General features: G+C 44.9%; 2 protein-coding genes and 2 long non-coding RNA genes across 7 annotated transcripts; 1 reads left to right on the top strand and 3 right to left on the bottom strand.

Annotated features, from left to right (window-relative positions):
* Positions 1-207: 207 nt before the first annotated feature.
* Positions 208-44,096, top strand: LOC110521391 (fibulin-1). 2 transcript variants are annotated; one of them, XM_036968911.2, is made up of 17 exons: positions 218-499; positions 5,244-5,352; positions 8,657-8,789; positions 9,942-10,089; positions 10,393-10,458; positions 10,600-10,686; positions 10,851-10,988; positions 11,306-11,443; positions 13,097-13,240; positions 13,539-13,664; positions 13,905-14,030; positions 14,305-14,424; positions 14,565-14,696; positions 15,175-15,298; positions 19,630-19,772; positions 21,124-21,261; positions 43,016-44,096. In XM_036968911.2, the coding sequence occupies exons 1-17, from the start codon at positions 445-447 to the stop codon at positions 43,153-43,155; spliced, it is 2,067 nt and encodes a 688-aa protein (XP_036824806.1). In that variant the 5' UTR covers positions 218-444; the 3' UTR covers positions 43,156-44,096. The 2 variants fall into 2 exon arrangements, with proteins under 2 accessions (XP_036824807.2, XP_036824806.1); XM_036968912.2 differs by lacking the exons at positions 19,630-19,772; positions 21,124-21,261; positions 43,016-44,096 and adding an exon at positions 16,011-16,779 and having other exon boundaries at positions 208-499.
* Positions 44,097-48,545: 4,449 nt separating this feature from the next.
* Positions 48,546-50,282, bottom strand: LOC110520943 (uncharacterized). The gene is made up of 3 exons (XR_002473057.3): positions 50,081-50,282; positions 49,169-49,256; positions 48,546-48,897 (listed from the first exon to the last, which is right to left on the bottom strand). It is a non-coding gene; the product is annotated as an uncharacterized LOC110520943 (long non-coding RNA).
* Positions 50,283-57,086: 6,804 nt separating this feature from the next.
* Positions 57,087-64,649, bottom strand: LOC149983924 (uncharacterized). 3 transcript variants are annotated; one of them, XR_016495136.1, is made up of 4 exons: positions 64,505-64,649; positions 60,822-60,956; positions 60,607-60,735; positions 57,087-59,217 (listed from the first exon to the last, which is right to left on the bottom strand). It is a non-coding gene; the product is annotated as an uncharacterized LOC149983924 (long non-coding RNA). The 3 variants fall into 3 exon arrangements; XR_016495134.1 differs by having other exon boundaries at positions 57,087-60,735; XR_016495135.1 differs by having other exon boundaries at positions 57,087-60,738.
* Positions 64,650-96,891: 32,242 nt separating this feature from the next.
* Positions 96,892-111,837, bottom strand: LOC149983925 (uncharacterized). The gene is made up of 3 exons (XM_090231280.1): positions 111,533-111,837; positions 100,653-100,753; positions 96,892-99,842 (listed from the first exon to the last, which is right to left on the bottom strand). Exons 2-3 carry the CDS (start codon positions 100,713-100,715, stop codon positions 98,928-98,930), a joined length of 978 nt encoding a protein of 325 aa, XP_090087406.1. The 5' UTR covers positions 100,716-100,753; positions 111,533-111,837; the 3' UTR covers positions 96,892-98,927.
* Between the last annotated feature and the right edge of the window lie 17,768 nt (positions 111,838-129,605).

The raw sequence follows: 129,605 nt of genomic DNA on the forward strand, positions 1-129,605 counted from the left end.
TTTAGGGCTACTTTAAATCTGTCAGTAGGCCTAGCTAATGGAAGTCATTAAAACGACTTGAATTAAATGTAATTGTGTCATATAAGAACCTGGTAGTTAATAAGATGAAGTATAATAATGTAATGTCTAAATCAATACACTCCATTTAGGGTTTCTGAACTTTTGATTTAAAAATGTTTTACTCGTCACTTGCGATGGCCCCCGCCCGCCCCTCTGAGCGAGATAATTAGACGCTCGTTCTGAGACAGTCACGCTGCGATTCATTCAGCCACATCACCCACACGCATACTCCTGCCCAGCGTGAGCTCACAGTCTGTCTACCTTTCGCTTGAAAGTCTGCGTGTCCGTGAGAAACTGTGCTGTTGTTTCACACCTAAGGCAGAATATTACAGATCTGACTGTTGTACACTTTCTTTAGTTTAGCAAGAATCTCTCCTCCTTCCAATGGGTCCCGGTATAGTTATACTTTTCTCTCTGTTCGGAGTTCTCAACGGACAAGGTAAGTTACCTTTCTGCTTCAGGATAGTAGCCTACTGATGTAATTCTAACCATGAGAATAAATCCATGCCCATGCGTGATGTACCGCATACTGTATAGACGCAAAGGAGGCTGATGAGGGGAGAACGGCTCATAATAATGGCTGGAATGGAGTATAATGGATGGAATGGAATGTTTTTGATACCATTCCATCCACTCCATTCCAGCCATTATTATAAACTGTCCTCCCCTCAGCAGCCTCCACTGGTATAGACATACAGTAGACAAAATACTCCTGTAAGTACACACAGGCATGGTAGATATTTCAAGTTTACCAGTTTACTGCACTATCATTGTGTGGGCAGAGATTAGGTCGGGTACCACTAGATATAACCAACCAATAAGTTTTACATGTCATTTTATGAACACTCTGTCAGTTATGTTACAGTACAAACATGTAGCCTATTGTGTCACATGCTGTTCAGTGTGTGTCATTTGATTTTGATTTGATTTGAGAGTGTGTGTGCCATGTGTGTTTGTGTGTATCTTGCCAGTAAAACATCTGCCCATGTTTACTAGCTTAAAGGATGGTTTCAACATTCTCAACTTGTCCTAAGGTGATTTGACAGTGATGAAATGCATTGTGCGTAGTTTTTAATATGGACTAATTTCGTTGGTAGAGATTGGTCAGACTACTGCCAGGACTGATATTTGTAATCAGTGAGCGGTCATTATGCTATTTACATTTGACTTCCCTCTTATCCAGAGAGACTTAGAGGAGCAATTAGGGTTAAGTGCCTTGCTCAAGGGCACATTGACAGATGTTGCTGGCTCAGGGATTCAAACCAGCAACTTTCCGGTAACTGGCCCAATGCTCTTTACCTCTAGACTACCTGCCGATTACAATATTACAGATGGAAATTATTGCCCAACAGCTAACAGTAACAAGGCTTTAACATTTAAAATACGCAGTACAGAGATGTGTTCAAGAGGCTTGATGCTCAGACAGCCAGCCAGACGCAGGCCAGGTTTCTCCTTACACTATGATGGTGTGTCAAATGAGTCTGGAGGCACTTAAGCAGTACCCCACTGAGCGTTTGCTGGTCAGGGGGGGAGGAGCTCTGATTTAGACCTTTAAGGGCCCCTCCAGGGGTTACAGAAGCTTGGGACAACCCATATACCCCAGATTAGGGTCCACTGGACACACATGGGGCCACTTTCACAGCCTGCCGGGCTCCTGACAGTGGTGTGCCTAGGAAAGAAGTTGACATCACCCCATCTCCATTGAATCCAATGTCATTGGGCATGTCACACGGAGGCTATACCCTCCCCCAACACCTATCAGCACCCCTAGCTCCTCTTCTCAGATTCCATGCTCCACGGGAGAGAGTCATGGTATGGTGTCAGAGTGGACTGACTGAAGATCTGAAGATGGCCCCATACGACCAGGTTATGGAACATCTATGTACATTAATCACTCATTCAGACATTTTTGTATCAGCTCAACCATCATAGACTCAACCATCAGCCAAATACGTATTAGGTTGAGTGAAATGTGTCAATGACAGACTTTTGTGACATGTTCTCAGCACTTATAAGGTCATTTGTGTAACTTCGATGCCATTAGGTAAACTGACTAAAGTGTGTTAGTTAAAGGATGTGGCCAATGGAAGTGGACTGTTCTGCTGCAATGTCTGGCTCTGTCTGATGGGCCATTGTTGTGGGCTGAGGGACTGGGGCACCACTGAGCTCATTAAGCAGCGTTTACATGAGGAGTCTAGTCTCTCTCTCTCTCTCTCTCTCTCTCTCTCTATCTCTCTCTCGCGCTCTCTCTCTCTCTCTCTCTCTCTGCCCAGACCCAGACAGGAGGCTTGACAGCCCTCACCACCAGCACCACATTCCAAGATGGAAATCGGCTTTTTATGTAGACAGACAATGCATCATACGGACAGGCAGGCGGGTAGACTGCTAGATCTCCTCTGCAACCGCTGGGTTTGCCTCGTTTGATACAATAGTAGAGGGTAGATTTAAGACGCTCTGCTCATTCAATTAGTTGGGAAAGGGGGCAGACTGTGGACTGTGGTGGTTATGGAATGGTCCTGTCATGCACTGTGGGTTAGGATTAGTTATCAGTATAGAGTGGAGGGAGAATACACCAGAACTGCAGGACGTGAGAGTCATGTGACCATCAGATGAAACTGAGATTCTATGATATTCTCATGCTATGCCTCCTCTGAGCTGGGAAGGGAGCCTCATGGAGCTTTGTGGGAGCTGGTGAGATGCATTCTGGGGGTTTGTCTGCTCTTTCTAAAGACATAGTGAGGGTTCCAGCTGCCAGGGTGTTTTGGCAAGGAGACGTCAGTTAATGCCAGTGGTAATGGTCAAGAAAAAGAAGAAAGTCCAGACCGGCCAAAACTGGCCTGTGGGGCAGCCGAGCAGGGAGAATTGTTCACCACAGGAGGTTTTGACCATTCCTACTATTCCCCGCTCTTCCAGCTAATGTATTGTCTTCACTTTTACATGCGTAACTAAGTTCTCTCTCCAAGCAACACTTTTGTCACTCTCCAAGAGCATCCTGGTGTTGGTTTCAGCCCTCAGATGAAAGCTGAGATAGACATTATCACTGTTGAAGAGAGTGGCACTAGTCTAGTCAGAGGCCCATGTGAAGTATTTTACTAAAAGCTTTCCCACTGGACAAGAACTATTTGAATCAACGTTGATTTCACGAAATTTCAACCCCAAAATTCTGTGGTGACATTGAATCAACGTAAGGAAAACTGATACAATTTGAAAAAAGTCATCAACATAAGAGAATTTAGACTTTTTTTCACCCACCTTTTAACTTAAATCCAATGACATGGTGACATTTTGATTTGATTTCGTGTTGAATTCACCTTAGTGAATGTAAATCCAAACTTTGGACTGATGTCTGTGACCAGTGGGTTATGACTCAGTTAAGACATGGTGGGACGAGGAGCTCGACTGCTGCAGTTGTTAGTCTAGCTGGTCACCAGCGACTCCTGTGGCGGGCCGGGCGCAGTGGGTCGGCTGGCTTCCGGGTTGGAGCCGCGCTGTGTTAAGAAGCAGTGCGGCTTGTTTGGGTTGTGTTTCGGAGGACTCATGGTTTTCGACCATCGTCTCTCCCGAGCCCCGTACGGGAGTTGTAGCGATGAGACAAGATAGTAATTACTAACAATTGGATACCACAAAATTGGGGAGAAAAGGGGGTAAAATTAAAAATGTAATCCATCTTGACTACCTAGTCTGTATTTGTTTGATGATACACTTTACTCTTGATTTTCAGCATAAGTTATCTGCATGGTTGCTACATAATTTAACAATTTTTTTATGAATCTGCCCAAATTAACTTTCATATCTGTATCTCTCAAGGTCCATGTTGACAGTTATGTGATTTCCTTAGCATAAATGACCATATTCTTTTTAAGTTAATTTATTCACACCTTTGACCCCTATCTGTACTTCCCATATTCAAAGATATACAACAAGTTCCATAGCTCCTCTGGCAGAAATAATTGGAACTCTAAATTGTTATTTTATTACTTTTTTATGGAACTATAAATGAAAGGTGACACATCCTGCCTTAGTTGAAACTCCTGATCCTATTTTGTTGACTCGTCTGCCAAGCTAGAATTTGAAGTTAGACATGCCTATGATCCTCTACGATGTCTTATTATTTTCAGTTGTTGTATTCACTATTATTCCTCTAGTCTCCTACTAGGCTACGAATCAACAGCAGGTTTATTGGATGAACTAAGATGACTTTGAGTGTTCTTCTGGAGGATTTATATCCATAGTACCAATTTGGCAGGCAGAGCTTTGTTTATGCCTAAGGCAAGAAAGGACCAGCCAACCTGCCAGAGTTCTTTCACGTTTGGCAGATCACAGTAACCACGAGGAAATGACTGTATTTGATCTGATTGCGATGGCTGAATTGTTTACAGAGTTGAGGCATTCCGAGCTCTTTAATCCACATGGAGAAGCAGACGGAGCGCCACAGAGTTGGTCCAGCTCCAGTCGTAAAGCCTCTCTTATTTCTACACAACATATCCATCATTCAGTATCGCTGGCAAAATGCTTATGGGCATTTAAACACATTCCTATTACAGCTCTGAATTTCATTTTCAATCACTTGGAAGACACATTGTTAATAGTTGGGGAGTGTGAGTGGCATTGGGTAAAACAATAGATTTTTGTTTGGCTAAGAGTTTTGCTCATTTGGTAAACATGCGTTGCATAATCATTCTAAATAATGTTGTATTGTTCATGCAAGAGAATAGACTCCATTCTGCTCTATCAGTGTAGTCCTAAGTAATGTTAGAGAGTTTCTTATCCCTCAGATTGACTGTTACCTTATGTAACATGGAAGGTGGTTCTGTGCTTTATGAGCTACCTTGCCTGGGCCCTGAAGTCTAATATTAGCTCTCAGCAGGCTAAAACCATGTAAATACAACTGCTATAGTCACACCCCATTTGGGGTCTCTAGATCTCTACCACACTGAAGCAATCTGTTACATTACATTTTAACAGACACTCTAGTCCAGAAGAACTTACATAAACAATTAGGGTTAAGTGCCTTGCTCAAGGGAAGATTTTTCACCAAGTCTGCTCAGGGATTCAAACCAGCAACCTTTCAGTTACTGACCCAATCCTCGGCTACCTGCCACCCCACTCTTCAATAGGGCCAGTCACAGCATACAACATAAGCCTATAACCCAGTGTTTGTTTGTGGTTTTGTCCAACCACAGGTGGAAAACAGATGTCAATAGAGGAGTGCTGTAAGGATGGTCGGGACCGGGGCATTGATAACCAGGACTGCACAGCCCTCCCTCTCATCTCCGAGTCCACCACATGCAGGTGATTGAGGCCCCACTACTGGACTTACTGGGCTCTCGTATCCATAGAAATGTCATGATTACAATAGATAGAACATGGATTGTATTTCTATGGTCTTACCTCTGTGCCCATAGTGAGAAGTGCTTACCTCAGTATTAGTCCCATGGGTTAATTTAATGCTGTAAAGATAGACTATAGGGCAATATGTATGGTGGTAGGCCATAATGTGAGATGACTTTACCTTACCCCCGGTCATAAATCCCCAGCCACATTATTGACTTGATGTGAGAGCATGGTACATTACAATAGTAATAATGACAGTAATAACAGCTCTGGTAGTAATATTAGAAGGTGTGTTGCCACAGGTTCAAGGCCAATAAGGAGGAGATCTGTTGCTCAATCTGCTCTCTGGTGGCACATGTATTTACATTGGCTACCCAAGTGATAGAGAATTTGTTCAAATTATAGAGTGAGGGGGGAAGGGTGAGGGTTTTTGGTTGAGTGGGGGGTTGGGTTTAGGGTTTAGAGAGAGGGGTATTGCCAAATCCAGGAAATACCACTGAGGTGAAACTATACTCAAAGAGAGGACTGGAGAGGGGGAAGAACAGGAAATCAGAGGGATTATTTCAGACACTGAAAAAAGAGAAGAAGAGAAAAGAAAAACAGGAGCCCGGTTGTGCCCTTAAAAGGTCCTGCGGAGGTGGCGTGAGTGTGGTTGTAGTTTATAAGGAAAAAGAGATCATTTCTGGTAAGAGGGTTGATAAAGACAGAGGCTTTTTGGAGCAAGTTACAGGAGTGGAGTGGAGAGGGGATCTAAGTGCTGTACAGTACTCTATATACACTCAAACCCGTAAAACAGACAATGGATTTCACTCCCTCCCTAAAGACAGACAGACAGACAGACCAGACAGACAGACAGACAGACAGACCAAACAGACCGACAGACAGACAGACAGACAGACAGACCAAACAGACCGACAGACAGACAGACAGACAGACAGACCAAACAGACAGACAGACAGACAGACAGACAGACAGACAGACAGACAGACAGACAGACAGACAGACAGAGAAACCAGACAGAACAGAGACAGACTGGATAGACAGGCAGATGGACCAGACAGACAGAAAGACAGACAGACCAAACAGACCAGACAGACCAGACAGACAGACAGACAGACAGACAGACATACAGACAGACAGACAGACAGACAGACAGACAGAGAAACCAGACAGAACAGAGACAGACTGGATAGACAGGCAGACGGACCAGACAGACAGAAAGACAGACAGACCAGACAGACCAGAAACAGACCAGACAGACCAGAGACAACCAGGCAGAAAGACAGACAGACCAAAGACAGAGACAGACAGACCAGACAGAGAGACAGGCAGACAAACCAAAGACAGAGACAGACAGACCAGATAGAGAGACAGACCAGAAACAGACCCGACAGAGAGACAGACCAGTCAGACCGGATAGACAGACAGACAGACGGACCAGACAGACAGAAAGACAGACAGACCAGAGACAGATCAGACAGACCAGAGACAGACCAGAAACAGACAAGACAGACAGACCAAAGACAGAGACAGACAGACCAGACAGAGAGACAGACCAGAAACAGACCAGACAGACCAGAGACAACCAGACAGAAAGACAGACAGACCAAAGACAGAGACAGACAGACCAGACAGAGAGACAGACCAGAAACAGACCAGACAGACAGACAGACAGACAGAGAAACCAGACAGAACAGAGACAGACCGGATAGACAGGCAGACGGACCAGACAGACAGAAAGACAGACAGACCAAACAGACCAGACAGACAGACAGACAGACAGACAGACAGACAGACAAACCAGACAGAACAGAGACAGACCGGATAGACAGGCAGACAGACCAGACAGACAGAAAGACAGACAGACCAGACAGACCAGAAACAGACCAGACAGACCAGAGACAACCAGGCAGAAAGACAGACAGACCAAAGACAGAGACAGACAGACCAGACAGAGAGACAGGCAGACAAACCAAAGACAGAGACAGACAGACCAGATAGAGAGACAGACCAGAAACAGACCCGACAGAGAGACAGACCAGTCAGACCGGATAGACAGACAGACGGACCAGACAGACAGAAAGACAGACAGACCAGAGACAGATCAGACAGACCAGAGACAGACCAGAAACAGACCAGACAGACCAGACAGAAAGACAGACAGACCAAAGACAGAGACAGACAGACCAGACAGAGAGACAGACCAGAAACAGACCAGACAGACCAGAGACAACCAGACAGAAAGACAGACAGACCAAAGACAGAGACAGACAGACCAGACAGAGAGACAGACCAGAAACAGACCAGACAGAGAGACAGACAGACCAAAGACAGAGACAGACAGACCAGACAGAGAGACAGACCAGAAACAGACCAGACAGAGAGACAGACAAACACAAACAGCCCTTAACTTATTAAAGTCCCTCAGAGGAGCAGACCATTGGAGGCAAAGCACAGCAACCCGACTGTTGATGGTCTGATAAAGCTTGTCTACAGTAAAGAGGTGTGCTGCCTGCACTCACTCTCATTTCAGATCTGATTATTTACAGCAGCTTTTTGTCTACAGTACGACAACCGTTTCTGGTTTTACTGTAAAACGGCTAATCAAGCCTCTCCAACTGGACAGACTGGTCAGAGAGGTGGATATCACTGGTTCTCCAACTGTCTGGAAGTGCTCAGGCATCCTAGATAGGCTGGTTCCACTCCAGACTCAGCCTGGCTTTCCCCCAGAGGAATGTAATTCCAGTAATGTTGTCCAGGAAATAGGGATGCAAAATCCAACCAGGATTTCTGGAAAACCTGGGAATTTTGGGAAAGTAAAAATGTTCAAACCTTATCCAGGAAGTGTTGCAGCTCTGCACCCCTCTGTGTCAATCAGGGGGGGAACATCCAATGGGGAGGTGGGTGGGTTACAATAGTTACGGTAAATAATTGATTGTTAAGTTGGCTTCACTGTACCCATAACAGTGGGTGTGTGGTAAGCCAAATGAAGGCAGTGGTGAATTTACCCAACTGTTAAATTGAAGATTTTATACATAGACAACTTTTTATCCACCTTGAGCTCACACAGGGTTTTCCTTAATCACTCAACCACGTACAGCAGCTGCAGCAGGCAGGACTATGAATAGATCCCTATTAGGCATGCCCAGGGCTCTTCTTAACAGGAAGCACTTTGAGACAGCGCTCTATTCCACTAAGGAGCCCAGTGATGGAGTTGAGAATAAACTGTGTTCCCTGTGTCTTTCCTGTTCCTGTCTGACAGGATAGTACAGGAGCAGTGCTGCGCGACGGTACTGGAGGACTCCATCTGCACAAATGGCATCAACATGGCCAAAGACCAGGGGGGCTGTGACACCCAGTTTCCTGGAAGCACCTGCGAGACCAAGACCACAAGGGTGTGTTTGTCTGTGAGAGAGTATGTGTGTGTTTGTGCATATGTGCATACATTGCACAAATACTTGTGTTTGCAGGTGTGTGTGTGTGTGTGTGTGTGTGTGTGTGTGTGTGTGTGTGTGTGTGTGTGTGTGTGTATCAAAAGTGTGAATGTCAGAGAAGAATTCATTGTCTGCTTCAAAAACCTTATGTTGAGCATCAACGTGCAATTTCTGCAGGAGAGTGATTGTGATTGTGTGTGTGTGTGTGTGTGTGTGTGTGTGTGTGTGTGTGTGCGATCCTGTTGAGCAGGATGAAACATGTCACTCTGGGGAGAAATGAGGAATGGAGCTTGTTGCTGTCAGGTAGATTATACATTCACATAAGATACTGTCTACTACAGGCTCTCTGCCAAGATAGGTGCTCTACACCCGGCTGTCTTCTTCCTCAGGATCCTACACCACCATATCACTACAACATACTACAGCACATCAAGGCGGCAGTCAAGACCCTTGCAGAGCTTTGCCAAGGGATCCACAGTACATTTGCCCAGATGAATGAGATCGTTGTTAGTGCAGCCAGCAACATGTCTTAACTTGAACCTCCACCTCCGTGAAATGCAGGTGTTGGCTGATTGCATTAAGGTGTGCTGCATTTATGAATGGGAGAAAAGTGGTACAGGATGAGTTTAGAATGGGGGATAAACCATAGCATGCACATTTTCTAGCTCCCTCTAAAATCTCTCAGTACACTACCAGACTACAACCCCACCACCCACATTATGACATCCTCAAGACATGCACACACAGAAGATACAGACACACTCAGACTAGACTCCTCGGTCGTCACTAGTTACCACAGCCACAAAGTAATAAACCCTGCATATTTGTGATTTTAAACCTAACCCTAACCACAACCACACTGCTAACCTTATGCCTAACCGTAAACTTAAATTAAGACCAAAAAGCTAAGTTTTGATTTCATAAATTTTTATGATATAGCCAATTTTGACTTTGTGGCTGTGGTAACTGGTGGAAACCTGACCCCTCCCCCGAGTCGAGCCCAGACTGTTCCCTTTCAGACGATGGTGATTGGTGAAGTTGTGAAGTGGTGGTGTAATTTCTCTCTGTATGTCTGTCTAGCCAAATGATGCATATTAACACATTCACCTCCAGATGTGCTGTGACTGTTGTCTGCTGGGCCGGGCTGCTCAGGAGAAGGGTCTGCCCTGTGACCACAGCCTGTCTCTGGGTTACCAGTGTGGCCTGGTGTCCCGGGCCTGCTGTGATGACGGAGCCCCCGATGTGAAGACCATCACTCTGGGTAAGAGAGGAGGGTAGAAGGAGAGGAGGGTGGAGGGAGAGGAAAGGGTGGAGAGAGGGAGGAATGGGAGGTGTTGTAATAGAGAGGGCAGGGAGGAGGGAGAAGGGGAAAGATAGAGTGGAGAGGATATATGGACTATTTTTAATCTAGTTCTACACTGCCCTCTGGTGGCCATTAGGAGCCTTGGCTCTTGCTGTAGTTTAAGTAAAGACCTCCATTGTCATGATGAATAGTTTCAACACTCTTTGTTTGGAAACAGTTTTTGCCTGTACTGGTGAATATTTTAATTCTTATCCCCCACAGTTCCAGACAAAGACAACGAGGCCCTCACTGGCAAGGATGATCCGTTACTGAATGAGTGCAGTAATGGTACTAACTTCCCCTCCTCACATTACTGTCACATGTTATTAGCTGACTGCCCTCACAGAGAAAGTCAGAAACATAGGTACCCTAACAGAAACAAAAATAATTTACTTTAATGTGCACATTTTCTGTTCTGAACTGGATTAGCGAAGTGTGCACAGGAATGTGTGGGCAACGGCACCTGTGCCTGCTTCAAAGGCTACAAACTCAAACCAGATGGGAAGAACTGTGAAGGTGAGTGGACAGGAGGCAGCAGTCATATCTTGTTGAATAGTAAATTAGGTGGAATAAATCCCTATCCATCTAGTATCTCCACAGGACTAGGATATCTTACTTCTTAGATATGCCTTCCATATTATCCTCTCCTCTTCCTCTTCCTCTCTCCCTCTCTCTCTCAGATATAAATGAGTGCCTGCTGGGTGCCAGTAACTGCCGAGGAGGTGAGCGCTGCATCAACACGCTGGGGTCATTTCGTTGCCAAAGAGAGGTCAGCTGTGGTACCGGTTACGAGCTTACCGACAGCAACAACTGCAAAGGTCAGAGGTCGCAACACAACACCTCCTACAGGGGAGAGGGAATATGTAAAGATCAATATGTATGATTCATACATCCATGATAAGCTGTAAAACAAATCCATGATAAACTGATAAACATCCGTCCATTAATCATCTGTCTGTCTGTCTGTCTGTCTGTCTGTCTGTCTGTCTGTCTGTCTGTCTGTCAGATTTACAGTATGTCTGACTTTGACAATGAAGCTATTGTTGAGTATTTATAAGAATACATTTGAATCACATACATTTTAATATCATGTAAATCTGCTGATGCTTTCGTACAACATGTCTTCTCCCCCCAGACATTGACGAGTGTGAGTCGGGCACCCACAACTGCGCCCCGGACTTTATGTGTCAGAACACTCAGGGGTCATTCCGCTGTCGGCCCAAGAACCAGTGTGGCGATGGATACATCCAGGATGCCCTGGGCAGCTGCATCGGTGAGCATCAGAACCATGTTACCATGGCAACACATCACCAGGACAGTACATCACCCCATCCATCCCACATATACCCCAAAACACAGTAACTTCAAAGTACAGTCCACAGGGCCCTCCGACATACATACATACAGTTGAAGTCGGAAGTTTACATACACTTAGGTTGGGGTCATTAAAACTAGTTTTTCAACCACTCCACAAATTTCTTGTTAACAAACTATAGTTTTGGCAAGTCAGTTAGGAATTATACTTTGTGCATGACACGAGTCATTTTTCCAACAATTGCTAACAAACAGATTATTTCACTTATAATTCACTGAATCACAATTCCAGTGGGTCAGAAGTGTACATACACTAATTTGACTGTGCCTTTGAACAGCTTGGAAAATTCCAGAAAATTATGTCATGGATTTAGAAGCTTCTGATAGGCTAATTGACATAATTTCAGTAAATTGGAGGTGTACCTGTGGATGTACTTCAAGGCCTACCTTTTAACTCAGTGCCTCTTTGCTTGACATCATGGGAACATCTGAAGATATCAGCCTCAGAAAATATTGTAGACCTCCACAAGTCTGGTTCATGCTTGGGAGAAATTTCCAAACGCCTGAATAAACACCATGGGACCACGCAGCCATCATACCGCTCAGGAAGGAGACGTGTTCTTCCTCCTGGAAATGAACGTACTTTGGTACGAAAAGTGCAAATCAATCCCAGAACAACAGCAAAGGACCCTGTGAAGATGCTGGAGGAATGAGGTAGAAAAGTATCTATATCCACATTAAAACGAGTCCTATATCGACATAACCTGAAAGGCCGCTCAGCAAGGAAGAAGCCACTGCTCCAAAACCGCCATAAAAAAGCCAGACTACGGTTTGCAACTGCACATGGGGACAAAGATCGTACTTTTTGGAGAAATGTCCTCTGGTCTGATGAAACAAAAATGGCACTTTTTGGCCATAATGACCATCGTTATGTTTGGAGGAAAAAGGGGAGGCTTGCAAGCCGAAGAACACCATCCCACCCGTGAATCACGGGGGTGGCAGCATCATGTTGTGGAGGTGCTTTGCTGCAGGAGGGACTGGTGCACTTCACAAAATAATTGGCATCATGAGGATGGAAAATGATGTGGATATATTGAAGTAACAGCTCAAGACATCAGTCAGGAAGTTAAAGGTTGGTCGCAAATGGGTCTTCCAAATGGACAATGACCCCAATCATACTTCCAAAGTTGTGGCAAAATGGCTTAAGGACAACAAAGTCAAGGTATTGGAGCTCTGTTAGGAGGAATGGGGCAAAATTCACCCAAATTATTGTGGAAGCTTGTGGAAGGCTACCCAAAATGTTTGACCCAAGTTAAACAATTTAAAGGCAATGCTACCAAATACTAATTGAGTGTATGTAAACTTTTGACCCACTGGGAATGTGATGAAAGAAATACATGCTGAAATAATTCACTCTCTCCACTATTATTCTGACAGTTCACATTCTTAAAGTAAAGTGGTGATCCTAACTGACCTAAGACATGGACTTTTTACTCAGATTAAATGTCAGGAATTGTGAAAAACTGAGTTTAAATGTACTTGGCTAAGGTGTATGTAAACTTCCGACTTCAACTATACATGACATATGTATAACCTCTGACCTCTACCCCAGACATCAATGAGTGTCTGGCCCAGACTGGGCCTTGCCACCCTGGCCAGTCGTGTATGAACACGGTGGGCTCCTTCACCTGCCAGAGGAACTCTGTCAACTGTGGCCGGGGATACCACCTAAACGACAACGGCAACCGCTGCGTGGGTACGTACGGCTGCCTCACTTACGTACTGAGGCCTCATCGGGCCAGTCTGGGCATAAGGCCCCCTCAAGGTCTCTGTCCTGGGCTATAGTAGACAGCCTCAACATGCCCTGGATCCACCGCAGCACTGATAGACGTGCTTCTCTACCACGTTCACCTCCTTTGCTTAGCATTAGGAATCTTACACTGTAGCCTACATTTCCATGTGTTTCTCGTGGCCTCGCTATCCCTCTGCATACCGATGCATTTTTTTTTCTTCCTGTAATATCTTGTGATCTCTCTCTCTTTGCCCTGGTGTAGATATTGATGAGTGTAAAGGTCCTGATGGAGAGTGTGCAGGCCATGGCTGTATCAACCTGGTAGGATCGTTCCGTTGTGAGTGTAAGATTGGCTTCATCTTCAACAGCATCAGCCGCGTATGCGAAGGTACATACTGACTTCTTACTCCTTGTAGTTACCTAGTAGTTACAGGACAGTGTCGTGTTAGTTGACATAAGCAGGACACCAACAGTCTTGACTGTTTATGACATCTGGTATGTCATCGTAATCACAGCGTTATGTAGGTCTTATGACAAAGGGTTAAAAAATATATTTTAAAAATGAACTGCCAGTTGGGGAACCCTGCTGTAGATATTCAACTTAGTGTCCTTTTCTTCTGTGTCTTAGATATCAATGAGTGCAGGCACTACCCTGGGCGCCTCTGTGCCCACAAGTGTGAGAATGCCGTGGGGTCCTATAAGTGCAGCTGCACCCAAGGCTTCAAGCTGGCCAGCGACGGCAGGAACTGTGATGGTAAGGCAGTCTTCCAATGTTAAGAATTGTTTAAATCTGAGCTTCCCTCATTGGCCATCTCTTGTTTTGCCTTACTGAAGTTTGTGGTCATGTGTTTTATTGATGTATCTCTCTCTCTCTCTCTCTCTCTCTCTCTCTCTCTCTCTCTCTTTGTCTCTCTCTCTCTCTCTTTGTCTCTCTCTCACACTCTCTCTCTCTCACTCTCTCTTTCTCTGTCTCTCTCCTGTCTATAGATGACTAGTTTTATCTAACTGAGTTACATTGTTGTGTGTAGATCTAAACGAATGTGAGAGCAGCCCTTGCAGTCAAGAGTGTGCCAACGTGTACGGCTCCTACCAGTGCTACTGTCGCCGTGGCTACCAGCTCAGTGACAGGGATGGCATCAACTGTGAAGGTAGGAGATGCTAAAACACATCTAATGAGCCATAGCCTATGGTGTAGCCTAATCAGGAGCCCCATTACACAGGTATTATTTGATTTGACTTCCTGTACCCTTTACATCCTCTATTGTTTGATCTTTGACATTATCTCCAGACATTGATGAGTGTGCCTTGCCCACCGGGGGTCACATCTGTTCCTACCGCTGCCACAACACCCCCGGGAGCTTCCACTGCAACTGCCCCGCCACCGGCTATACTCTGGCCCCCAATGGACGCAGCTGCCAGGGTAAGTCCTCGCTCCTTATGGGGATGTAGGGGTCCTCAGCAGGGGGGTTTTGGTCATTCTTCAGATCAGAAGACAAATACCAGTAAAGATGGCAGGTAGCCTAGCGGTTAAGAGCATTGGGCCAGTAATTGAAAGGTTGCTGGTTTGAATCCCTGAGGTGGAAAACATGTTGATGTACCCTATGTACCCTTGAGCAAGCAACTTAACCCTAATTGCTCCTGTAAGTTGCTCTGGATAAGAGCGTCTGCGGGAGTGAATAAAATGTAACAGTGATGATTCTGTGAACCAAACTTCCATAATGAGTAACCTTGCCTGATACCTGAAGACTTGCATTATCTCCCCGAGCTAATGCCTATAGGCTTTAGCTCAGCGGTCTCGTGACACGCAGCGGACAAGGTTTGAACCTAGGTTTCATGTTTAAAATATAGGATTTAAAATGTTTGTGGTTCTGAATTGATTCATTTCTCTTCCTGTCCAGATGTTGATGAGTGTGTGACAGGGACACACACCTGCTCTGAGACAGAGAGCTGCTTCAATGTACAGGGTGGATTCAGATGCTTGTCCTTTGAGTGTCCGCCAAACTATCGCCGAGCAGGAGAGAAGTGAGTACCTACCTACCTACCTACCTACCTACCTGAGGACTCTCTCTCAAGTACTGGGGCTATACAGTATACCGGTTTTTAGTTCACAGTATCCCAAGGTCGCCAGGTATGGAGTTCTCAGTTAAGTTGTCATTGACCAAGGCGGATAACTTTATGTAACTCCTTGTTTAATCAGGAGAAGAACTCTTTTCACACTACTGAGCCAAACCGAGTGCAGTCAAGCCGAGCACTACTGGGCTGGTCTGGCTCCGCAATGTGAAAGGAAAAATATCCCAGCCAGCACAGTATGGTCAGGTCGGTCCTAAAGTGTGGATCAGGCACAAGTTATTTTATGGCCCCTGCTCTACAGTGTATACACAACCCCAACTCCAACCCCTACCTCTCTATTGAAGCTGTGCATGCCCAATGTTGACTCTTAATGGCTTCAGTTTTAGGGTTCAGTCAAAGGCATGTTCTGTGAAGGCAGTCGAATGACGAAATGTAATCCTTTCCTTGAGATGTTCTTGCATGACCCTACAGGGGGCAGTGTGACACATGCTGGTCCACAGAAACACATGAGGCTGACTTTGTCCCTACCCACCTAGCCCCACCCAGCTAGCAGCATGCCATGCACGGCAAATCAAACTTATACCTCTCTTTTGTTCTCTGTTTGTTCTATCTGTCCGTCTTTGTCTTGTCCTGTCCTGTCTCTGGCCCCTGTCTCTCCTTACAGTCGTTGTGAACGCTTGCTTTGCAATCAGACTAGCGAGTGCCTGGCCTTGCCTCTGAGAATAACCTACTACCACCTCACCTTCCCCACCAACATCCCCGTGCCCACCAACGTCTTCCGCATGGGCCCGTCCAACACCGTGCCCGGAGACCATGTTCAGATTGCCATCGTCGGCGGCAACAAGGGCGACTTCTTCGGCATGCAGAGAGTGCCCTCTGGTGGCGAGATGGCTGTGACGCGGCCCATCACGGAGCCGCAGGACTTTGAGCTGTCTCTGGAGATGAGACTGCTGCGTTACGGCACCACCAGCACCTACCTAGCCAAAGTCCTGGTGTTTGTTGTCCAGGAGCAGCCCATCCTACCATATAACGCTATCCCTGAGTAGAGGGTAGTAGCATATAGCAACAAGAATACGGCAACAACAATAACAGCCAAAAAAGAGCAAACACTGCCATGATAAGCAAGCACAAACACAGTTGACATAGACCAGAAGCAGCATTCTGTCATTTGTATCCTTGTTTTTGGTCTTATTGTAGTTTTTGTGATTACTGTAGCTAAGTATAGCCCTGCAAAATAGGCCAAATGTAATGTACTCACTTGGAGGTACAGCATTTGAATAGCAGCTAGGTGGCACTCTAGGGCAGGGTATTGAGGTAGTGGCCTGGGGATGCCTATTGATTGCTGTATGTAATGGTGTAGTCTGCAGTCCTACAGGATCTTATGGTTGATTTGTTTAATGAAATGTTTTCTATTAAAATTGGACTAGACACAATAGACGTTCAATCCGGATATATTTTTTGAACATATGTTTTGTGGACAGCACCAGAGATCTCATCTTTTATTAGAATATTACATAGCTGGGGGAACTATGACCTGTAAAGCATGTATGCACTTCATGTTTGGGGTACGTTTATGTGGTTGGCGAAAAAATATTTTCAGTGGCATAGGTACATCTCTTGAATAGAACTGTGATATTCCAGTAGGTGAGTATCAGTGTTTTAAATAGCATATTAAATAGCATTTTAAACAGCATATTAGCACTGTGAAGTCATAGTTGATTTGGTGGAAGCAGTTCATTGGTGGATCCACATCCTTCTAATGTGGTCTCACATCCTGACCTAGCCCACTTGATATTTTAGGAATAATGTGAAATGCACATATTTCACTGCATACTGCGGGTGTAAAATCAAGCAGACAGTGACTCAAAGGCAAGCCAGAGTAAGTGACAGGCAATGGGATGCAGTCGTGGAAGACTAGGAAATATGCAAGGCACAGAGATAGAGTAGAAATTACAATAACTGTAAATTCAACCATGGGTCCCAGGTTCCTCCCGACCTGTCAGGGCAGTAAGGATGCACCTGTCTAGTCGGGAAATCCATAAAATAAAACATGGTGGTCTGTGCACAGCTACAGATATAGTATCTTAATTTGATCACCCTGTTGCAGGAGACCATTCCTGTAACTCAGGAAATGTAAAACCTGTAGTGTATTTGAGGATTAAAAAGGCTTTTGAAGTTTGTAATTTCCACTTTGAGATTTCAGACTTGATTTTTCCTTGTGAAAAATGTATCAACCTCTTCAAAAATGTCCATTAATTATAATCTACAAAATAATTCAAATTTCCTGTTGCTGCAAGATTAGTTTCCTTCTGTAGCAAACTGGCTCAAATGAAGATCATACATCTGTAAAGCACAATTCATTTTTTTCTCTACTCTGACAGTGAATTATGGGGATCTGGGTTCTGGCCGGTGGTCTGAACAATTTGTGGTGGAGCAACATCACCGCTTGGAGAATGAATGATGCCCTGCAGTGTTTGTGTTGGGGCGTTATCAATCTACTGACTATAAATAATAATTACCCAAAAAATAAAAGGACTTTGCAGCGCTTGACCAGAGGACTTCCATTCCATCCAACAGTCTGTTTTCCTTTCTGGTCTTGAAGTATTGTTTTTTTCTGTAGGGCTGGGTCTCTCTGGGCCACGTGAGGTGAAGAGAGAGATGAGAGGACAGGGGAATACAAGGGCCCTCCTGTGGCACCCACAACCCCCCCCCCCCCACACACACACACACACACAAGGGGCATAATTAGCCCTTCTCTCTACTTGCTGTCTAGTCTTTGATGTACCCTGCTCTGTGTGAGGGCCAGTTCACCCTGGGTCATTATAATCTTGTAAATTCACTTTGTGGCCTAGTGGAGCAGAGCATTCACCCCATCCTCCAGGACCTGCTCTCTCCTCTTGCTGCTGCTGCTGCAGGCTGAGGTATTATAAACTAGAAGAACATTTGCGGCTTTGGCCTGAACCAAAGCAAAACCTGTACCCTGGCGTTAATTGCTAATTACAAGCCCCTGACTTTTTGTCAGGGGCTTTTCCACTCTCTCCATGAAAGGAGCTGTGCAACCCGAGCCGGGTTCTGGCCTGGGGTTCTGGCCTGGGGTTGAGCTGCAGCCTATAGGCCCCACGAGGAGAGACAGAGAGCCATGATGTAGCTATATTATACATTACACTGGGGCAGTGGTGGACGTTCATTGGACCCTATACATGGTACTCTTGGGAACCAGAGCCAAATCATATATGCACTGGCCAGCTACTTGTCTGTTGGCATAACCTTCCTTTTGAATCCCATCCACACCAGACATTATCAACTGTATAAGCTGCGTGTATGGTATATTGTCTGTTTAGAATAGGCTCATGGAGAAGCAGAGTTCATTCGGTAGAGCATGGCACATCCCCACCAAGCAGAGGAGATTATGGCTGACGTTGAGTTGTAGAATTTGTCTTGATATGTTTCGTAACCAGGACCTCCCCGGGGCATTGATGATTTAAATAGAGGTCTCTGTCCCTGGTGCTTGTGGGTAAAGCCTGCTGAGAAGTAGTTCCTCTCAGATTGCAGGACAGGTTCCTGGCAGCATAGCAGCCCTGTTGCTGTAGGCATGTGGGTGGGTGGCATTTGTTTCAGCGAGGTCTCCCCTCACCCTAAGCTGCCACTGATTAGATTGTGAAATAAACAGAGTCTTAAATAATGGGATGAGAGCAGCTCGGAGCGCTTGGGGAGTTGTCTAGTCATGTTCTTCACAATTTAGGAGAATTTTAGAACCCCCCTTGTCCCATAAATTCTCCTCAAGAGATTATCTGATATGAAGCCGGGGACACGCTCAACAAATCCAAATATTTTGCTGCGAGCAACTCATGCATCATTCTCTCCTCATAGTATTTCATATTTCACTTCTCTTCTCCCCACACAACACAACCAGTGCATCAGAAACCAAACCATCAATGGCTACCAGAGCCTCCACTAGCCAGCTACACTCTGGCTACTGTGTGATCTTTGGCTGTCGTTGGTTTATCATTCTTGCTAGCCACATACAGTACCGATGTTTTTGATGTAGAATACTTTATCCAGCATCCCCGCTGTAGTTGGACAGATCGTGTTTGTGTAGCGGTTGTTCCACAGGGTCTGCTGAGTTCTTGATTGTGCAGTGCGCTTCTCCCTTGGAATAGGATGCCCTGTCATTTGAGCTTCAGGGGAGGAACCGAAGGCGGTTTGTGCCTTAGGCTTTTTATAATCTCTCGCTAAAGGTCAGAAGTTGTGTGTGTGCATTTGTGTGTGTCCTCTCTCACCAGGGCAAGGGTCGAGCGCTCAGACACCGTCCGCTGTGTGAAGTCGTGCCAGCCCAATGACATCAGCTGTGTCCTGGACCCTGTACACTCAGTCTCCCACACTGTCATCTCCATGCCTACCTTCAGGGAGTTCACCAGGCCTGAAGGTAGGGGTGATCTCTCATGCACTTATTTAGATTACAGCACACTTTTTTTCACATCCAATGTTTTTTATCACTGACAGCATGTTACGTGAAAACATACTTGTAAGTATATTCCTTTCTATATTACCTTGTTGTCCAAAACCTGTTGACCAAAACATCCTGTGATAGACTAGCCTCCTGTCCAGGGGGTGTGCTTATACATCAAGCTGCCTCGCACTACATAATGAGGAGTTAGGCTCCTGCTCCTATGAGCTGAAATCCAAGGCTCTTGCAAGGCTACTTACTTACTTGCCCAAAATAAGCTAATGAACTAATTCCTTTGAAAACAACCTATGTGGCATCATTATGAGTCAGAAACAGTTATTGTACCAAACACCTTAGTTAGATGTAAAATTGAGAAATACTGCACCAAACACCTTAGTTAGATGTAAAATGGCACAACTAGAACATCCTCAGCAAAACAGATTTCTCAAGATTTTTTAGATTCATTCTGAGAAAGTGAAATAGGCTTCCTCATCTACAGGGTCAAACATTTTTTTTTACCTTTATTTAACTAGGCAAGTCAGTTAAGAACAAATTTTTATTTTCAATGACGGCCTAGGAACAGTGGGTTAACTGCCTGTTCAGGGGCAGAACGACAGATTTGTACCTTGTCAGCTCGGGGGTTTGAACTTGCAACCTTCCGGTTACTAGTCCAACGGGCTACCCTGCCGTCCCAAACATCATTAACCAAATGTGGAATCAGTCAGAAAACAAACCTTCAAGACTAAAATCTGGTTTCTCTAATGGGCAACATTAGTGGCTCTTTAAGAGTGTTGTTGACAGTGTAGTGGTAATTCGTGCATCAGACACTTCCTCCTTAACAATCAATATATATATATGAGCTGTGTGCATTCAAACCCTGGGGGACAAGGTTGGTGTGCTGGTAACACCGTTAAGTATTGCCTAGCCGCTAGACCAAAACCAATGTCTAAGTGTCACTTAGGATGGATCTGACTGACTGACCACTGTAATCACACCCATACAAACCGAGACAAACTTAGTCCTACAAACTTAGTCCTTAGTCCTCATCCTCAACTTCATGGGAAGTTAAGTCCTTGTTGTTTCTCATAAGCTCCTCGTCTGGGTGTTTAGGACTTGCAGGCCTCTAACTGAACTACAGCACTGAACACCCATCATCCCTGTCATGACCCCCTCTGCACACAATAAACCCAGAGCTTAGCTGCCTCCCATTTTATTGTCTTCCTCCGAGGAGAAGTTGGCACGAGCCTGGCCGTTTCAATCCCAGCCTGATTATAAGGGTTTAAAGCCCTGTAAAGCTCTTTTGTCTCTAATTGTTATCTTCTTCCAACAGAGATAGTTTTCCTGAGAACCATGTCGATGGCGCACTCCTCCCCCCACATCAGCTCTGACATCGTGTTCGACATCCTGGAGGGAAATGTCCAGAATTCCTTCGACATCGTCAAACGTGAGGAGCACGGCATAATCGTGGGTGAGTGGAAAGAAAGAAGGAGCGAAGGGATGCAGCTAGCTAAGCCATATGCCATTTGACTTGAGTTGAGATCTGAGTAACTCATCAAGTCACAAGGGTCACATAACAATAGCAGGCAATCACTAGTCCCGAGGCCTCCCTGGATAGACTTTCAAACAAGCGGATTTCTGACCTAATTTTGCATTGCGTTTTTTATATATACAAACCAAACGCATGTGTGTGTCCATGTGTGAGCTGAGTGGGGAGAAGAAGAAGAAGAAGAAAGAGAAGCTTTGGTTTGAGAAGCATGAAATTCTCCATCATAAGGATGCTCCCGTGACACAAGTACATCTGACAATCACTTCCAATGCCATTTGCACCCTAAGCTGTCCTTTGGGTTGTCCTCGGAGACCAATGAAGGACGACTTTCTCTTCTTTCTCCACCAAACATTTTGGCATCAGTTTGTTGCACTTTTCTGCACCATTTAATTCACTTACTGACCGCCATGTTTTTCCATTCCTTAAGCAACAAAGCCCTTCTTCTGCTCAACAGATTATTGTGGCTATGATGTACAGAGATGGCTTATATTTTTGCATATGAAGAAGGCTGGATGGGCATAATATATTTTCATGTGCGTATGTAAATTTATATGACGAATATCAGTCCTTTTTAGGGTTGCAAAATTAGGATTTATTACTGGTGTCTGTAATAATCTCTGGCCTTATCACATGCAAAATATATGAAATAATGAAATAATATTATTTTAAAATAAAAATATATACACTGCTCAAAAAAATAAAGGGAACACTTAAACAACACAATGGAACTCCAAGTCAATCACACTTCTGTGAAATCAAACTGTCCACTTAGGAAGCAACACTGATTGACAATACATTTCACATGCTGTTGTGCAAATGGAATAGACAACAGGTGGAAATTATAGGCAATTAGCAAGACACCCCCAATAAAGGAGTGGTTCTGCAGGTGATAACCACAGACCACTTCTCAGTTCCTATGCTTCCTGGCTGATGTTTTGGTCACTTTTGAATGCTGGCGGTGCTTTCACTCTAGTGGTAGCATGAGACGGAGTGGCTCAGGTAGTGCAGCTCATCCAGGATGGCACATCAATGCGAGCTGTGGCAAGAAGGTTTGCTGTGTCTGTCAGCGTAGTGTCCAGTGCATGGAGGCGCTACCAGGAGACAGGCCAGTACATCAGGAGACGTGGAGGAGGCCGTAGGAGGGCAACAACCCAGCAGCAGGACCGCTTCCTCCGCCTTTGTGCAAGGAGGAGCAGGAGGAGCACTGCCAGAGCCCTGCAAAATGACCTCCAGCAGGCCATAAATGTGCATGTGTCTGCTCAAACGGTCAGAAATAGACTCTATGAGGGTGGTATGAGGGCTCAACATCCACAGGTGGGGGTTGTGCTTACAGCCCAACACCGTGCAGGACGTTTGGCATTTGCCAGAGAACACCAAGATTGGAAAATTTGCCACTGGCGCCCTGTGCTCTTCACAGATGAAAGCAGGTTCACACTGAGCACGTGACAGACGTGACAGTCTGGAGATGTCGTGGAGAACGTTCTGCTGCCTGTAACATCCTCCAGCATGACCGGTTTGGCGGTGGGTCAGTCATGGTGTGGGGTGGCATTTCTTTGGGGGGCCGCACAGCCCTCCATGTGCTCGACAGAGTGACTGCCATTAGGTACCGAGATGAGATCCTCAGACCCCTTGTGAGACCATATGCTGGTGCGGTTGGCCCTGGGTTTCTCCTAATGCAAGACAATGCTAGACCTCATGTGGCTGGAGTGTGTCAGCAGTTCCTACAAGAGGAAGGCATTGATGCTATGGACTGGCCCGCCCGTTCCCCAGACCTGAATCCAATTGAGCACATCTGGGACATCATGTCTCGCTCCATCCACCAACGCCACGTTGCACCACAGACTGTCCAGGAGTTGGCGGATGCTTTAGTCCAGGTCTGGGAGGAGATCCCTCAGGAGACCATCCGCCACCTCATCAGGAGCATGCCCAGGCATTGTAGGGAGGTCATACAGGCATGTGGAGGCCACACACACTACTGAGCCTCTTTTTGACTTGTTTTAAGGACATTACATCAAAGTTGGATCAGCCTGTAGTGTGGTTTTCCACTTCAATTTAGAGTGTGACTCCAAATCCAGACCTCCATGGGTTGATAAATTTGATTTCCTTTGATAATTTTTGAGTGATTTTGTTGTCAGCAAATTCAACTATGTAAAGAAAAAAGTATTTAATAAGAATATTTCATTCATTCAGATCTAGGATGTGATATTTTAGTGTTCCCTTTATTTTTTTGAGCAGTGTATAATGACAGAGCTGTAAAATATTATCCTAAATTTACAAACAATCAATTTAGTGAAAACCATTGATGTTTGATATGAGGGTTTCAGCATGAAATATCCTTTTGGCACACTTATTTATTTCACCGTGTCAATATGTATTTGTTGTCAATGTTTTGCCGTCAAACTGGTGGCAGTTGTGAACACAGTCAATAGTGGGAAGAGTTGCAGAGTTGATTGAAAATAATGCCTTATTGATTAGATGCTTTTTTCATTAATTAGGCTATTTATTCTTGAACCATATGGTCTATATATTAAAAACTCATGGACAATATGGACACAGAACAAATGAATACTATATATGAATAACGTTTTAAAAGTTATTCAAGTATAAATGACCAAAGTTACGATAGAGTGACAGATTTTCTGTTCATGACCAAAATTCCTGAATATTCCGGAAACTTTGGTGAATTACCGGTAGCTGTACAACGCTAGTCCTTATACAGACTTTGAGATAGTAATGGTACCCTACTTAACCCGGCAATCAAGGATCAGATCCAAGTCTGTTGCTGTAGAACAGAGAAGAGAGGAGCCTTGGTGGGTGTGACTGCATGTGGAGCCTCTGTAGTGTAGGAGCACATCCCTTTAGCCTCCACTGGTCTGGTGAGGATCCAGCGCTGCTCACTGTGTCTGGGGGAGATGAACCGAAGCCTGGCTCCAGGAGGATGGGGGTGTACTCGGCCCGGAGATGACGCATAGTTGGGCCTGCCTGGATGTTATTGTTTTGGCTCTGCGATGGGAGGATGGAGGGATGCGGGCAGTGGAAGGAGAGAGTGAGAGATACACACTGTGCTGATGGATGAAAGGATGGCCTGTCACTACGTACCACACAAGGCTGCTGAGGGGAGGACGGCTCATGATAATGGCAGGAACGGAGTCAATGGAATGGCATCCAAACACATGGAAACCATGTTTTTGATGTACTTGATACCATTTCACTAATTGCCGTACCAGCCATTACCACAAACCGCTCCTCCCCAAATAAGGTGCCACCAACCTCTTGTGCTACGTACATCTGTCTCTTCCCAGAATGGAGAGGGAGAAAGAGAGAGAAAACAAAGTGGTGAGTGTACACAAAGATTATTAGTCTAACAACCATACAATACCCACTGGGCACAGATGTCAATTCTCAATGTCTATTACACATTGGTTCAATGTAATTACATTGAAATGACGTGGAAACAACGTTGATTCAACCAGTGTGTGCCCAGTGGGTAGAGTACCATACCATCTTTTGAGTTTTGTGGTTATCATTTTGTTACTGGGGTAATGGGGAAGGGGTATAATTGGGGTGGAGGGTGGAGGGGGTATAATTGAGCTACCCTTTGGTACTTTGGTACTTGGGACTTACGTCACCCATCCTCAGAAGTTTAATGTGTGTGCATGTTTGTGAGAGAATGTGTGTGACTCTCTCTCTCTCTCTCTCTGTGTCTCTCTCTCTCTCTCTCTCTCTCTCTCTCTCTCTCTGTGTCTCTGTGTCTCTCTCTCTCTCTCTCTCTCTCTCTGTGTTTGTGTGTGTATGTGTGTGTTCGTGCATGTGCAAGAGAGTGTGTGTACGAATATGTGCAGAAGTAATCCTGGGCCCTAGTGATTCATGTGGTTAAATGTATTGTTCCATTTCCTCACACCAGCCCTCAGTGTCTCGTCGAGCATTAGAAAGCTTTAAATGGCTACCACATGAAAGGCTTCGCTGCCTTGTTTGTGAGGAGGCTCTTCTCTCCCAAACCCTTGGGGTGCTTATTGGATGCAGCTCTTGCATGTTAGCCATAGTCGTCCATGTTGAGTTGCTCTGCTGACGAGGCTTTGGTCAATAACTGTCTGCTGTGAAGTCTGGTGTCCATGTCGTGATCAGCTATAGGGTTTGGTTTATTCATCTCAGTGGTGGTGCTCCGCGCTGGTTCCTTTGGCTGGTGGCTGTGGCTTAGTTTACACGTCAGCTAGCTACAGAGCTATCTGTAAGAGTTGCATATGAATCTACTTTATGAACAAGAGGAAAATCCTCCTTTATATTCACCAATAGCGCTTTTAATAGACTGACCGCTTTGACCAGGGTAAGCCGTTTAAGTTTGGTACACTGCTACTTTGGGAGAATGATTGAGTTTGTTCTCTGTTTCACACGCTGACGCACAGTCTCACCCATACACACACACACATTGACGCACAGTCTCACCCATACACACACACACACACACACACACACACACACACACACACACACACACACACACACTGACGCACAGTCTCACCCATACACACACACACACACACACACTGACGCACAGTCTCACCCATACACACACACACACTGACTCACAGTCTCACCCATACACACACACACACACACACACTGACGCACAGTCTCACCCATACACACACACACACACTGACGCACAGTCTCACCCATACACACACACACACTGACTCACAGTCTCACCCATACACACACACACACACACACACACACACACACACACACACACACACACACACACACACACACACACACTGACGCACAGTCTCACCCATACACACACACACACACACACACACACACTGATGCACAGTCTCACCCATACACACACACACACACACTGGCTATACAACGAGTCACACACTGCGAGAGAGCCGCACAACTCTTCCCTAGTCATCCATCAGTGTCACACAAGAGGTTTTCCCAGCTCTGTCACGTCTGGGTGACAGCCATGACAGCCAGCCGCATCTGTGCAAACACAACAGCCCCTCAATGCTTGGGGAAAACATGATCACAACCAATCATACACCTACAAAATCCAATGTACTAGAGCCCAGTGACTAGCCTAGCACCACGTACAGCCAGGACCACACAGCAGATGTCTTACTGAGTCTTACAGCCCTCCAGGTAGAGCTGAAGTAGATCCAGCTTGGTGGTATGTCATCACTAAGACAACATCTCTGGCATATCAGATGATGCATATTGGGAAAGACAAACAGTGAGGGAAAATGTATGCATTACTCAGACTCTCTTGCACTGTCATCTGATTAGGGCAAACTGTTTGATGACGACGTCTGTTTGAAGGGACATGATGATAATAGGATGATTGATTCTGGCAGCCAGCCAGAACTGCAGAGCTACTCCCTTTAAAAACAACAGTTCTGTGGTCTACAGCACGAGGAGCAGGTGGTCCGGAATCAGGGGCTTTCCTGTGATGCAGCATGCGGTGGTGGTGGTGTGTGTGTGTGTGTGTGTGTGTGTGTGTGTGTGTGGCGTGCTAGAGATTGGTGGTGGTCTCTCCATTTGTCTCCATGGTGTTGGTGGTTCCCCCTGTTTGACTTTGTCTGCCCAGCCACGCTTTCACAGTGGGATTAATATTGTCTTAACAACACTCCCAGTGAACGCATGGTGTGGATGGACTGAGCTCACGTCATGCTCCTGTTAGCAGGCAGAGGTAGCTATGGTTTGAATGGGTCTGTGGGTGGGACTTGGGCTGAGGCTGTGACTGTGGGTGGGAATGGGGCTGAGGCTAATGTAGCATCGTGTGAAATATGTGGGAGAAGAATAAGGATAAGGATGGATGCTAGAAGAAGTAGCATCTTCTTCACAGAAGGGCAACACTTTTTCCTCTGGCCACCGTGAGAGTGGGGAAGTGAGCAAACCATCACAGGCAAGTTCCTAAACCTCATCCTTTGGTGAATCTGGTATGTTCCGTTAGTAAATCAAACCTTCCGTCAATGGGCCACTTACTGGACTGAAGACTGAGACGCCACAGCAAGATTCCAACCATTCTAGAACGCAGGTAGAAATATGCCTCTGTGGTTCTGAGTTATACACAGACAATATGAAAGGCCTATTTACGATGTCATTGGCGCAGAGGTGACAGGCTCACCGTGTCCATTAGCTCCATGAATGAAGGAGTGAGCTCACTGTCTGTGTCTGGTTAGGTACTTTGTGCTGGTGGCGGTCAATGGAGCCGTTCACAGCAGCTGGTGGAATTTGGGCCTGGTGTGTCAGAGCAGGCGTTAAGGACACAGTGGGGCTTGAGGCTCTAGTCTAGGTGTGCATCCTAAATGGCACCCTATTAGTTACCTGGTCGAAAGACAAGTAATGCTCTATATAGGGAATAGGGTGACATTTCAGACGAACTCTAGCTTGTGGTTGAGTGTATTAGAATGAAGGGAGCTAAGGACAGAAATCTGCAGGTTATATAGTGTGATAGAGAGAGAGAGAGAGAGAGAGAGAGAGAGAGAGAGAGAGAGAGAATGATCATGAATTATGACATGGAATCAGCAGGCCCACCAGAGCGGGCCAAGCCCATGAGGAATCCCTGCCTGCCTGTCACTGAGGGGATTAGTACAGCTAATCAAAACAGTGTCTTCTCCACCCGACAACCCCACAGCATAGCAAAACACACAAGGCCTTCTCTTCCCGGGGTGGTCTACACTGATGTTTGATAGTGTTACACATCACATGCACACACAGAATGTACAGAAAGTAGTCAGACCCCTTGACTTTTTCCACAATATGTTATGTTATAAGCTTATTCTAAAATAGATTAAATTGTTTCCCCCCCCCTCATCAATCTAACTACAATACCACATAACGTATTTTTTTGAAAATTTTGCACATTTATAAAAAATATCACATTTACATAAGTATTCAGACCCTTTACTCAGTACTTTGTTGAAGCACCTTTGGCAGCGATTACAGCCTCGAGTCTTCTTGGGTATGATGCTGCAAGCTTAGCTCATCTGTATTTGGGGAGTTCCTCCCATTCTTCTCTGCAGATCCTCTCAAGCTCTGTCAGATTGGATGGGGAGCATGGCTGCTCAGATATTTTCACGTCTCTCCAGAGATCGGGTTCAAGTCTGGGCTCTGGCTGGGCCACTCAAGGACATTCAGAGACTTGTCCCGAAGTCACTCCTGTGTTGTCTTGACTGTGTGCTAAGGTTGTTGTCCTGTTGGAAGGTGAACCTTCGCCCCAGTCTGAGGTACCGAGCACTCTGGAGCAGGTTTTCATCAAGGATCTCTCTGTACTTTGCTCCTTTCATCTTTCTCTCGATCCTGACAAGTCTCCCAGTCCCTGCTGCTGAAAAAAACATCCCCACAGCATGATACTGCCACCACCATGCTTCACCGTAGTGATTATGCCAGGTTTCTTCCAGATGTGATGCTTGGCATTCAGGCCAAAGAGTTCAATCTTGGTTTCATCAGACCAGAGCATCTTCTTTCTCAAGGTCTGAGAGTCCTTTAGGTGACTTGTGGCAAACTCCAAGTGGGCTGTCATGTGCCTGTTACTGAGGAGTGGCTTCCGTCTGGCCACTACTATAAAGGCCTGATTGGTGGAGTGCTGCAGAGATACTTGTCCTTCTGGAAGGTTATCCCATCTCTACAGAGGAACTCTGGAGCTCTGTCAGAGTGACCATCAGGTTCTTGGTCAACTCCCTGAACAAGGTCCTTCTCCCTGATTGCTCAGGTTTGGCCGGGCGGCCAGCTCTAGGACGAGTCTTGGTGGTTCCAAACTTCTTCCATTTAAGAATGATGGAGGCCACTGTGTTCTTGGGGACCTTCAACGCTGCAGACATTTTTTGGTACCCTTCCCCAGATCTGTGCCTCGACACAATCCTGTCTCGGAGTTCTACGGACAATTCCTTCGACTTCATAGCTTGGTTTTTGCTCTGACATGCACTGTCAACTGTGGGACCTTATGTAGACAGGTGTGTGCCTTTCCAAATCATGTCCAATCAATTGAATTTACATCAGGTGGACTCCAATCAAGTTGTAGAAACATCTCAAGGATGATCAATGCAAACAAGATGTCTCATAGAAAAGGGTCTGAATACCTATGTAAATAAGGTATCTGTTTTTTATTATTAATAAGTTTGCAAACATTTCTAAAAACCTGTTTTTGCTTTGTCATTATGGGGTATTGTGTGTAGATTGATGAGGAAGAAAACGTATTTAATACATTTTAGAATAAGGCTGTAACGTAACGAAATGTGGAAAAAGTCAAGGGGTCTGAATACTTTCCGAATATACTGCATGTATATTTGCACTCCTCTGAAAGCACCTGCACATACACTGTCCCCCCCCCCCCCCCCTCCCCCCCACACACACACACACATACTGTACACAAACATTGACACACCATTGATTCTTGCTGTAAGTGCATACAAATAATTTGCCACACATAGCTAGCTATGTACTTTTCTTCCTCCCCTTTGTTTTTGTATTGGCTTGTTCATCATCCCTCCCAAGTATCTCCACAGCCACACTGCTACATTTTCAGTTTTATTTTGAATATTTATATTTGACTAATTTATTATCACTTTATCTACACTGTATGTCTTTTTGACCAATACAGATAAAAGGTATCAGGAGATTCTGGCATAACGTATCTGTTTACCAAAAATGGATCCAAAAAAGGATATACGCGTGTTGAGGAATCTGTTTCCAAGTCTACCAAATCCAGCATCATCTTTGACATTGGATGTTTTAATGCCGTGTTTTGAGATGTAGATTGTGTGCTATCGTCTACTGTGTCCGGTGGTTAGATTACTGTATAAGGTCACTTTTATTACGATGTGAAGGTCACGATGGAGATAATGCTGCATGGGCAATTCCACGGAAACTGAGTGAATAATAATAACAATAATAATGTACAAAACACATTTACTTGAAGAACAGTGCAGATTGGTTTGGTAAAGTTTGGTAACAGAATGACAGTTTGTGTGGTTTGTTCTGTCATTCTGTTACCGAACTTTGCATCTATCTCAGCATCATTCTGTTACCTTGAAATTTGCCCATATGCTACTATATCATCAATGTTACTCATTCATCAAACAACCACTGAAAATAGAAAGTCCAAGAAAAGCTAAATTCTTTTCCTTCCAGCTAGCAACTTTTTCAATGATGTCACAACAGTGGAGAAGGACTACATGCATCCAGCACGGTCCCACGGTTCATTTGGGAGAGATCTGTAACTATGACTCAGTCATCGCTAATTGACCTTGAAATACCAAACCACACAAGCTCGCTTTTCAGACCGGGGGTGTGCAGCTCTCACGTCCCCTTTAGAGTGGTCAGGAGCTATACCAAACACACAAGAAAGGCCAGTCAGGCCCGTGCCCTATGGTCCGGTCCCCAAGGAGCCTGTATGCTAATCCTAGGCTTCCCTCAGAGCGGACTGGGCCTGGGCCTGGGAAAAGCCGTGCTCTGCCTGGCCCCTTTCCAATTGTTTTACAGCACTGAGCATGCTTCACACCACGGCCAACGTGTGATTATACAATAATGTGGCGAGGCCAACGCATACTTTTTTTTCTGGTGTTAAACCCGTTCATTTAGGATTTTGTCGTACACGTCCTCGCCGAGTTGTAGAAACCAGAAAACCCTGAAATTGTACTGTTTACATGTAACCCTTCAATATTGTAGCTCTCGCAGCCATAGAGGATGACAAATGCCTCCTGGCATTTGCTTCATTTTGTTTTGTGGCAGTGTCGTCTCGTGCTTCTACCATGCATTTAAGGTTATTTTCTAATTACGGGCTATTTTATGGTGTGGTGGAATGTTCTGGGGAACAGGGGGTTTGTGCGGCTGTGTGTTTGATGGAGGTTGGAACATGGTGGGGTCACCTCTGCACCCTGCTGCAGATAAACTACCTCAGCAACGGAACGCCGCGATCCCGACTCCCAGGGATACCGGAGCAGAGTGCTCTCAGACATACTGTAAGCCTATCATCAGATCCTGGAATGAACTACATACACAAAGTAGAGGAGAGATGATATCAGTGAGCGATTTGGTATCTTCCTTTTTTTTAAACTTGTACAGGCCTGCACCTCAATTAATGACGATAGGATTGCATCAAAGTGAAACCTGTTAGCTTTGTGGTCAGGCTTTCACCTCACCACAGCTCGTGACTGAGTGAAATGTTTGCAATGATTATGTGGCTCTGGTGGTTTGGTTTCACATCAGGTTCATAGCTAGTATGTTGAGCTCCAGTTGTCACTGTAAAAACACCATCTTGTCACGTTGCCTTCATGGAGGATACATTACTCTGTGTGCTGTGGATGTGAAACATGCTGATGGACAGAGCCCTTATGAGGCTCCTCTTCAGGTGACAAATCTGAACTGCTCTGATTGCGCAATTAAAACATGGGATGATTGAGAGGAACAACTAGAATCTACAGCTCCGAGAGCTGCTGCACGTCACTGATCAATGACTACAAGTAAGCTGCTGACAGTAGAAATGAGCACAGTACCTGAGAAATGACTGAGCAGCATCAGCTTCAAAACACCATCTTGTCACGTTTTTGCAAAAATTTAAACATCACAATATACAATATGATGTTTTTGTCAATATATTGCATTCAATGGGAAAAGATGAGTCCCACATGGTTGATATTTTTGTCAATGCATTGCATTTACTGGGAAGAGATGAGTGTCACAGAGTTGCCGTTTTTGTTAATGCATTGCATTCCATTTGAAAAGATGAGTGTCACAGGGTTGACAGACGGACACACTCATAGACAAGCAGGCAGGCAAACAGCTTCACCAAGTCAATCTAAAATATTGTGAATGATATCCTCTTTATAAGGCTCTTAGTTTCTACATTTTCAAGTGCTTTTGGTCCAATTGAATTCATATTTCATATGTCGGGTCATGACCAGCCTCTGGTAACAAATATGTAATACTTAGCAATATGCAACCTTTTTAACCCTTCAGAAATTCCCCTTTCACCTCCATTTAAGTTCCTTCATTTATTCATAGGAAGCGGAAATACAATGCAAGGCCCACAATGTACATTCTTTAACAATACCCTGAATTTACTGTTCCACAGAGGGTTGAATCAAGTGTTTTTGTGTAACTGCAGGGAGAAAATGAAGGACCATGTTGAGAATGAATTAAGCCACTTCCCATAGCCACAGGAAGCTGAACTTAAACAGAGGGCATCCCTATAAGGTCCCAATGGGTTGTTTGGAAGGACAGTTGTCTAGCAGAATCACAGTCTTTGTGGGGGTTCAAGGTTATGTGAGGGTTGTAGGTAAAACTTTCTATGGAAGAAGGCCTTGTTCTCTGTGAAGAGTTAATTTCACATGGTCACGTGTAGGCTTGCATTCATCGTGTGCTTCTGCTGAACGATCTCATACATGAGTTGTGTTTCTAGACTCAACTGTTCTTCCGATGTCACATAATGGCGCCGGAGGGGAGGGCTGCCGTCTTATCCGCTCTTAACCAACCATGCAATTTTGATTGTTTTTTCGTGTTGTTCGTAACTTGTTTTGTACATAATGTTGCTGCTTCCGTCTCTTATGACCGAAAAGAGCTTCTGGACATCAGAACTGGGATTGTTCACCTCAAATTGGACGATTCTTCTTCAATGAGTCGGGTGGGATGGATATAATACAGACACCCGACCAGGCCCAGATCCCCGTGATTCGCTGGAAAAGGTTTCGTGGAAAGAGATCAGGATGTCTTGTGAGGATCAGGGGACGAGTGGCTAATCTGCCCTGGCCTTCCGTTCTACCAGCTAACGTTCAATCGCTGGAAAATAAATGGGACGAATTGAAAGCACGTATATCCTACCAATGGGACATCAACAACTGTAATATGTTTCACCGAGTCGTGGATGAACGACGACATTAAGAACATACAGCTCGCGGGTTATACACTCTATCGGCAGGACACAACAGCAGCCTCTGGTAAGACACAGGGCGGGGGCCTGTGCATATTTGTAAACAATAGCTGGTGCACAATATCTAAGGAAGCCTCAAGGTTTTGCTGTCTGAGGTAGAGTATCTCATGTTATGCTGTCGACCACACTATCTACCTAGAGAGTTTTCCTCTGTATTTTTCGTAGCTGTCTACATACCACCACATACTGAGGCTGGCACTAAAACCGTACTCAATGAGCCACTAGAGATGGCGCTCCTAGTGGCCGGAGACTTTAAAGCAGGGAAACTTAAATCAGTTTTACCTAATTTCTATCAGCACGTTAAATGTGCAACCAGAGGGAAACAAATTCTAGACCACATTTACCCCACACATAGAGACGCGTACAAAGCTCTCCTTCGCCCTCCATTTGGCAAATATGACCATAACTATATCCTCCTGATTCCTGCTTACAAGCAAAAATTAAAGCAGGATGCACCAGTGACTCGGTCTATAAAAAAGTGGTCAGATGAAGCAGATGCTGAACTACAGGACTGTTTTGCTATCACAGACTGGAACATGTTCCGGGGTTCTTCCGATTGGCATTGAGGAGTACACCACATCAGTCACTGGCTTCATCAACAAGTGCATCGAGGATGTCGTCCCCACAGTGACTGTACGTACATACCCCAACCAGAAGCCATGGATTACAGGCCACATTCACACTGAGGTAAGGGTTTAGCTGCCACTTTCAAGGAGCTGGACTCTAATAGCAATCCCGCTATGCCCTCCGACGAACCATAAAACAGGCAAAGCGTCATTACAGGACTAAGATCGAATCGTACTACACCGGCTCCGATGCTCGTCGGATGTGGCAGGGCTTGCAAACTAGCAAACGTTCAACACCATAGTGCCCTCAAAGCTCATCACTAAGCTAAAGACCCTGGGACTAAACACCTCCCTCCTTAACTGGATCCTGGACTTCCTGATGAGCCACCCCCAGGTTGTAAGGGTAGGTAACACCCCATCTGCCACGCTGATCCTCAACACGGAGACCCCTCAGGGAAGCGTGCTCAGTCCCTCCTGTACTCCCTGTTCACTCATGACTGCATAGCCGGGGACGACTCCAACACCATCATTAAGTTTGCCGATGACACAACACCGACAACGATGAGACAGCCTATAGGGAGGAGGTCAGAGACCTGACTGTGTGGTGCAAGGACAATAACCTCTCCCTCAACGTGATCAAGACAAAGGGGATGATTGTAGACTACAGGAAAAGGAGGACCGAGCACACACCCATTCTCATCGATTGGGCTGTAGTGGAACAGGTTGAGAGCTTCAAGTTCCTTGGCGTCCACATCACCAACAAACTAACAAGACAGTCGTCAAGAGGGCACGACAAAACCTATTCCCCTGAAGGAGACTGAAAAGATTTGGAATGGGTCCTCAGATCCTCAAAAGGTTTTACAACTGCACCATCGAGAGGATCATTGCCTGGTATGACAACTGCTCGGCCTCCGACCGCAAGGCACTACAGAGGGTAATGCGTACTGCCTAGTACATCACCAGGGCCAAGCTTCCTGCCATTCAGAAACTCTATACCAGGCAGTGTCAGAGGAAGGCCCTAAAAATGGTCAAAGACTCCAGCCACCCTAGTCATAGACTGTTCTCTCTGATACCGCAGGGAAAGTGGTACCTAAGCGTCAAGTCTAGGTCCAAGAGGTTTCTAAACAGCTTAACCTCCAAGCCATAAGACTCCTGAACAGCTACTCAAATTGCTACCCAGACTATTTGCATTAATAGTACCTCCGTGACAGTACCCCCCCCCCTCCCCCGACGCAATGCACAAGCAATGCAATGACACCGGCCTCGAGGACGATCACAGGAACGCACTGCGGGTCAAACAGGACCCGATGCAGCTGCTGAAGTTGCGTCGTCATTGGACGGGCTAGTTGTTGCTGCCAAAGTTGTGGCGGCGTAGTTCGGACCAGTAGCAGTGGCGTCGGACGGGCCAGTTGTGGCATCGTCGGACGGACCAGTTGTAGCTGCTGAAGTTGTGCCATCGAACAGACCCGTTGTGGTGAAGTCAGACGACTCAGTTGCAGCTGCCGAAGTTGCAGCGGTGCCGGACGGACCAGTCGCAGCGTCGTTGGACAGGTCATTTGCGCGGTCTCCCTCAATATTTGATTATTCTGTCACGCTGGTATGAGAAGATTCGGGAGACAAGCACAGGATTGTGTAATGTTTTTTATTCAGCCCTAATGACGGCATGCCGTGTAAAGGCAAGGGGACGAAGACCAAACAAACATGTAACAAAACACAGGGTTGAAACCCAAACAAAAGAGCGAGGAGTACCTCGAATAAATAACACAAGCGCACAATGGTTATCACACGGGCCGAGACCCATAATCATCTGCGCAATCCACAAGGGCACAAAAGCCCAAAACACACAGCACAGGTACTCACACACACCAACGGACATAGTAACAATAATCAACACCACCATGGTGAACATATATACAAATAAAATCAGTGGGAATTGGGGCCAGGTGTGCGCAATGAGAGTTCCGGGGGGATCCGTGAATCTGTTGTTGATTTACTTCTGTGTTTTAGGTCGTTGTCATGTTGCATCACCCAACTTCTGTTGAGATTCAATTGTCGGACAGATAGCCTAACGTTCTCCTGCAAAATGTCTTGATAAATTTGGGAATACATTTTTCCGTTGATGATAGCAAGCTGTCCAGGCCCTGAGGCAGCAAAGCAGCCCCAAACCATGATGCTCCCTCCACCATACTTTACAGTTTTGATGAGGTTTTGATGTTGGTGTGCTGTGCCTTTTTTTCTCCACACATAGTATTGTGTTCCTTCAAAACAACTCAACTGTAGTTTCATCTGTCCACAGAATATTTTGGCAGTAGCGCTGTGGAACATCCAGGTGCTCTTTTGCAAACCACAGGCAATGTTTTTTTTAGACAGCAGTGGCTTCTTCCGTGGTGTCGTCCCATGAACACCATTCTTGTTTAGTGTTTTATGTGTCGTAGACTTGTCAACAGAGATGTTAGCATATTCCAGAGATTTCTTTAAGTCTTTAGCTGACACTCTAGGATTCTTCTTAACCTCATTGAGCACTCACTGTGCTTTTGCAGTCATCTTTGCAGGACAGCCACTCCTAGGGAGAGTAGCAACAGTGCTGAACTTTCTCAATTTATAGACAATTTGTCTTACCATGGACTGATGGACATCAAGGCTTTTAAAGATACTTTTGTAACCCTTTCCAACTTTATGCAAGTCAACAATTCCTAATCTTCTGATATCTCTTTTGTTTGAGGCATGGTTCACATCAGGCAATGCTTCTTGTGAATAGCAAACTCAAATTTTGTGAGTGTTTTTTATAGGGCAAGGCAGCTCAAACCTACCTCTCCAATCTCGTCTCATTGATTGGTCTCAAGGTTAGCTGACTCCTGACTCCAATTAGCTTTTGGAGAAGTCATTAGCCTAGGGGTGCACAAACTTTTTCCAACTTACACTGTGAATGTTTACAAGATGTATTCAATATAGACAATAAAAATATTAGTTTAAGCACACTGTGTTTGTCTATTGTTGTGACGTAGATTTCTTCTATTTTAACCTTAGTTTAACTAGGCAAGTCAGTTAATAAGGATCCGCCCCTTTTTTAAACATTTTCGCCTGAAATGACATACTCAAATCTAACTGCCTGTAGCTCAGGCCCTGAAGCAAGGATATGCATATTCTTGGTACCATTTGAAAGGAACACTTTGAAGTTTGTGGAAATGTGAAAGGTATGTAGGAGAATATAAAACAATAAATCTGGTAAAAGATAATACAAAAAAAAATCAACTGTTCTTTTGTATTTTTTGTACCATCATCTTTGAAATGCAATAATGTATGTGCAATATAGCCTAGGTGCAATATACATTTTGGCCACTAGAACGCAGCAGCGTATGTGCACAATTTTAGACTGATCCAATTAACTATTGTATTTCTGTTCGAAATGTTGTATCAAGACTGCCCAAATATGCCTAATTTGATTATTAATAACTTTTTATGTTAAAAATTGTGCACTCTCCTCAAACAATAGCATGGTATTGTTTCACTGTAATAGCTACTGTAAATTGGATGGTGCAGTTAGTTTAACAAGAATTTAAGCTTTCTGCCAATATCAGATATGTCTATCTCCTGGGAAATGTTCTTGTTACGTACAACCTCATGCTAATCGCATTAGCCTACGTTAGCTCAACTGTCACGTGGAAGGGACACCGATCCCAAATAAGTTTTTAAGAACAACTTCTTATTTACAATGATGGCCTAGGAACAGTGGGCTAACTGCCTTGTTCAGGGGAAGAATGACAGACTTTTACCTTGTCAGCTCGGGGATTCAATCTAGCAACCTTTCGGTTACTGGCCCAACGCTCTAACCACTAGGCAACCTGCCGCCCCGATGAAGATCAGATCAAATTTGATGACGATTTTATGCAGAAATCCAGGTAATTCTAAAGGGTTCACATTATTTTTCTTGCCACTGTACAGTTGAAGTCGGAAGTTTACATACACTTAGGTTGGTGTCATTAAAACTCGTTTTTCAACCACTCCACAAATTTCTTGTTTGTGGGTCAGAAGTTTACATAGGCTAAGTTGACTGTGCCTTTAAACAGCTTGGAAAATTCCAGAAAATGATGTCATGGCTTTAGAAGCTTCTGTTAGACTAATTGACATAATTTGAGTCAATTGAAGGTGTACCTGTGGATGTATTTCAAGGCCTACCTTCAAACTCAATGCCTCTTTGCTTGACATCATGGGAAAATTAAAAGAAATCAGCCAAAATCTCAGAAAAAAATGGTAGACCTCCACAAGTCTGGTTCATCCTTGGGAGCAATTTCCAAATGCCTGAAGGTTCCACGTTCATCTGTACAAGCAATAGTACGCAAGTATGAACACCGTGTGACCACACCGCCGTCATACCGCTCAGGAGATTAATGTACTTTGGTGCGAAAAGTGCAAATCAATCCCAGAACAGCAACAAAGGACCTTGTGAAGATGCTGGAGGAAACAGGTAGAAAAGTATCTATATCCACAGTAAAACGAGCCCTATATTGACATAACTTGAAAGGCCGCTCAGCAAGGAAGAAGCCACTGCTCCAACACCACCATAAAAAAGCCAGACAACGGTTTGCAACTGTACATGGGGACAAAGATCATACTTTTTGGAGAAATGTCCTCCGGTCTGATGAAACAAAAATAGAACTGTTTGGCCCTAATGACCATCATTATGTTTGAAGGAAAAAGTGGAAGGCTTGCAAGCCGAAGAACACCATCCCAACCGGGAAGCACGGGGGTGGCAGCATCATGTTATGGGGGTGCTGTGCTGCAGGAGGGACTGGTGCACTTCACAAAATAGATGGCATCATGAGGTAGGAAAATGATGTGGATATATTGAAGCAACATCTCAAGGCATCAGTCAGGAAGTTAAAGCTTGGTCGCAAATGGGTCTTCCAAATGGACAATGACCCCAGGCATATTTCCAAAGTTGTGGCAAAATGGCTTAAGGACAACAAAGTCAAGGTATTGGAGTGGCCATCACAAAGCCCCGACCTCAATCCTGTAGAAAATTTGTGGGCAGAACCGAAAAAGTGTGTGCAAGCAAGGAGGCCTACAAACCTGAATCAGTTACACCAGCTCTGTCAGGAGGAATGGGCCAAAATTCACCCAACTTATTGTGGGAAGCTTGTGGAGGGCTGCGTTTGACCCAACTTAAACAATTTAAAGGCAATGGTACCAAATACTAATTGAGTGTATGTAAACGTATGACCCACTGGGAATGTGATGAAGGAAATAAAAGCTGAAATAAATCATTCCCTCTACTATTATTCTCACATTCTTAAAATAAAGTGGTGATCCTAACTGACCTAAGACAGCGATTTTATCGATGATTAAATGTCAGGAATTGTGAAAAACTGAGTTTAAATGTGTAAACTTCCAACTTCAACTGTATATCTTTATATAATGGAAATGTAAAAATTATTAAACATTTTTGCTTGTTTGTCCCTCTGATTTGAATTTAAACGTTGTCCTGTGAGACTTTGTTTGCGTCAGTGGCGAACTAGGCCCCAGCTGACCCCTGTAATGGAAAACATCTAGAGCCTCGATTGGATTCGGGTCACATTTATGATCTGAAACCATCGCTCCATTCCCAATAAAACAGGGCTATTGGGAGATCCAGGCCGTATTGTGGTGCTCCATACTGTATTTATAATGATAATGATAATGATATGTTTCATTTTGTTCGCCTCGCTCATCTTCATTGGGTCTTCTGTGAACTGATTTACTTCGAAGTTACATGAACGAATTTGAACTTTATGAACTGTTGCTTCACAGGCATCTCACGCAGTGCATATATTGCATTGGTAGTATATCTTGTTGCATGTCAACTACTCACATGCAGTGGACCACAACTCCAAACTCAGTCAACTTTATGTCTGAATGATCTCTCTGTATTGAGTAAATATATGGCGCTATATTACCGATCAGCATGACACCTTCATTCGCTAGTGATGATATTGTTTTTTCCTACGCAAAGCCCCAATCTGTTTTTCCATGTCCTTTACTTTTCTGAACATTACTGTCATTGAGTTCATATATAGGTTTCTCCTCTGATGGTGCTGACGGTTAGGAAACAATAAAACCCTCGTCCCCCTCCCCTCAGCCCTTCAGCCCTGTGTCACTATGCAACAGAGTCCCAAAACACCAAAACAAGGGGGCAACCCTATTAAAAAGGGTCCTATTCCACACTCTTCAGGCGTTTATCTCTTGGAATCTTCTGGAATCTTCTGTGTGGCCACATGGATCCAGACTGACTGGGAGACGGGTGAGGGAAGAAGGAATGAGAAGGGAGGCTCAGTGAGACTGACTCTGGTTGAGCTCCTCTTACTGAATCCTAAAGATGGATCCCTGAAAAAATGCCTGCCTGCCTCCATGGCTGTATTGCGTGACTGAGACTGCTCCGCTTCCCATCATCCAACACATGGGACTAATTTACCCTCGCGGGCCACAAAGATGGTGCCACAAACATCAGGCAGGCCCCCTCAGGAAGAGAAGACAGGGAGAAGGGAAGAGAGGAGAAGAGAAAAGAATGGGAGAGAGGATCTTGATTCTAGCATCACACCATGTCAGTGTCCATCCCAGAGGACATTTTGCAGGAACCAGCTCACACTTGATCATCATTATATTTTGCCCTGTGGTGAACATAACAAAATGTCACTGGTTTATGACAATTGTGGTACAAAGGCATTCCATGGATCACATTGAATGATGCCGTGACATCTTGTTGATTTCATTTAAGATGATTCATTGTGCTGTAGTTTTGATGGACTTTATAGCACTCAATATAATTTAGTACTTTGAGACCAATACCTACTTCCTTTAATACCTGTCTCCCTGTGTGTTAGAAACAGAAACAAGAGAGAGAGAACAAGAGAGAGAAAGACAACAGTGAAAACAGTGAATGGACAGTGCAGTGATTGTGCTGCCTGGCTGCACGCTGGACGATGGTTGTTCAAACAATATTGAGCTGAAATGTCACCAGCCCTCCACAGAGAAAAGGGCCCGCTGACAGCCTGGATAAACAGTGTCGTTCTTTCACCCTGTAATCGCATGTTCACTTAAAAAGTGCTTCCAACAAATTCCATGTGCATTCGGTCATTCTTGGGTCTCAGTCAGCAGTGGTCATGGTGTGTTTTCCCCACGTTGTTACAGTGACAGGAGAGTCTCTCGCTCTCTCTCTTGTCCTCCAGGGAAGGGTGGAAGGAGGAAGGTGGGGACGGGTGGATGGATGGAGGGAGAGAAGGATGGAGGAGAGAATTAAAAGCCAGATTCACATGAAGAGGTTTGACATTCCTCTCATCATATGAGGTTTATTGGTTTATTTGGATCCCAATTAGCTTTTGCAGAAGCAGCAGCTATTCTTTCTGGTCCACAAAAAACACAACATGACAAGTAACAAAAAACACTGATATACAAACAACTTAACAAATAATGTGTGTGTTAGAGTGCCTCTGTGCGTCCCCTCACAGTCCTTGCCAGTTCATGAAATGTTGTTAACTCTTTTTTTTAATGGTAATTTTGCTGTTTTTCTTGAGTAATTAGAGATGTAAGGGAGTTCCATGCGATCATGGCTCTGTATAATACTGTGTGTTGCCATGAATTCGTTTTGGACTTGAAGACTGTCTTGTGGGATATGTATGGGTGTCTGAGCTGAATGTTATTTCATTATGCAGACAATCTGGAATTTTTGTCACAGTAATACTTATCATAAAAACTAGAAGAGAAGCAGTTCATCTCTTGTCAACCATCAACCAGGAAAGACTGGCATGTATGTTGTTGATGTTGGTCTGTATGTGCAGTTAAATGCAAGGTGTGCTGCTCTGTGTTGAACCAGCTGCAGCTTTGCTAGGTCTTTCTGTGCTGCACTTGACCATATTACTGGACAATAATCAAGATGGAAGACCAGAACCTGAACAACTAGAACAGTTCATTTGGTGTCAAAAACACAGAGCATATCTTTATAACAGACATACCTCTCCCCATCTTCACATCTTCACAACAACTTTGTAAATATGATTTGACCATGATAATTGACCATGCAATGTTATACCTAGGAGTTTAGCTTTCTCAAATTGCTCAATGGTCACACCCTTTATGTACATCTCCAGTTGAGGTTTAGGTCTTAGAGAATGTTTTGAACCAAATACAATGCTTTTAGTTTTAGATGTATTTATGACCAGTTTATTTTTAATCACCCATTCTGATACTGACTGTAACTCCTTATTTCACTGAGCTCACTGGCTTTGGGTGTTGAAATGTAGAGTGTGGAATCATCCTCATACATAGTCATTCTAGCTTTTATGTTAGACCAGTGGCAAATCATGTGTGAAAACAGAGAAGAGTAATGGCCCAGGGGAACTGCCCTGAAGGACACCGCACTGTACATATCTGATGTTAAGTGAAGCTTCCATTGCTAATTTATGATCAATAACATCAAAGGCTGCACATGAAGGGATGGAAATCAAACAAAATATTTGTCAAACTACCCCAACAGATTTTTTCAAACATCCCATGTCACAGATGTTGGACCTGAATGTCACCTATGCTTGTAGAAATCATGGTATACGAGCGCAGCACGTCACTAGATTCCAATAATAGTACTGCTGCACATGATGAGAAGAAAACAATATCCATCCATCCCTGCCACCACTTGTCATTCCTACTCCCTGTAAAATGTTTCCTACTCCCTGTAAAATGTTTCCTACTCCCTGTAAAATGTTTCCTACTCCCTGTAAAATGTTTCCTACTCCCTGTAAAATGTTTCCTACTCCCTGTAAAATGTTTCCTACTCCCTGTAAAATGTTTCCTACTCCCTGTAAAATGTTTCCTACTCCCTGTAAAATGTTTCTTACCCCTGTAAAATGTTTCCTACTTCCTGTAAAATGTTTCCTACTCCCTGTAAAATGTTTCCTACTCCCTGTAAAATGTTTCTTACCCCTGTAAAATGTTTCCTACTCCCTGTAAAATGTTTCCTACTCCCTGTAAAATGTTTCCTACTCCCTGTAAAATGTTTCCTACCCCCTGTAAAATGTTTCCTACCCCTGTAAAATGTTTCCTACCACCACATTATTCTAATTTGATGGTGAGCCATCACTCTTTACATCCTCCTTCAATACCTTTGGTACACTTCTCTCTCTGACTATCCCTCTGTCTCCCTTAGGTGTGGTCCGACAAGTGAAGCCTCTGATTGGCCCGCTGAACATGGTATTGAAGCTGGCTATGAACTACGTCACCTCTGGGGTGGTGTCTCATCGGAACATCGTCAGCGTCCACATCTTCGTCTCCGAGTTCTGGTTCTGAGTACAGGACACACACCAACACCACCTCACATAGCCATACTGTTCTACCACAGTACTACCAACACCACCTCACATAGCCATACTGTTCTACCACAGTACTACCAACACCACCACACATAGCCATACTGTTCTACCACAGTACTACGAACACCACCACACATAGCCATACAGTTCTACCACAGTACTACCAACACCATCACACATAGCCATACAGTTCTACCACAGTACTACCAACACCACCACACATAGCCACACAGGTCTACCACAGTACTACCAACACCAACACACATAGCCATACAGTTCTACCACAGTACTACCAACACCACCACACATAGCCATAAAGTATTTCCACTTACACACTACTACCACACAGTACAACCACAGTCCTATAACTTTACCCTCCTAGCATGAAGAGAAAGGAGATTGCTGAGTGCATGGAGGAGAAAATGAAGATTATTTAGGTGTATAACTAAAAGGATATGAATATCATTGGAGGGTCCAATAAAGGGATATCCTGATACAACACATTTTAATAACTTTAGTTAACTTTCATTCCTTTTCGATGAAGATAAACAGACCACTAGCTGCTTAGTTGCTTTTGTTATTGTATGAAACTAAAGCACTTCCCAGTAAGTTTACCTGTAATATAAGTAGATGTAACAAGCCAAGCCATGAGTGGATGCATGCATCTGACCTACGGAACTTGACGTGAAGACTCATTAACTGTATCATATAATGTAAGCATGCTGTCATGCCCAAGACTATAGAATGTGATTGTGAATTGAAAGTGCATGCGTAGACATGGAGATGTGAAAAGCCATTGGAGGATTCAACAGTTGAATGTAACACTAACCCTTGAGTAATGATGTGTATTACATTTCATTATCTTACTGTATACATTGCGAAAGGTGTTTCGGTACTAAATAAACCGTCTTGTTTTTATTTTTTAAGCATTTTAATTGTGTGTTGGTAAGTGAAAGCTTCAGATTGGTTGATGAATTTAACTTGCGTACGTTTGAAGGGAAAGTGGGACAGAATTCATTATGGGTACATTGGTTGAAAAAGGGAGTCGGTGGAGAGAGGAGGGGTACATAGGAACCAGGGACCACATCCCCAATTAGGTTTTTCACTGAACCAGAAGGGGTCTCTAATCTATTCCCTCTAAGTCAGGCTAATGGACCTAACACAGAGCAGTGGAACAGAGCAGATGTCAGTAATTGTCTAACGATGAGGCTGTAATCATCAGTTTGGCTGAGGCCCTGGCAGAGCCTCCAAATGCTTCAAAGACAATGGAGGAAGGAGGGCCATCCATCAGGATCCCAGCCCATCTACAGGATCCCAGCCCGTCTACAGGATCCCAGCCCATCTACAGGATCCCAGCCCGTCTACAGGATCTTAGTCCGTCTACATGATCCCAGCCCGTCTACAGGATCCCAGCCCGTCTACAGGATCCCAGCCCGTCTACAGGATCCCAGCCCGTCTACAGGATCCCAGTCCGTCTACAGGATCTCAGTCCGTCTCCAGGATCTCAGTCCGTCTACAGGATCTCAGTCTGTCTACAGGATCTCAGTCCGTCTACAGGATCCCAGCCTGTCTACAGGATCTCAGTCCGTCTACAGGATCCCAGCCCGTCTACAGGATCTCAGTCCGTCTACAGGATCTCAGTCCGTCTACAGGCTCCCAGCCTGTCTACATGATCTCAGCCCGTCTACAGGATACCAGTCCATCTACATGATCCCAGCCCTTCTACAGGATCTCAGCCCGTCTACGGGATCCCAGCCCATCTACAGGATCTCAGCCCGTCTACGGGATCCCAGCCCTTCTACAGGATCTCAGCCCGTCTACGGGATCCCAGCCCGTCTACGTGATCCCAGCCCATCTACAGGATCTCAGTCTGTCTACAGGATCTCAGTCTGTCTACAGGATCTCAGTCCGTCTACAGGATCCCAGCCCGTCTACAGGATCCCAGCCCGTCTACAGGATCCCAGCCTGTCTACAGGATCCCAGCCGTCTACAGGATCTCAGTCTGTCTACAGGATCTCAGTCCGTCTACTGGATCTCAGTCCGTCTACAGGATCTCAGTCCGTCTACAGGATCTCAGTCCGTCTACAGGCTCCCAGCCCGTCTACAGGATAAAAGCCTGTCTACTGGATCCCAGCCCATCTACAGCATCCCAGCCCGTCTACACGATCCCAGCCCGTCTACATAATCCCAGCCCGTCTACATGATCCCAGCCCATCTACAGGACAGTGCCTGTTTACACTGACAGCTCTAAAGGTACTGAGGAGGAGGGGGTAGATACAGTATATATACAAAAATATGTGGGCACAACTTCAAATTAGTGGACTTGACTATTTCAGCAAAACCTGTTGCTGACAGGTGTATAAAATCGAGCACATAGCCATGCAATCTACAAGGACAAACATTAGCAGTAGAATGGCCTTACTGAAGAGCTCAGTGACTTTCAATGTGGCAATGTCATAGGATGCCACCTTTCCAACAAGTCAGTTAGAGCTGCCCCGGTCAACTGGAAGTGCTGTTATTGTGGGAACGTCTAGGAGCCACAACGGCTCAGCTGCGAAGTGATAGGGCTCACAAGCTCACAGAACGGGACCTCTGAGTGCTGAAAGTGTAGTCCATACCGAGTTCCAAACTGCCTCTGGAAGCAACGTCAGCAAAATAACTGTTCGTCGGGAGCTTCATGAAATGGGTTTTCATAGCCGAGCAGCCGCACACAAGCGTAAGTTCACCATGCGCAATGCCAAGCATTGGCTGGAGTGGTGTAAAGCTTGCTGCCATTGGACTCTGGAGCAGTAGGAAACACGTTCTCTAGAGTGATGACTCACGCATCCCCATCTAGTAGTCTGATGGACGAATCTGGGTTTGGCGGATGCTAGGAGAACGATACCTGCCCCGGTGCATAGCACCAACTTTAAAGTTTGGTGGAGGAGGAATAATGGTCTGGTGCTGTTTTTCATGGTTCGGGCTAGGCCCCTTTGTTCTAGTGAAGGGAAATGTTAATGCTACAGCATACAATTACATTCCAGATGATTCTGTGCTTCCAACTTTGTGGCAACAGTTTGATCGAAGGCCCTTTCCTTTTTCAGCATGACAATGTCCACGTGCACAAACCAAGGTCCACACAGAAAGGTATGGACCATGTAGCACTACATGACCAAAGTATGTGGACACCTGCTATATTTCATTACAAAATCATGAGCATTAATATGGAGTTGGTCCCCCCTTTGCTGCTATAATAGCCTCCACTCTTCTGGGAAGGCTTTACACTAGATGTTGGAATATTGCTGCGGGGACTTGCTTCCACTCAGCACAAGAGCATTAGTGAGGTCCGACACTGATGTTGGGCGATGAGTTCTGGCTCGCAGTCGGCATTCCAATTCATCCCAAAAGTGTTCGATTGGGTTGAGGTCAGGGCTCTGTGCAAGCCAGTCAAGTTCTTCCACACCGATCTCGACAAACCATTTCTGCATAGACCTCACTTTGTGCACAGGGGCATTGTCATGCTGAAACAGGAAAGGTCTTTCCCTAAACAGTATGCAAAACTTGATTTACAGAAAGTATAAGGAAACTATCCTAGTTGTTTAAACACGTAAAAAAATGTATATGCAGACTTCCTATTAAAGACTTTAACGTGTTATTAACAATTATATATAAAAAATAGTTTTAATGTGCTGTATGTATACAGTCAATTGTGTGTGTGTTTGCAGGACAGTAAACAGAAAATAATGAACAGAACAGCCCTGCATCACCGGACGTGCTACCTTGTCCTGGACCTGCTGTTTTCGACTCTCTCTCTACCGCACCAGCTGTTTCGACCTCTGAATGGTCAGCTATGAAAAGCCACCTGACATTGACTCCTAAGATACTGAGCTGTTGCACCCTCTACAAGCAATGTGATTATTATTTGACCCTACTGGTCATCTATGAACGTTTGAACATCTTGAAGAACAATCAGGCCTTAATGGCCATGTACTCTTATAATCCCCACCCGGCACAGCCAGAAGAGGACTGACCACCCCTCAGAGTCTGGTTCCTCTCTAGGTTTCTTCCTAGGTTCCTCCCTTTCTAGGGAGTTTTTCGTAGCCACCGTGCTTTACATCTGCATTGCTTGCTATTTGGAGTTTTAGGCTGGGTTTCTGTACAGCACTTTGAGATATTTGATTTGATTGATTGATTGATAATGGCATTAATCCCACTGAGCAAAAATATAAATGCAACATTAAACATTTTAAAAGATTTGACTGAGTTACAGTTCATATATGGAAATCAGTCAATGTAAATAAATCTATGGATTTCACAAGACTAGGAATACAGATGATGGTCAGAGATACCTTAAAAAAATGGATCAGAAAACCAGTTAGTGTCTGTTGTGTACACCATTTGCCTCATGCAATGCGACACATCTCCTTCGCATAGAGTTGATCAGGCTATTGATTGCCATGGAAGAACTGTGACATTTTCAGCTTCCAGAAATTGTGTACAGATCCTTGCAATACGGGGCCGTGCATTATAATGCCGTAACATGTGGTGATGGTGGAGGATGAAAAGCATGACAATTGGCCTCAGGATCTCGTCATGATATCTCTGTGCATTTAAATTGCCATCGATAAAATGCAACTGTGTTTGTTGTCTGTAGTTATGCCTGCCCATACCATAATCCCACCACCAACATGGGACACTCTGTTTACAACGTTGACGTCAGCAAACCGTTTGCCCATACGACGCCATACACATTGTCTGCCATCTGCCCGGTACAGCTGAAACAAGGCTTCATCTGTGAAGAGCACACTTCTCCAGCATGCCAGTGGCCATAGAAAGTGAGCATTTGCACACTGAAGTCAGTTGTGACGCTGAACTGCAGTCAGGTCAAGATTCTGGTGAGGACGACAAGCACACAGATGAGCTTCCCTGAAACGGTTTCTGACAGTTTGTGCAGAAATGTTTTGATTGTGCAAAGTTTCATCAGCTGTCTGGGTGGATGATCTCAGATGATCCCGCAGGTGAAGAAGCCAGATGTGGAGGTCCTGGGCTGGCTTGATGTACTGCCAAATTCTCAAAAACAACGTTGCACGCGGCTTATGGTAGAGAAATTAACATTACATTCTCTGGTAACAGCTCCGGTGGACATTCCTGCAGTCAGCATGCCAGTTGTATGCTACCTCAAAATTTGAGACATCTGTGGCATTGTGTTGTGTGACAAAACTGCACATTTTAGAGTGGCCTTATATTGTCCCCAGCACAAGTTGCACCTGTGTAATGATTATGCTGTTTAATCAGCTTCTTGATATGCCACAGCTGTCAGGTGGATGGATTATCTTGGCAAAGGAGAAATGCTCATTAACAGGGATGTAAACAGATTTGTGCACAAAATTTGAGAGAAATAAGCTTTTTATACGTACATATGGAACATTTCTGGGATCTTTTATTTCAGCTCATGAAACATGGGACCAACACTTTACATTACATGACACCTATGAGCCTCTCTGTTTGGGCTCCTGGCATGCGAACCTGGCTTCATCCTTTTCACTCTCCCTAACCGTAATGGTGTACATTATGTGGTCTCCGTGCTTGGAGGTTGAGGTGCTGGGGCTGTCTGCATCATCTGATGCTTTGTCGTGCTGCACTGGGGTAGATGGGGAGGGTTTGCTGGGATCTCCCTGGGGCCTGGGGTGGAGGGCCAGGGGGGGCTGCTCTACCTCTGTTGCTGCTGAGTTGGAGGGACCTACAATGCACGAGGCAATCAGGACAGGTGGTGAAATTGAGGCCCTTGCTCAAATTGTCTCGTGCAGTAGTTTAAACCACCTCCAGTTCTCAGCAGTGGCCTCTCTTAAAATGTAACTTTGTAACTTACAGTAATAATCTTAGTTGGGTTCAATATTTTATTAATTGAAACAATAATATTGGAGAACAAAAGCAATGAGTTAGCAGATTATAAAACAACAATGACATTACAATTACACCAAGGTTTCCATGACCCATCCAATGTTTATTACCTTGTACTTATTCTTTACATTCTCCCACTTCTTTGAGGCCTGCCCACCTGTGAGCCTTCCCTCCAGCACCATCCTCTGAACAATTGTCCTATAAATAATGACAAAGCATTTGCACATATTAATTAATCATACATATTAACAAACAGACAGCACAAATATTATATTTTAAGGAACTTCGAGGCAGGGAAGCGAATCCGGTTCGATTGGCATAAAAGGCAAACACCCTCCGCATCGCACCACTTGGTGAAAATTGTAACGTGGCTCACGGCTACCATCCCACTTCAGACACCAATGTAGCAAATGACAGGGCAGGGCAGGGAAGCGAAACCGGGTCGCTGGTGTGAAAGGCACACACCCTTTTCCTTATACGCCATATTGTTACCAATATAAAACATTTATTATAACGCACTGCTAATCCATTGCTTATTAGTTATTGTGTTAAAAGTTTAATTTGAAGTTCTTAGTATTGACTCCCATCCCACTGTTCCACTAACTCCCAGCCCAGCCTTTCAGCATTCCTTTTCCCTGTGAACAACTCCTCATTTGCTGCTCGAAGGTTAATACGGATTTTGGTCTCCTCTCCTGACCATGTTGTACACAGAACACAATACAATTAACCTTGGGTGTTAATTTGACAGTACCAATCTATCTAATTATAATATGATTTTATGTCTACTTAAATTAGCTATATAATTATTCATATATACATCTGCTCTATGATAGCTAGTAAATGAAATAGCTAGCTAGCTGACGTTAGCCTGCCTAGCTGGATCATCTGAAGGAAAATGTGTTATTTCTACATTTTCCAAAAGTTAACCAAACAAAAACATCATATTACTTTTACGAGATGTGTTTGTGCACTCGTGCATTAGTACCACAATTTCCAACTTATTTACATTTGTTTTTACTCACACTTGTATGTTGATTTCTTGATGTTGGTATTAAGTTTTGGCTGACTTTTCTTAGCGGATGTACAATCATTGCAAATTGAATTACAGGCCGTTTCAGCCCCGGAGGGAACAGAATAGTACACTCGCCCTCTCGATCAAAAACGAGGGCTGAGGGATTTACGCTGCCAATCTCCCTTGTTTGGTTAATGGTTTGGACAAGCAGCAAAGATGGCCACGGGGATTCCCCCAAGGGGATAAGGCAAGGGTAAGTGGAGGAGGGTGTGTCTTTTACATGTTTGGACCGCAGCCAAGGTGTGTGTGTGTAACTTTCCCTCTCCCTTGGACCAGCGGGTTCACAGTGAAACAAAATGGTTGACACAAGAAGCTATAAAGACGTGCCCACAGAGGTAGAGGCATTTAGCCAATCTGGAAGGACATTACAAACCGTCTGACGTGGGGACTGTTTAAAGGTCGTGGGGACTATTTGAAGATGGACTGCGAGAGAGTATATCCGAACATGTACAGTATGATAGGCTGTACAGCTTGTACTGGACAGAGTATAACGTGGAGGAGGAGGACAGGATAGATTCCAACAAGCTGAATAGTCTGGACAGTAAGAAAGGCTGGGGCAGCAGTCCCTACTCCCTGTACTGCTGCACTACAAAACCACACACATGTGTGGGGACAAATGAGCAAACATCTCTTGCCAGATTCCCTCTGCGAAGCCAAGACGAAGCTCCTATGACTAACCAGCTAGCATGGGCCGTGGGCCTGATCAGTTGACATAATGGCAGGGGAGCAGAGCAGCAGGGAAGACCTGTGTGGACTGGACTGGTTTGGCTTGTTTGTTTGTGTACTCTGCTGTGGCACTGTGGTGGTCAGGGCTTTCTGTGTGTGGTCATGGTGGTGTCTGGCTCATGGAGGAGAGAGGAAGAGGTGCGGGGGCTGAGGTGACCTGATGCCCGGTCTGGAGGACTCAGTGTAGGAAGAAAGGCAGAGGCAGGAGCCAGGACAGACACAAGGGCCCAGGGAGACACGTGCTAGGGCTGACTCCTGCACTCGCCTGATCCCGCTTTTTCCTGGCGACCGACCCTGGCCACCACAGCAACACATGTTATAGGATATAAGTGAGTTCTTTTAATAAATGTTGGGGTATTTCTTTATTTTTTCTCAAGATTGCAAACCACTGTTTCTCATTACAGAAAACACAAAAATGTTGCTGTTAGATGGATACTACCAGAATGCCAATGTCCTGCCCTCATCTATATTTCAGTTACTAGACCTTACAGTAGTTTTTCATCCGTTCTGAAGATGACAGGTTAATTGTTATGATTTAAAAAATAAGACATTTGGTTGACAGCTCATTCAGATATATTCCTCACAACTTTGGACACTTTTGTGTAGTGACTGACACCCAGTGATATGATGCCCTAATTCCCTGTGGTTGTATCTACTACGAAATGTAATTTTGTAAACCTGGATTAATTTACAGTAAGTATAACACCTGAGTTGACCGATTGGAGTAAAAATCCCCCAACAGATCAATTTCAATCTAACTAAACAGTACAGCACATACAATTCACTAATCTTCTCATGGGTTTTCTACAGTCGTCCAATAGATGGCAGACATATACAACACAACACACTTTCTGCATTTCAGTCCTTTAGCAGACACTCTTATCCAGAGCAACTTACAGTGCATACGTTTGTCATGCTTGTCAATCAAACCCACTACCCTGGCGTTGCAAGCGCCATGCTCTACCAACTGAGCCACACTGGACCCCAGTCTTCTGCTTTCACCAGGAATGAACTGTTTTACCATGGTGGTAAACCAACTCAATACAAATGGAGCTAATTCCTTCTTTAGGCCTTTATGGAGCCCGGCCGTGGCACTCCCAACATCGCTCCTCATATGATCAATGAAATGCTTTGTGGTTTTGAGTTATAGACAGTTAATCAATTAGCCACTGGGATCCACCTTGACCCCAAAGAACAACATAAAATACCTGTGTTGTGACCCTCCATAACTTACTGCTCCTGACTTAACCATCCTACAACCAGCCTTGAACTCACCCTGATGCCAGAGTACACACTGGATCAATCACATCGGGGAGTAGGGAGTTGTGCCGGACTCATGAAAAATCAGAGCAGTCTCTCTGTTGTTGTAGCTCCTGAAAAGAATATCGCTGCTCCTTATTTTGTGAGGAGAGACGCACAGTGACGTTCGCGGGGCTTAACTAGACGCACATCATATGGAGGGAGGGATGGATGGAAGATGGTCTGTGTGGTTCATAGTGTTGTGAGCAACCCTAACATAGATAGTGACATCAGGTTGTAAAGTGGCTCTTTTCATATGGGATGATGGAGTGAGAGGATGGATGGCTTTAGCATGACTTTATTTATTACGGATGCAGATTTATTCTGCTTTTATTGCCCGCGGTGACATTTAAAACAAATGTGTTCTTCATAAGAATAAAAGCACATTGTTTATTGAAGAAAATAACCATGTGCCAAATGACATACTGGCTGTGAGGTTTGTAAATAGCCAATAATGGGAAATGCCACTTCAAAAGGGCTGTCTGTTGAAAATTATAAAAATTCCTCCAAAGCCTTTTTTTTCTCTGTAGCCTGGGTTCTTAAAATGTAAAAGGCCTATTCGTATGTGTGTGTGTGTGTGTGTGTGTGTGTGTGTGTGTGTGTGTGTGTGTGTGTGTGTGTGTGTGTGTGTGTGTGTGTGTGTGTGTGTGTGTGTGTGTGTGTGTGTGTGTGTGTGTGTGTGTGTGTGTGTGTGTGTGTGTGTGTGTGTGTGTGTGTGTGTGTGTGTGTGTGTGTGTGGGGTTGTATCAACAGCATTCATGAAAGCAGCATAGAGGCCCATTCCAAGGTTGACAGTCAAATAAAGGTCACATTGTAAACTTTTTAAATTATGAATTTAAATGAAATCGACTATACATTATGTAAATATTCATCTTTGGTTCAATTCATCTGTGATATGGAAAACATTTACAGTTTCACAACTGCAGAGTTATCGCCAAGGATACTGTGAGTTGCTGGATAACAAGGCGTCATCTTACAAGACTGCTGAGTCAAAGGTCAAGGTTCAATATATTGAATAGGTTTTGATCAACTGTAATCTTTGGACAGGAAAATAAAGCAATAGCCCCACTACAGCAGAGATCAATGTAAGTATTTGCACTTTGTCCATTGAGGAATCCTATGAGAATAGTGCTTGTAAACCCTGACGCTATGGCGACACCCTGCCATGCCTCTACTAAGACTCCCCTGACATCACTGACCTCTTGATCCTAAAAGTTTAAGTTTTCCGTGTAGTGAAAACAACTGGAGAGTTTGCTATGTCTGTCAGTGTGTTGTTTTGTCTGAGGCTGCATACACACACCCTACTGTCCTCCCACTGCGGACCCACTGTACTCTCTCACACGTCCTCATGCCTCAGAAGGTCCGCCATGCAGAGATAGGGCTGGCGTCGTCAACCTTTGACCCTGGAACACTTGGGCTGTGTCTGAAATGATACCCTATCCTGTATACTATAGAGTTCACAAATTCTGGTCAGGACCTGTGGGGCTCGGATAAAAAAAATGGTGCCATTTCCATCACACTCTGGGAGTCACCATGCAGGTCCCATTTTGGCATCTGGTTACAAGGAAACCATTACACACTGTATGTTTTGATAACTGGCCTCAGGCGTGTCATTGTCTTGAACTACAATTTACAGCACCTGCCCACAGCGCCTGACACTGGCAATCAGCACTTTAAACTGACGGACTGGAATCACACCCAGTAATTCTTTACCGAATCACTCACCAGACCTATGGCTGCGGTAATAATAACCTGCACTTGAACTGACGAGGTAGTACGATAAGAGGGAAGACTTCATTTCAGCCACGCTTCAAACATATCCACACACACTCTGTTTATACCCATGGAAGTTAACAGGGGTGTCATTTCAGCTAAAGCTAGGGGATGGCAGAATGAATGACCTGTTTTGTATACAGAGAGAGGACGATGACGGGTGACGGTCACCGGTGGACACACTGTGCTTCACACCAAGGGTTGGTTGTGAGAAAAGACAGTGTCGTGACTTGATGATTTTTATTACATATACATGTCTCACATCTATCAAGATTTTGTAATGTTGTGATTCACTGTTGTGAGTTCTCTCTAATAGAGGGGTTACAAAAAGCAAGGTTATCTTTATTATTGTCAACATAGGCCTAATGACGCAGGATCCCACTGCATAGGAGAGGCAATCTATCCACGGTAGGGCTGTTACACACACACACATCATAAGCAGCAATTTCTAACAATCTAATATCTTATATCCAGCAAAGTAATATGAACAAATCCATTATATCTACTCTCAGAAAATCTACAACCTAAAAGGGTTCTTTTGTTGTCCCCATAGTAGAACCCTTTGATTAACCATTTTTGGTTCCTGGTAGAACCCTTTTGGGTTCAATGTAGAACCCTTTACGCGGAGGGTTCTACCTGGAGCCAAAAAAGGGTTGTCCTATGGGGACAGCTGAAGAACCCTTTTGGAACCCTTTTTTTCTAAGAGTGTAAGGATGTATCCTAAGGCGAAGTTTCTGATCATAACAACACATCTGTATTCTATTGTTCCAAACCACTGTCTCAGTATACACCCTAATAGACCCTCATTTTCTGAATCAAGACTCAAAGGGTTACTCAATAGTTCACAGGCATCAACAGTAATATCCCTAGGGGAAGGGTTTTAGGGCGTCAGAAACAAAATATTTAGCATTAATGACAGTCAGAGTTCCCATCGCTCCATCTTTTCTTTTGCAATTGTTAGATCTTTGACTGCTTAACATTTAGTTTCACTCCGTGCATCAGAATGTCTTTATTAAGCTCCTCGGCAACCACACAGAGACAGAGGATGAGGTCGTCTCTGATATTAATGAATGCAGGGCCTTTGAAGTTGGCAAATAGGCATGAGGAATTTCTGCACAAAAGCTGAAAACAAAAACATGGCCCACTATTGCTGCATAATTATTAATGCGCCACATTTGCTTTTGAAAAGCATGCCTGTCTGTTCTTTGTTCATAATGGGAGCAAGGGAAATCCATCAATATGTTTTTGTTTTGGTATCAGTTTGCACAAAGTGAGCGTGGTTAATGGTTAACCTTTACAGTCAAAAGGTGGCCGCCGGCCAGGGAACGGTGCAGTCCATGCCACTCCATCACCCAAACGTTGGCTGCCATCCGTCGGTCCATCTGGGGATTCTAACCCCCCTGTTGATTTAGGGACTCTAATAGCTCAGCCTCACCCCGATCCCCCTACACACCACCTTTCAACAAAGGAACAAAGTTTCCTACCTCAAGTGTGCAGTGGCCTCCATTGCCGGTTCATGATGAAATATATGTCACAGTGTTCTGAGCCGAGCTGTTTGTTCGTTGTGAGAACAAAGGGAAGGAAATGGCTCTTATAATCTTTAGTAGCATTGAAGTGGGGAGCATGAATGCTGCTGCCAGTGTGATTGAATGTACTGATCCTTTTTTGCTCTATCCTTTTCAGGCCACAGAAACAAAACACTTTATCTCTTTCAACAATGTAAGAGTATGTTTTAGAGAGACGACAATGAATTGTGTGGAATACCTGTCGACGTCAATCTGACCATCAAAATAGCTAACATTATGGCCTAAGCTTGTAAACTTGGTGAAACCTGGGAAGTCCTCAGACATTATAACCACCAGACTACTAGTATGTTAGAACACTACCCAGAGGCCAGGGCTTGGTTTGTAGCGGGCCGAGGGATGTCTAGTCTAAACTAGGATAGTTCATAGGGGTGAAGGGTTGTGGGTAGCAAGGGTTTATTGGACTCTGTGGGACCCAATGAACCATCATCTCCTGAGATCCCCATCCATACTGGGTGAACTCTGGGCCCCAATTCACAGTCACACTGGGGGAAACTCTGGGCCCCATCCACAGTCACACTGGGGGAAACTCTGGGCCCCCATCCACAGTCAAACTAGGGGGAACTCTGGGCCCCTATCTACAGTCACACTGGGGGGAACCCTGAGCCCCTATCCACAGTCACACTGGGGGCAACGCTGGGCCGGGCCCCCCACCCAACTTGTCTTTCCCTTGTTGTGGTCACTGGGACAAACGTTTACCAGCAGTGCTGGAGAATGGAAACCGCTCGCTCAGTTCCCCCGCTGCAGTAAACGATTAAACAGGAGATCCTATTACCACGACGTTACCACGGCGAGCCCGGAACTTCAAGGCAGACTTGGATCCTTTCTTTCACCCCTCTGGCTGAATTAAGCACAACAGTCCGAAACCAACTGACTTTATTTTCTTACTTATAGCCTATATCCATTACGCCCAGGGAAATTCCTCAAGCCACTGTGGTTCTTTAAGCTACTAGGCCTAGATCATGATGAAGTTACTTCCTGAAGTTGTTTTCCTTGTTTATTCCTTTTCATAATGAATGCACTTTCCCATCTACTCCTGGTTCATTTGAATACATTTGGGATTACAGGTTGGGTTCTACAGGGGCCTTACTTTCAAAGTCACCAGAAACTCCTCCTTGGGTGTCTACAACTCAGACAGCGGCAGACAAACACAACAACCATGATGAACTGGGTAAACAACATCCCCCCCAAAACCCAAGTGATTTCTGTTTGAGTCTTGTGGGTTCCAACCCCAGACCTAGTCTGTAAGACGCAGCGACAGAGATGAAGGGTCGTGGTCGCTCCAGACACAGATTTGTTTTCCACAGCAGACCCACTCCCTGGCCTCCTGGCTGAGCCTGGCTTGGATGCACCACCTAACGACCCACCGGAGACATCTGCCATCTCCATTTAAAAGGCATGTTTGTGCTCCACATTTGTTTGTGCTCACAGATGTGTTTTTTTTTATAAAACTCAGACTTTTTGGTATTTCTCAAATGCCTGTGTGATGACATTGTACATAGCTTTTTTCATCTCGTGTCTGGTTTCTCGTGGAAAATGCAGTCTGCACAAACTACTGTACCCGTTTTGTGTCTGTCTGTGGGGACAAAATTAAGAATAGAATGAGTCTCATTGATGTTTTCTACACCACAATTAAAAGCAGACTCGCTGTGCGTCGCAGGGTTGGAGAACGCACAAGATGAAACAACCCGTACCTTGCCCTCTCCTCCTCTCCTCTGAGACAATGACTAGAAGCAGATCCCCTGCCAAAGTCTCCTGGGTTTCAGACTAGAAAACAGCAAAACCATCCATAACATTGAGTGCTTTATTATTTCACATTTTTCATTGTAGCAAGCAATACAACTAGTAATAAAAGTTTATAAGACATATTTAACATCGGTGAAAGACATTAATCGAGTATCTATTTAAGGGGAATCTAACAAACTTGTCATATCCTAGCAATTGCTATGTCGTAAATAATGTGCATTGGTGTTATTACATACGACTACACTAGCAACATTACTGTTCTAACAAGGACATGGAAACAGGTACAAACTTTAAAATAAAATGTTGATGTATTGTAGTGTGTCTATATACTCCTAAAAATATGATTTCTGAACTTGAGAAGGTGTTATTACATATCTGTGTACGTTGTGTATTTGGCCACTGGTTTCCATTGGACAACTGCACCGTCCTGGGAGCACCAAAGGACCACACACAGCACCAGGCACGTTCTGACCAGTGCACTGAGTGTGGGAAGACACCGGTCACATGACCATTGGTTTGCTCATACAGCTTTATATAGCCACTGGTTTGGTTATACAGCTTTATATGGCCACTGGTTTGGATACACAGCTTAATATGGCCACAGGTTTGGTTATACAGCTTTATTTAAATTGTTCTATTTAACCAGGCAAGTCAGTTATGAACAAATTCTTATTTTACAATGACAGCCTAGGAACAGTTAACTGCCTTGTTCAGGGGCAGAACGGCAGATTTTTACCATGTCAGCTCGGGGATTCGATCTAGCAACCTTACGGTTACAGGTCCAAGGCTAACCACTAGGCTACCTGCCGCCCATATGTGGTCTGGTTATACAACTTTATATAGCAAGTGGTCTGGTTATACAGCTTTATATAGCCAGTGGTCTGGTTATACAGCTTTATATAGCCAGTGGTCTGGTTATACAGCTTTATATAGCCAGTGGTCTGGTTATACAGCTTTATATAGCCAGTGGTCTGGTTCTACAGCTTTATATAGCCAGTGGTCTGGTTATACAGTTTTATATAGCCAGTGGTCTTGTTATACAGCTTTATATAGCCAGTGGTCTGGTTATACAGCTTTATATAGCCAGTGGTCTGGTTATACAGCTTTATATAGGCAGTGGTCTGGTTATACAGCGTTATATAGCCAGTGGTCTGGTTATACAGCTTTATATAGCCAGTGGTCTGGTTATACAGCTTTATATAGGCAGTGGTCTGGTTATACAGCGTTATATAGCCAGTGGTCTGGTTATACAGCTTTATATAGCCAGTGGTCTGGTTATACAGCTTTATATAGCCAGTGGTCTGGTTATACAGCTTTATATAGCCAGTGGTCACTCCGGTTGTGTCTTCCTGACAATACAGACAGTTCAGCCAGCGGTACCGTGGCTACATGTTCCAGATCCTGTAGCTCATAATAACCTATGGAGGTCTTACAGTAAGGTATTCTTACAGCCATGTTTTACAAGACAGAAATCACAGCATCTGCAACCTGTCTAAGACACCTTGTGAATTTTTAGAAAGCAATGCTTTTGGTTGGCTAGCTTTTAAGTGGCCATTGTGGTTTCTACAGCTTCGTCTCAGGATGTGCCATTCGTCTGGAGGCTGGCAGATGAGGCAATAGCAGCACAACTCCAAGAGCTATGTCACCCAGCCTTCACCCAGCCCACCCACCATCAGCACTCACTCAGAACTACAATGATAGATTTCTCCTATAAGACCAGCTAGGAGCAGTGAGGGTCTTCATTGTGTAACTGTAATGGCTTAAACATGATTCCAGCAACGTTGTGGCTTTTCGTTGGTTCCCCTCAACCCAGACGTGGATGTAAGATGTAAGAACTCTCGTCTTGCCCTTTGATAATTAGCTGTCTACTTTCCCGGATTTTGAATGAGTTGTGGCACCATGATGCTCGGGGGGCAAGTGAACATGACATTTTGTGGAATTTACTGAGCAATACCCGCCCCTATGACAAAAGAAAGAGGATTAAGTGTATTGTGTTTGAGACATTTGAAGTCAGAGCCTCACTCAACGTTATGTGTCAATGAAATGCAGTTATCTTACATTGTCGTCAGAAGTACCAGACCGTGGTTCTTCTGTGGTGCTTACAACTGTGACCAAAACAAGACAATCTCGACAATGGATACATACATGCAATCCACATACAGTAAGCACAGCTCATAATCACATACTGCACAAATACAGGGCCTGATACTGTACTGGAGGCTAACCGTCGGCTGAGAAGTTAATGACCTCGAGTTCTCACTGGATCAAACAAGTCTTAACCAGAAGGCATGCATCACTGGTGAGGTCTGTCCTCTGAAAACGGTCGGATCTGGGCATCGGCTTTCAATTTAACATGCTGTAAGTTTTTCCTTTAGAGGATCTAAACTTCCAACATTTGTCCATAAACATGGTTGTCTTATATGGGGTTATAATTGTGTTTTTTAATACTGGATCATACAATCACCATATGCCGGGGCCGGGTGCTGTGCATGCCACAACTGGTGAGGAGACTCTGTGAGAGGTAAACATGCAGAGGGCTGCTGCTCTGGCAGGAATTTCACTCTCTGCATCCCAAATGGTACCCTGTTCATTTGATGGTGCACTACGTTAGACCAGTGACCAAAGGGCTCTGGTCAAAAGGAGCGCACTATGTAGGGAATAGGGTGCCATTTGGAACGTAGACACTCTGCTTCAGCAATGATACATGGTGTACTTGTGCGGTGGTCACCCACCAGGTCTAAATAGAGTAGGACAGCAACGCGACAGGAGGAAACGCTCAGAGACAAAGGAAGAGACTACTGAGCCTTCATCACTGATTGTTTTACTTTGGAGTCGTCCATATTTTTTTTGTCCCATCCATGTCTTCTCCTTTAATTTCTCTAGCTGACCCTGCTTCCCTTTCTCTCTGTGTCTCTATGCATTTAGTCAAATAAAAGGGACGTCATCTCATGCACATTGAAGCACACAGTATGTACCCTTGTGGTGGCAGTGTTGACACGTAACAGTTCCCTGACTGTTGTCAAGCAAAGTAGCAAGTTTGTCAGGATGCCATTGACATTTACAATAACCTGAATATTAGCAGATGATCTGCATTCCACTTTTTCATGAAGACGTGACTTGTGGTTTGATTGACTTGTTGTCTTGTGTGCCTCAGACAAAATACATTTACCTCAGCTTGGCTTAAGATAATGTGCTGCCTGACTATCGTCTAGCCCATCAGTGCACAGGCCTTCGAGCCAGAAGCAACAACGGTTGTGTGAGCTCCAACCTATTGGGTTAGAACACAATAGCTTCATGCCTTGAAGAAGGGGAGGGTTGTTATTGATGAGGTGACAAGTACAGTGCTTACCCCTGAGGCCGTCGGACCCATGCTGCTCCCCCTAAAATCTCCCAACAACCCAGGGAAAACAAGTGGTGTCTTCAAGAATATGTGGTTTTCGCTCCGTCGTCCGCCAGCCCAAGTTTAGATCTCCCCCTCCTGCTAATGACACATTCAAATTAGCTGCGGTCAGGATTTCTTCAAATACACAGTTAGATTCATGCAAATTCTTCTCCCCACCTCACCTCTCTCTGGTCTGGCCTGAGGAAACCACACGCCGGGGTCACTGCGCTCTCCAAGAGCCAAGCCATACCCATAATTTAGCTTTTGTTTCAGATGTAGCCTCAATGCCTTAAATATAAAGACACAGCTAGGCCGGCCTGGGAAGGTCAGAGAAGAGAGAGAAAGGGAGAAAGAGAGAGAGGGAGAGAAAGAGACAGAGAGGGAGAGAGAAACCTCACATAGCAGTGAGGTGAATGGTGAGCTCTTTTCAGCACAGTAAGGAAGCCTTCACTATACAGAGTGTGTGTGGACAGGAAGAGCTGGGTAACGACGAGTAGACTCAGCCAAACCACCAGCTATTACTGACCATTACAGCTAATGTCCAGTCAGTATTCTGGACCAGTCCTCTGCCCTATTAGCTCACAACCAGCACATTTAGGGAATTATGTTAATGGAGACGACCAAGTCAAAGTATTTTCTGACAGTTTCTGAATTATGTTCTACTGTCATTTTATTTTATGTTGTTTTTATGAGCTCTATGTTGCAAGCAACTGACTTAGAAAAATAAACCAGAATTTTCTCCTTTTATAGCCTCATGAATTGAGTCTTCTCTCTGACAATCCCTGCTTGTAGCTAAAGGGTTCAGCCGACTTACTTTCCATGATATCGTTTATGAAGGATGAAAATTGTTATTTTTATTATTTTTCAGTGGTTGACGATTACTGCACTGCGTTTGCTTGCCATAACTTGTTAAGAGAAGAACACTGACCCTTTTCTCAGAATCATAGTGTTCAATTTACACGGTAAATGCTGTATTTTCATTCATGAACGCTATGTCCTAGAGGAAAACATTTAAAACAGCGACTTAAAGTCAGACTCAAACACTATTTTACCATACTGTAACGATGTGAGCTGATAGTCGGGAAGCACGTTCAGGGAGTGAATGTTTTAATAAATAAACGCAACATGAAACAAAACAATAACAATGCACAGACTTAACACTGGAACAGAAACAACACCTGGGGAACGAACCAAAGGGAGGGACATATATAGGGAAGGTAATCAGGGAAGTGATGGAGTCCAGGTGAGTCTGATGATGCGCAGGTGCGCGTAACGATGGTGACAGCTGTGCGCCATAACAAACAGACTTGGGGACCTAAATGCCAGGGAGAGGGAGCACACGTGACAGTACCCCCTCCGTGACGCACGGCTCTAGCTGCAGGATGCCAACCAAAATTACGATCCCGGGGATCAGGAGTGGACCGGTCACCTCTGCTGAGGTGCAGAAACCTGACGAACCAGCTGAGGCGTGAGCGCCTGATGAGCCGGCTGAGACCTCCCCGGTTGCCTTGGTCGAGGCATGGGAACCTGTTCACCAGCTGAGGCATAGGTGCCTATCGAGCCAGCTGAGGCATGAGAGCCTATCGAGCCCGCTGAGGCATGGCATCCTGTCGAGCCAGCTGAGTCAGGGGAACCCAACAAACCGGCTGAGGCCTCCTAGGTAGCTCCGGGTCGGACACCCGGACCCGACATCACCTCCAACACAAAAAAATAAAATACCCCCCCCCCGATGCTTCCCTTTGGTGAGGCGGTATTCTGTAACGATGTGAGCTGAGAGTCAGGAAGCAAGTTCAGGGAGTGAGTGTTTTAATAAATAAACGCAACATAAAATAAAACAAAACAAGAAACACGTGACACATACGTTGGTCTCCCAAGTGGCAAAGCGGTCTAAGGCACTGCATCTCAGTGCTAGAGGTGTCACTACAGACCCTGGTTTGATTCCAGGCTGTATCACACACAACTGGCTGTGATTAGGAGTCCCATAGGGCGGCGCACAACTGGCCCAGTGTCGTCTGGGTTAGGGTTTGGTGGCCGGGTTAGGGTTTGGCTGGGATAGACCGTCATTGTAAATAATAATTTTTTCTTAACTGACTTGCCTAGTGACATAAATACAAATAAATTTGTCTAGATACTGTCAATGGGGAGATTCACCCCCTAGTTCCATTATTTGGTCTAAAACATTGACCCTCTTTGACAAAGACACTACGTCGTAGAACTCTAAAGCCATTGATGTGAGTCAGAAGAACTTTCATCCAACGGCTAAACTTTTAATTTTGTATTTTATTTAACCTTTATTTAACTAGGCTAGCTACCCAGCTAACATCTGTGTGGGCCAAACCTAATCTCCAGCTCAGGGTGAAACAGGTTTTCTGCTGTTCACTACGTGTTGTTGAATGCAAAACGACATCATGCACTGCGTACACACACCCCAGCCGGACTTCCATTGTAATACAAATGAGAGGGTGGTGGGTTAGTGAGCTAAACAGAACCCAAAGCCACAGTTTCCTCAGGGAAAACAAACGTAGATCCTTCGTTCTGGAGGACAAGGCCAGTCAGTGGGTCATAGTGCCTGACCCCAGGACGTTTCCCTTATCAGCCCCTAGGAGGCCAGGTTCTGGACACACTGTTCCTCCTCTACCAGGGACCCAGCTGGAGAGATGTGTGACATGTCCATGGGCCAGACTGACTGCAGAGTGTCCCCAGTCACAGGGCCTGACTGCAGTTTATCCCCAGCCACCAGCCACAGCCCAAAAACCACTGGCTCCTGGAGTGTCATTCGACTCATTCCATTGTGAGCAAACAGTCTAATGAAATGGTTTCCTATAACATGATGACTGCTTATTGGCACGCTTTGGTCTTTTGTGTGTCTCACATGCATGGGCTTGGTTTAGCTGTTGATGACTACGATATAGGTCTAGCACAGGCTGTGTTTACACAGGCAGCCCAATTCTGATCTTTTTTCACTAATTGGTATTTGGAAAATCAGATCAGCTCTGAAAAAAATCTGATGTGAAAAGATCTGATGTGATTAGTGAATATACTATATATAATATAATTAGTGGAAAAACACAGCAATAGTTACATTTTGTACAATAGGCAGTTGTTTTGGTTGTTGTTGTTATAACTGAAGTACTGGATGGGTGACTCAATAAGTCACCCATCCCCCATTATGTTTTTTTGTTTTTGCTGCTTCTTCCAACCCTGCACTGTGGGATCCTATTCACTGGAAACCTTGCTTCTTCGCTACAGATGACACCTGGAATCCTAGTTTTCCACATCTCCCTGTTGTAAGTGTTTATGTTTAAGACCCCTTTCAAGTCTATTCTTGTCATGTTTTAAAAAAACCTTTATTGAAGTATTCACTGAGAGGAGTCCAGCTGCACAGGACTACACTAGGAGGTTCTTCAACAGAGTTCTCCTATGAGAAGGAGACAGAAATACACCCCATACCTCTTAATGGACATACTTATTTTTATTGCATATTTATTTACTATTTAGGTTTTTCCCATGTCTTATACACACTGTGCTCCAGTTGTGTGGGTTTTGGTTAGTTATGTACCAGTTGGTTGAAGAGAGATGTAAGCATGCGTGTGCTGTCTCTTCTATAGAGCGCTAGGAGGTTCTATATGATACTTCAAGGTCTTCCAAGGTCTTAAATCCTCAGAATCCATAGGAAATATTATTGTAACCTACACATACCAAATTCAACATATCTTAGATAGCAATATTCAAAGATATCCAAAAGGCAGCTAGTGTTAGCTAGCTAGCTAACAGTACACTTTAGCTTGAAATTAAACCACTTTCTGTCAAAATTAGAAATGTGTAATATCTGAAAATGTAGCTAGCTAACGCTAGACTATCTTACCTTTATACATCATCATGCATGATGGACGCATCTCCCTGTCAGGAATGCCATTAGTTTGAAGATGCAATCCAGAGACTTCACAACTTGATCCTCCAGAAAGTAGAGAGCAACACGTACGCAGCTCCACTACACAATACATAAAAAAGCCAGGTTCGACAGGATTACCAACACAGACTCACAAGCTCAAATAGACAGAAACCTTCTACATGGCAGACCAATCCAAACTCATCTCTCGGCTTGTCCAGCCCACTCATTATCTCAGCCAATCATGGCTAATGGGAAGGACTTTTTTCACTTTTCTCATAACAAAGCTCATAATTTAACAGTTTTATTCGTATTTACAGATGGCATGCACATTTGTTATTAAGGCACATAAAAGTTTACATGTTTGAGAAGGCATTTCTGCCCAAAAACACATTTTGATAAAAAAATATTTTTTTTTATGTTCAAATGGCACCCCTGTGAAGTTGTGACTTGCAACATACGCCTAGTTTCCTGAATCGGGTCACATATGGCTAGAAACCACACCGGGTCATTATATGGCAAGAAACCACACCGGGTCATTATATGGCAAGAAACCACACCAGGTCATTACGTGGCAAGAAACCACACCGGGCCATTATATGGCAAGAAACCACACCAGGTCATTACGTGGCAAGAAACCACACCGGGTCATTACGTGGCAAGAAACCACACCGGGTCATTATATGCCCATAGATTGGAGGAAAAATGTAAATTTGTCCGATTTATGATTTTCTTTGTATGCCTATGGTAAACAAAGCAAGACAGCTGATTCCTTCCTCTATGAAACCAAGCATATCAGAGTGGATTCCGTACCTCTCATATTTCGTTTCATATTTCATACAGGCCATTGTAACAATTGTGTTATTATGCAGTGTAAACAAACCTTTGCACAGGGCAGGACTTCAGGAATGCATGCTGAAGATGTGCAAGCTGATCCAGTGCAGGCTGCATGCTAGGAGCTAGACCAGGGGTATTCTTACCCTATGAGGTCCGGAGCCTGCTGGTTCTCTCTTCTACCTGATAATTAACTGCACCCACCTGGTGTCACAGGTCTAAATCAGTCCCTGATTAGAGGGGAACAATGAAAAAACGAGGTGGAACAGGCTTCGAGGTCCAGAGTTAAGTTTGAGGGTTTTAGTAGTAATTACAGTTCAGTTTGGTGGCTATTGGGAAAGGTGGGGCCCTCCAATCATATTGAAAGGGAAATAGTCAAATGTTTTAAACCAGTATTTCACGACTTGCATTTCAGGCCTCTTTGCACATCTTTATTTTTAGTTTATAGCAAATGTTATCGCAATAACAATCCCCCCTCCCCGATAGAGGCCTCCTGTACCTGGGTGCACAATGTATCTCTAAACCCTTTAAGTGACCACTTACCATCCATTAATAGAGATGGATTTTCTTTGCTTTGAAAATGAATCAAAGACATGGAGATGTCAAATACGCCATTCTAACTTCAGAGATGACTCTCTCGATAAACACTCCCTTAGTTTACAGCAGCACGTTTCTGCTGGCTCAACTGATTTCATTCATAATGACGGAGAGGGAGAGTATAATTTACCTGGATCCCATGCCAGCTCATCCTGGCCTTGGGCTGGCCTTGTGAAGCACCCCTCCTGACCCTAACCTCCACCCTCCACTTCAGCCCCCATGGAGCCCGGCCAAGAAAATGTGCAGAAATGGACCTTGAACCGTGCTACTCTACGTTCCCTCTCCGTTGCGGTTGTTAGCCTATGTCTCTCTGTGCCTCTGTGACAGGAATGGAGATGCTCTCTTAACCTCCGGGTAAGGCAGACTCAGACATTCCTTAGGCCGTACCACAATGAACTGTATATTTGTGCAGTATGATATTATATGATGTGGAAAAACGTATTTTCATAAAGCAACTTGCCTTTGAAATCAGTAATATTTGACTAAGGTAAGGATGATGGAGAGTGGTGAGGAGAGCACAATGCAATGGGGTAAATACAGTACAGCACAGTGCCCTCATGCTTCACCTACCAGGACCACAGAGATTAAACCTACACTCCTACGGTAGGAGATTCAGAATGTGGCTATGAAGGTCAATCTGTGTGTGTGTGCATTCATGGGTGTGTGAGAGCCAGAGTGAGAGAGAGTGTGAGTGTGTGGTCCTGTTAGTAGAGTGGAAAATGATTTATATTTTACGGTTTTAGTTCAGTATTTGCTTTTCCTTTGGGTTGCCAATGACATTTTTAGCAAGAAAGGTTTAAACCTGTCATGACACGGGTGGGAATTGTGTGAAATTAAAACCAAAAGTGGATGAACATGTGTAATATTATGCCACGAGACAAACCTATCCCACTTCAGGACCAGGTGATGGAGTAGAGTTCCAGCATTAGCATTATACAACTGGTTGTTTGGATTCTGGATGCTGATTGGATGAGCAGCATCCCAGGCCATGTTGTATTGGCCATCACAGACATACCTACTGTACAACTGCTAACAGTTCCATCTCAAAATGATCACTGCATCTCCATAAGTTGCTGTCCCAATCATCTCTTGTATTTATCTCAACTCGCACATCATTTCTCCTTTCTTCCAGTTTGTTAGTTTGTTACAGCAGGGTTAATATAAGCCTTGCTGTCTGCCAGTCTGACCTCGAAAACAATGTTTCACTTTTGAATTTCGATCTCTGCAGTACCACACAGAGTGAAGGGTGCCCAGAAAATACGAGACCACAAGTCAGTTGAAATCACACACAACGGCATTATCATGGACATATCCAAGTAAATGGCAATAGAAAAAAAACAACAAATTAAAATGCAGCTAGTGAACTGGCATTCCAGGGTCGGAAATGTATATTTTTTTGCCCGCGCTACAGACGGTTATATTGGTCCGCTAATACAGAACAAGTAAAGGCCAAGTGCACCCTCAGCACCCCTACTTCCTGCGGCTATGCAGTCACAGGTAAACGGGTTGACTGGCCATCCACTATCACGTCGGGCCGAACAACGCCATTTACCTGTGACTATATTCATGAAATAGCCCTGCCTCTTGTGCCTTATTGCTTAAGTAAGAGTAGTCATTACATAATCTTATTTTAAAGAATATGAATTTAAAAAATCTAATATTTTTTTCACAAACAATACACAATCTCGCTTTGGCATAGCGGGAGCCTATGTTTTATATTGGACCTGTTATGTTGGCCTGGTATGGTTCCCAATCAGAGAAAGCTGTTTATCGTCGGTAGCCATTTCCCCATTGAGATTTGTGTGATCTTATCTACAGATAGTTAGTTACCTGTGTGCACACCAGTAGCTTCACGTTTCGTTTGTGCTTGTTTGTTTTGTTTGGTGAGTTTTGGTTTATTAAAATATGTGGAACTCTACGCACGCTGCGCCTTGGTCCAATCATTATGACGATCGTGACAGAAGATCCCACCAACAACGGACCAAGCCCGGGAGATAATGGCATCCTGGTCTGTGGAGGAGATTATGGAGAGAACATCCTGGACTTGGGATGACATTATAGCAGGAGAGAAGAGCCTGCCATGGAGGCAGGCAGAAGCAGCGAAGGAGGGACAGCGACGAAGTCGGGGAGGTAGGCCACAGAGACCCCAAGAAATGTTTTTGGGGAGGCACATGGAGCAGTCGGCGGAGCCGAGGAGTGAATCAGAGCCAGTCTGGGAGAAGAAGGAGAATTTGGAGGAGAGAGAAATGGGAGTTGGTGGAGGATGCACGGATTTGGAATAAAATAACGTGTTGTCAGTTTGGTGCCACCTGAGTCGGCTCCCTGCATTCGTCCTAAGTGTGTTAAAGAACAATTGATGCCGGCTATACACACCAGGTTTCCAGTGCACCTTCACAACCCACTGCATCCTGTGCCAACTCATCGCACTCTCCCTCAAGTGCGCTTTCCCAGTCAGGTGTGTCCTGTTCCTGCTCCTCACACTCTCCCTGAGGTGCGTGTCATCAGCCCGGTGCCACCTGTACCGGTCCCACGCATCAGGCCTCCAGTGCGCCTCCACAGTCCAGTACGTCCTGTGCCTCTTCCCTACACTCGCCCTGAGGTGCGTGTCATCAGCCCGGTGCCACCTGTACCGGTCCCACGCATCAGGCCTCCAGTGCGCCTCCACAGTCCAGAGCTTCCGGCGACAGTTCCCAGTCCGGAACCTCCGGCGACGTTTCACAGTCCAGAACCTCCGGCAACGTTTCACAGTCCGGAACCTCCTGAGACAGTCCACAGTCCGGAACCTCCTGAGACGGTCTGCGGTCCGGAACCTCCTGAGACAGGGGTTCTCAGTCCAGAGCCTCCTGCGACGATCCACGGTTTGGTTCCTCCGGCGAAGACCCACGGTCCGGTTCCTCTGGCGAGGATCCACGGTCCAGCCGGACCCTCCCCTATTGAGTCAGGTTTTGCGGTCGGAGTCCGCACCTTTGGGGGGAGGGTACTGTCACGTCCTGACCATAGAGAGCTGTTTATTCTCTATGTTGGTTGGGGCGTGATAGTGACTAGGATGGGTCATCTAGGTGATTAATGGTTTATGTTGGCCTGGCATGGTTCCCAATCAGAGAAAGCTGTTTATCGTCGTCTCTGATTGGGGATCATATTTAGGTCCCCCATTGTGATTTGTGGGATCTTGTCTACAGATAGTTGTCTGTGTGCACACCAGTAGCTTCACGTTTCGTTTGTGCTTGTTTGGTGAGTTTCGGTTTATTAAAATATGTGGAACTCTACGCACGCTGCGCCTTGCTCCAATCATTTTGACGAGCGTGACACCGGTTCTTTTTCTTGCAGAAGCACTTCATTGAGCTCAAAACCTAAAAGTCTATTTTTGGTAAATAAGAATTTAAATCCCCCATCTCCAGAACTAGGTGAAATCACCCCTGACAAACACAAAGACACAGACGAAACAAATTAATCACATGGTGTCAGAGCCAAACCCAAACAAATCTCAGATCCATTTAATAAACCTGCATGCTAGTTCATCGTTTGCTGCTGTTTGTTCTGTGTTCTGTGTTGCTGGGTTTCATACTCACACAAGGTTCTGCTGTCTCTGGTCTTCCACACTCATTAAGGAAGTGATGCACCACACAGCATGCAGGGTTGACCAATCAACAGAGGTCAATCCCACAATGCAATATGGTTTTTGTCTGCTTCCCTGTTGTCCTACCTGAAGCTTCCTGACTCGTTTACATACAGGAGGAAATTAAACAAATTGTGGTTTTTCCATGTGGCAACAGAAGTTCAAATGTATGCTTCCCTGACTGTAATGGCTTGAGACTAGTTGGTAAACAGAACACAGCGAGTTGCCCGCAACCAAGAGTTATTTCTGTTAGAGGTTGCAGAACCAGGCTTGGCGCCGTGACATGGTTAGGAATTTCTTCGGCACATAGCATGGCGGAATGGCACGTTAAGGCCCAACGGAGGCCAATTCATAATTGATGGTGTGTATGGGAACTTTCATACACCGTATAGTAGGCTACACAACTGAGTAGAGAGGCACACATTTAGGAGCAGACCAGTGAAGGTGTCTCTATGGTGAAAGAAGCAGTGATGCTAAATGCAGGAATGTTAATCAGTAAATGCAGGAAATTATTATTGTTCTCACTCCATTGTCTAAGTGAGTGCCCATTCCAATCCTCTGCCTGAACAAACTACCATGCAGAATTCATCTTTGGCTTTGTGTAAATTTTGTCAGACAATGTGACCACAATTATTTCACTGCCTAACATGAAAACAATATTTATTTCCATGTTTTTCACCTCTGATTCAGAGAAGTTGAAGGCTCCATGCTTAGGTTAAGATAGACATCAAGAAGAACAGACAGGGGCAAGACCCACCAGCATGTGAGGTGAGCTGTAAATGTGAGATGTTTATGAAAACAAGAGAGAGAGACATGTCACCCCCCTTCCAGCAGCTCTCGCTCTCTCTACTTCTCCATCTCTCCTCTCGCTCTCTCTCTTTCTCTCTCCTTCTCTCTCGCTCCCATCCCCCTCCTACCTCCCCACCTGTGCATGCACTACTGCCACGGGCACCCAGCCACGCTCTTCTAAAACAACAGCAGGCTGAGTCGTCTCATACCACCATGTCTCTCAGCACCAACATTCTCATCCTACTCCTCTTCAGACGGAGAAACACCTGAAGACAGGTATTTCTGCTGAAAGCTATAATAAATCATTGGGCTTTTGTGTCCCTGTTGCTAATGTGTTGTCTCTCCTCGGAGCTCGTTCTGGAGTTGACAGAAGTCTACTTTTAGAGGAGAAGGAGTGGACCGGGCCAGTTTCAGCACTGCTTAGTAATTCTCACACCCTGTCATCACCCCAATGCCCCATTTCCCTCATCTGAATGGAAAGCAGAGTACTGGCGACACAGGGAGCAGGTACAGCCAGCTAACAATGGTTCTGCCCAGGGCTAAACAGAGGCTTTATGGATCCTTGGCTTTTCTCCTAGGAGGCAAGCAGTGTTTAGGTTGCTAGAACATGCTCCTGAACAAATTGAGAAGCAAATGTTGATTTTAAGTTAATGTCCACAACTTCTTTTGGGCTTTACATGTAAATCATATGCCAAGGATGATGACTTTGGTTGTGTTACATTCTGGGAAGAATAGTGTGATGTTTACATAAGGAGGAATTTCATATTTTTACCAAAATTGGCAGGGCTACAAATGTCAAAAAAGTATTAATGAAACCATGAGGGATGACAGTGTCCAAGATCCATATTATCCATGGAGGGGTCGTAGTGGGAAGCTGGCCCTCTATCTGTCCACACTGAGCCTGGTGGCCAGGAAGTCAGAAGTGACCATTGGAATGTTCTGGTTAGAGCTCTGTGTATGAGCGTGAACCTTCTACCTCAGCGTGTCATCCCCCTGAAACACACAGGCGAGCACACACACACACACACACACACACACACACACACACACACACACACACACACACACACACACACACACACACACACACACACACACACACACACACACACAGCCCTCCACCTCAGTCTCGCTCTAGCCCAGTGGCTTGGATCCCTCACTCTGTTCCTAAATCCATCTCCTGCCTTTTGGGCCGATGGGAGCGGACTTCCTGAAAACAATGGAATGGACTAATCTGCCGATTTACCACTGGATTTGATAAAGGCCGGTGTTCCTGGACAAAGTTTTTCTGACCTCTTGTTATAAAACTTTGCATCTCTCTCTGACACCCCTCCCCCTGTTTTCTTTATGGATGGGCAGAGAGTGGCTTACCGGTGGTGCCTGTGTCTCTAATTAAACCCTTCTCTCTCCTCTTTATCTTTCTCATTCCCTATCCCTCCATCATGCCCCCAAAGGTGTGAACACACACACACAGAAGGAGAGGCATCCCGGTCAGACCATTAGTAGCCTAGTCCTGAAAAGACTCATCGCAGTGTCCCACGAAGGGGGTAAAGCCCAACGGTGTCAGGCTAAAAGTCAAAGGCCAATCCCCAAAGGTCATGGAGAGGCTAATAAGGTATTGTGACAGTAAAAATGTGTAATCTCCCTGAGACTCGAAAGGATCCATCTCTCCCTTTGTTCATATCACAAGGTTCCCCCCTCCTCAAGGAGTAGGCTTATGTCTCTTGGTTCTTTCCTCTCCTCCTACATTTGTCAAGAAGGCTACATTTTTCAAAGCTTTAGTTTGGAGAGGACTCATTTATAACAAACTTTCCTGAATCCCCTCACTCCTCTATTCTTGCCTCATCTTTCATTGGAAAACTGTCTTTAGCCAGCCTATTTGAATGTCTAACTAGTTGATTCCCAAATAACAATTACAATTCTGCTCATTGGCGAGCACCCCACAGGCTGTCTTGATGCAAAAAAACTTGGCCTGGCACATAGAGGGCTGTGTGGGCATGAGCCCTCTTGATGAGGGTATTATTTTAACGGAAAATAGTTGCCTATTCAAGACTTGCAAAAGCCATCACTAAGACACAAAGCATGGATAATAAAGGGGACAAAAGCTGGCAGGCGGACCACTTTTGCAAGCTGCGAAAGCCTCCCAACCCATAGAAATAGAATGAATAGAACGTTCTGGTTGAGACTTTCTATTCATTATATTTCTCTGTCCCTAACATTAGGCTACCTCCTTCCAACAGACTAGACAGCACATGACAACGGCGTGTGAAACTGTCCGGTACAGGCTGTGTGCTTACCTTATCCTTTATCATCCTATTTACCAAATTTTATGGAGTGTTTTTTATTCTTCAAATCTTACACTTGCTGCTGCGATAGAGCTCTTGCTTGCTTCTCAGTCACTCATCTTACACTGATGTTGCTGCTGCGATATAGTTCTGGCTTGATTCTCATTCTTTCCCAGAAATAGATGCCATTGCACAGAGGACAATTCCCCCAGACATACGCCAGACTAGAGCTGAAATGGCAGAATGTATTTGGAGTTCTTACGCCCATGTTTCCTGTTTACTGTATCATTTTCTCATTTGGTGTATATTGCTATCCTCGTGGGTACAGGAAATCCCCAAAAGTCTCCACGAGGATAGTAAAACAAGGACAATTCTCCCTCGTGGGGACATTTCCCAGGTCCCCATGAGGACAAAGGCTATTTTAGGCTATGTGGTTAGGTTTAGGGTTAGGGTTAGAATTAGGGTTAGGTTAAGGGTGTGTGTGTGTGTGTGTGTGTGTGTGTGTGTGTGTGTGTGTGTGTGTGTGTGTGTGTGTGTGTGTGTGTGTGTGTGTGTGTGTGTGTGTGTGTGTGTGTGTGTGTGTGTGTGTGTGTCACTGTAGCATGTTCCAAATGGTTGATGGTATAGGAAGGAATACGTTTTTATAGGAAATGATGAGCTGAGACTTGGATACAGTAGTTTCTCCATGTAAACTGTACATAGATATTCATACTGGCAACCCCACAGCAGCAGGTCAAGGACATGTGGTGTGTAGTGCCGCTGACGGTAAAGATGTGACATATTGAGATTGTGGCTTTCCACAAACAAACACATTTGTGATTTCCGCTTGTTTGTGACGCAACCACACTGTTATTGTTTTCCTGTCAGCATGAATGACGTTAGTGTGAGAGAAAGCTTTTTGCCTTCTCTAATTGCCCATCTTTTTTTTCTGAAAAATGAATCATTGGACATCCCTTGAGAGTTTGTGTATGCATGTTGAGGACAGACCTGGGTTCATATAGTATTTGACATATTTTAAATTTGGTTTGGTTCAGCCTGTGTGGTGCCATGTGGAGAGTGCTTTTCAGTGTTGGCACTTTTGCATTGGTTCCACTGCTCGAAACAAGCTCAATTCAGCGTGGCTATAGAATATACAGGAATATAAATACTTTTTGAACCCATGTCTGGGTGATGGGGCAGCTGACCAAGTGATCTATAACGTCCACAATCACCTTGTTTGGAAATGGTCATTGAGCTTTTATGTATAATACATCGTTATGTAGTGTAGCTTCATGAGGACCGTTTCAGAGCTCTAGTTCTAAATGAACAGATGTGGGCAGTACCACTAGTTGAGGACCGATGGGTGATATGTCTTAATGATTAATCTTATCTTCTACATTTGCACACACTGTACATATATTTTTCTATTGTGTTATTGACTGTACGTTTGTTGATGTGTAACTCTGTGTTGTTGTTTCTGTCGCAGTGCTTTGCTTTATCTTGGCCAGGTCGCAGTTGTAAATGACAAGTTGTTCTCAACTGGCCTACAGTACCTGGTTAAATAAAGGTGTTCTCAACTGGCCTACAGTACCTGGTTAAATAAAGGTGTTCTCAACTGGCCTACAGTACCTGGTTAAATAAAAGTGAACTAGAAAAATATTCAAACATGTGATATCAGCAGGACATTCATTTCACTAACCACAGTACTGCATAACTTTACAATTATTCATTTATAGTCTCAAAACATCCAAACAAGAAGCATACTTCTGGGGGAAAAAATGATATTCTCAGTTGGCAGACTTTGTTACTTTAAGGGCATTTTGAATTGTCTCTGAGTCTTGTTCAGCTTGGAAAAAGTCTGAACATTTGGACCAGAAGGACAAAGAGAGAAACAAGTGACAATTCCAAGAGACCAGAGACCCATGTTAAACCTTATGTTTTGAGCTCCAGGATATGATAATTTAAATAGATGGAGACTTAGGCATCCAAACTCTGTTTCCGATGGTTTTGGGCTGATTTGAACTTGGAGAGGTTGGAGCCTAAAATAGAATCCCCGCTATGAGTCCTCAGGCTTTTCTCTTATCCCATCAAGTCTTCTATTACCTGCTACACATGGCTTTTGTATATTGATAATATAGTCTTACGTTTACAAAATCTATATTTGATGGAACAGATTCATACGTGTTTTATAGGTTAAAGAAATATTGTTTGTGGTATGGCTTTGATGATGAAATACTGTAAGTAAAAAAGCTCATTTTTATTGGAATAACATTGCAAAACGCTGTAAAATCGGGCTTAAAGTCAGAGCCTATAATTATTAACCGATCGCAAGTGGCAGTTTCTTCATATAGTTCAGTTGAGTTATTTCCAAGAGAATGGCGTGGCAAACTGACGTTAAAAGAGATCTTTACACAATACTATGTGGGTTCCATTTCTTTTGAACACCCCGTCTTATTTGGCAGAGTAACCATTAATAACGTCTGTTTTCCCCTCTCCCTGTGCGGGAATATGGGTATTTTAATGCCAGTTAAGACCCTGTTGATATTGAAATATGGTCTGGATGTGGATCCATTGTGAAACTCTCAGCAGCTATGGAGCTCTGAGACTATTTTATGTCTTGTATTTAAAGTGTGATGTATAGTCGTGTAGCTCCCTGCAGGCCGTGGGGAGATAGAGGTGGTGTGTGCAGAGCTAAGTGCCTCGGTCTGCGTCCCAAATGGTACTGTATTCCCTACATAGTGCACTGCTTTTGACCACAGCCTTGTGGGTAAATAGGGTATACAGTACCTTCAGAAAGTATTCATACTCCTTCATACCCCTTGATATTTTGTTGTTTTATTCAAAATTCAAACCAAAAAAATGTCTCACCTATCTACTATTACAAGCATACCCATAACATGATGCAGCCACCATAATGCTTGAAAATATGGAGAGTGGTACTCAGTATTTGATTTGCCACAAACATAACACTTTGTATTTAGGACAAAAAGTGAATTGCTTTGCCACATTGCTTTGCCACAACAAGATGCACTGTTTTGGAACATTTGTATTCTGAACAGGCTTCCTTCTTTTCACTCTGTCAGTTAGGTTAGTATTGTGGAGTAACTATAACATTGTTGATCCATCCACAGCCATTGGACTCTGTAACTGTTTTAAAGTCCCCATTTGCCTCATGATGAAATACCTGAGCGGTATCTTTCCTTTCTGGCAAATGGGTTAGGAAGGACGCCTGTGTCTTTGTAGTGACTGGGTTTAATGATACACCATCTAATGTGTAATTACAGTTTTTACAATTCCTTTGGCACTAATTTCAGAATCTTGTGGTCATTTTTCAAAAGTCTAGACACAAAACGCAAAACGGTCATCACTTGTAACACAGGCTGTCCAATGTTCAAAACATTGCATTGTGCATTCATATCTTTAAAGAAACCTTGCACTTGCAGAATCATTGGTTCAAATAACTAATTTATCATGAAATACCATAGGAACATTCATTTCGATCACCCACACACAAGATACCGATAGTTTCACTGTGTAGTTGTTCGTACAATCATTAAATATTGTAGTACAAAATATGTGATACATGTTTCATTATACTACTAAACGTAAATACATCACTGTAAAAGGACTAGTAAAGAAAACACAACAGACACAATGGAATCATTGAACAAAATCTGAAATGTATTGATGAAATACAATAAACTCATAGGTTTCTAATCAAAGCAAAAATAATTAGCTCCAAAAAAAGAAAAAAACTACTGTACTTCTATATTTCCCTCAACCCTGTCTTGTGGATTTGGCCATAGGTTCTCATCCACATCACAATGGATGTTTTCATTAGACAAACATCTTGGGAAGAATCTTCAGGCATGGCGAATCCAGGCCTGACACTGGTCTTCCATGATGTCATTGCATGCGTCGTCCATGGCGCCTATCATATACCTTCCACCTCCATGTGGAGAAAAATTCCTCAATCGGGTTTTAAGAAAGGAGAGTACGGGGGTAAGTACAGGGTGGTAAATTGTGGATGGGCCTGAAACCATGCTTGCAACTTTGACCGTGGTATGATTGTTGCTGCCACACATGGTGATTCCAGCATCTCAGAAACAGCTGCCTTCCTGGGATTTTTATGCACTACAGTCTCTAGAGTTGACCCAGAATGGTGCGATAAACAAAACACATTCAGTGAGCGGCAGTTCTGTGGGCAAAAACACCTTGTTAATGAGAGAGGTCAGAGGAGAATGTCCAGACTTATTCAAGCTGACAGAAACGCCACAAATGCTCAAATAACAGCTGTTTAAAACAGTGGTGTGCAGAAGGGCATCTCTTAACGTACAACACCGTGAATAATTCAGGTTGTTGTGGAGGCAAAAGGGGGTCCTACCCAGTAATAGACGGGTAGTGGCCGGTGAGTGTACAGTAATGTCAAATCTGAAAACATGGTCTGGGAAAGTGGTACAATGGACCATAGAAACAGTGTCTGATAAAGAATGATGATGAAATATTACATCCATAGATAATGTAGTCCAATTGGTTCATGTTCCACGGTAATTGGTGTCACTAGATCTCGTTATCCTGAAACTTTCATGATCTTAACATGGAATATTGTTTGTCAGTTTCCATAAAACTATGCATTAAGAGTAATGCAACAGTTACATATAATTTTGAGCAGTTGTATCAATTGATAGTTAGATAATTTTAATGAAATGAATAGGCAGTCATCTCAGATGTAATGTGTGAATTTCATTTTGAAATGGTAATACTTTGATGTTAAGTTGTTTAATTTTGAACAGGTGATTTTAGTTCAATGAACAAATGATCTTAGCTTTATGTGTATTGTATCCAAGCAATTGGAAAAAGTGTTAAGAGTTTTGAAAAATATGCATTTTGATCATTGGTTGTGGTTTTTGTGCCTAGAGTTTTGAAAAATGACATCAAGGTTCCGAAATTAGTGCCAAACTGATTGTAAAAAACTGTAATAACTTCACCATGTTCAAAGGGATATTCAATGTCTGCATTTTTTAAATTATCCATCTACCAATAGGTGCACTTCTTTGCAAGGCGTTGGAAAAGCTCCCTTGTCTTTGTGGTTGAATCTGTGGTTGAAATTCACTGCTCGACCGAGGGACCTTACATTTAAATGTACGTGTGGGGTACAGCGAGGAGGTAGTCAGTAAAACACTGTTGAACACTATTATTGCACACAGAGTCCATGCATCTTATTATGTGACTTGTTAAGCACATTTTTACTTCTGGTCTTTTTTTAGGTTTGCCATAACATAGGTGCTGAATATTTATTATCTCAAAACATTTCAGCTTTTCATTTTTTATTAATTTGTAAAAATAAAAATAAAATAAAAACATAATTCCTCTTTGACATTATAAGGAATTGTGTGTAGGCCAGTGACAAAAAATCTAAATGTGATAAATTTTACATTCAGGCTGTAACACAACAACATGTTGTAGAAGTCAAGAGTTGTGAATACAAATGGCACTGTAGGGTGCCATTTGGGATGCAAGCCTGTCCTTCAGTGTGGCCAGGGTTATTTCAAACCTGGCCCTAAGTGTGGCCAGGGTTATTTCAAGCCTGTCCCTCAGTGTGGCCAGGGTTATTTCAAGCCTGTCCCTCAGTGTGGCCAAGGTTATTTCAAGCCTGTCGCTCAGTGTGGTCAGGGTTATTTGAAGCCTGTCCCTCAGTGTGGTCAGGGTTATTTCAAGCCTGTCCCTCAGTGTGGTCAGGGTTATTTGAAGCCTGTCCCTCAGTGTGGTCAGGGTTATTTGAAGCCTGTCTGTCAGTGTGGTCAGGGTTATTTGAAGCCTGTCTGTCAGTGTAGTGAGGGTTATTTGAAGCCTGTCCCTCAGTGTGGTCAGGGTTATTTGAAGCCTGTCTGTCAGTGTGGTCAGGGTTATTTGAAGCCTGTCTGTCAGTGTAGTGAGGGTTATTTGAAGCCTGTCACTCAGTGTGGTCAGGGTTATTTGAAGCCTGTCTGTCAGTGTTGTAAGGGTTATTTTAAGCCTGTCCCTCAGTGTGGTCAGGGTTATTTAAAGCCTGTCCCTCAGTGTGGTGAGGGTTATTTGAAGCCTGTCCCTCAGTGTGGTCAGGGTTATTTAAAGCCTGTCCCTCAGTGTGGTCAGGGTTATTTGAAGCCTGTCCCTCAGTGTGGTCAGGGTTATTTAAAGCCTGTCCCTCAGTGTGGTGAGGGTTATTTGAAGCCTGTCCCTCAGTGTGGTCAGGGTTATTTCAACGGCGGGTTACAGCTGCAACCTCCGTTGCGCCCTCCGTGGATCGCAGGTTCCTTTAACTCCTGTGGTTTGGTGTCACCCAAAGGTGTCTGATGCGTTTGGCCGTCACGTCCGGGTGGCCTGCCCTGCCTGCGGTCCCCCACTGTTTGGGTCTCTGCTCTACGCTCAGATTAGATCTCCACTGGGCTCTGTTCGCTGAGGCTTTTCCTGGAAGCTGGCCTCACATTCATTGAGTATTTACTTATGTTACAGTGTAAACTGGCACTCTGCAGCTCTTTGGGTTAAATGTGGAAGACACATTTCAGTTGTACAACTGACTAGGTATCCTCCTTTCCTTTCCTTGTCTCCACTCCATCCTCAGTGAATGGCTCTGAGCTCTGGCCTGTCTCAGTGTGTTGAGAATACTTCAATGATATCTCTACCTACTGATTTATTGTTATTTTATCAAGATTTTAATCAACTCAACTGTATCCAAATTAGGCCTAGCTACCAATCCGATTACTGTAACCAGGAAGTAAAAAAACAAAAACAATAATTTCTATTCTGCCACATTCCACCACACTGTCTTAATTTCCTCTTATAAAAACAACATGATTTTCCATGCATTTTATGTTGTATAAAATGTAAAAAAAATATATAAATTCCACACTTTTAAATCTTTCTTGGAGTTTATCAATCAGGGCACTGTAATCTAATGGATTTTAACATTTTATTTTGTCTGTGTGCCCCTTGTTGTGTCCACAACTCTCTCAATATGTATGTGGATCTTGCGTTGTGTCTGTGTGCATCTCATTGTGTCTGTGGAACTCTCAATGTACCTCAATTCACTTTCAATGAACTTTCAATGTATTTGTGTTGTGTCTGTGTGACTCTTGCATGTCTGCTGTTGTGTCTACAGTATGTCACTTCTCACTATGTCTGTGGTAGATCTGCTACTGTACTCTGATGACAATGAGGCGAGCCCAGCTCGGAGTTCAAGTTGAAATTAAGCAATGTGTTTCGCTGCCATACTGCAGTCAGTGATACCCTTCTGGATGTTTCACCACACAACTCAAACATAATAAATCCCAATAAACCTGTCACATGTAGGGTGCGTTAAACTGGTGTTCTGACTCTCTGTCACTAAAGATCCCATGGCACCAAACTGATCTTCATCCTCATCCCCCCTCCCCTGCAACTATTCCCCAGGACGTTGCTGTAAACGAGAATGTGTTCTCAGTCAATCTACCTGGGGTGGATTCATTTTGTGGATTCCGTTACAAAACGTTTAGACTGTTGCTAAATGTTTTGCAACGGAACCCGTTTACTGTTTACTCGAGGAAGCAAATGGAAGCAAACAGAGAAAAAGGAACCAAACGGGGAGAGACCTACAGTATATTAACTTGTTCAATAGAAACTTGAGTTTTTATTGAAAAACATTTTACGTTTGGAGTGAACAGTTTCCATTGCTAAATGTTTTGCAACTGACAAAATGTTTTGCAACGGAATCTACATAATGAATAGGCCCCTGATTAACTAAGGCTAAAATACTAAAAATTCTAAAAACATTTGGTTGCCCACACAGTGAGTGGCATTCATTGCTGTGCATTTTACAACAATCTGATAGGCAATCATCGTGTTGTACTGTTTGTATATTATAATCGTGGTTTAACTAATATCTGTGAAAGTGTTGTTTATGTGTTAGTTGGTGGGCAAACACATTATTGTGGCAGAGCAATCATTTACATATTTCAATATTCCTTATAACGGTACATTTAACACACTCTGAGGTGCCAAGTCCACGTCCTAATCAATGCTGTCTTGTTGTCTTGATTGGCTATGGTGCATATCAAATGGCCCCCTATATAGTGGGCCCTGATCAAAAGTAGTGCACTATATAATAGGGTGCCATTGTGGTGTTACTGTAGTTAGCTAGTCCCTCTCTGATTTCCTCTGTTTGGATCAGTAAACAGAGATTCAGGATGAGGAACTGCTATTTCTAAGGTGTTTCACTGGACTGAGAAAAGAGAAAACGGTTGCCTGGCAGATGAAGATGAGGGTCTAACTAACACAGCGGCAGTGGTCGGGGCAAGAGGTCCGAGCACTCCCATTCTCATGAGAGAAATGGAGATCGCTAATTGTTGGTTTAGATTACGGATCACAGCAGGGGCATGGTGCCATACTGTCTTTTCACAGAGATGAGACACTAATCTGACTTTATGTCCCTCTAATGGGGCTTCCTGACCAGTTGAGGATGTTCTCATCATTGATTCATGTTGAACTTGCCTCATGGGGGTCACATGAGCATTTTGCCAAGCTGCCTCTGCAGGGTTGGGGGTGTGGAGTGTAGTTGGAGGGTGGGGGGTTTGAGGGCGTGGCAGTGATGAGGGTGGGGGGTTTGAGGGTGTGGCAGTGATGAGGGTGGGGGGTTTGAGGGACTGGCAGTGATGAGGGTGGGGGGTTTGAGGGTGTGGCAGTGATGAGGGTGGGGGGTTTGAGGGTGTGGCAGTGATGAGGGTAGGGGGTTTGAGGATGTGGCAGTGATGAGGGTGGGGGGTAACCAAGATTGCTCTCAGTCTTTTACATCCTCATTAATCCATTCTCCTAAAGTCTGTTTCAAAACATACTTTGAAAAAAGTTGCTGTAAAGGTTATCTAAAGTTATTTGATGCCTACATTATACTAAAGGTTGTGATTTTGCAAATGCTTGTATGTAGTTTGAGTGTTGCAGGGCAGCTACAGTCTCTTCCACTCCCCTAACAGATTTTGGGCCACCCACACCATTTGGGTAAACCTCCTCTCTAGTGAGTGTGTACTGTAGGATGGGTATATTTACTCGTAGGGGATCCAGCCTGCATGGCAGCCCGTTGTGAGAGGATCCAGCCCCATACCACAGGAAAGGTGTCACGCGTCATTGAGGTGCGGGCACAGCACATTCCTGGCACAGCACATTCGTGTGCCAACCCCAACCCAGCCACGGGGAGGGAAGGGAAGAGGTGGGAAGCCACCCCACTCCCAGCCCACACCAACTCATCCCCAGCCACCCCGCTCCCTGCCCCAGTCTACTCCCACCCTGCTCTCAACCACCCCGCTCTCAGACCTCGTCCAACCATCCAGCTCCCATTCCCTGGATGTGAAGCTGCCAGAGCAGAGGGAGGAGCCTCCAACCTCCAGCCTCAGGGAAGGGGCTGTGTCAGGGTAAACAGAAAGTGTGACTCATGGCTGTGGGTCCAGACTAATGCCACTCCAGACCACAGACAGATAAGTCTGGTGGTGCAGCCAGACAGTCAGTGTCTGTTGGTGTGGGCCACAGGCAGGCAGGCAGTCAGGATAGTATGATGCAACAGGAATCAGATCCTCTCCCCTGCTACCCAGTTACTCCAATCTGCTCTGTTCCGCACAGCGGTTTAGTGAGTCCACCAGATCAGAGGCAGTAGGGATGACCAGGGATGTTCTCTGTTTAGTGAGTCCACCAGATCAGAGGCAGTAGGGATGACCAGGGATGTTCTCTGTTTAGTGAGTCCACCAGATCAGAGGCAGTAGGGATGACCAGGGATGTTCTCTGTTTAGTGAGTCCACCAGATCAGAGGCAGTAGGGATGACCAGGGATGTTCTCTGTTTAGTGAGTCCACCAGATCAGAGGCAGTAGGGATGACCAGGGATGTTCTCTGTTTAGTGAGTCCACCAGATCAGAGGCAGTAGGGATGACCAGGGATGTTCTCTGTTTAGTGAGTCCACCAGATCAGAGGCAGTAGGGATGACCAGGGATGTTCTCTGTTTAGTGAGTCCACCAGATCAGAGGCAGTAGGGATGACCAGGGAAGTTCTCATGATAAATGTGTGAATTTGACCATTTTCCTATCCTGCTAACCATTCAAAATGTAACGAGAACTTTTGGGGGTCGTGGAAAATGTATGGAGTAAAAAGTATATAATTTTCTTTAGGAATGTAGTGAAGTAAAAGTAAAAGTAGTCAAAAATAAAAACAGGGATGTACAGATACCCCCCCCCCCCCAAGAAAAAAAATATATACTTAAGAAGTGCTTTAAAGTAAATACTTCACACCACTGGGAAAAAGCTTGACAAAAAGTTGTCCCTGTTCCTAATGCCTATGGGGCCATTAGGAGTCAACATAACCGACATGGGTTGCATTCATCATTAGGGTAGACAAAGGAATGTGGCCACCGTACAGGCAAGTCTTGACTAATTACTCTCCAGATCTCACACCACCATAGGTACCAGACCAAACACCACAGATATAGGTAGCAGACCAAACACCATAGTTATAGGCACAGTAACAGACCAAACACCATAGTTATAGGTAAAAGACCAAACACTGTAGTTATAGGTACCAGCCCAAACATCATAGTTATTATAACAGACCAAACACCATAGTTACAATAACAGACCAAACACCACAGTTATAGGTACCAGACCAAACACCACAGTTATAGGTACCAGACCAAACACTGTAGTTATAGGTACCAGACCAAACACCATAGTTATAATAACAGACCAAACACCATAGTTACAATAACAGACCAAACACCACAGTTATAGGTACCAGACCAAACATCATAGTTATTATAACAGGCCAAACACCATAGTTACAATAACAGACCAAACACCATAGTTATAGGTACCAGACCAAACACCACAATTATAGGTACCAGACCAAACACTACAGTTATAGGTACCAGACCAAACATCATAGTTATAGCTACCAGACCAAACACCATAGTTATAATAACAGACCAAACACCACAGTTATAGGTACCAGACCAAACATCATAGTTATAGGTACCAGACCAAACACCATAGTTATAATAACAGACCAAACACCATAGTTATAGGTACCAGACCAAACACCATAGTTATAATAACAGACCAAACACCATAGTTATAGGTACCAGACCAAACACCATAGTTATAATAACAGACCAAACACCACAGTTATAGGTACCAGACCAAACACCATAGTTATAATAACAGACCAAACACCATAGTTATAATAACAGACCCAACACCATAGCTATAGATAACAGACCCAACACCATAGCTATCGGTACCAGATCAATCACCATAGTTATAGGTAACAGACCAAACACCACAGTTATAGGTACCAGACCAAACATCATAGTTATAGGTACCAGACCAAACACCATAGTTATAGATAACAGACCCAACACCATAGTTATAGGTACCAGCCCAAACATCATAGTTATTATAACAGACCAAACATCATAGTTATAGATAACAGACAAAACACCATAGTTATAATAACAGACCAAACACCACAGTTATAGGTAACAGACAAAACACCATCGTTATAATAACAGACCAAACATCATAGTTATAGGTACCAGACCAAACACCATAGTTATAGGTAACAGACCAAACACCATAGTTATAGATAACAGACCAAACACCATAGTTATAGATAACAGACCAAACACCATAGTTATAGATAACAGACCAAACACCATAGTTATAGATAACAGACCAAACACCATAGTTATAGATAACAGACCAAACACCACAGTTATAGGTACCAGACCAAACACCATAGTTATAGATAACAGACCAAACACCATAGTTATAGATAACAGACCAAACACCATAGTTATAGATAACAGACCAAACACCACAGTTATAGGTACCAGACCAAACACCATAGTTATAGGTACCAGACCAAACACCATACTTATAGGTACCAGACCAAACACCATAGTTATAGGTACCAGACCAAACACCACAGTTATAGGTACCAGACCAAACACCATAGTTATAGGTACCAGACCAAACACCATAGTTATAGATAACAGACCAAACACCATAGTTATAATAACAGACCAAACACCATAGTTATAGGTACCAGACCAAACACCATAGTTATAGATAACAGACCAAACACCACAGTTATAGGTACCAGACCAAACACCATAGTTATAGGTAACAGACCAAACACCACAGTTATAGGTACCAGACCAAACACCACAGTTATAGGTACCAGACCAAACATCATAGTTATAGGTACCAGACCAAACACCATAGTTATAATAACAGACCAAACACCACAGTTATAGGTACCAGACCAAACACCATAGTTATAGGTAACAGACAAAACACCATAGTTATAATAACAGACCAAACATCATAGTTATAGGTACCAGACCAAACACCACAGTTATAGGTACCAGACCAAACACCATAGTTATAGGTACCAGATCAATCACCATAGTTATAGGTAACAGACCAAACACCATAGTTATAGGTACCAGACCAAACACCATAGTTATAATAACAGACCAAACACCACAGTTATAGGTACCAGACCAAACACCATAGTTATAGGTACCAGATCAATCACCATAGTAATAGGTAACAGACCAAACACCATAGTTATAGGTACCAGACCCAACACCATAGTTATAGGTACCAGACCAAACATCATAGTTATAGATAACAGACAAAACACCATAGTTATAATAACAGACCAAACACCACAGTTATAGCTACCAGACCAAACACCATAGTTATAATAACAGACCAAACACCATAGTTATAGGTACCAGACCAAACATCATAGTTATAGGTACCAGCCCAAACATCATAGTTATTATAACAGACCAAACACCACAGTTATAGGTACCAGACCAAACACCACAGTTATAGGTACCAGACCAAACACTGTAGTTATAGGTACCAGACCAAACACCATAGTTATAATAACAGACCAAACACCATAGTTATAGATAACAGACCAAACACTACAGTTCTAGGTACAAGACCAAACACCATAGATATACAGTGCCTTGCGAAAGTATTCGGCCCCCTTGAACTTTGCGACCTTTTGCCACATTTCAGGCTTCAAACATAAAGATATAAAACTGTATTTTTTTGTGAAGAATCAACAACAAGTGGGACACAATCATGAAGTGGAACGACATTTATTGGATATTTCAAACTTTTTTAACAAATCAAAAACTGAAAAAATTGGGCGTGCAAAATTATTCAGCCCCCTTAAGTTAATACTGTGTAGCGCCACCTTTTGCTGCGATTACAGCTGTAAGTCGCTTTGGGGTATGTCTCTATCAGTTTTGCACATCGAGAGACTGAAATTATTTCCCATTCCTCCTTGCAAAACAGCTCGAGCTCAGTGAGGTTGGATGGAGAGCATTTGTGAACAGCAGTTTTCAGTTCTTTCCACAGATTCTCGATTGGATTCAGGTCTGGACTTTGACTTGGTCATTCTAACACCTGGATATGTTTATTATTGAACCATTCCATTGTAGATTTTGCTTTATGTTTTGGATCATTGTCTTGTTGGAAGACAAATCTCCGTCCCAGTCTCAGGTCTTTTGCAGACTCCATCAGGTTTTCTTCCAGAATGGTCCTGTATTTGGCTCCATCCATCTTCCCATCAATTGTAACCATCTTCCCTGTCCCTGCTGAAGAAAAGCAGGCCCAAACCATGATGCTGCCACCACCATGTTTGACAGTGGGGATGGTGTGTTCAGCTGTGTTGCTTTTACGCCAAACATAACGTTTTGCATTGTTGCCAAAAAGTTCAATTTTGGTTTCATCTGACCAGAGCACCTTCTTCCACATGTTTGGTGTGTCTCCCAGGTGGCTTGTGGCAAACTTTAAACAACACTTTTTATGGATATCTTTAAGAAATGGCTTTCTTCTTGCCACTCTTCCATAAAGGCCAGATTTGTGCAATATACGACTGATTGTTGTCCTATGGACAGAGTCTCCCACCTCAGCTGTAGATCTCTGCAGTTCATCCAGAGTGATCATGGGCCTCTTAGCTGCATCTCTGATCAGTCTTCTCCTTGTATGAGCTGAAAGTTTAGAGGGACGGCCAGGTACTCCTTCCATTTCAATATTATCGCTTGCACAGTGCTCCTTGGGATGTTTAAAGCTTGGGAAATCTTTTTGTATCCAAATCCGGCTTTAAACTTCTTCACAACAGTATCTCGGACCTGCCTGGTGTGTTCCTTGTTCTTCATGATGCTCTCTGCGCTTTTAACGGACCTCTGAGACTATCACAGTGCAGGTGCATTTATACAGAGACTTGATTACACACAAGTGGATTGTATTTATCATCATTAGTCATTTAGGTCAACATTGGATCATTCAGAGATCCTCACTGAACTTCTGGAGAGAGTTTGCTGCACTGAAAGTAAAGGGGCTGAATAATTTTGCACGCCCAATTTTTCAGTTTTTGATTTGTTAAAAAAGTTTGAAATATCCAATAAATGTCGTTCCACTTCATGATTGTGTCCCACTTGTTGTTGATTTTTCACAAAAAGATACAGTTTTATATCTTTATGTTTGAAGCCTGAAATGTGGCAAAAGGTCGCAAAGTTCAAGGGGGCCGAATACTTTCGCAATGCACTGTAGGTACCAGACCCAACACCATAGTTATAGATAACAGACCAAACACCATAGTTATAGGTACCAGACCAAACACCATAGTTATAGGTACCAGACCAAACACCATAGTTATAGATAACAGACAAAACACCATAGTTATAGATAACAGACCAAACACCATAGTTATAATAACAGACCAAACACCATAGTTATAGGTACCAGACCAAACACCATAGTTATAGGTACCAGACCAAACACCATAGTTATAGATAACAGACAAAACACCATAGTTATAGGTACCAGACCCAACACCATAGTTATAGATTACAGACCAAACACCATAGTTATAGGTACCAGACCAAACACCATAGTTATAGGTACCAGACCAAACACCATAGTTATAGGTACCAGACCAAACACCATAGTTATAGGTACCAGACCAAACACCATAGTTATAGGTAACAGACCAAACACCACAGTTATAGGTACCAGACCAAACACCACAGTTATAGGTACCAGACCAAACACCATAGTTATAGGTACCAGACCAAACACCATAGTTATAGGTACCAGACCAAACACCACAGTTATAGGTACCAGACCAAACACCACAGTTATAGGTACCAGACCAAACACCACAGTTATAGGTACCAGACCAAACACCACAGTTATAGGTACCAGACCAAACACCACAGTTATAGGTACCAGACCAAACACCACAGTTATAGGTACCAGACCAAACACCACAGTTATAGGTACCAGACCAAACACCATAGTTATAGGTACCAGACCAAACACCATAGTTATAGATAACAGACCCAACACCATAGCTATAGATAACAGACCCAACACCATAGCTATCGGTACCAGATCAATCACCATTGTTATCGGTACCAGACCAAACACCATTGTTATAGGTACCAGACCAATCTTCACAGTTATAATTACCAGACCAAACCGCGTAATTATAGGTACCAGACCAACCTCCATAGTTATAGGTACTAGAACAAACTCCATAGTTATTGGTACCAGAACAAACACCATTGTTAAAGGTACTAGACCAAAAACATGCACAGACTGGAAGGCAGGCAGTACAACAGACAGGCAAGCACCAGACACAAGCAGAAGCACGCCTCCCAGTCAAGCAGGTGAAGTGAATTCCCAGTGGAGAGTGCGACTGGAGCCAAGATTCAATCAAAGACTTGATGTTGACAAGTGCATTGCACTTGACTTTTAACTGTAATTAATGCTTGAGCCAACGTCAGCAACATTTACCATGACTTGATTGAATGCAGGTGTAGGCCTACTTATGTGGTAGCGCTGCGATTTTTCTGTTATTTTTTTAAATATGAGTTGAGCTGCATACCTTTGATATGCCCAGGCATGATGGAGCATGGCGTGCCAGAGGTGCAGAGACAGTTTTAGGGGAGGGTGGGGGTGGGGGGGTTATTGAGGATATGTCTCAAAATCTCACCCTGTTCCCCCTCCCTCCCTCAGGCAATGCAGTTAAAGAGTAATCACTCTCTCTCGCTCTCTCTCTCTCTCTCTCTCTCTCACTCTCTTTCTCTCTCTCTCGCTCTCTTTTTCTTTCTCTGTCTCTCCACTCTCTCTCTATATCTCTCTCTTGTTATCCCTCTCTCTCCCTCTTCTCTCTCTCTCTCTCTCTCTCTCTCTCTCTCTCTCTCTCTCTCTCTCTCTCTCTCTCTCTCTCATACCTCTCAACACCAGCCTGTTGAGCTGCTGAGCAGATTGCTGGAATTTACACGCATAATTATCACTGTGTTTTTTTCTGCCCTAAAAAGGCTCTGGGATGAGAGCCTGAGTTCTGTGTGTGGTTTGGGGAGCGGTGGCAGCTCACATGACTTTAACACAGTCTCTCTCACCTCCACACCACCTGAATATGATGTTTGGGTATCTGTTCTTTTCGCTTTGATTATTCTAGTGGTGGAATTATTGTCAGTGACAGAAGATGTAATCATACATGGGATGTCCAATGACTGGTACTGATACAGCAGCCTAACTACTGATCCTACATAGATCTTCCTTTTTGTTGACAAAGGTTGCTATTGTAAATCTGGGCATTTATCTTGGCTTTCTTCATCCCCTTCAGTTCCTAATGATAAGACTTGATAGGCTGATTTGGAAGTTGCGCAATGAAACACTAGATGTCAGTGTCGTGTCTGGCTCATATGTGGCCACAGCCAGCCAATCCATCTTCGCCGTATTACAAACTTTACACTGGATGGCGTCTTACAAATGCCATTCTATTTCCATATGCATGTTCAGCAGTCCTATACAAAGTACTATAGCTTGTGTTAACATATAGCTTAGTTAAAGTATCTCGTGAAATCCAAGAGCACGCAATAAAATGAACATGGTCCTGGATACTTTTGAAGTTTTGTGTTACCATATTAATTGATCAATTAAGCCTTTTGGCACCCTTTCTGGCTTTGATTTTATAGAACACTCAATAAAAGAGATTAAACGCCATCTTACTATTACATCTAATGTATAGATTGATATAAACAGTGGACCCGCATCTTCCCTCTAAGAGTTCATAGCATAGCAACACCATTTGGTATTGTTCTGTACACTTTGGACAACAGATTAGATTAGTACTTCCTGTCTTAACACATCACCTACTAAAAATAAGAAATGGCCCACTACCAGTACTATCCAGGCATACTTCCTAATGAATGCTCCTAGTGGTCCTCTGTAGCTTAGTGGCTAGAGCACGGCCAGGGTTGTGGGTTAGATGCACGCATGACTGTCAGTCGTTACGGATAAAAGCGTCTGCTAAACGGCATATATTATTATTATCATTATATTATGTGCTGTCATATACTACCTGATACACAAGCTGCTACAGGTCAGAAATGTCAACACGCTGCTATTTCCTCAGCAGGCTCGGGGATAAACCACTTAGCTGGACCCTGTTGTAGTGATAGGGACGGATGATGATTAGTGCAGAGTGTGAGGAACACTCCGTCATGTCTTCATCACAGGGAGGAGAGATCTGCAGAACATGGCATGCAGAATGACAGGAATCTAATCTCTAACACAACGTTTTCCTGACATTTTTATTCCTTCTTTCTTCCTCTTCACCCAGAGTGGGAGGGGAGAATATACACTACATGACCAAATGTACGTGGACACCTGCTCTTAGAACATCTCATTCCAAAATCATGGGTATTAATATGGAGTTGGTCCCCCCTTTGCTGCTATAACAGCCTCCCCTTCTGGGAAGGCTATCCAATAGATGTTGGAGCATTGCAGCAGGGACTTGCTTCCATTCAGCCACAAGAGCATTAATGAGGTCGGGCACTGATGTTCGGAGTTTAGGCATGGCTCGCAGTCGGTGTTCCAATTTATCCCAAAGGTGTTCGATAGGGTTGAGGTCAGGGCTCTGTGCAGGCCAGTCAAGTTCTTCTTCACCGATCTTGACAAACCATTTCTGTATGGATCTCGCTTTGTGCACTGGGGCATTGTCATGCTGAAACAGGAAAGGGCCTTCCCCAAACTGTTGCCACAAAGTTGGAAGCACAGAATTGAATAGAATGTTGTTGTATGCTGTCACGTTAAGATTTCCCTTCACTGGAACTAAGGGGCCTAGCCCGAACCATGAAAAACAGCCCCAGACCTTTATTCCTCCTCCCCCAAACTTTACAGTTGTCACTATACATTGGGGCAGGTAGCATTCTCCTGGCATCCGCCAAACCCAGATTAGAAAGTCGCACTGCCAGATGGTGAAGCGTAATTCATCACTCCAGAGAACGCGTTTCCACTGCTCCAGAGTCCAAATGCTGCGAGCTTTACACTAATCCATTCGACGCTTGGCATTGCGCATGGTGATCTGAGGCTTATGTGTGGCTGCTCGGCCATGGAAACCCCTTTCATGAAACTCCCAACGAACAGTTCTTGTGCTGTCGTTGCTTCCTGAGGCAGTTTGGAACTCGGTAGTGAGTGTTGCAACCGAGGACAGACAATTTTTACACGCATGCGCTTCAGCACTCGGTGGTTATTCAGCCCCTTTACTTTCAGTGCAGCAAACTCTCTCCAGAAGTTCAGTGAGGATCTCTGAATGATCCAATGTTGACCTAAATGACTAATGATGATAAATACAATCCACCTGTGTGTAATCAAGTCTCCGTATAAATGCACCTGCACTGTGATAGTCTCAGAGGTCCGTTAAAAGCGCAGAGAGCATCATGAAGAACAAGGAACACACCAGGCAGGTCCGAGATACTGTTGTGAAGAAGTTTAAAGCCGGATTTGGATACAAAAATATTTCCCAAGCTTTAAACATCCCAAGGAGCACTGTGCAAGCGATAATATTGAAATGGAAGGAGTATCAGACCACTGAAAATCTACCAAGACCTGGCCGTCCCTCTAAACTTTCAGCTCATACAAGGAGAAGACTGATCAGAGATGCAGCCAAGAGGCCCATGATCACTCTGGATGAACTGCAGAGATCTACAGCTGAGGTGGGAGACTCTGTCCATAGGACAACAATCAGTCGTATATTGCACAAATCTGGCCTTTATGGAAGAGTGGCAAGAAGAAAGCCATTTCTTAAAGATATCCATAAAAAGTGTCATTTAAAGTTTGCCACAAGCCACCTGGGAGACACACCAAACATGTGGAAGAAGGTGCTCTGGTCAGATGAAACCAAAATGGAACTTTTTGGCAACAATGCAAAACGTTATGTTTGGCGTAAAAGCAACACAGCTGAACACACCATCCCCACTGTCAAAAATGGTCGTGGCAGCATCATGGTTTGGGCCTGCTTTTCTTCAGCAGGGACAGGGAAGATGGTTAAAATTGATGGGAAGATGGATGGAGCCAAATACAGGACCATTCTGGAAGAAAACCTGATGGAGTCTGCAAAAGACCTGAGACTGGGACGGAGATTTGTCTTCCAACAAGACAATGATCCAAAACATAAAGCAAAATCTACAATGGAATGGTTCAAAAATAAACATATCCAGGTGTTAGAATGGCCAAGTCAAAGTCCAGACCTGAATCCAATCGAGAATCTGTGGAAAGAACTGAAAACTGCTGTTCACAAATGCTCTCCATCCAACCTCACTGAGCTCGAGCTGTTTTGCAAGGAGGAATGGGAAAAAAATTCAGTCTCTCGATGTGCAAAACTGATAGAGACATACCCCAAGCGACTTACAGCTGTAATCGCAGCAAAAGGTCGCAAAGTTCAAGGGGGCCGAATACTTTCGCAAGGCACTGTACCTCTGCTGCAGAGGATAAGTTCATTAGAGTTACCAGAATCAGAAATCTGCAATTAACTTCACTTCAGATTGCAGCCCAAATAAATGCTTCTCAGAGTTCAAGTAACAGAGACATCTCAACATCAACTGTTCAGAGGAGCATGCGTGAATCAGGCCTTCATGGTCGAATTGCTGCAAAGAAACGACTACTAAAGGACACCAACAATAAGAAGAGACTTGCTTGGGCCAAGAAACACAAGCAATGGACATTCGACAGGTGGAAATCAGTCTGATGAGTCCAAATTTGAGATTTTTGGTAGTTTTTGGGGATGCTTTGCTCGTGACACTGTCTTTAGAATTGAAGGCATGGCTACCACAGCATTCGGCAGCGATATGCCATCCCATCTGTTTTGCACTTAATGGGATTATCATTTGTTTTTCAACAGGACAATGACCAAAAACACACCCCCAGGCTGTGTAAGGGCTATTTGACCAAGAAGGAGATGGAGTGCTGCATCAGATGACCTGGCCTCCACAATCACCTGACCTCAAACCAATTGAGATGGTTTTAGATGAGTAGGACCGCAGAGTGAAGGAAAAGCAGCCGACAAGTGCTCAGCATATGTGGGAACTCCTTCAAAACTGTTGGAAAAGCATTCCACGTGACTATCTCATGAAGCTGGTTGAGAGAATGCCAAGAGGTTGCAAGGCAAAGGGTGGCTACATTGAAGAATCTCAACTATAAAATATATTTAGATTTGTTTAACCCTTTTTTGGTTACTACATGATGTTTTGGTCCCTTTCCTCCTCATAACTTAGCCTACTGTTCTGACTTGGTTGTGCAAACTTTTTTTTTTAATACATGCCAGCAAAGCCAGTACACAACACAAAACAATACATTAGTTGCACTCTAACAGTGACAAAAGGTGCCCACAAACTGTTAGGGCCTACGGGAAGCTGTCCCAACACCAGAGCTTTCTTTTCAGCACCATGGAGTGAATCCTTACCACCACTACACCTGGCTATCAGTAGAGCCTTGTCTGGCAGCGAAACAATTAATTCAGCCTAATTTACTACCTTTTTTAAAAACTTAGCTGATATGGCTATCTTGCTTAAACAAATGTGGTTTCTACTGACAATTGAGATGTACAAACTACGGCATAAGGGAACGATGAGCGGATAAGAGGCAATCTGTAATTTCGATTAAGACATTAATGAGCGAGCTAAGATGGATATTTGTGGGGAGGCACATGGACTACTAACAGCTTACTACACAACATTCACTTTATTACTTTCTTAGCTACAGTCAGTGCTGTAAAGTACTTCAGTAAAAATACTTTAAACTACTACTGAAATAATTTTTGGGGGTATCAGTACTTTAAGTTATTATTTATATTTTTGACAACTTTTACTTTTACTTCACTACATTCCTAAAGAAAATGGTGTACTTTTTACTCCATCCATTTTCCCTGACACCCAAAAGTACTCGTTACATTTTGAATGCTTAGCAGGACAGGAAAATGGTCCCATTCATGCACTTATCAAGAGAACATACTTTGTCATCCCTACTGCTGTTAGGATTGTGAATAGGAGGCGAAGTCAGGTGCAGGAGTGTAGTGAACAGGCACACTTTTATTTCTTGTCAAAATGACAGCACAAAGTAACATAAAATGTGCCTAAAACACGGAACATAGACAAAAAGCAAGATGGCTAGAAAGCCGGTGACGTCGACCGCCGAACGCCTCCCGAACAAGGAGGGGAGCCGACTTCGGCGGAAGTCGTGACAGTATGTGTGGCCCGAGCAGTACGTCGACACCGGCCTCGGGGACGATGGTGGAACTCGCACAGTAGTTCAGGGTCTAATACATCAACAACTGAAATCATGCACCTCTCCTCCGGACCATACCCCTCCCACTCCACGAGGTACTGAAGGCCCCCCGCCCGACGCCTTGAATCCAGGATGGAACGGACGGAGTACGCAGGGGACCCCTCAATGTCCAGAGGGGGCAGAGGAACCTCCCGTACCTCAGACTCCTGGAGCGGACCAGCCACCACCGGCCTAAGGAGACACATGGAACGAGGGGTTAATATGGTAATCGGGGGGAAGCTGTAACCTGTAACATACCTCGTTCACTCTCCTCAGGACTTTGACTGGCCCCACAAACCACGGGCCCAGCTTCCGGCAGGGCAGGCGGAGGGGCAGGTTTCGGGTCGAGAGCCAGACCCTGTCCCCTGGTGAGAACACCGGGGTCTCACTGCGGTGACGGTCCGCGGTGCACCGCGCGGCCTGCTGGAGGTGAACATGGGCGGCTTCCCAGGTCTCCTCTGCGCGTCTGAACCACTCGTCCACCGCAGGAGCCTCGTTCTGACTCCGATGCCACGGTGCTAGAACCGGCTGGTACCCTAATACACACTGAAAGGGGGAGAGGTTAGTTGAGGAGTGGCGGAGCGAGTTCTGCTCCATCTCTGCCCAGGGCACGAACGTCGCCCACTCCCCCGGCCGGTCCTGGCAATAGGACCGCAGAAACCTACCCACATCCTGGTTAACTCTCTCCACCTGCCCATTACTCTCGGGGTGGAAACGCAAGGTAAGGCTGATCGAGACCCCCAAACGTTCCATGAACGCCCTCCAGATTCTCGAAGTGAACTGGGGACCCCGATCAGACATTATATCCTCAGGCACCCCATAGTGCCGGAGGACGTGTGTAAACAGGGCCTCCGCAGTTTGTAGGGCCGTAGGGAGACCGGGCAGAGGGAGGATACAACAGGACTTAGAAAAACGATCCACAACGACCAAGATCGTGGTGTTACACTGTGAGGGAGGAAGATACGTTAGAAAATCAACCGACAGGTGTGACCAAGTCCGTTGTGGAACGGGTAAGGGATTTAGCTTACCTCTGGCCATGTGTCTAGGAGCCTTACACTGGGCGCATACCGAGCAGGAGGAAACATAAACCCTCCATCCCCGAGCCAAGGTGGGCCACCAGTCCAGACTCCCAGACAGACAGCTCACCGTTCTGACCGATCCCCGGATGACCAGAGGAGGGTGGAGTGGAGCGGTCTGAGTACGCTATGCCCGCTCAGGGTCCGCATCCAGCTCCCACAAAAACCGTCGCTACCAGGCAGGAGGCCGGGAGAATGGGAGTCTTATCCATGGGCCGCTCCTCTGTGTCATACAGCCGGGACAGTGCGTCTGCCTTAACATTCTGGGAACCTGGTCTGTAGGACAGGGTAAACACAAAACGGGTAAAGAACATGGCCCACCTTGCCTGACGAGGATTCAGTCTCCTCGCTGCCCGGATGTACTCCAGGTTGCGGTGTTCAGTCCAGATGAGGAAAGGGTGTTTATCCCCCTCAAGCCAGTCTCCACGCCTTCAAAGCTTTAACCACAGTCAGCAGCTCCTGGACCCCCACATCATAGTTCCGCTCCGCCGGGCTGAGCTTCTTCGAGAAGAAAGCACAGGGGCAGAGCTTCGGTGGCGTGCCCGAGCGCTGAGAGAGTACGGCTCCTATCCCAGCCTCTGACACGTCCACCTCAACTATGAATGCCAAAGAGGGATCCGGATGGGCGAGCATGGAAGCCGAGGTAAACAGAGCTCTCAGCTGCCCAAAAGCCCTGTCTGCCTTAACCGACCACTGCAGATGTACAGGACCCCCCTTCAGCAGTGAGGTAATGGGAGCGGACCCCTGGCCAAAACCCCGGATAAATCTCCGGTAGTAATTGGCAAACCCTAAAAATCGCTGCACCTCCTTTACCGTGGTGGGAGTCGGCCAATTATGCACAATCTGCTATGCGGTCACTCTCCATCTCCATCCCTGATGTGGAAATGCGATACCCTAAGAAGGAGACGGACTGGTGAAAGAACAGGCATTTCTCAGCCTTGACGTACAGATCATGCTCCAACAGTCGTCCAAGTACCTTGCGCACCAAGGACACATGCTCGGCGCGTGTAGCGGAGTAAATCAAAAAGTCATCGATGTACACCACTACACCCTGCCCGTGCAGGTCCCTGAAAGTCTCGTCTACGAAGGATTGGAAGACTGATGGAGCATTCATCAACCCGTACAGCATGATATAATGCCCTGAGGTGGTACTAAACGCCGTCTTCCACTCGTCTCCCTCTCGGATACGCACCAGATTGTACGCACTCCTGAGATCCAGTTTAGTGAAGAAGCGCGCCCCGTGCATTGACTCAATCGCCATGGCGATAAGAGGTAGCGAGCGGGTAACTGTAGCTCACCGTGAATTGATTGAGATCTCTATAATCAATGGACGGGCACAGACCTCCATCCTTCATCTTCATAAAAAATAAACTCGAGGAGGCGGGTGAAGTGGAGGACCGAATGTACCCCTGACGCAGGGATTCGGAGACATATGTCTCCATAGCCACCTTCTCCGCATGCGACAGGGGATACACATGACTCCTGGGAAGTGCAGCGTCTACCAGGAGATTTATCGCACAATCCCCCCGTCAATGCGGTGGTAATTGAGCCGCCTTCTTCTTACAGAAGGCGAGAGCCAAATCGGCATATTCTGGGGGAATGCGCACGGTGGAGACCTGGTCTGGACTTTCCACCATGGTAGCACCAACGGAAACCCCTACACACCTTCCAGAGCACTCTCGCGACCACCCCGTGAGAGCCCTCTGTTGCCAGGAAATGGTGGGGTTATGACGAGCCAACCAGGGAAGGCCTAGTACCACGGGAAACGCAGGAGAGTCAATGAGAAAGAGACTAATTCTCTTTGGTGGCCTCCCTGATTAGCCCGGACCCTAATGGTCGACTATCCAGAGCATGAACCGGAAAAGGTCTATCCACAGGAATAATGGGGATAATAATACATTTCCCAAATTGACCTTCTCCTGTAACATACAGTATATATACAGTGAGGGGAACAAGTATTTGATACACTGCCGATTTTTCAGGTTTTCCTACTTACAAAGCATGTAGAGGTCTGTCATTTTCATCATAGGTACACTTCAACTGTGAAGTTGAAAAAAAAAAAAATCCAGAAAATCACATTGTATGATTTTTAAGTAATTAATTTGCATTTTATTGCATGACATAAGTATTTGATCACCTACCAACCAGTAAGAATTCCGGCTCTCACAGACCTGTTCGTTTTTCTTTAAGAAGCCCTCCTGTTCTCCACTCATTACCTGTGAATGCACCTGTTTGAACTCGTTACCTGTATAAAAAACACCTGTCCACACACTCAATCAAACAGACTCCAACCTCTCCACAATGGCCAAGACCAGAGAGGGTGTAAGGACATCAGGGATAACATTGTAGACCTGCACAAGGCTGGGATGGGCTACAGGAAAATAGTCAAGCAGCTTGGAGAGAAGGCAACAACTGTTGGCGCAATTATTTGAAAATGGAAGAAGGTCAAGATGACAGTCAATCACCCTCGGTCTGGGGCTCCATGCAAGATCTCACCTCGTGGGGCATCAATGATCATGAGGAAGGTGAGGGATCAGACCAGAACTACATGGCAGGACCTGGTCAGTGACCTGAAGAGAGCTGGGACCACAGACTCAAAGAAAACCATTAGTAACACACTACGCCGTCATGGATTAAAATCCTGCAGCGCAAGCAAGGTCCCCCTGCTCAAGCCAGTGCATGTCCAGGCCCGTCAGAAGTTTGCCAGTGACCATCTGGATGATCCAGAGGAGGAATGGGAGAAGGTCATGTGGTCTGATGAGACAAAAATAGAGCTTTTTGGTCTAAACTCCACTCGCCGTGTTTGGAGGAAGAAGAAGGATGAGTATAACCCCAAGAATACCATCCCAACCGTGAAGCATGGAGTTGGAAACATCATTCTTTGGGGATGCTTTTCTGACAACTGCACCGTATTGAGGGGAGGATAGATGGGGCCATGTATCGCAAGTTCTTGGTCAACAACCTCCTTCCCTGAGTAAGAGAATTGAAGATGGGTCGTGGCTGGGTCTTCCAGCATGACAATGACCCGAAACACACAGCCAGGGCAACTAAGGAGTGACTCCGTAAGAAGCATCTCAAGGTCCTGGAGTGGCCTAGCCAGTCTCCAGACCTGAACCCAATAGAACATCTTTGGAGGGAGCTGAAAGTCCGTATTGCCTAGCAACAGCCCCGAAACCTTAAGGATCTGGAGAAGGTCTGTATGGAGGAGTTGGCCAAAATCCCTGCTGCAGTGTGTGCAAACCTGGTCAAGAACTACAGGAAACGTATGATCTCTGTAATTGCAAACAAAGGTTTCTGTACCAAATATTAAGTTCTGCTTTTCTGATGTATCAACTGCTTATGTCATGCAATAAAATGCAAAGGAATTACTTAAAAATCATACAATGGGATTTTCTGAATTTTTGTTTTAGATTCCGTCTCTCACAGTTGAAGTGTACCTATGATAAAAATGACAGACCCACTGTTCTCCCCACTGTATGTAACACATGTATGCCCTTTACTATTGCCCTTCCAGGCATTAATAAAGTGCTAAACTAAGTGCTAACGCCTGAATCGACGAGTGCCTTATGCTGGGAATGCGGGGAGAACTCAGGGAAACAAACAGGTACAAACAGGTGGACAACAGAGGACTCTGGATGAGAGTGGTGCATACTTACCAGGTATGACGTCAGAGTGCCCTGCCTGCTGCCTCGACTCCCAGAGGGACCAACCCAGCACATACCGGCCACAGATGGTGCACGTGAAGGCCCCTCCTCCAGCCTCCCTACGCGCAGCCCCTCCCAACTCCATGGGAACCAGAGCGGGAGTGCTGGGAGATGGAACCGACAGAACCCCCTCAGGAAACGTCCACGGATGACCAACAGGTTATCCAACTGAATGGACATATCCACCAGTTGGTCGAGAGTGATGGTGGCGTCTCTGCAGGCCAACCCCCGTCGGACGTCCTCACGCAGGCTGCATCGATAGTGATCGATGAGGGCCCTGTCGTTCCATCCTGCTCTGGTGGCCAAGGTCCGGAACTCCAACGCGAAATCCCGTGCTTTCCTCGTCCCCTGCCTCCAATGGAAGAGTTGTTCACCCACCACTCTACCTTCGGGTGGATGGTCAAAGATGGGTAAACTCCTCGAAGTGGTCCAACGCCGCTTCTTCCTCTCCCCACACGGCGTTTGCCCACTCCAGTGCTCTCTCTGAGAGGCATGAGCTCTCCCCAAGAGGCACCCCTGGCAATGTGCGGCCGTCCCGTCACACGACCTGGGAAGGGAAAGACGTATTCCACTGGAGCTGGATCTGGACGGGACGGGTAGAGACGCTGGAGAGACCTTGGTCTGGACAGAGCGATCCATCATGTCACCGAGATGATGTAGCATAGCCGCATGTTCCTGGACCCGTTCCTCGACTCCTCTGACCGGTGTTCCTGCTCCTGCTGACTCCATGGTAGGTGTAGGATTCTGTTAGGATTGTGTATAGGAGGTGAAGTCAGGCGCAGGAGAGCAGAGTGTAGTGAACAGGCACACTTTTATTTCCGGTCAAAATGACAGCACCAAGTAACATAAAATGTGCCCAAAACACAGAACATCTACAAAAAGTAATGCGCGTAACAATAACCACAATATCAAAATACACATAACAGAAACAATCCTACACAAAGACATGATGGGGAACAGATGAATATATACATATGAATTGATTGGGGAATGAAATCCAGGTGTGCAGGGAACAAGAGAAAACAAATGGATACATGAAAAATGGAGCGGAGATGGCTAGAAAGCCGGTGACGTCGACAGCTGAACGGCGCCCGAACAAGGAGAGGAGCCGACTTCGGCAGAAGTTGTGATTTCGGCAGAACTGCCTCTGAACTGGAGGACTCACTAAACAAAAATGCTTCATTTGTAAATCATGTTGTAGTCTGGCTATCCGTAATAAATTTTAAAAAACGAATCTAGTTTGCTTAATATTTACAATTTGAAATTATTTATACTTGTACTTTTACTTTTGATACTTAAGTATATATATTTTTTACAATTAAATGTACTTTTGATACTGAAGTATATTTCAAACCAAATACTTTAAAACTTTTACTCAAGTAGTATTTTACTGGGTAAATTTAACTTTTACTTGACTAATTTTCTATTAAGGTATCCATACTTTTTCTCAAATATGACAATTGGGTACTTTTTCCACCACTGGCTACAGGATACATATCTCCCTGTTATATTATATAATTTATGCAGCAGCATACAAGACATTTTTGGACTCACTTGAACAGGAAGGTGGCGTAGCGATCCTTCTTGTGGGCAAATTTTGTCATCAAGGTCTGACATTCTCTGGATTTACGGTGCTTTCAAGACAACTTGGAACTCTGAAAAAACAAGGTTGAATCATAATGTCAGTGATGTTCCCGACTTGGAATTCAGAGTTGGATGACCGTTCAAAATGTATTTTCCCAGTCGAAGATCGTTTTCTACTGTGTTCCCAGTTGTCTTGAACTGAGTGAAGTCTGAGATTTCCCAGTTCCGAGTTTCCAGATGTTTTGAACAGCTGGATTGACAGCATGGCCAATGTATTCAACCTTTTCTGGTCCATGCCATGGTGTTGCATGTGAATGTTTAGCCTTTTAAGCTTGGAAAAGAGACCCTTAAACCCAGACTTGGACCACGCACCCTTTCCACTGAATAGCAGGCTAGTGATTGCAATGCTTTTGCAACGCTTGCAGTTAGCCACTGATTCCTTCCAAACCATTCATTGTTGAATTTGCAATTTCCAACTTGTGTAATGTTTTTGTCCAATGGCCGATGAGCAGCGATACGTTTTATCTATAATTTCTCTTCATTTGGGGCTCCTGAGTGGTGCAGCAGTCTAAGGCACTGCATCTCAGTGCTAGAAACATCACTACAAACCCTAGTTCGATCTCAGGCTGTATCACAACCGGCCGTGATCGGGAGTCCCATAGGGCACAATTGGCCCAGCGTCGTCCGGGTTAGGGGAGGGTTTGGCCGGGGTAGGTCGTCATTGTAAAATAAGAATTTGTTCTTAAATGGCTCGCCTAGTTAAAGAAAGGTTAATGAAAGAAAAATAAATATGACAAAGATTGAAAAGAATTTGCCAGTAGATTGTCGACTTGATTCATGATGATGACTGCTTGTCTAGCTTGCAAGCTAAGATTTTGAAAGTATGATGTTGCCATGATCAGTCCAATCAAAGCTATGGTAGTTATAACGTGATTTGACGTAATTTTATCTGTGGCCAATGACCTTGAGCCTTCTTGGATGGGCACTTCTAATGTACGTAAATATATGGCAGCACCCAAGGGGCTTGATTTTTCGAGCTCTCCCCGTAGATTTTGCAGTGATGTAGTGTCCCCATGACTGACAGAACACTGAGCCAATCATGGCACAACTAGAGAACATTACCAACCCCTATGCTCTGTATTTTCTGCTGGCTGCCCACCTCTACAGAAAGCCCTGAGCTAGGCTTAAACACCTGCATTTTTGAGCTGCCTTACTCAAGAAAGCAAAAAATTGTTTGTATGTGGCTTTATTAACTAAATTATTTATTTATTTGACATTATTTGAAAACTGATATGTGACACGTATTAACGCCAAAATAACATGCAAAACAGGGGCTCTGTTTGAATGACGGGTCACCACTGCAAACATTGGAGTAAAACAAACTTATATTTTGGGTTCTGATGGGTACGACAGTTGAACTAAGCTCCCTCAGGCAATTCTAAGTTATATTCTTCAAGAATCATATCATGAATTCCAAAAATGCATGTAGCAACTGCAGATTGCCCCTTTAAGAGGTCTTAATGTTTTCACGCAGTTTTTGTGATCTCAAAAAGGGCTTCTTGCTGTGGTGTTTCTTAGTGCTGTGGTGCAGGTGTAAGTATGTGTGTGTGTGTGTGTGTGTGTGTGTGTGTGTGCATGTGTGTGTGTGTGTGTGGAGGAAGATAAACACATTTTTTTAAAGTGTAGGATAGCGAGAAAAATAGAAAAGAAAGGTTTGTCAAAATCTACTTTGAGCCCATGAATATCAACTGGATTTGTGTAGCCCTTGTGTGAATTAGGTACTCTGAAAGTAGGCTATGTTGAGCATGGAGTATCATTCCTCATGTTTCCTGAGCCACTGACTGCATGGCGTATCTTTCAGTGTGAGGTCAGCTGGTTCAGCCTGTGTTCTGTTGTGTTCCTGGCTTGGTGCTGTGTTACCACGGCAACAGGATACGAACACACATAAACACTGTTTATTCTGCCGGCAGCACACAAGGTAATGGGTAATCTCTTATCTTAAGAATCACAAGTACGTGTTCAACTTTAAGAAATGTATATATAAAGACATTTAACATAAAAAGGGGAGGGGGGGACCTGAATTCCACGCAGAACCTGATGCATTTGTAATGGTAGCGTGTCATGGAGGAAATTGCTTGTTTTGCCCTGGTTTTGGGCAGTTGTCATTCCCAGGGAAGTGGCCTGTAATCTGTGGTCGTTCCATGATGTTTGTGAGTATTACTGTGATTGTGTGGAAGCCAGGGGAGGGGCATTGTTGCACATATATCTGTTGTCTCTGTGATTGTGTGGAAGCCAGGGGAGGGGCATTGTTGCACATATATCTGTTGTCTCCTTTAGAATGAAGACAACATGATTTCCACTCTTCAAAAGACTGAGGATACAAACATGATTCACAGTCACATCATACCCTTTAAGGCATTTTGTCTGCGTACTCATTTCAGAAAGACTGGGACATTGAGCAATTTCATCTGACACCACTGTCCCGTATCCAGTGATGTCCTTTGAAGGTCTTCAGAGGCACAGTAGCCTTGGGGTTAAAAATCCCCCTGCTTTAAATTAACGTTCCACCTTTGATCTGAGATCAATAGCTGAGCTTTACTTAATCAAAGTTGTTTTCTCTCTCTCTCCTTCTGTCTTTCTGTCTTTCTTTCGTCCCCTTGCCCTTTGGCTCTCCTCACACATCAGGATTGACGTTTCAATTAAATCATTCATTAAACTGAAGATGTTCATCAACCAGCCCATGATGATCTCTGTGTCATTAATTTAATGGCTGATAAAAGCCATGGTTGTGGTTTCCGGGCAGAGCACCTGTTGTACCTGCCATCAGCTCCTCATGTGTTGGGTGCAGCTGGCGCCCCGGCTGGGTATGCTGGGTCTGCTCCATGCCCTGCGGACCTCTACCATCACCACTCACTGGGAGCCACAGTAGCAGACTGGTGACAAACAGCCCTCCAGGCCACGGCTCCTCATTCCAGCCAGACCTTTGCTGTACTCCAACTGGGCCCTCAGACCCTCCAGCCCTAACTATAACCATAACCATAACCCTAGCTTTATGTCCACACCCCTGCTCATACCTATCCCTAGCAATATCCTAACCCTTACCTCCAGAACCCCTACCCTAGCCCCAGTCCCAGCAGCAGTCCTAACCCTAGTCCCAGTCCCAGCAGCAGTCCTAACCCTAGCCCCAGTCCCAGCAGCAGTCCTAACACTAGCCCCAGTCCCAGCAGCAGTCCTAACCCTAGCCCCAGTCCCAGCAGCAGTCCTAACCCTAGCCCCAGTCCCAGCAGCAGTCCTAACCCTAGCCCCAGTCCCAGCAGCAGTCCTAACCCTAGCCCCAGCCCCAGCAGCAGTCCTAACCCTAGCCCCAGTCCCAGCAGCAGTCCTAATCCTAGCCCCAGTCCCAGCAGCAGTCCTAACCCTAGCCCCAGCCCCAGCAGCAGTCCTAACCCTAGCCCCAGTCCCAGCAGCAGTCCTAATCCTAGCCCCAGTCCCAGCAGCAGTCCTAATCCTAGCCCCAGTCCCAGCAGCAGTCCTAACCCTAGCCCCAGCCCCAGCAGCAGTCCTAACCCTAGCCCCAGTCCCAGCAGCAGTCCTAATCCTAGCCCCAGTCCCAGCAGCAGTCCTAAACCTAGCCCCAGTCCCAGCAGCAGTCCTAACCCTAGCCCCAGTCCCAGCAGCAGTCCTAACCCTAGCCCCAGCCCCAACATTACCCCCTGGCAATAGTAGAAACCTCAGAACTCCAGTCCAGACAGAAGCCCAGTGGTAGGATAGGTCAGCCCCTGGCTGTGGGGCCGGCCAGAGCAGGGGTACAAGAAAGCCCCTTTCTTCACGTGTCCCTCTCAGCACTGCAGGCTGCTCCTCTCCACGATCTGCGGGCCAGGCCATGTTTGATTGCTGTTTGTTCTGCAGGGAGAGAATTGCTGTAGTGTTTGCCCTGTGGAGTGGAGAGGAGAAGAGGAGCGTTTTGTTTGAAGAGCCATCACACTCTCTCTCTCTCTCTCTCTCTCTCTCTCTCGCTCTCGCTCTCTCGCCTGCTTTCCTGTTTCCCTCTCCACTCACATTTACGGGCCCTCCGTTGCTAAGCTACGGATGCGCCCAGCAGATCCTCGTCAAAGCCAGTGACCAGGATGTACTCTCAGAATCTGGCTTGGACCACAAGCCAGCCACAAGCTCATCCATTTCACTGTCTACTTTTAAAACAAACAAGAGTAATACAATCTAACAGTGGCCAAAACTGTATCCGTAACAGCTACATGGAAGTTAAGTAAGTGTTGACATTAAATGTTATCAAATAACACACAACTTGTTCACGGGCTAGACCCCTGCAATAGCAATCTGTGACCTGAGTGTGCTGAAGTTTCACTTTCCTCCTCTACCTATCCACTATATAACACACAGGCTAATTACTGCATAATGACTTTATGAGAGTTGTGGGTTTGACTCAGCAGGAAGCAACTGGTCTGTTTAACATCCAGCTGTAGCAGCATGCTCCTCGTCTGCCCTGCCCTGCTCTGCCCTGCTCTTCCCCTCTCTGCCCTGCTCTTCCCCTCTCTGCCTTGCCCTGCCCCTCTCTGCCCTGCTCTTCCCTCTCTTCCCTGCTCTTCCTCTCTGCCCTGCAATGCTCTACCCCTCTCTGCTCTGCCCGGCCCTGCTCTGCCCCTCTCTGCCTTGCCCTGCCCCTCTCTGCCCTGCTCTGCCCATAAAATGCCCTGCCCTGCTCTTCCCCTCTCTGCCCTGCCCTGCTCTGCCCCTCTATGCCCTGCCCTACTCTTCTCTTCTCTGCCCTGCCCTGCTCTGCCCCTCTATGCCCTGCCCTGCTCTTCCCCTCTCTGCCCTTCCATGCCCTGCCCCTCTCTGTCCTGCTCTGCCCATAAAATGCCCTGCCCTGCTCTTCCCCTCTCTGCCCTGCTCTGCCCCTCTCTGCCCTGCCCCGCTTTTCCCATCTCTGCCCTGCTCTTCCTCTCTCTGCCCTGCCCTGCTCTTCCCCTCTCTGCCCTTCCATGCTCTGACCCCCTATGCTCTGCCCCTCTCTGCCCTGCTCTGCCCCTCTATGCCCTGACCCTCTCTACCCTGCCCTACTCTTCCCCTCCATGCCCCTCTCTGCCCTGCCCCGCTCTTCCCCTCTATGCCCTGACCCTCTCTGCCCTGCCCTGCCCTGACCTTCTCTGCCCCTCTCTACCCTGCCCCTTTCTGCCCTGCTCTGCCCCTCTATGCCCTGCACTGCTCTGCCCCTCTCTGCCCCTCTCTGCCCTGCCCCTCTCTGCCCCTCTCTGCCCTGCCCCTCTCTGCCCTGCCCTGCTCTTCCCCTCTCTGCCCTGCCCTGCTCTTCCCCTCTCTGCCCGGCCCCTCTCTGCCCTGCCCTGCTCTTCCCCCCTCTGCCCTGCTCTGCCCTGCTCTTCACCTCTCTACCCTTTCCCCTCTACCCCTCTCTGCTCTGCCCGGCCCTGCTCTGCCCCTCTCTGCCCTGCCCCTCTCTGCCCTGCTCTGCCCCTCTATGCCCTGCACTACTCTGCCACTCTCTGCCCTGCCCATCTCTTCCCCTCTCTGCCCTGCCCTGCTCTGCCCCTTCTCTGCCCTGTCCCTCTCTGCCCTGCCCTGCTCTTACCCTCTCTGCCCTGCCCTGCTCTGCCCCTCTATGCCCTGCTCTGCCCCTCTCTGCCACACCCCTCTCTGCCCTGCCCTGCTTTCCCCTCTCTGACCTGCTCTGCCCCTCTCTGCCCTGCCTTGCTCTTCCCCTCTCTGCCCTGCTCTGCCCTGCTCTTCACCTCTCTACCCTGCTCTACCCCTCTCTGCTCTGCCGCCCTGCTCTGCCCCTGCTCTGCCTTCCCTGCCCCTCTCTGCCCTGCTCTGCCTCTCTCTGCCCTGTCCTGCTCTGCCCCTCTCTGCCCTGCCCTGCTCTTCCCCTCTCTTCCCTGCTCTTCCCCTCTCTGCCCTGCTCCTCCCCTCTCTGCTCTGCTCTGGGTGAAACCATGACTCACTGCACAACTCAAATCTTGGCTCCAGGCTCACTGTGAGATGAACAGTGCACATGCAGGCCAGCCTGCCTGCCTGACACACAGCGAGAGACAGAGGGGCTGTGTGGTTAGGAAAGGAGGAGGAATCAGGGGGTGAGGTAAGGTACAATATTATTGGCTGCATCCGAAATGGCACCCTATTCCGTACAAAGTGCACTTTAGGGGGCCGTTACGCAACCTTTGGTTATAGGGAGTGCTGTGGAGTAAAGAGATTTGGACTGTTGGGGAGTCTATTGAAACAGTACGTAACCCCAGGAGATAACTGTGTTGAGTTGGGCCATGCTTAACCTCTAAGTTCTATAATCCATTTTGGCATTGGCCTGTTCTACTGCTTCAGTGCTCTCGCTCTGAGTCTCAGTTAATGTGACAAGATGGACGCATGAAACCATGGAAAAGGGCTACCAGCTAAGGCACCCAAAGTGATCAGGAGTGTCTTTCATAATACTTTTCTAATGAAGTCCAACGGAAACTAGATATTTGTTATTCTAATGAGAGAATGGCATGAGTGTGACCGATCTGGGGTCGATTGCGCAGCTCAACACTGCATTATCCCACTGAGGTAAAGCCTAGGGATGATATCTGGGAGCTAACAGGAGTCTTCAGGTCTCAGATACTGTTAGTCATCTCAACCAACCACTTCCCCTTTACATGAGCACTACACTGTATGTATCCATCATCGACATACAGTATCTGTGAATGGGTGTGGTGCCCCTGTGAGTTACTGGTCTGGTTTAACCGTTGGCAAGGAAACATGTTGACTCTCCGTGCCTGGGAGGTTCACCTGCAGTCCTGCTTGCTTTCTCTCTCATGACGTCCCCTGAGCACCTCCTCCCCACAACCTCCCCCACCTCCCCCGTGTCCCTCAGCCTGTCAGGTCAGACAGCAGACTCAGGGAGGGAAAGTCACTCAACAACCCTGAGGAATCTCTGTCTACTACAGTTGGGATCGATGAGCACCTCTCCTTCTGTTGTCTGATCATCTATGATCACTCCAGTGTTAATGCTAAATTGTAATTATATCGCCACTACGGTCTATTTATTGCCTTACCTCCCTAATCTTACTACATTTGCACACACTGTATATAGATGTTTCGATTGTGTTATTGACTGTACGTTTGTTTATTCCATATGTAACTCTGTGTTGTTGTTTATGTCGCACTGCTTTGCTTTATCTTGGCCAGGTCACAGTTGTAAATGAGAACTTGTTCTCAACTGGCCTACATGGTTAAATAAATGTATAAAACAATCTGTTGTCCTTCCTTGTCACTGTGGCATAACCTGGCTGGCAGGGGAACTGTTTGAGCTCTCTCTCTCTGAGGGGTGGCTGTTTTAGAGGGGCTCTGGGGCCCTAGGGAGGGAGGCAGGGTGCTGCTTGGTCGGACCGACTGGCTGTGTGTGTGTGCTCGCTTGTGTGTGTGTGAACAAAGGCTCCATTTGAGGTGTCAGGCGTCAGAGCGATGGGGTAGGGGCACCAGCAGGGCCGGACGAGACTGCATCCTATGTCTACCTACACAGATGAATCATTGGCCATCTGACTGGGAGACTGGGAGACTGTGATAAATTGACATATCTAAAAGGTTTTGGGCAGTTAAGTGTATACTAAGTGGCATGGTTAATGAGATACATGGTTTGTGGTGTGTGTGTGTGTGTGTGTGTGTGTGTGCGTGTGTGTGTGTGTGTGTGCTTGAGGGAGTGTGTGAGGGTGTGTGTGTGAGTGTATGAGTGAGCGCAGCTACTTAGTTATCATGCAGAGGACAGGGAATATTCAACCAGGGCTACAAACAGGTAGATCAAAAGTAATGGTGCAGGTGTCTGCAACCAAAGGAACCAGAGAATGAGAGTGTGTTGATCTGTAGGTCTGGGTTGGTCCAGCCAGACAGATGTGATAGTGAGGTGTCACCTGGTGTTTCCCTTGGCAGGCTCTCAGGATGTTTTTCTGTTTGGTTCATTCTGCCTCGCTAGCTCCCATCAGCATGGGAAAGAAACGACTGGCACAACACTTTATTTGTGTTTGCCGTTGCTCATTTTTACCATGTTAGGGGAAATAAGGTTTGTGTCATGTTTGTGGTCGATTCCATGAGCTTAACATGTTCTTTGTATTTTGTTTTGGATGTATGATTAGCAAATAAGTGAATGCTTTGCTCTTGGCAAACAGTTGAGGTGTTAGTGGTTTCCTCAAAAAAGATCTATCAAGCTCTTTCTGTGACTGCCAGTTTATTTCAGGAACAAAATGGTAGAGTTGAATAAATAGAGAAAGTCAACAGAGAACAAAAGACAGTGAAAGAAGTGATGGACCTGCATGTCTAACAGCTATTCTCTTATGAATAACAACTGACTAACTGCAGCTTTTCTCACATTCACATCCTGACAAACTCAGAAAGAAACAGAGTTTTACCAAAGTTCTATCAAACATCCTAATATTTAGACAAACAGACTAATAGTTTGATTAGTACTACTCTCTCTTAAAAAAAGAAGATGTAATCCAGGGCTGCTTATGAATCCTTAATAGGCCTGTTAATATCTTATGTAAATTACTACTGCTAAACTTGTTGAATAGAATAATACATGACTTCCAGTAGAAATAGTGACTGAAGAATCTGTTGAGCCACAGCCTAGTTCAGTCGTGACCTGTGAACTCTGCGTGGCATACCCTTCGTAACACACTGTCCTGGGCTCGGTCCTCCCTCTCCTTCCTCTCTCTCCGCTGTGAGATGTGTGTGGGTTAATTCATCTCTCTGTGGTTTCCGTGGGGATATTGGAGGCTGTTATGCAGACATGCATGGGAAGGCTTTGTCGCAGCCTGACGGTATGTGTTTGCTCATGGCAGGGGAGGGAGAGAAGAGAAGAGGGCTGCTCTGTAATTTTTATTTTAGTAGTTCATTCTCGGGGCGGACAGGGTGGATGAGAGTTGGAAGATGGGGAGGTCAGTTCAGTGAGGGTTTCACCTTCAGCCAACAATTAATAAAAAAAACAGCTTTGTTTTGAGAAACTTTTCTCAGTTGTCACTGGGAGCGCATAGAAAAACAGGAAAGATGTATGCATAATACCCAATTTGAGGTCAAAGCATACAGTATTTGCAACCGCTATAAAAGTACTAACAGCTGTAAAGTAAGCAATAATTATATCCGCGATGCATAAACAACTGAGTTAGTAAGTGAATAAAAGTTGTCAGAGCTAAAATGGAATCAGATTTGAAACTTGATCAACAACGAATTAATACTTAAAGACACTCGGAACCAACACACCTCTCAACATTTGTTTGATTGTGTTTGTGTCAGTGTCGATTGATGCAGGTTTACTTTATTAATGTTGTTGGTATTGAGAAACACTGGCTATGTTGTTCCGTAGTGCCAGGTGGTTCATGCTCCTTCAGCGCTCTCTTGTAATGTTTAACTAGCCATTGTGACTGTTTTGGATGTAAGGCTGGTCAAAGGGGAAGGGGGGTTATGTTGAACTGGCAAAACACACACACACACACACACACACACCCACACTCACTCACACACACTTTCCTTCCTACTCTGTGAGCCCAGAGGGATTAGTGATCATTTCTTGGCAATGAGCCTGGTTTCTACAGCACTCATCTGATCTCATATTTTAGGAGCTTCTATTGTGCTAATTCACGTTACGCACAAATTCAGAGTTTGAAGTGGATGGATAATGCAGTAAAACACAACACACGAAAGCTTGGCTTGGCCCTTTAGAATACATTTGTAGTTACAAAAATAGGTCTCTCGCAGTTATGTTAGTTTCATTGCCCAATTATTTTACACCTACTTTTGTTGATTTAAAACCAATACACCTGTGGTAATACTACAGCCACTGTGAATATGAGTGAATCTACAATCTAAGATCATTGAGTGTTTCTAGGGTTAGGGACTCTGGGCCATGTTTCATTTCACCTCTGGGCTGCAAAACAATAGAGTGCTAGGATTATTGGCAGTACTCCCACTGCAGCTAATCCCCTTGTAGCTCTTCAGCCCACAGCGAACGACCAACTGGCCGGCCCAACGGCTGGCTGGGAAGGTGGGTGGCTGGATGGGTGGCAGTGGCATTCAGTGCCGTTCAAGATTAGGGTGGACAATTTATTTATTAATTAGCATGGCCTTCTATTACAGCATACTGTCTGACTGTCGTTCATATTCCATTCACCCAGCTCAATGTAACATTGATAGGTTTAGGCTAATACATGATACTTGAATTTGCCCTATAACCGTTATGAGCTTCCTACAACCTAGCCTACAAATTAGTTTATAAAGTTTATAACGTAGGTGCACAAGTTGAGAGATAAATTGGAGTAATCAAGATGACAGACAGTGACACATTTAACACAAAGGCACACTAGTCCACTAGTCCAAACACTTGCAAAACGTTCCGCTTTGCAACTAAAATAAGAGTTTCTATTGGACAAAATCAGGTTGGTCCCTCCCCTTTTCGTTCCGTTTACGTGCATTTAAGAAAAGTGCTGTAATAGAATGAATACACCCCTTATCACTAGCACACACAGTTCACATATAGCATCGTTCCTTGCATAATTCCTTCTCTCATCTATGTGTTCTCCTCCTCTCACCTTTTCCCTTCAGTTGTGGACTTTAGTGCACAACAGCTGTCTATGATCAGGCGCAAAACTCTTTCCAAGACAACCTTCATACCATAACCGCTAACCGCTACACAGCCTATATTGTTGTCACCATATTAACGCTATAGTCAAAAAACTACAACCAAAACTACCAACAAATTAGTAAACCCATAATCCAATCCATGTGTACACACACACAGTTTAGCAGTTAGACCGGTGGGCCCCTGTGGCAATACATTTATAAAACAAAAAGCTTACCTTGACTTGGACAAGTTGTCGTGTTTGATAGCCTTAGCCAGTTGGCTCACATAAATAGCATTCCTCTTTGTATGAGTCACGTTGTTGAGTAAGCTAAATTAGCTGCATTAGCTAAGTATGTGAAAGGTAAACTAAGAAGATAAAAATACAATGAAATATAGCTAGCTCTCTCTCTATATATATAAATGAATCTGTACAAAACTGTTCAACTATTGTCTTTCTCTCTCTTTGAGTCAACTACTCACCACATTGTATGCACTGCAGTTCTATCTATAGCTGTAGCTAATGCTACATTACTAGATTCATTATCTGATTCTTTGATTGGATAGACAACATGTCAGTTCATATAGCAAGAGCTCTGATAGGATGGAGGAAGTCACAATTACAGATGTAGGATCTTAATTTGATCACCCTGTTATAGGATAACTTTCCCGCAATGCAGGAAATGTAAAACGTGGAGTGTATTTGAGGTTTAAAAAGGTTTTTGAAGTTTGTAATTTCCACTTAGAAATCTGTCTTGATTTTCCCTTACGAAAAATATATCAACCCATAAAAAAGGTTGTTTAATTATAATCCACATAATAATTCACATTTCCAGTTGGTGCAGGATTATTTTCCTGCTATAGCAAACTGTCTCAAATGAATTTCATACATCTGTACTGTGTAAGTCTATGGAAGGAGTTGAGAACCGTGAGCCTCTTAGGTGGCCTATCTAGCCTGACGATACATGCGAACAAGAACACTACTCATAGAATATTCATCACCTTCTCCATCATGAGCACGCTAACCACGACCGCTGATAATTCCCCAGTGGCCTACTCACTCCTCCCTAGTCTCCTAAAACCTTTCTCTTAAGGTCTATGGTACCATTGTGTACTTTCCTGTGGTTTCCTCTTCAGCCAGTGTATCGTTGCCTTCATTGTTTTCTTTCATCTTTGCTTTCAGCCACATGAGAATGATGTACTACCCTGCAAGTTGTCAACACTGTCTGTGTGTGTCTGAAAAACCTGGTCCTTCTTCCACCCTTATTATCACATTAACATGTCAACGTCCAGTTTGATGATAACCCAGTAAATGGGTTCAGATTGCCTCTTAGTGCTAATGGAATGTCCTGCTCCGTAAGTGGAGCCCTGCAGTGGACCAAGAATCTCATCCTGCGGGAGGGGACCTGGGATCCATGTGAACTGTGTTAAAAGCTCAAGTGGATGGCAGCGATGGCACAGGTCTCCCCAGGTCTGGTCTGGCAGTTAATCCCTCCAAAGAAAGAGTTATGTAGTCCGGCCGTCACTTTAACCAGTGGCCAGTATTTACAACAGAACAGCCCCAGTAGACAGAGCAGAACAGACCGAGGATGTGTCCCAAATTGCACACTATTCCCTATAGAGTGCACTACTTTTGACCAGTAGTGCACTGTATAGGGGATATGGAGCAATTTGGGAGGTAGCTAGAGTGCAAACCTGGGAAAGGGAGATGAGGAGTGCACCACGTCCTCCACACACTCTGGATCTTTAATGGTTTCTATGGACAGATGCCAAACTCACCTCAGACAATTTCTCCTCTCTTACTTTCCTTCGTTCTCTCTATCTCTCATTGGGGAAGCTATTTTCTTATCAGACTAAAAGTGAGCATTCCTCCTTCCTCCTTTCCTTAAAAGGTTACACAATTCACTGAGGGAAGAGAGACAGGAGATGCCCTTAGAGTACTGAAGTTAAGTTACTCATCTGTCATGACACCGTGTGCCACACACAGCAATAGCTTCGGGATATCGTTCTCCTCCTCCTCCTTGTTCAGAACACTTGTACAGGACCACCATTTTGTTATTCTGCATTTTTCATCTCTGATTTAAGCTAAAGGGTCACCACTGAGGTTATTGCAACATGTTCACAGAAGAAGAAGACAGTGAGGGGGGTTAGTCAGGAATGCGTGGGAGCTTAAGGAAAATGATAAAAGTTTGTATTTTCTTAGACTATCCGGTCTTGGTGTTGGATGATTATGAATTGTATTCTACTGCACTGTCCGTCTCTTGTCTCCATTATGTATGTTTGAAATTGCAGCCAAGTGTTTTTCCTTCTGGTAGCCATCTTCTTCTTGTTCAGGGCTCTCCTACCCTGTTCCTGGAAAGGTACCGTAGGCCTGATCACCGACAACAATGAGACAGCCTATAGGGAGAAGGTCAGAGACCTGGCCGGTGGGGCCAGAATAACAACCTATCCCTCAAAGTAACCAAGACAAAGGAGATGATTGTGGACTACAGGAAAAGAAGGACCGAGCACGCCCCCATTCTCATCGACGGGGCTGTAGTGGAGCAGGTTGAGAGCTTCAAGTTCTTTGGTGTCCACATCAACAACAAACTAGAATGCTCCAAACAAACCAAGACAGTCGTGAAGTGGGCACGACAAAGCCTTTTCCCCCTCAGAAAACTAAAAAGATTTGGCATGGGTTCTACAGCTCAAAAGGTTCTATAACTGCAACATCGAGAGTATCAGGACTGGTTGCATCACTGCCTGGCACGGCAATTGCTCGGCCTCCAACTGCAAGGCACTACAGAGGGTAGTGAGTACTGCCCAGTACATCACTGGGGCTAAGCTGCCTGCCATCCAGGACCTCTACACCAGGCGGTGTCAGAGGAAGGCCCTTAAAATTGCCAAAGACCCCAGCCACCCCAGTCATAGACTGTTCTCTCTGCTACTGTTCTCTCTGCTACCGCATGACAAGTGGTACCGGAGTGCCAAGTCTAGAACAAAAAAGGCTTCTCAACAGTTTTTACCCCCAAGCCATAAGACTCCTGAACAGACAATCAAATGGCTACCCGGACTATTTGCATTGTGATCATGTACATATTACCTCAATTGGGCCGACCAACCAGTGCTCCCGCACATTGGCTAACCCGGCTATTTGCATTGTGTCCCGCCACCCACCACCCACCAACCCCTCTTTTACGCTACTGCTACTCTCTGTTCATCATATATACATAGTCACTTTAACCATATCTCCATGTACATACTACCTCAATCAGTCTGACTAACCGGTGTCTGTATGTAGCCTCGCTACTTTTATAGCCATGCTAGTTACAACGAGTTGGAGCGAAAACCTACAGGGGGGGTAGCTCTCCAGGAACAGGGTTGGAGAGCCCTGTTCTAGTTAATTAACTTGTAAACAGACTTTGCCTGCTGCCTCTGTCCACCTGTCTGATCCATAGCCTTAGCCTACAGTATATTATGATATTCTCTATTAAAGACTCTGGTCTGACCTATGGAGTGAGATCCCACAGAAGAAGTCTGGAGTCTGGAATTAGGATCTCTGACCTCTGACCATTGACCAACTTTTCCTTTCAGTGGTCAGTTTTCCCAACATCTCTACCCTTCTGTGAACCTGGTCTCTGCCTGGTCTTTGCATCATTGCCCACCTCCTCCGCCTCCTCCTCCTCTCTAGCAATGTCTTTGAACCCCATGACTCATCTGAGCCGTATTATTCACAACACCACCTAATAGGCTGGCTATAGGGTAAGCAAACATTCTACTTTCCCTCAGCGTTGGTTGGCTCTGGTCTGTTAATGGTTTGTTAGTCCACAATCGACAGCTCATAGAGCAAAGGGTTGAGCTAACAACAGGTCAATGCTACACTTACTGTTACAGATGTCAGGTCTGTTGACGTTCATTCGGTTACGAAATACCATTTTCCTGATGTTTGCCATTTTTTTGGTCTCTGATTGGTTAAGGAGTGTCAGAAAGTCGAAGGAAGGAGTTTGTGATTAGCCTAAAGCTAAGTCTCAGTCAGACATACACAGTGCTGGTTTTGTTACAGAGATCAATGAGACCGTAGTTGATAATGCACTGTAAATGAAGGCAGATGAACCGTCGTGGTTTTCTTCAAAAAGTTGAAGAACAGAGAAATCGAATACTTCCTCTCTTCATCCCCAGTACAAGAGACTCAGCTTTCATGATACCAGACCAGGATGTCTTCTGAGCCTAATAAAAATATTGACAACTTAATTACAGATATCATTATTATGATAAATGGCATCCATTCCTCTTCTCTTCCATTCCTCTTCTCTTCATTCCTCTTCTCTTCCATTCCTCTTCTCTTCATTCCTCTTCTCTTCCATTCCTCTTCTCTTCATTCCTCTTCTCTTCCATTCCTCTTCTCTTCATTCCTCTTCTCTTCCCTTCCTCTTCTCTTCGTTCCTCTACTCTTCATTCCTCTTCTCTTTCATTCCCTCTTCTCTTCCATTCCTCTTCTCTTCCATTCCTCTTCTCTTCATTCCTCTTCTCTTCCATTCTCTTCTCTTCCATTCCTCTTCTCTTCCATTCTCTTCTTTTCCATTCCTCTTCTCTTCCATTCCGCTTCTCTTCCATTCCTCTTCTCTTCCATTCCTCTTCTCTTCCATTCTCTTCTCTTCCATTCTCTTCTCTTCCATTCCTCTTCTCTTCATTCCTCTTCTCTTCCATTCCCCTTCTCTTCCATTCCTCTTCTCTTCCATTCCTCTTCTCTTCATTCCTCTTCTCTTCATTCCTCTTCTCTTCCATTCCTCTTCTCTTCCATTCCTCTTCTCTTCCATTCTCTTTTCTTCATTCCTCTTCTCTTCATTCCTCTTCTCTTCATTTCTCTTTTCTTCCATTCTCTTCTCTTCATTCCTCTTCTCTTCCATTCCTCCTCTCTTCATTCCTATTCTCTTCATTCCTCTTCTCTTCTATTCTCTTCTCTTCATTCCTCTTCTCTTCATTCCTCTTCTATTCCACTCTCTTCTATTCCACTCTCTTCTCTTCATTCCTCTTTTCTACCATTCCTCTTCTCTTCATTCCTATTATCTTCATTCATCTTCTGTTCATTCCTCTACTCTTCATTCCTCTTCTCTTTCATTCCTCTTCTCTTCCATTCCTCTTCTCTTCCATTCCTCTTCTCTTCCATTCCTCTTCTCTTCATTCCTCTTCTCTTCCCTTCCTCTTCTCTTCGTTCCTCTACTCTTCATTCCTCTTCTCTTTCATTCCCTCTTCTCTTCCATTCCTCTTCTCTTCATTCCTCTTCTCTTCCATTCTCTTCTCTTCCATTCCTCTTCTCTTCCATTCTCTTCTTTTCCATTCCTCTTCTCTTCCATTCCGCTTCTCTTCCATTCCTCTTCTCTTCCATTCCTCTTCTCTTCCATTCTCTTCTCTTCCATTCTCTTCTCTTCCATTCCTCTTCTCTTCATTCCTCTTCTCTTCCATTCCCCTTCTCTTCCATTCCTCTTCTCTTCCATTCCTCTTCTCTTCATTCCTCTTCTCTTCATTCCTCTTCTCTTCCATTCCTCTTCTCTTCCATTCATCTTCTCTTCCATTCTCTTTTCTTCATTCCTCTTCTCTTCATTCCTCTTCTCTTCATTTCTCTTCTCTTCCATTCTCTTCTCTTCATTCCTCTTCTCTTCCATTCCTCCTCTCTTCATTCCTATTCTCTTCATTCCTCTTCTCTTCTATTCTCTTCTCTTCATTCCTCTTCTCTTCATTCCTCTTCTATTCCACTCTCTTCTATTCCACTCTCTTCTCTTCATTCCTCTTTTCTACCATTCCTCTTCTCTTCATTCCTATTATCTTCATTCATCTTCTGTTCATTCCTCTACTCTTCATTCCTCTTCTCTTTCATTCCTCTTCTCTTCCATTCCTCTTCTCTTCCATTCCTCTTCTCTTCATTCCTCTTCTCTTCCATTCTCTTCTCTTCCATTCCTCTTCTCTTCCATTCTCTTCTTTTCCATTCCTCTTCTCTTCCATTCCTCTTCTCTTCCATTCTCTTCTCATCCATTCCTCTTCTCTTCCATTCCTCTTCTCTTCCATTCCTCTTCTCTTCCATTCCTCTTCTCTTCCATTCCTCTTCTCTTCCATTCCTCTTCTCTTCATTCCTCTTCTCTTCATTCCTCTTCTCTTCCATTCCTCTTCTCTTCCATTCCTCTTCTCTTCCATTCTCTTTTCTTCATTCCTCTTCTCTTCATTCCCCTTCTCTTCATTTCTCTTCTCTTCCATTCTCTTCTCTTCATTCCTCTTCTCTTCCATTCCTCCTCTCTTCATTCCTATTCTCTTCATTCCTCGTCTCTTCTCTTCTCTTCTCTTCATTCCTCTTCTATTCCACTCTCTTCTCTTCATTCCTCTTTTCTTCCATTCCTCTTCTCTTCATTCCTATTCTTTTCATTCCTCTTCTCTTCCCTTCCTCTTCTCTTCATTCCTCTACTCTTCATTCCTCTTCTCTTTCATTCCTCTTCTCTTCCATTCCTCTTCTCTTCCATTCTCTTCTCATCCATTCCTCTTCTCTTCCATTCCTCTTCTCTTCCATTCCTCTTCTCTTCCATTCCTCTTCTCTTCATTCCTCTTCTCTTCATTCCTCTTCTCTTCCATTCCTCTTCTCTTCCATTCCTCTTCTCTTCCATTCTCTTTTCTTCATTCCTCTTCTCTTCATTCCCCTTCTCTTCATTTCTCTTCTCTTCCATTCTCTTCTCTTCATTCCTCTTCTCTTCCATTCCTCCTCTCTTCATTCCTATTCTCTTCATTCCTCTTCTCTTCCCTTCCTCTTCTCTTCATTCCTCTACTCTTCATTCCTCTTCTCTTTCATTCCTCTTCTCTTCCATTCCTCTTCTCTTCCATTCCTCTTCTCTTCATTCCTCTTCTCTTCCATTCCTCTTCTCTTCATTCCTCTTCTCTTCTCTTCCATTCCTCTTCTCTTCATTCCTCTCTGATAATGCACTGTAAATGAAGGCAGATGAACCGTCGTGGTTTTCTTCAAAAAGTTGAAGAACAGAGAAATCGAATACTTCCTCTCTTCATCCCCAGTACAAGAGACTCAGCTTTCATGATACCAGACCAGGATGTCTTCTGAGCCTAATAAAAATATTGACAACTTAATTACAGATATCATTATTATGATAAATGGCATCCATTCCTCTTCTCTTCCATTCCTCTTCTCTTCATTCCTCTTCTCTTCCATTCCTCTTCTCTTCATTCCTCTTCTCTTCCATTCCTCTTCTCTTCATTCCTCTTCTCTTCCATTCCTCTTCTCTTCATTCCTCTTCTCTTCATTCCTCTTCTCTTCCATTCCTCTTCTCTTCCATTCCTCTTCTCTTCCATTCTCTTTTCTTCATTCCTCTTCTCTTCATTCCTCTTCTCTTCATTTCTCTTATCTTCCATCCTCTTCTCTTCATTCGTCTTCTCTTCCATTCCTCCTCTCTTCATTCCTATTCTCTTCATTCCTCTTCTCTTCTATTCTCTTCTCTTCATTCCTCTTCTCTTCATTCCTCTTCTATTCCATTCTCTTCTCTTCATTCCTCTTCTCTTCCATTCCTCTTCTCTTCATTCCTATTCTCTTCATTCCTCTTCTCTTCCCTTCCTCTTCTCTTCATTCCTCTACTCTTCATTCCTCTTCTCTTTCATTCCTCTTCTCTTACATTCCTATTCTCTTCCATTCCTCTTCTCTTCATTCCTCTTATCTTCCATTCTCTTCTCTTCCATTCCTATTCTCTTCCATTCTCTTATTTTCCATTCCTCTTCTATTCCATTCTGCTTCTCTTCCATTCCTCTTCTCTTCCATTCTCTTCTCATCCATTCCTCTTCTCTTCCATTCCTCTTCTCTTCCATTCCTCTTCTCTTCCATTCCTCTTCTCTTCATTCCTCTACTCTTCATTCCTCTTCTCTTCCATTCCCCTTCTCTTCCATTCCGCTTCTCTTCCATTCCTCTTCTCTTCATTCCTCTTCTCTTCATTCCTCTTCTCTTCCATTCTCTTCTCTTCCATTCCTCTTCTCTTCCCTTCTCTTTTCTTCATTCCTCTTCTCTTCATTCCTCTTCTCTTCATTTCTCTTCTCTTCCATTCTCTTCTCTTCATTCATTTTCTCTTCCATTCCTCCTCTCTTCATTCCTATTCTCTTCATTCCTCTTCTCTTCTATTCTCTTCTCTTCATTCCTCTTCTCTTCATTCGTCTTCTATTCCATTCTCTTCTCTTCATTCCTCTTCTCTTCCATTCCTCTTCTCTTCATTCCTATTCTCTTCATTCCTCTTCTCTTCCATTCCTCTTCTCTTCATTCCGCTTCTCTTCATTCCTCTTCTCTTCCATTCCTCTTCTCTTCCATTCTCTTCTCTTCCATTCTCTTCTCTTCCATTCTCTTCTCTTCCATTCTCTTATCTTCATTCCTCTTCTCTTCATTCCTCTTCTCTTCCATTCTCTTCTCTTCATTCCTCTTCTCTTCCATTCCTTTTCTCTTCATTCCTATTCTCTTCATTCCTCTTCTCATCCATTCCTCTTCTCTTCCATTCTCTTCTCTTCATTCCTCTTCTCTTCATTCCTCTTCTCTTCATTCCTCTTCTCTTCATTCCTCTTCTCTTCATTCCTCTTCTCTTGATTCCTCTTCTCTTCCATTCTCTTCTCTTCCATTCCTCTTCTCTTCCATTCCTATTCTCTTCCATTCCTATTCTCTTCCATTCCTCTTCTCTTCCATTTTCTTCTCTTCATTCCTCTTCTCTTCATTCCTCGTCTCTTCCATTCAGCTTCTCTTCCATTCCTCTTCTCTTCCATTCCTCTTCTCTTCCCAGGTGGTTCTTGTTTTCAGCCACATGCAGTTTGTTCATCAGTAAACATTTCTACCCATAAAATAACTTTTTGTTCTCAAATATGTGTTCTTTAATATATGCAGCTCTTTATTCTGCTATTAATTTTCCGGTGAGTATTGTTGTTATCTTATTATTAACATGATACAAATCGAACCAAAGCTGAATTGTCTTGTATGGCTTTGGGAGGTTTCCCTATTCTTTTCTCTAATGATAGTAAAGTTGACTGGAAGAAAATACCTTCAAATTATAACACTCAGTGAACATTTTCAGGGCTTGGATTGGATACCTAACATCTGATGACCAATGTCCACCACTTGCATGTTGTGGATCCATGCAGTGAGAAGGTCTGGATGAACTGATAGACAGTGAAGGGTTAACTCCGGGAGGGCCATGGATGAGAGAAGAGGAGAGGCCTGGCTCAGCCTGGGGAACATGGCAGTGGGTGTCCCCTTCACTCGCGTTCACTCACTCACCCATCTGGAGTGGTACACTTCTTCACCTCCGCACCGGCCTGCCAAGCAGTGGGGTCCACAAAACACATAGGAGTAATCCATATAATACAACAGGAATGGATTTTGTGGAGAGCAGAAAGGGGGTAATGCTCTGTGTTTTCTAAATGGGGGACCGGGAGGGCTTTTCAGACAGAAAACATGCTGATTACTGTATTGTACAGGGCCTTTTGATTCCTCCGCCGGCTCTAATCCCCAGGACACAACATCCCCCCTGTCTCCCACCAATGGCAATTGAGCCTCTAAAGAGACTTCTATTACCAGCCAGGGGGGATTAATTCTCAACCCGATCAGTCATTAAAGAAGCCAGAACCGGCTGAATTGGAAACCGGTGGGCCAGTCCTCAACATGCTTTTGACTGTTGTGTCTTTCTTCATAGAAAACTGGGTTCACAGTTTGTTGTTTCAAAACAATGTGTAGGCTTGAATGAATGAAGCCTCCCCACTATACATTTTTCTTTTTTTCCTTATTTTTCTTTGCATTTTTCCTCTTCTTCTTCTTCTTCTTCTCCTCCTGGCTTCCATGGAATGCAATTAAAGAGGGGAATTTGATGGAAAAATGGGGCTGCTGAGCGAGTGGGCCAGTGGGCTATTATCCCTCAGATAGGTCTGAATGGGTCACCCCCCCTCAGAGCACACAAAAGGAGTGGCCAGGGCCGAGCTGTGCTGGAGAATGGCCCCATCTGAAGAATGCTAGCCAACAGTATAACCGACTCCCAGCTTGATGCATGGCTTTCTTCCTGTACCTCCACCAAGGAGGATGCACTCTGGAATCTTAAGCACAATAAATTAGTAACATGTAACATGAAATGGATGACGTAGTACACAATTGAATGAAGTAGTACACAAAAAACGGGGACCCGTTTTGGCTTGTGAGCGTCACTTTCAAAAACTAATGGCTGAAATTATACAAAAGCTTGAGAGTGTATCTTTAATACAAGCAATCATTTAATTTCACATTATACAGCCTATAACTTACTAAACTCAGTTATTCTGTTTGATGCAGGGTGAGAAAAACATGTGTCTCTAAAATCAAATCAAATCAAATCAAATTTTATTTGTCACATACACATGGTTAGCAGATGTTAATGCGAGTGTAGCGAAATGCTTGTGCTTCTAGTTCCGACAATGCAGTAATAACCAACGAGTAATCTAACCTAACAATTCCACAACTACTACCTTATACACACAAGTGTAAAGGGATAAAGAATAGGTACATCAAGATATATGAATGAGTGATGGTACAGAACGGCATAGGCAAGATGCAGTAGATGGTATCGAGTACAGTATATACATATAAGATGAGTAATGTAGGGTATGTAAACAAAGTGGCATAGTTTAAAGTGGCTAGTGATACATGTATTACATGAAGATGCAGTAGATGATATAGAGTACAGTATATACATATACATATGCGATGAGTAATGTAGGGTATGGAAACATTATATTAAGTAGCATTGTTTAAAGTGGCTAGTGATAATTTTTTTCCCATCAATTTCCATCAATTTCCATTATTAAAGTGGCTGGAGTTGAGTCAGTATGTTGGCAGCTGTCACGCTCTGACCGTAGAGAGCGTTTTATGTCTCTATTTTGGTTTGGTCAGGGTGTGATTTGGGTGGGCAGTCTATGTTCTATGTTCTATGATTTTGTATTTCTATGTGTTTGGCCGTGTGTGGTTCTCAATCAGAAGCAGCTGTCTATCGTTGTCTCTGATTGAGAAACATACTTAGGTACCCTTTTCCCCCACCTGTTTTGTGGGAAGTTAACTTTGTAGTTGTTCAGGGCACATAGCCCAAAGCTTCACAGTTTGGTTTTGTTCTTTGTTTTGTCGGCGTCATTTTTGAATAAAGAGAAAATGTATGCTTACCATGCTGCACCTTGGTCCAGTCCTTCATCCAGCCGTGACAGCAGCAGCCACTCAACGTTAGTGGTGGCTGTTTAACAGTCTGATGGCCTTGAGATAGAAGCTGTTTTTCAGTCTCTCTGTCCCTGTTTTGATGCACCTGTACTGACCTCGCCTTGATGATCTTTATGGCCTCGTCCTTGATGATCTTTATGGCCTTCCTGTGACATCGGGTGGTGTAGGTGTCCTGGAGGGCAGGTAGTTTGCCCCCGGTGATGCATTGTGCAGACCTCACTACCCTCTGGAGAGCCTTACGGTTGTGGGCAGAGCAGGTGCCGTACCAGGCGGTGATACAGCCTGACAGGATGCTCTCGATTGTGCATCTGTAGAAGTTTGTGAGTGCTTTTGGTGACAAGCCAAATTTCTTCAGTCTCCTGAGGTTGAAGAGGTGCTGCTGCGCCTTCTTTACAACACTGTCTGTGTGGTTGGACCAATTCAGTTTATCCGTGATGTGTATGCCGAGGAACTTAAAACTTGCTACCCTCTCCACTACTGTCCCATCGATGGATCGGTGGATAGGGGGGTGCTCCCTCTGCTGTTTCCTGAAGTCCACAATCATCTCCTTTGTTTTGTTGACGTTGAGTGTGAGGTTATTTTCCTGACACCACACTCCAAGGGCCCTCACCTCCTCCCTGTAGGCCGTCTCGTCGTTGTTGGTAATCAAGCCTACCACTGTAGTGTCGTCCGCAAACTTGATGATTGAGTTGGAGGCGTGCATGGCCACGCAGTCGTGAGTGAACAGGGAGTACAGGAGAGGGCTCAGAACGCACCCTTGTGGGGCCCCAGTCTTGAGGATCGGCAGGGTCTCGAGCTTGATGACGAGTTTGGAGGGTACTATGGTGTTAAATGCTGAGCTGTAGTCGATGAACAGCATTCTCACATAGGTATTCCTCTTGTCCAGATGGGTTAGGGCAGTGTGCAGTGGTTGCGATTGCGTCGTCTGTGGACCTATTGGGGTAGTAAGCAAATTGGAGTGGGTCTAGGGTGTCAGGTAGGGTGGAGGTGATATGGTCCTTGACTAGTCTCTCAAAGCACTTCATGACGACGGAAGTGAGTGCTACGGGGCGGTAGTCGTTTAGCTCAGTTACCTTAGCTTTCTTGGGAACAGGAACAATGGTGGCCCTCTTGAAGCATGTGGGAACAGCACACTGGGATAAGGATTGATTGAATATGTCCGTAAACACACCAGCCAGCTGGTCTGCGCATGCTCTGAGGACGCGGCTGGGGATGCCGTCTGGGCCTGCAGCCTTGCGAGGGTTAACACGTTGAAATGTTTTACTCATGTCGGGCAGTGTCAGTGGCACTGTATTGTCCTCAAAGCGAGCAAAAAAGTGATTTAGTCTGTCTGGGAGCAAGACATCCTGGTCCGGGACGGGGCTGGTTTTCTTTTTGTAATCCGTGATTGACTGTAGACCCTGCCACATACCTCTTGTGTCTGAGCCATTGAATTGCGACTGTGTTGCGGTGTGAATAGCTACACTGTTTGTATTCGGTCATGTTTCCGGTCACCTTGCCCTGGTTAAAAGCAGTGGTTCTTGCTTTCAGTTTCGTGCGAATGCTGCCATCAATCCATCAATAACTGATAGGAAAGAGAGGGAGGAGAGTTACAGTGATGATGATAGCATGGGGACGGACCTCCGAAGTTCATTGCTAATAGCAAGCTAACATTTAGGGTAATAACCGTTCAATCAGACACAAACACTGCATACCATTAGATTTATCTTTGGGCACATGCAGAAGTTGCAATGTAGTACTTTTTTTGCCAGGGATTTGCTAATGTGCCTTCCCCAAGCTCTTCTTCAATATCACAAGCTGAGCTTGTGATTCATAAACAACTGCAAAACCTCAGTTTTACCTCGTTCTGAACATACGCCTACCAGTCTCTGGACAATGGTCGATTGAGGACACCCCTGGCAAATATCTGTGGGGCTAGGGCCTTCACTGTGCTGCACTGCTGTGTTGCGAGCTGAGCTGTGTGCCAGTCTGGGTAAATGGAGGCCCTTTAATATCAGGGGGCCGAGGGGTGGGAGAGGGGTCAGCGTAAGAAGCTCACTGAACTGGCAGCCATGCAGGCCATTGTTGCTGTTTGTTAGCAGGTGTTTAAATGGAGGTCTTTCAGTGAGGCTACCCAATGCAACACAAGCCTCTGGCCAACTGGACCCTGGGTGCCTCAGTCTAACCCCCTCACAGCGGTTTCATCAATGACATCTTTTCAGCAGCCTGGGGACAGGAGGAGGAGGATAAATGGAGGAAGATTAGGGTATGAGAGAAGAGTGAAACATACTGGACTGGACTCAGTGTCCCAAGAGAATGTACATTACATGCCAATTGATAGTCAGCTCTCAAGGTGTCGTGTAAGTGAATTCAGTTATTACTTTTAATTACATTCAGAGATTCTGTCTTCTTTTGACACCTGTTGACACTTTAAAAAACTTTTTTGCAGTTTGCTGCTGATAACATTTTCCTTCCATGTCACCCCTGCCTGTGACACACAAGGGACCAAATAAAAAGCTTAGGTCTTACTCATTTTTACCTCGTGCATATCAGGAGGTTAAAAAATATGAGGTTAAAAAAAGAGGGCAAAGCCAAAGTGAAGTGAGTCTCCCCTCTATATTGGGGTGTGTGGTGGGGTTTACTTTACTGATATCTGAGAGGGAGAGAGAAAGACAGAGAGAGAGGAGAGACAGAGAGAGAGAGGGTCAGTAGGAGGCTGGAGAGCTGCCTGAACGATAACTTCCCCACACAGCACCATGGAACCCTGCCCTGCTAATAGTTTCCATGCCAGGAGGGAGAGGAAAGGAGAGCAGAGCAGAGCAGAAGAGGAGGAAAAGAGTGAGGGAGTGGTGGGAGACACTTCCTGTAGCTGGCTGGGTGCTGGCCACACCACAGAGGGAGACGGAGATGGAACAGCGGGTGCTGGACTGCAGTTGGTACTGTGGAGGAAGCTCAGTCAGCGAGCCCCTGCTGGGCATGGGATGGGGCCTGGGACTGAGGCAAGGCAGCCTCTCTCTCTCTGCCCAGCCACCAGCCACCAGCCTGGGCCATGCTGGTTTCCCCCTTCCCTGCCAGGCTGCTCCCTTTCCCACATGTCATCAGGACCGGGTGCAGGACAGAGGTACAGTCTTAGAAAAAGGGGTTTCAAAAGGGTTCTTCTGCTGACCCCATAGGATAATCCATTTTGCTTCCAGGTAGAACCCTTCTGGGTTCCATTTAGAACCCTGGTGACAGCCAAATAACCTTTTTAGGACAGAGGGTACAGGGTGCAGAGCAAGAGCAAGAGCCTCTTAGCCTCAGGACTACAGACATGGATCCATAGATTTCCTATTAGGTCTTTGATTTAGTCAAATGTAGTGACAGGATTATTTAACAGTAAGTAGACTTATGTTAGATAAATGCCATTTGATAAAATTACTAACTTCTCATTTCAAGTCAAGCATCCCTAAAACTGCTGGGCCCAGGTATGTAGTATGCTGTAAATGGTAGCTGTGCATCACAGATTATACATGCTGGGGTGGCCCCTGTGGTACATTAAGCGGGTAGAGAGAAAACCATCGCTCTCCATTGGGGAGACTCTGACCCCAGATAGAACCCAACCCTAGCAATGTTCTGTTTTACTCTATAGGGTAGTATGAAGGCTTGACATGCAAAGCACTTCAACTACTAAAATAGGAGGTATATATTTAGTGTGAGTCAACATCTCCAGAAAAGAGTCAGTCCACCATGCTTGACTGGAAAAGCCACAAGGGTCTTTAACTTCTTTATTGTGTAAGAAGGAGAGAATATCTTATTCCAGGACATTCAACAGAGAAAACATTGCCACTATTACACCACATTGAAAGTAATCAAGAGTCATATTTATGTTAAAAAGTCTGGGGATGTGATAGAAATAGCCTAGAACCATAGCAATCAATCACGCCATTATCAGTTTAGCATTGAAAAGTGTGTAGAAAATGATTGAACTTGGCTTTTGATCGCTGTTGATGCTGCTGCAGTGTAGCATCTCACTGGGCACTCACTGGTTGAATCAATGTTGTCTCCACGTCATTTCAATGAATTACGTTGAACAAACATGGAATAGAGGTTGAATTGATGTCCGTGCCCAGTGGGATCGGATTCCATATTGGACAGCCATGTTCATTCAGAGTTCAATAACTATTTGAACAACCGTCACATATCATCACTTCCCATCATGCACATCATCCGTCAGTGAACACATCATCTGAACACAATAATTGTAGAGAAACAGACTGGTTGTGCTGGTTGTCCTGAAAACCAGTGTGTATGTAATAGGGGTCATGCCTTTTGCACACAATGTATATAGATTCTTTTTTTTCTACTATGTTATTGACTTGTTTATTGTTTATTGTTTACTCCATGTGTAACTCTGTGTTGTTGTCTGTTCACACTGCTATGCTTTATCTTGGCCAGGTCGCAGTTGCAAATGAGAACTTGTTCTCAACTAGCCTACCTGGTGAAATAAAAAATAAATAAATTGAGACCTGACTGTAACCTATTGGGTGGACCCTGCATGCGCTTCCCCCCAGGCAGTTGGATAAGCGTTCTAAATTATTCAGAATGTACAAAAACATGTTGTCGAACTTCCTCAACTCTGAAGTGCAGCATGCTGAAAAAAAGGAGAACGAGTCCAGAGTGCGTTATGAAGATGAGGGGGAAGCATATTGACAGTTTGGTTTGGTGTGTTTTTCTGTTGCATCTGTCTTCCGCTGCGAGGTGAGCACAGAGACAGAGAGAGAGAGACACGGGTGGGAGGAAACGCTCTGCGCCACGCCGCGCCGCGGACTTGAGACAGGGAGGAAACGCTCTGCGCCACGCCACGCCGCAGCCTTGAGACAGGGAGGAAACGCTCTGCGCCACGCCGCACCGCGGCCTTGAGACAGGGAGGAAACGCTCTGCGCCACGCCGCGCCGCGGCCTTGAGACAGGGAGGAAACGCTCTGCGCCACGCCGCGGCCTTGAGACAGGGAGGAAATGCTCTGCGCCACGCCGCGCCGCGGCCTTGAGACAGGGAGGAAACGCTCGGCGCCACGCCGCGCCGCGGCCTTGAGACAGGGAGGAAACGCTCTGCGCCATGCCGCGGTCTTGAGACAGGGAGGAAACGCTCTGCGCCACGCCGCGCCGCGGCCTTGAGACAGGGAGGAAACGCTCTGCGCCACGCCGCGGCCTTGAGACAGGGAGGAAACGCTCTGCGCCACACCGCGGCGCGGCCTTGGGACAGGGAGGAAACGCTCTGCGCCACGCCGCGGCGCGGCCTTGAGACAGGGAGGGAAATAGGCTGCACATCGCGTGAAACTCAATCATTGTTCGGTGGTGTCTGTGACAGTCGTCGTCAACACAGCATTAATTTAAAAAGAATACAAGCATAAAATATAAACATAAGGCCACAAAAGCCATAACTACCTCCCATATCAATTCTGGGCCCAGCCAAATAAGTCAATACAATAATACTTTCAAGATTTGTTTCCCCAGCTAGAGAGCCCAACTATCTAAGGGCTTAAGTGAAATGGATTATTCAACAGATAGAAGCGTGAGGAAGTCATTCATTGGAAACCAAGCATGCCGGCATTAGATCCTGTTTCACATGACAGGGCCTGGCAGTCCCACTCTGCAGATGTGCAACTTGGCATAGCATTGAGTAATTTCTAAAATAACCCATTTTTTTCTAATGTGTGTATGTGTGTGTGTGTGAGTAAGTGAATGTGTGCAGGAGGTTTTGGGGGGACAGCTGTAACGGAATCACTTCATAAGTGATATAGCACTCCGGGTACCATAGCCCGCTACAAACCAGAGCTGTGGTACAAATGTTTTTCCAACATGGCATAGATTTATCCAAGCATATTGGGAGTAAAAAAAAAAACATTTTTCACTTCCTTAATACAAGAAACGAAAGAGGTTGTGACTCTTGTGCTTGAGTTTGGTTCCCAAGACCCCTTTTATTCAAACACACTCGAGTAATGTTGGCAATGTTTAAACAATTTCAAAACTCTGACATTGATGTTCATGTAAAAGGGAGCACAATGAATACTTCTCCTTTGGGAAGTTAATCAGCCTGTGCAGTTGTCTGTTTCACTGTTTTGTTTCTGACAAGACGCTTACTAAGATGTGGTCTCGGCTCACTCTGGTTTAAGTGAGAAGACAGTCTATTCAACGCCAGATAATGCAGGCGCTGAAATGCATTCGTTCTACATAGTTTCACATGGCAAGGGGTATTTTGCATCCCCTAAAAAGAAGGAGAAACAATGGCCTCTCACTCTGAATTTTCTAGAATGGATTATTGAAGAGGGTGAAGGGATGAACTACATTCCACAGGCCTGGTGGGAGAAAACAAGATGGCCGCCCGTCAGTGGGTGACATGTGGCTTTGTTGGCCCAGCAAGGGATGCATCTCACGGCCATCAGTGTGTCAGAGCGGGTTACTTCTAATCACAGTTGATGGGTAGGGACCAGGGGACGGATTTGCTGAGGTAGGGAGGGAGGGAGAGAGCCACGGCAAGCAACGGCTTCATGATTCAAATCACAGCCGGTTAAAAAAGGACCATGACCACACATTGACAGCTTAAAATTTCACATTTAACTCAAATCGCAGGCAGTTAGAAGAGAGCCTTGAACCACCTCCACCCCACACAGGAGGACCGCCGCAGATCACATTATTCAACCGTTGTCTCCATTCCTCTCTTCCCCTCCCTTCTGGCCTTAACCTGATTGAACGTTACTATTGGAATGCCCATTGGAATGCCCAGGATGGAATTCCATTGAATGGCCACTGACCTGACTCACTGCTTAGTGTCGGCACAAGGCACATACTCAATGATTAGCAACTGGACCATGGTGACCGTAGTGCTGCAGATCGGACGTCTTGACCTGCCTGGGCCGTATGACTGGCACAGCTACTTATGGAAACGGACGGGTGGTCAGGGAATCCCATTCAGAGCTGCCTGACCATTAGAAATGACCTCTCATTGTTTAGCCATGGTGGGACCAAGGAAGAATAGCAAGGTGAGGGTTTACCTAGACAACTTTTCTCTTATTGAGTATCAAAAAGTTACCAAAAGGACGAGAATATAAAAAATATCTGTGGTATGGAGT

The sequence above is a fragment of the Oncorhynchus mykiss genome, chromosome 4 (genome assembly GCF_057628025.1).
Source record: "Oncorhynchus mykiss isolate SJ-2025 chromosome 4, ASM5762802v1, whole genome shotgun sequence".
In the NCBI taxonomy this organism is placed as follows: Eukaryota; Metazoa; Chordata; class Actinopteri; order Salmoniformes; family Salmonidae; genus Oncorhynchus; species Oncorhynchus mykiss.

Bases quoted from the DNA above. Each gene is read 5' to 3' on its own strand.
- LOC149983925 (XM_090231280.1), bottom strand. From the start codon at position 100,715: ATGTCAGACCTTGATGACAAAATTTGCCCACAAGAAGGATCGCTACGC. The intron at 99,843-100,652 runs GTGAGTCCAAAA...CAATCCTAACAG, and splicing joins TACGCCACCTTCCTGTTCAA to AATCCTACACCTACCATGGA.
- LOC110521391 (XM_036968911.2), top strand. From the start codon at position 445: ATGGGTCCCGGTATAGTTATACTTTTCTCTCTGTTCGGAGTTCTCAAC. The intron at 8,790-9,941 runs GTGTGTTTGTCT...ATTCACCTCCAG, and splicing joins GCGAGACCAAGACCACAAGG to ATGTGCTGTGACTGTTGTCT. The intron at 15,299-19,629 runs GTGAGTACCTAC...CTCTCTCACCAG, and splicing joins TATCGCCGAGCAGGAGAGAA to GGCAAGGGTCGAGCGCTCAG.